At 33.5% G+C, this 144179-nt stretch overlaps 5 protein-coding genes across 21 annotated transcripts; 2 read left to right on the forward strand and 3 right to left on the reverse strand.

The window, feature by feature from the left end:
* The first annotated feature begins 5145 nt into the window (after window positions 1-5145).
* LOC123674255 (HIG1 domain family member 1A, mitochondrial-like) lies at window positions 5146-6218 on the forward strand. The gene is made up of 3 exons (XM_045609215.1): window positions 5146-5304; window positions 5459-5551; window positions 5738-6218. The coding sequence occupies exons 1-3, from the start codon at window positions 5292-5294 to the stop codon at window positions 5917-5919; spliced, it is 288 nt and encodes a 95-aa protein (XP_045465171.1). The 5' UTR covers window positions 5146-5291; the 3' UTR covers window positions 5920-6218.
* Window positions 6219-8665: 2447 nt separating this feature from the next.
* LOC123674253 (calcium/calmodulin-dependent protein kinase type II alpha chain) lies at window positions 8666-75765 on the reverse strand. Of its 17 annotated transcripts, none has more exons than XM_045609202.1 (16): window positions 75599-75765; window positions 40584-40678; window positions 32220-32279; window positions 28807-28861; window positions 28487-28625; window positions 26697-26978; window positions 24958-25080; window positions 24818-24901; window positions 24064-24106; window positions 22965-23057; window positions 19918-19974; window positions 14782-14844; window positions 14301-14376; window positions 13589-13683; window positions 13155-13269; window positions 8666-11484 (listed from the first exon to the last, which is right to left on the reverse strand). In XM_045609202.1, the coding sequence occupies exons 1-16, from the start codon at window positions 75661-75663 to the stop codon at window positions 11355-11357; spliced, it is 1575 nt and encodes a 524-aa protein (XP_045465158.1). In that variant the 5' UTR covers window positions 75664-75765; the 3' UTR covers window positions 8666-11354. The 17 variants fall into 17 exon arrangements, with proteins under 17 accessions (XP_045465158.1, XP_045465153.1, XP_045465159.1 ...); XM_045609197.1 differs by lacking the exon at window positions 14782-14844 and adding an exon at window positions 15301-15432; XM_045609203.1 differs by having other exon boundaries at window positions 22965-23054; window positions 75599-75764.
* A 12136-nt stretch (window positions 75766-87901) lies between these two features.
* LOC123672882 (cleavage and polyadenylation specificity factor subunit 5-like) lies at window positions 87902-94971 on the reverse strand. Its single transcript, XM_045607212.1, has 5 exons — window positions 94685-94971; window positions 94368-94632; window positions 94091-94256; window positions 89131-89245; window positions 87902-88250 (listed from the first exon to the last, which is right to left on the reverse strand). The coding sequence occupies exons 1-5, from the start codon at window positions 94861-94863 to the stop codon at window positions 88229-88231; spliced, it is 747 nt and encodes a 248-aa protein (XP_045463168.1). The 5' UTR covers window positions 94864-94971; the 3' UTR covers window positions 87902-88228.
* Window positions 94972-95818: 847 nt separating this feature from the next.
* Window positions 95819-100480, reverse strand: LOC123672787. Its single transcript, XM_045607078.1, has 5 exons — window positions 100179-100480; window positions 99371-99726; window positions 97224-97408; window positions 96713-96952; window positions 95819-96032 (listed from the first exon to the last, which is right to left on the reverse strand). The coding sequence occupies exons 1-5, from the start codon at window positions 100373-100375 to the stop codon at window positions 95943-95945; spliced, it is 1068 nt and encodes a 355-aa protein (XP_045463034.1). The 5' UTR covers window positions 100376-100480; the 3' UTR covers window positions 95819-95942.
* A 1699-nt stretch (window positions 100481-102179) lies between these two features.
* Window positions 102180-105545, forward strand: LOC123673584 (protein-serine O-palmitoleoyltransferase porcupine). The gene is made up of 7 exons (XM_045608165.1): window positions 102180-102338; window positions 102398-102564; window positions 102629-102842; window positions 104195-104417; window positions 104576-104682; window positions 104734-104957; window positions 105120-105545. The coding sequence occupies exons 1-7, from the start codon at window positions 102295-102297 to the stop codon at window positions 105521-105523; spliced, it is 1383 nt and encodes a 460-aa protein (XP_045464121.1). The 5' UTR covers window positions 102180-102294; the 3' UTR covers window positions 105524-105545.
* The last annotated feature ends 38634 nt before the right edge of the window (window positions 105546-144179 follow it).

Genomic DNA, 144179 nt, shown 5'->3' on the forward strand with positions numbered 1-144179 from the left:
AGAGACGAGCAATGAATATGCAAAAAAAAGAAGATCCAGCAAATGGAGTGGTTAATCGAGGGAGGCCGAATTGAATAATATTAAGAGGCTTTAGTGGTGAGCGGAATGAGAAGATAGCTGGATTGTTAATTCCATGGCCTCTGAATAAACAATGTCGGCCGGAGCGAAGTCGTTCTCTGCCATGGGGGAAGCACCCCATGCCTTTCTTATACAAACACGCGGCGTTAATACCGTTCTCTATTTGCAATGCAATTTGCCCCTCAGAAATAACAATCAACAGCCAAAAGCTGAGCATGCTCCAATTCACCCTTATGGACAATTTGATTGAACTGAATTATAAACCTTCTCGCTTGAAGCGATTGTGTTCGCTGAAAAAATAATATAGTTGACTGAAAAGCTTCTTTCTGGATACATTCGATATCGAGAGGAATGAATTTATGCGCATTTTTGCTGTCCTATAGTTGGTTTTTATCTTACGAGATTATGTTCACTTTTAAAATTGAATCGAATTTTAATTCTAGTTTTATAATTCTTTGGTTGTTTCGAGGTGAAATCTACTGAAGGTACAAAATGAGCTTTGACTGATATTTCGATATGGACAAAGGTAATATTCAATCTTCTACTTCGAGAACACAAAAGATCCACAAAATATAGGAGTATAATATACAAGAGTTATCGCATTAAATGACAAAGTATATATCTATCAGACAGAAAACCAAAGTCGCGAGGAAAGATGATCCATGTGGAATCTCTCAGGGTTCGATGCTTGGGCCGGTTTTGTTCATAATACATTATATTAAGGAAATGGTAGAAAACTTGATGAGACATATTAATTCAATAAGATTATTACATTCATAATTGTACTAAGTCTAGACGGCGGCAATAGACATCGATAAGGTGAGTTCCACTCAAGGGCGTACTGGGGGTAATAACCCTCCCTCCCTTCCAAGATTCAACCTTATGGACAATTTGATTGAACTGAATTATAAACCTTCTCGCTTGAAGTGATTGTGTTCGCTGAAAAAAAAATATAGTTGACTGAAAAGCTTCTTTCTGGATACATTCGATATGGAGAGGAATGGATTTATGCGCATTTTCGCTGTCCTATAGTTGGTTTTTATCTTACGCGATGATGTTCACTTTTAAAATTGAATCGAATTTGAATTCTAGGTTTATAATTCTTTCCTTCATCATATAATTCTTCTAGTGTTTTATGGTTAAATCTACTGAAGGTACAAGATAAGCTTTGACTTATATTTCGATATGGACAAAGGTAATATTCAATCTTCGACTTCGAAAATACAAAAGATCCGCAAAATACAGGAGTGTAATACCAGAGTCCAGAGATATCGCATGAAATGACAATCAACAACCAAAAGCTGAGCATGTTCCAATTCACCCTTATGGACAATTTGATTGAACTGAATTATAAACCTTCTTGCTTGAAGCGATTGTGTTCGCTGAAAAAATAATAAAGTTGACTGAAAAGCTTCTTTCTGGATACATTCGATATTGAGAGGATGAATTTATGCGCATTTTTGCTGTCCTATAGTTGGTTTTTATCTTACGCGATTATGTTCACTTTTAAAATTGAATCGAATTTTAATTCTAGGTTTATAATTCTTCGGTGTTTCGTGGTGAAATCACTGAAGGTACAAGATGAGCTTTGAATGATATTTCGGTATGGACGAAGCTGATATTCAATCTTGTGGTAATTCAAATTTAATGTGTTTCATCAAAATTGCAATTTATTTGCACATCAGAACATCAGTTCTGTAATAACTATAAAGGGTGTTCCTTTTCGCCTTTTCCTTAATTGGAGGTACAAACGAAAATGACAGATTCCTTGGCTCATTTTAAAGAATTAAATTCCTATAACATGGATTCGCAAACAATTTGTTTTCGAGATACAGATGTTGAAGTTCAAGTTTTTTTCTCATAGCACCTTCCCTTCACAAGATATTTAATTTATATTTGATATAGATATTCCAGATTAAAGTTTTCATCATGTGATATGCTAATTTTGAATGCAAATCTACAGGGTGATATTTTTTCTGGAAGAATGTTCGCTTCTTTCCACCAGAACTTTTTTTTGGTGAACTACCGGTAGTAAAGAAAATTATAAAAAGAATTAACTGTGGTCCAGTACTACACTTATTGGTTTCTTGTCGGTTCTTGTCGAACAATTCTTCAGTAATCCTCGAAAAAATTCAAATTATAAAAAGATCCAGTAAGCTGTGATGAATAAAATCAATTAAAAGTTTGTTACTTATTTACCCAATCTGAAGAGAAAATTAATATAGATTCGATAAACTGTTATAAGCATCACAAAAAAGTAGGACTACAAGAAACATCTGTATCTCGAAAACAAAGCGTTTGCAGGCCCATATATAGGACATGTTATTCTTAAAATTATTCAAGGAATCTCTCATTTTTTTTCGTACCTCCAATTTAGGAACACCCTGTATAAGGGTAGAACAATCGAATCGGTAATCTAAAAAATGCTATTATTTCAAGTAATGTTTGCTTCAAACCTCGTTATCAAACCTTTTTTGTTCACATTACAGATATGAGTAAACGTTGTCGTCCAAATTTTTTTTTTGGTTACAGGCATTTCAATCAGTCAGATTTCTCCCTTTCACCTACCCTTATATTTGATGTCGTAAAATCGAAAGTGACAATTCAAAAAGATAGAGAATTTTCCAAGGATTACAATGATGATATTTTTTCTTCAACTTTATATGAAACATTTTCGAGTAAAATTCATTTTTCTACTCGACGATAGCTATTACGCCCCTAGCGGTAGAGGTATGAACTTCAAAACAATTTCCAGTGTGTTTTCTTGTATACTTTAGTGGAAAAATTTTTACCGCAAATCTCTACGATGAGTGGATCCTGAGATAGAGCCGCTTACCTCGCTTAGTTGCCCACCCTGTACAATTGGCATTCTTTCAGAAATTTTGTTGTTGTTTCAATTTGTGTTGCTGAGCTGAGGTTGTCCTTTATATTTTCTTTGAGTCCCATTCGACGAAGGAGTTCAACATAGTGTGGACAACGAGATAGAAGGTGTTTTACAGTTAAGCGAGTTTCTAAGTAATCGCATACTTATGGGATGTTTTAAAATTGAATCGAATTGGAATTTTAGTTTAATAATTCATCGGGTGTTTCTTGGAGAAATCTACTGAAGGTACAAGATGGGCTTTACATGATATTTCCGTATGGACAAAGGTTATTATCAATCTTCGACTTCGAGAACATAAAAGATCCACAAAATACGGTAGTGGTTAGTATAATACCAGAGTTATTGCATGAAGTGACATGGTATAGTATATCCAAATCCAAAGTCACTTGAACTAGTGCATAAAAACGATTGGCCATAGATGTCCCTTTGAAGTGAATACCGCGATCCGATAAATACAGGGGTTTATGAAAATATTGTTAGGCAATAAATTCACTGGCAACAAAGGAATTCCTGGAAACTTGGAAAACCCTTTAATCGAAATATTCAGCTTCATCCAAATGTCTTTGAATATACTATATCTATCTATCAGACAGGAAACCAACGTCACAAGGAGAGGGTTTCCATCATCTGAAATCCCTCAGGGTTCGATTCTTGGGCCGGTTTTCGTCATAATAAATTCTGTTAAGAAAATTGTAGAAAACTTCACAAGACATCTTAATTCAATGAGGATATTTCATTCATAATTATACTTAGTCTAGTAGGCAATAGACATCGATAAGGTAATATGGTAGTTCGACTCAAGGGCGTATAAAAAGGGTGGGGGGGTACTGGGGTAATTACCACCCTCCCAAGATTTCCAAAATTTAAAATTTCAGAATTCTCGCAAAGACGAAAAACGAAAATTTTTTCTTAAAATGAACCAATAATAATTTTAATATCCTTTGAAATCGACACGGCAGTAAAAAATCGGACCCTATTACGGTTTATGAGTTTATTATCGCTTTCAAGATGAGTACTTTTATTGCACTACAAGCACGTCTATGTCCGAGGTTTATTACTTTCCTTTATCTATCCGCTTTGTCGATGTCGTCCTTTATTTGCCATCTTTAATTTTTGCATTCGTTATCGGTATACACTTATTCCTTATTTTCGGTTTTTTGTATCATTCCTGTCACAAAATTTCAATACTGTTGTTTTCAAAGAACTGAACTGAGTAATTCGCATCGAAAAATTGTCTGGTGTTGAAAATATGAAAAGCATGTACTTCCATTCGTATTTTTGTAGCTCTGTATTTTTTAATATAACGTTCATTTTCAGTTTGAATTTCAAACTCATATTGAAACCTGATGCTTGCAAAATTGAATGTCGCAATCTCAGAATATCATATCAAAATTATAATTTTCAACTTCTTTCGAATTCAAAACAACCTTTATCGTACAAAATCCCAACCAGTTTTATGATCAGCAGCCAACATAATATCTGTCATGCCATTTAATGTTTTAATCTTTTTTATTTAAAATGATAAATCTGTGAAATCATCTTGACCCTCCTGAAATTTCCCCTCTTGAAATTTTTTCTGCTCGCCATACCAACTCGTGGAAATGACAGAAGCGCATCCACCATTGGATTGCAATTTGTAGTTTTTAATAGAAGCAAGTCATTTCTAGTGATAAGATCAATAATTTAATCTTGAGAGTATAAAGTATTCATTACCATTATAAATGGAAAGGATGTTCCTTATACAATGTTATTATCTAAGATCCTCAGAAATATTTATGTACCAACTCTATTAGGAATTGACTGGTGACTTTTGTAGTGTCCTATTAGACTGATTTAAAAAAATAAGTCAACTTCAATTGATACCCATATTTGAACTATGGCATGCACATAAAATTTTGCACTGATTTTCATGGAAATATAGTCATTTCAGTATACATCTTCAGCGCCATCTACTGAAGGAAAGTGAAGATTGTCTATAACAGAATCTAATATGTGAACAAATAATATTTTTAAACATCTTCGCACACCTCGAAATTGCTGGAAGATTTCATCTTATTCAGAGCGTTATGCGATCATCTACATAAATACCAAAAGGATAATATACAAAATTACAAATTAATGTTATTTTTGGTAGACCTGTTGTACGTTTGGTAGGTATAATATTCGCGTAAACGTCAAAAACACCTGACAATTAATCACTGATTAAATAACCACACCACAAGTCATAGATAAGTAGATACCACAAGTCCACAGACTTAACAAAGTAGTTAATGTAGTAATCCAAGAGATTGAAATTCTTAGTAATCGTTCCAAGTGATTATTGTGTAACATGACTTCACACGGTAATATCGTATAAAAATATTAAAACAGACTAATAAAACAATCTTCAGGTGGGAGTCTAACTAACTAATTTTGCTTTACTAATTCCGAATGGCTTTCTCTCCAAAAATACTGCAAATTTCTAAAATACATCTAATTATACCTATTTGGTTGCAGCATCTAATATGACTGAAAAATCATCGATAACTTACGATGACAACCGTAATAAGCTCCTCAAAAAGTCGCAAGAAGCCCCTATGTTTCCGATAGGTGAGTTACACAATATGAAACAAAATGTAATCATGAAACCTATTTACAAATAATTTCCTGTCAGTAGCCTTTATCGTAGTACAAGGATTAGCTATTGATTGAATTTTGTAGAATGATCAAAATTATCAATTTGTGAGAAATATTTCATCTTCTGTTTGTGACAATTCTGCTTAAAATTCTTTGCAGCTTGTGGAGTTTTAACAGCAGCTGTAGGATATGGAGCTTATATGTTCAAGAATAAAGGAAAAATGAGCACAAGTGTTTACTTAATGCATCTCAGAGTTGGTGCTCAAGGAGCGGCAGTAGGAGCTCTTACAATTGGACTCGCATATACAATGGTTAAACAATATATATTCAAGGATGAGTAGAAAAACTTTTTTCTGTATATAGTTAATCCAATATGGCTGGTCCATATTGCTAGAAATGTTGTATGTTTAGTTGTAAAAAAAATGTTAAAACTTGTACTATATTTTCTTATTCATTTATTATTTTTATTTATGTGAGCTAGTTTTTTTCCACTGAACATAAGCAATGTGATTTAATATTAGTGTTTTTTGAATGGTCGTATCTCACTGCCATGAGATAGAATGTGAATCGAGTATTATAATGAATTCCATGGTTGATATAGAGAAAAATCTTAAGAAATATAATGATGAAAACCACCATATATTGTCCAATCTTTACTAAACACTCCAGATTTGCGAATATGAATTTTGAAGAGAGATCTATAATGGTATGAATTTATTTTGTATAACATTCCAATTAAAACTCGTATCAAATGGAATGCACTATCTCAGTGAATGATAACACGTTCAATTTAAAATTACCACAAATCTCAAAATGAGTAATGAAAAATAAAAGTATGCACTAGGTAGACTAAACAATTTATTTGTGGAGCAGCATCCTAATTGATATTTCAGAAATATAATCTTCTCATAGTTATAGTGATTGATGCTTGGACATTTAGGCCTACCAATAAACTATTAATTAGAGTCCAATTGATATTTACATCTAGGCTAGAATTTCATTTTGCACTAACTTGGAATTCTCTACAGTTCTACAAGGTGTATTTTGTTTTGTAGTATTCTTTCAGGTTAAAATCCACTAGTCAGCAAAGTAAATTTCTAGGTTGTAAGTATCATTTATATAATTAACAGAGCTGTGTACAGAACGCAAACAGTTCTAGTTTTTCTCCCAAGTTCCAAGCTACTGAAAGGAGCACAGAGGCTTAGGAGAATAGGGATAAAAACATTAATAAAAGATTAACTAGAAATTATTTTCTTGTTTTATAATATGATTAAATTATTTTCTCTGAACAGACTTTTACAAGAATAAATCACAATCTGATGATCTTTCTCATAATAATCAAGAGATTTTGAATCCTGGTGGAACAATTGAAACAGTCAATACACCAAAACTCAGTACTCGGGGTGCTAGTTCATCAATCTCTTTGAACAAAATGTAAATGAGAAAAGCACTGATGTCGAGTCAGGAGCTTTTGAGCAGCTGGTTCATTTTTGCGGCCCATTTTTTTAAAAAAAAAAAAAAAAATTTTCTTGAAAATTTCTGCACGCCTGTAAATAAGATATAAAGACTTTGCCAAAAAAGTATCACATGACCTACTTTTCCTATTCAAAAAATTTAGAGGGTTGTAGGGGATGGCATAGGGTGCAACAACAATCCTTCAAAAGTGCATAAAAATTTGATAAAATTGACCTGTTTCAGGATTTTGTTGCCCATTATTTTTCTTGTGAGAAAATGAATTCGTTGCATAATTTTGACGCGGACTGTATACCCACAATATTGATTGATCAATCTTTTAACAATGTGCTTGACTGGTCGCCATCGACACATGAAACAATCTGCTACACAAACTCCAAAATCACAAAAAATCTCAACAATCACAAACTATTTCTACAATTTCAATTTCACAAACGCTTCGATATTATTTTCAAAAAGACTCTTTCAAACTATGGAGCTCCAAAATGGGACGTGAGGAAAAGTAGTCATCTCCTCGTGACGACCATTTTGGAACTTACCCACAATATTGATTGAATCTGTAATCACGGAAATACAGGGTTTTTTTTTTCAACGTTTTTTTCTTAAATTTTCTATTGTTCTGATGATGTGAATACCTTAAAATTCTGCACGGAGTTTGGAATGACTATTTCATCTCAACACTCAAAAACTCAACCTTGTTGGTTTTTTCCATGGTAGTCACCACAAAGAAATGGGGTCCTTTTTCTTGGAAATTCTTCATAAATTCAACAAACTTAATTGCATTTATTACCCTGAAAATTTCAGGTCTTTCCGTGAAAGATTAATCTTGTTGACGGCCAGCAGAATAGTTGGACGAATTTGAGAACAGCTTCGTCATCAGTGAGTCGAATCTTTCCTTCTGAGACCATTTCCACTACATAATTCGAAAATTAGAGACAATGTGACGAAATGGTAGAGCGATCTGTTCAGTGAACAAACAGAAAACAATTTGAAATATTGCCCTTCCAAATATGAATTCTTCATTCAAACATTTTTTCATGAGAAAAATGCAATCTTCTCATAAGATTACTCTGTTACCTGAGATTGAAGTCCCTTTTCTGGTTAATGCGGTTTCATGTGATTTGCGAATGACTAGGATGTAAAATAAAGAGATCTTGCTTTTCTTGCCTATTTTGTTTACATCATCTCGATTTTATTTTTGAAATGATTACGTTCAATGTTAAGTTGGCACTTTAACATATTGCAAGTTTGAATTTTCCTAGTGTCTAGTTAACTCAAATGAATTTCAATTAGGAAGATACTGGGTAAAAAGAGTTGATTTCAGTATTTTGATTTGAATACTAATTTCTTTTGCTTTGTTGATGTATGATTCATTCATACTAATAAAGCAGTAATTGATTTGTCAGCAGTTAAAACAACATGATTTTTTCAAAGAAATTTACGATTGCAATCAAATACTCGACATAATTATATTCGCAGAAGTCTTTGAATATAGCCAATTGAGTCAAAATTGATTACCGGACTATATTTGCTGATTCATCCTCGAAAGATATTGTTTCAATTTGTGATTCACTAGATTCTGATAAAAGAGGTATATAAAAGAAAAATATTATATTCTTCCTCAAAAGAAACATGTATTTCTGATTCACTTGTGATATAATATTATTCACTCTCACTTCTCACAATTTATGTATTAATGGAAAAACGCACTTCACTTAATTTATAATAGAGAGAGGCCTCCTACAGAGATTCAATATTGTTTTAGAGCTTCAGCTCACTTTTATCTATGTTTCATAGATTTATCAAGAGGAAATTTCACAATTATTTCTACATAATTTATTCAGAGTTGAACTGTCTGAAACCCTCAACATTAAAACTCTGCAGAATTTCCATAGTCATAAGAATCAATTGTGCATCATTCCAAATGATTCATTTAAAAATTACATATGCTTAAGGAATACAATATTGCACATTGAGAAAATGGTATAGGTAAAAAGGATTCCCATAAAAAATTTGTGAAATTCATGGTTCAATTCAATGAATTCAACGACGAATCTAACAACTATCTATTAGTTATGTGCTAGTTTTTTCAATACTGGATGAGTCCATTTTTACAGATGTTTCAAATTCATTCGTTACTTGTCGTTGATTATAAAACTTCACCAAATATCATCACTTGAAAGAAGAAGTCTGTAATTCGTTAAATGCAAAAGGTTGAACATTGAGTATAATTCTTATATCATATGATTCAATATTGATAGTGATCAAATCACAAGTTTAATGCTTCAGCAATAAAGAATCAATTCAAGAAGTGACCATGTCAAGTATAGGCAAATATATAATTGAAGAGCAAACTTTTCCTGCGCTATTTAGTACATCCATATATGCTGTCAGTTACACCAGAACAACTTCGATTATAAACTATATCAGAATAAATGTAGAAATAGAACATTCTCAAACTCCCAATAACTTTATACAATCCTATATTCATAATGAATGATTTTGAATATCTAGATCCACATTTCTTTTCTAACTAACATGTGGTAAACTGTGAAAGTTCGAATAAATATTTCAAATTCATGAAAACAAGAAGCTGTCTCATCACTTCATCTTATCTGGAAATGTGATTTTGAATCTATTTTCACAATTTGTACTTCCTAACCTCTTCAAAAAGGTAATCTTGAATAATTCAATTCTAGTATGCTGTAATTTCTTGTTTGAATTTACATGAACTATATTGAAGCATTAAATAAAGTGTCCTTGATTATTAAGCTGAAATTTATGGAGAATTTTGAATAGCATGCCTTGTATTGAGTTTATGGCAATTACATTAAGATATCTACCTAAAAGTATAAGAATTGTCGATAGGTGAAATTCTAAATTTTTCTGTTAAGGTTGAAATTTATGTAAAAATGAATCTACAGTGAAACTAATCATGAGATGATGGATCTACATTACCTAGTATTGAAGGCAGTTGGAAGGCCCCAAATTCAGAATATAAAGTAATAATTTTTGCTTTCACAATATAGGAAGTTGAATCTGTCGTTGAATATAAATGAACATTTTTATTTCGAACTATTACTCATTCATATTTTTATTGTAAGAAGTACTCAAAAGGTCCTAGCAGGGCAAAAATATTTTTCAATCATAGATTGTATATAAATACTTGCAAAGTTGAGGACATATTCTTGAAACTGATATCTAATCCATTCTTGAAACTGTATAGAATATCTATATAACATATTCTTTCATTTATAGTAAAATTAAACTTTATTTTTAGAGCAACAATACCTGTTGGCACAATATCTTGGAAGCAAAGTGGGACACTTGTCCTAATCCACAACTTGCAAGTATGATATTCATAAGTACAGGTCCAATCCCAAATCGAATAGGACAGTATTTGATACACATTTTATAACAAATAAGTATCTATAAATAAATTTTTGTTATTTGTTCCCAACAAGGACTTTGGGGTATTGTATCCCGACTTTAGTTGGGATACCTGCTTTAGCAGGAAGTAGGAATTTTCTGTTCATTTTTTAATCATTAAATCATAGATGCTTAAGCTTCCATGTTAATGAAATTTTCACTTCCATATGATTAAGATTTAAATGAAACTAGTATCATACATCAGACAATACTCTATAGAAACCGATACTATTCAATATACAATATGGAAATGTATCATTGAAGAAAACTTCATGTTTTCACTACAACAAGTAAATGATACATCAGTCCGATTGATTCAGGTGCACCAATGTGAAATCTCTGGAAAAAATCTTAAGAAACATGTTGAAAGCTTAACAATTTCAAAAGTGCATCAAGAAGTACATAAGTGACATTGAAAGTTTATACTAGTCCTCAGTGATCTCAATATAAATAAAAGTATTGACTTATTTATACTATTTAAAAGACCGCGGATTTGCTTCCACTTTTCTGAGGTTTCACTACCATCACCTGCTTTTAGCATTGTAGTTTTACTTGTTTGATTTTTCAAGTACTTCTTCTAAATCGAATGCATATTTGGCTGAAAAAAATGTGGCAAAATCACACTATTTATCATTATATTAAGATAAGGGAATAAATAAATTATTATCAAATGTTCATGTAAGCGAATATGAAGAGGTAATTCAAAAATTTACAATTCATTAGTATGGCTGATGAAAAGTTGACCAGGAAAATACGAAGTGTTTACATGTGAATAGATTCCAATCCATCCAATCAATACAATCTTCATAATCTTTTCCACGGCCTTGATCAAACTTCACTTTTCACACAAGAAGCAGACAAAGTTTTAGGTGAACTATTTACTGAATCCAAATGCACTTCCCCCAGTGCTGCCGCTCCTGTGGAAATGCACATTTTGCCATTTGTTGTCTTTTTTGTGCCATACACGGCTCTCCTCTGATTGATGGGTGTGAGCTTGGCCTTGTCTGAAAAGATGTGGGATGTTACAATAGTAAAATTAAGTTCTAAGACCGACACACTGGCAACTTTTTAGTCTAGGTGATTTCATTACTTAATATCCTGAAAGTTGGCTGCAGCTGGAACCAAGGCCCAAGCCACTATTAACTGAATTTATTTCTCGACCCGTGACAAAATATATGAATATCAATATAAAAAAAATTTAATGAATATCCAGTGGCGGGATTCGATCCCGGAATCATTAGTTTTGAAACTTCAACACTATGAATGTATACCTACTCCACAGCAAAAAAAATATTGTGTTCAGTATTATCATTACAAGAAATTTTCTCAATTTCATTTCTCTTTATAAATTATAGTTAATATATTTACGATAAAAATATTCCATCGTTAAACATTTCCAATTTCATGCTTGAGTCTGCATAAGTAGTTTAATTTAATTTGATATTAAACAGGCCAATTGAAAAGTCCCCGGTCTACCATAGTAAAACACATTTTTTTGGTAAAATTCGATTTTATCATTCAACATAGTTGCCTTCGAGGGCGATACAGCGATTATAGCGACCTTCCAACTTTTCGATACCATTTCTGTAGTACGATTAGTCTTTCGCTTCAAATTATGCCTCAGTTTCGGCAATTACTCCTTCATTGGTACTACATTTCTTTCCATTTCCTTTTACATTTCTTTTGAAGTATGAGAACAGAAAAAAGTCGCTGGGGGACAGATCTGGCGAATACGGTGGATGCAGAAGCAATTCGAAGCCCAATTCATGCAATTTTGCCATTTTTTTAATTGATTTGTGAAACGGCGCATTGTCTTGATGAAACAGCACCTTTTTTTTCTTCAAATGCAGGTTTTTAACGATTCCATCCTTTAAACGGTCCAATAATGCTATATAATAATCGCTGTTGATGGTCTGGCCCTTTTGAAGGTAATCAATGAATATTATATCTTGCGCTTCCCAGAATACTGATGCCATAACCTTGCCAGCTGACTGTTGTGTTTTTCCTCGCTTTGGATTCGGGTCATCGTGTGCAGTCCACTCAGTTGACTGTCGATTGGACTCCGGAATGAAATGATGGAGCCATGTTTCATCCATTGTCACATACTGACACAAACATTTAAGTTTATTGCACTTAAACAGTTGTTGCTTTTGATCGATTGTGAGCTCGCGCATCACCCATTTTGCACACAGCTTTCTCATGTACAAATGTTCGTGAATGATATGAAGTACACACATTCGTGAACTTTTTTGATTTTTTCATCGGGGACAGCATCTTTTGGGCGTCCACTGCGTTCGCCGTCTTCGGTTTATTTTTTCGTTCAAAGAGTAATATTTTATCAACACACGAAATTCTTTTTTCTTCATCATTTTTCAAATAATAAAAGTAGCAACACTCACAACGCAAAACTAATGGTCGGACTGCTGTCAAATTTTGACACGTATCGTTTGAAGGTTGGTACTAACTAATAATCATATGGATTTAATACTAGCACCGCCATCTGTGCATAAGACTGGAGACTTTTAAATTGGCCTAATATGAATTGATTTTCAGCCTTGTATGAAAATTCTCAATTAGGAAGAATTAACACGAAATAGAAGTCATTTTGTATCGAATTCCATATTAGTAGCAAAAAGGTTACTATTTTTGCAAGGTTTATCCATGATGAACTTACTTGTCTAAGTACTGGGTAAGCCTGACGTAGGCTATACAAGCTGCATCTTCTCCCAAAAGGTGAACATGCGGGTTTAAAATGGTGGTGTTAACTGCCTTACAGTTTTTACTGAGGACTGAAAACAGGAAGAGAAAAATTAGTATTTCAAGTTGAGCAATATCATGAAATGATATTTATTTATTGATGAAAAAACAAATTGCATTAAATGGAAAAAAATGTTTTGAACTAGTAATCTGAAAATTGTTTGCAGATTCGAATGAAAAAATAACATAACTACTGAAATAAGTTAAATCGTTTATTACCTTTACCTGATATACATCTGACTTTTTCAACGACCTATCTTTTATTTATTTATTTAGGTAGGATCTATTTCATTCACAAAACGCTATCCTAAGCATTTCTACTCTTGATGAAATCAAAAAGATACTCACTACCGTTATCGAAATAAAATTTGTGGAAATCCATTCCCTCCACTAAATTTCCCATGGCTTCAGGTTCGAATGCTGTGAGATGTGGATCACAGATTTTTCTGAAACAGAAAGAAACATGCCTTGTATTCATAAGATCGTAGAAATATTGAAATTCATTCGATTAATTTTGAGTGAGCGAAATATTGATCTAGATTCCTATCTCAAAAACTGAGAGAGCTATGAAAAAAGATTTTAAACTTTGATACTCTGTACAAAATGTTCCTAGTTCGATGCTAACTGAAAGCATCTTGAGAATTATAAGAATTAATGATAAAAATCTTCAAGGACCTTTGATTTCTTTTTCCGAAATAATAAGATATCAGAAATAAAATCATAGATCTCTTATTTATTCGTTCTCTTGTTCGAATTTTCTATCAATTTTAAATTTAATCCCTATATTTCTGTCAAAGAATAGATTCAAAAATAAGATGCGTTCTCATAACGATTACCACTAAACTAAACTCTCCAAGAGTAGTTTTTAGCGTCAAATCTATTTCGATTTATTTGTATGTAGATATATTTGTTATTTGCTTTTTGGAGTAATTCTTATTTAGATTTATTAAAGTAATTTTCACTGTCGTATTGATTTTGAAATTGAAGTTGAACTTTCCTCGCTAACATCATAATTGGCAATCGATGGTATCAATATTTATTTTCTGAAGGAATAATTACTCACGTATAAGCTACAAAATCTCCAGAGTTGATCGCCTCTATAAGTTGTTCTGTTATTTTGATGATCTCTTGGCGACGAGCTGTGAAAACATTAGAAATTGTAAAATTTCGAAATGCACTTTGTCCTAAACCTCAAAGGTCTACCAAAACCACTAATTACCACTGGTTTATACGTTCATTGTATCAAAGTGCACATGCTCAGGTACGGAAAGGAATAAAATATTCAATATTGGCAGTAAAAAAAAATCAGATATATATGCACTACAGAATATTCGAGGATGAGGGAAAACATATTCAAATTTTCATTTGAAATTGGAGAATTTAACCTCAAATATTCTCAATACATTCGTATATACTCATTTCAAACTGTAGCTTCAACAACGGAAAAGTGAGTAGTATAGTTTCAAACCAATACAAGAAAGCAGGAAGGTGAGTAGTAGCTCTATACTTCAGATTCACATTACATTCTCCAGGACTATGCATACCTGAAGTTTGAGAATTTGTGGATAGCTGTGTGCACGGCTTATTGGGGCACACAATCCGTATTTCTATAATTGCATAAATAAGCTCCGTTAGTAATGCGATGGGCAGATCATGCAAAAAGTATAAATTCATGACTTATGAATCCAATTGATTTAATCTACTTATTCAATAGGAATTTGATCTTAAAATAACAAAATCCTCAAATTTTACTACGTTTAGAAGGATTTTATACAGCACGATGCAGCTGAAAATTGTGGGAACTTCTGGTAACTTGAATAATCCATTCTTGTTCTAGAAAATTCACAATCAAAAATTTTTTTGAGAGGTAAATTTGAGCAACCCCTAGAACTTAGCGCAGTTTTGCAAATGACGAACCGACTGGTATGTGACGCTTGTAATCACACGATTTTCAAGATGAGAGACCAGAATGCATATGGTTGTTTTGCTGACAACAGAAAACCTTGTTAATAAAAAAAAAACACAAAAAGTTAGTCAGTAGCCAACTCGCAAACCAAATCTACCTTGTATACTCTGAAGCATAGCTTGTCCTAAATTAAGAGCATTGGGCTTCATCAATAAGGTTGTTACAGAGCTGGAGAGGGAGTTCGATGTTGAAGATGCTACTCTTGGCAATTGAGGTGGTGTACCAGAGCCTACCGTGATATACTTACTAATTAACTTATTTACTGTTTTCTCAAAGTAATGACCTATTTTCAAGGTTCCATTCTTTGAGGTTTAATTCACTATCGTCTAAGGAGCTCTAATCTTTATATACCGATGAAAGATCGAAGAAGATTATTCATTTAAGAATTGAGAAGAGGACTGAAGGGCATAATGCAGCCAATCCAAAAATTAGAAGGGTCACAAGTACCTACTAAGGCTTTTTGAAAATTCAATTGACATATTTATAAGTTTTTGCATGCGTATTTATTCAAGTAGGAAGAAAAAGAAATTAATTGATCACAATTAGTATTTTGTTCGATTTTTTATTCATAATTTTAAATTAGCTGCTACCAACAACGTAATCCTTTATGAGGTGTATTCTTGAAGTGAAATGAGAAAAATTATCTAGAATACACGCAAATAAAAATAAATTTGTGATTCGAAGACACCAATAGGATATGGCTGATTCGCCAGCAAGAATGTTTCATGTGGCTAAGCTTCAGTTATTGCCATTAGATCTGTCAATTCGAAAAACGTTTTATCTCCAAGCATCATTAAAACTTGGGCTGTATTCTATTGAAGCATTAATATATTATTCAACCTAATGTTATCGCTATATTATTATTTGATTGAAAAAATGATTATCTACTGCTACGAAAGATACAAGTTGGATGGTAACCATTATCAGTAAAACATTGATTTTTGATCTTCAACAGTTGGTATTGTGATCATCCTCAACAAAATATTCTTCCAGATATTAGTATGAATTTTGATGCATTAATTTCTGAATTGAGTTGTATTTTTTCTAGAAAATATATGTAGGATACACCTGCTTTATATTTGAGATTCTCAAGTATCACAGGAAGAAATCATAGCAACATTGAAAAAACAGAGGAAATATCAAATATTTCTCGAAAATTTATTGTATTCATTAATATACTTTTCCATTTTGATTTCTATGCATTCACAGTTCTAGATACCTCAGAATAAAAAACTCCTCTGAAAATCAATATGCGTTAGGAAATTCTCCTTTGAAGTATATATCTCAGTAGCAGTGGCGACGCCTGCTTTCAAGAATAAGAGGAGAGGCAAGCAGCGGCCACGATTTTTAAAGGGGGCCAAGATTTTCAGGTCCATCTAGTTTTATGCTCGTGCAATAATTCAGGGGAAGGGGACAGCAAAAATTTAGAGCCCCCTGTCTCCCTTTTAACGCAGCTAGTGCTCAGTAGTACTTTTTTTGAGTGGCACCATATTTTTTTTTTATATTGAATTCAAAATTCACATACTCCATATTTTTAAAATAATTTCATCTGTTGATAAACATAAGGACTCTTAGCGAATATCAATTATGTATAACTGAGATTGAAGAAATTGGTTTCTGGTGTTGTTGACTGGTGATTGTTCAAAAGAAAATAACAATAAACATCCTTTAATGAATCACTCAGTTTGTAACAAATCAACATATCCATGAAGATACTTATGATCCATTCAAAAATTCGATGTTAATGGCATATGCAGCAATTGGAATATCCTACGACAAAATTATTTTAAATAATTCTTAGAATGCTGATTATTAGTAGGATGATAATGTTCATTCCATGACACTGTTAGAACGTCTGCATTTTCATCCTTCTTAAATCGAAGAATTCTTCTGGTCAGCAGTTAAGCAGTTTCAGGTGGAAAAAATGGAAAATAAAAGAGCGTAGAATTTTAGACCCACCTATGAATGACATATATTGTTGATGTAATGTACAGTGAATTTTATAAAATCTCCCACTTCTTCTACGTGCTGTTATTGAAATTTTAAGCCCATCCAAAATAATTCTTGATTAAAATTCTCAAAAGTTTTACACAAAGTTTTATTCAACCCTTATCAACCTCATTGATATTCAAATCTTCAATATAAAAACCCAAAATATAACATTCTTTCGTAAATATTCAGAGTCCCTATATTGAGTAACAGCATATGCATCGACAATCCCAGCTCAAGAGACCAATCGTTTCAGGTTCGAGGCTGATAATCAAGGAATCAATTCTGAAAAGTTATTTCTCGAAGATATGTGTAAATTTGGAATATTTTTCAGCAGAATATCTGGGTGGCATTCAGAATTCATGTCCCAATGGATGATTCATTTTCACTTTTTCAAATGAGTTGAGATAGATAAGGGAAAAATAAACCATTCTGAAACATTCGCAAATTTTTCAAAGTGGATATCCTCTTTTGAAATTCAATTAGGTAGGCATAGATTAATAAGTTTCACATGACATAACTATATTTTCACTCACCAAAGACTGTTGCGTATATATAAGATGTTCCATTATATTGTTCATGATACATAAAAAAAATTCTAAAAAATATTATTATATTATTATGAACTTTTCCAAAACTTTCGGCCCATCTAATGCAATTTGGGGATAATTTCATAAGATTAGTTGGGGATCTGAATTCTGAAGGAATCTCAGCAATCGTCAAGAACAATATTAATGAAACATCCTAAATACACTAAACATATTCGATATAAAGTTTGTTACCTACCTAAAATACGTGATTTGGTTATTAAAGAAATAAGTTTTAGGTTGACCACCATACAAATAAGCTAGATAATTCAAAAATTGAAACATATCCCTTGCAGAAATTTTCAAGAAATTATGGAAACATCAAGCAATCATCGGAAGCGCAAGACACTATGAGCATTCTGTTGATCGATGGATATTGAATGAGAAAAATGAAATGACCAAAGAAAATGAAGTGGAAAATTCAATGTTTTTGACATATTGCAGCATTGATGAAACTAAACGTTGATATGGACATAGATTTGTTCGTTAACTGATCAAACGATTTGATCTATTGAATAATATTTCCTAGGTTATTCGGGTGACAAAATGTAATGAAATAATTTGTTTTTTCAACATACATAAAACTTACGCTTTCATGAATAATGTGATGTAGTTCTGATGATGACATAAAAAGTATTTTGTTAATTAAACCTTGAGTATGTATTTTGAAAGAAAATGTGACCAAGATTGATCTCCATATCCATGATACCAACGATTTGCAATCTTATTTCTAAAAAATATCTTGAATACCATTTTTATAACCAATGCCTAGTATATTATGGCTTTGGTTCGATATCAGTCAAATCCACATAAACCACATAGGCTTCTTAACAAGGATGTGGACGTTAAATCTAGTTGTATGTAGTTGCTGGTTGGAGCAACGAGAGAGAAACAAAAACATGAAGAAAAAGATGCCTGTTTTGGTATCACGAGATCTATGTTCCACGCCACTAGGTTATACAAATTGATACAGAAAGAAATCTTTATGATAAGGCACAAGGAATTCACAGAAGAATAAAACTTATACTGGGTCCATTCAGATGAGGAGGATTGGCTATAATTCAATATGATAAAGACTGTGCTGAAGTGGTGATCAAACATAAAGAAAGTGAAAAAAATGATACCTATATGGCCTTGATAACAAAAACTGATGCCTTTGAAACAGGCCACATAATATTTCAGGCTACAGACTTGGCTAATTTCACAGTATTGAATTGAACCATTCTTTGTGCAAATTGTTCAGACGTCGTAGTGGGAAAATATTAATATCAGCCATTTGATTGAATGAACTATATTGAAAAATTGATACACAATAAGGTATCATCCGGTCCGATGATACTATATTGAAATATTATTGAAGATTGCGAAAAAGGAAGAGGTTTAGTTGAAAAACTTGTTCAGTGTACAAAATGGACAATTTGATTGTCTCTAAAACAATGGAAAACAGAAAAAATCTCACAACACCATTAGAATCTCTATATTGGATAATGACTACAAACCGGAGTTCTCCAGAAACAAATGAGTTATACAGAAAAAAAAGAAAATCTCGATTTTCAGTTTTTTCGAGATATTTCGGAAATCAATGGAGATATTTTGGATATGTTAACACCAACACACTTATCCCTAAATAACTCAACCTTTTTGTAACTTAAGCCACCCTGTATCTCTAACGGTTTCCCTGTAGTGCCCCTCTAAATAGTTCTAACCATGTATATTATGTTTACATGACTGTTGTGGATACACATCAGACCTGAGTATTCGATATGCTTTCACCAGAACTGTATCACTTTATTCATGAACTTAATCAAGGAGTAATTCTGCCAAACATATTCCTCCCCTATGTAGAATGTCTTCCAGTTCCCTTTGGACTGATAGTTCCGTAGGAAATTAATAATTCATGGCATCTGAATACGAAATTATATTCCTGAGAAACATCTAGGGATGATGAACGTGCTCAGATGAATCATGCTAGGAGCCAATCATAACTTGGCGTTTCTATTGAGCGTGTGTGCTCGCAAGAGTAATCCTGGATAACATTCTAGGATAACTCGAAATAAGGAAACAACTGTCCATGTCAACTTTAAGATTTCAATGTTGCAAAGCCTTCGTGAACATAATGATTATATTAGTAGATTTACCTTCCGGCTCTTTGGCAATAACGGTAGAACTGCGATCGACAGCGCCTTTCTTTTCCTCTGAGCGAAGGCCCAGAAAATAAATCAGTTACTTACAATGATTAAAATATCTTAATAACTAAGTTAAATATACAGTGTAATGAAAGTTATAGTGAGTGTTGTGTGAGGAGTAGGTGAAATATATACATATTGAGAGTGGTGGTGAAAGCTAGCAGGGTTGAGCAAGGGAGAATTTATTAAGAAGGTATATACATGAAGATGTAGACCAATTTTCAATAACATCCGATTTTGGAGAAAAATCCTTCATAATGGCGATTCTCATTTTCAAGTGCTCTCAAAATAATACAGTACATGCAACGAAAAATCAGGGGATAAAATCTCAACGAAGTTTGTAGTTAACTTTCTCTTGAACCCTCTGGCTTATTTTAGCAATTATTTTTTTGATTTATTGCTTGCTTCCTCGGAAACAAAACTGAGGTGAATCAAATAAAAGGTTTTATTCAGAACACCTGTGGAGTGATTCGCTGACAGACAGAAATGTTTACAAACATTCAGATGTGCCTCATCTTTTCCGAGTATTTTATTCTTTGAGATATCCTAATTTTGAGAGGCATTACAGCACTTCACATGGTATTCCATTGTTGAAGAAGAAATTTTTTGAATCGTAAAGTTCTTTTAGTTCTTTTAAATTGATACACCGAACCAAAAGTGTACATAAATTCCATGAAAAAATTAATTGTTTTGATGAATTCAGATATCATTTTTGAACTGAACATTAATACAATCAAAAGTCGTTTAGCATATTGATGTATTGTTTTCATCGAATCTAGGAACAACTTCGTTGAGATCATATATATTATGTATATAGATTTGAATATAATTGAATTTGACAACGAATTATTTATCAGTAAGTAATTAACTAAGTAAGATTTTTCTCGAAAATCATCTGTCATCGAAAAAGAAAACATGTACTAGTACGAGTATACGCTATGATATTCCAAAACAGACTGCATTCGATCATAGAGTTTTGAACTCGATAAAATGAATATAATTCGGAAATTTTAGAGAAATAGAACAAGTTTACACAAGAATCATGCAAGAAAAAACTGAAGAGGCAAACTTTAATAGTATGAGTATCAATATCTACAAGTAATTCGAAAATTTAAGCAAAACATATATTATTAAATGAAGCAATGAATCAATGTAATATAATTTGCAGTTACCTAATATAAAATATTAAAAAAAATCTAAATAATTGCGGACAGTACAATCCAAAACAAATAAAAAAGTCTTTTTGAACATGGGTTTCATAAATGACCATTTCCAGTGTTATGGAAAACTATTTTTTTATAATATTCATTTTCATAGTAAGTATCTTATCATCGGAAAACAAAATGAAGGGGTTCAGGTAGAAATTAATAATTTCAAACAAAAAACCTTCAATGTCAAAGATCTAATTTTTAGAGGATATGTGAATTCTTTCTGAAACCCCTCATTAGATTCAATTTATTGAAAAGCCTAACTTCTAATTCCATAACTCTGAAGCAGATATTTTGGCAACCTTCTCAATTGCGACCTTTTTGTTTATATTGAGCATATACCTCCGTGCGTATATATTAGCAGTACATTCACCGAAAATACCATAACCATAAGATATTATTTCATTCGGTCAATTTTCAATGAGCTGTGTTTAGATAGAACATTGGTGCAAAAATTTATTTTTCAATAAAAGCATGCTTTGTTGAGAAAACTAAGATTCACTAAGAATTACTAGAAAAAAGAAGGGTTTAATTGAAGTTGGAAACAAAAATCTTTCAAGCAAGAGGAGTGATCAAGTTTGTAATATAAGTGGAATTAGTATTGTAATTTTCTTCATATGAATAATACAAAATAACGATTCAGAAGCGAAGCAACTACTTTGTGTTATTTGTTCGAATTGAAGATCTTTTTGGATAGTCGAGAGAATTTTTTTTGCAATGTTTTCCACTTGGTCATTTGCTGTTTAACAATAATTCGAATTTGAATCAAATTTATTATAATTACCATCGAACCAATCAATACTCAACTCTAAGGTAAAATCGAAGCATTCAAAATTTTCTTCATCATTCGACGACCCAAGAACAAGAAGAATGTTTTGAATACTCCATGTCGAATCTAATATCTAGCATGCAATTGACTAAGTTTCTGACTTTTCTGTATTTAATAAAAAAAAACGAAAGGAAATTCTTCATAATATTGATGCTAATCTTCAATTTGAAATATAATCAATCGTCTATTGAATTTCGAAAAATGCATTAAAATTTTATTCGAATGAAAATAGAAATGAAAAAAAGATGACGATAAACCAGTGGTGAATAATCCTCTACTTCTCTGCATGCATCTCACCGCTACTATGAAAACAAATGTCTTTTTCGCAGAGCAAGAAAATATCTAAATCTATATGAAAATTATAAAATAAAAAATATTTGGTAAAAAAAATTCAACTAAAATATGGAATAACTCAAGTGAATGTGGAACACGTTGGTGACACAAATGAAAAAAAGAAATAATAAAAGGTTGAGAATTGGTGATAGAGGAAAGTTGAATTAGTTATTTCGATATATGTTGGTTATATTTCAAGTTCAATGTGGATTGAAGAAAAATTCGATTCTGTGAATGGATTGGCATTTCCATCATGTATGAATAGGTATGGTTGTAACATATAGGTATTCTATTTATTTTAAACCGACCTAATGTGTTTGAAACATGTTGATTACTGTTTCCTGAAATATGTTATGTTTATTATGTGGTGTCTGAGAGTATTCTTTGATTTGGAACAATAAGGGTAATAAATATTTAAAGTACCAACAATGACTTGCTCGGCAAAAAACCATTTTTACCTTTGACAATATTCAAAATGTGAAGATAAGTGCTTATCTTCAGTGCTGAGCAGTGTGTTCACTTTGATTGGCAATAATTGACCACCTCAATATTGAATTAATCATTGAAATTTTCAGGTAAAATTGAGTACATTGTCAATGTACAAAAAAACTATAACACTTGCTAATTACCTTTTACATCATCGTCTTCGATTGTTGTCGAGCTATCTGTGGATTCTTTAACTTGAGATCCATCTCCTTTCTTTACGACTATACTTCTACCTACAATTGGAAAAATTTAAGATAAAATTGAATAGTGGATCACATTGTGTATCACCAAAGAAAGCTCAACATTGAACTGCATTAATGAATACACTAAATTAATAGTAAACATGAATATTTAACAACAACAATTAATACCACAATTGCAATCGAAAAAAAAAAACATAAAAAATAGAACATTTTTTAAAATTTATTCCAGTAAGAAAAGTATTTGTGCTGTATTATCCACGTCTAGGCAAATTTTTGATTCATTCACAGTTGGTCAGTAGAACAAAGTTTTTAATATTCCAAGAAGCAAGCAAAAACAACATCAATAATATGTAGTTTTGTTATTATGGCCTATAACCTAAGTAAGTTGCTCGAAATAATTAGTTAAGTATTTCCAACCATCAAGTTTTATGAATAGATTCAATCTAACTAATTAATCCGGAATTTGACTGTATGAGCCCACTTTCATATTACACGCGAAGATATGTATATGAATAGAGACATTCGATGTTTATAAGATCTGTTCACTTTTATAATGATTATTAGTACCTAGTAGTATTTTAACATGAATGATATTCTTTAAAAATGGAGAGGGCATGCACTTTGATTGAATTTCTACTTTATTCTCTCAACTTTAAATACTGAAGACTACACAATTGTATGAAAAGTTAAAAAAACAAATTTCTCCGTTATTTCCCTGTGAACAAAACCAGAAATATTTACACGAATTATTACCAGTTGTTTCAGAAAATTTGTAAAGATTGTGTGGATAAGAATGTGACTACTATAACATAAGTACAATTGTAATTATTTGTTACAGATAAAAGTGTTGTATCAAATTGTAAAGATTGAGTGGAAGTAATCTTTTCCTGAATTATTTGGCTAAATTATCGATTATTGATGATTATAGATCTATTATTTAAGTAGGTGGTATAAATAAACGTACTTATAAATGATAAAATGAATTTAATGAAGCTCAAAAGGCTTATGATACATTAGTTTTCACAATTATTTTGCTTACTTGAGAAATTCCTTGTAGCCAACATAGTGGTAAGTATAGCGCCCTAGAAAAATAAAGCGTGTTGATTCTCACTATTCAACATTGTTTGCCATACTTATTTCATTAAAGTTTGATTCCCAATATTTGATTTGAATACAGTAATAAATAATCTTCTGAACCATAGATTAATAAACATAGATTGAGGGAGTATACGCAATTTTTACATGTCTCCAACATGGTTAGACTACGTTGACGGATTGTGATATATTTTCAAATCCACAATTTTACTATATCGTTATGAATGTATATTATATTTAATGAAATATATTTATTTGAGTGATTCCCGATTAAATATGCAAATTTGAATATTTGGAATCCGATATTTTTCCTAATTGTCGAAATTATAATAAGCAGAATAGGTATTTATTATTTTCTGTATCTACCTGCTGAAATCCAAGGTTTGGCAATTTTTGCTCTTCTAGTGTCATCGGTTCTTTCACGTCGTTTGGCACGCTTGAAGTTTGTTTTCTGGATTTCTGATATATTTAGGTATTTATTTGAATATATTTTGAGTTAATATTAAACGTTCATTCACTATGGGACACAAGAAGTGCGTTTTTTGTGGATAAACTCGCGAATTGAGTGAAATATCGTATCACTGATATGTTTTCATTTTTGATATTTCATGTTGGGGACAAAATTTGCTAACTGAAAATGATATATGTTCCCACTATCAATGTTTATTACTCTGAGGTCTGAACTAATGGGCACCTACTTTGAGTTTACGCCTGGCATTGAATTTCTTGAGGCAATCGACAGTCTCTTGTCTGTGAACCACTGAAGCAACACGTTCGCGTTGCTGAAATTTGAAGCAATTAGTTTACGTACATTGGAAAAATTATATTTTAGACATACGCATATCCAGGGGTGTTTGAGAGCTTCTGCAGCAGTTATCCTCTTTGCTGCATTTACTGTTAGCATCTGATTGATGAGGTTTTTGGCTTCTGGTGTGACGGTATCCCATTCAGGACTGGGGTACTAGAGCAAACAATTTTTTGATAACCATCTTCATTTCATACTGATACTTTGAGTAAATAATCAAATTAAAGTGGTGTTTTAGAGAAAAAATTGACGCTGAATAAGATTGATGTGCATTTTTGATCTTTTTAGCTTTTTTGTTAAAAATGTGCTGATCGTTCAAAGAGAAATCGATTAACGTTCCATTGGTTATTTGGACTAATTTTTAGATGGCACAAAGTGTATGTCGGGATGTATCAATGATAATCATAATAGGTTGGATGACGGATTTTGAAATCTCCTTCTGTACCTATTGTAGAAATAAGTTTGAATCTAGCGTGATAATTATAAAGAAAACTTTCTCATAATCATTCATTGTGGCATTTATGTATATGCAAAACGAAGAAAGTCAACAAAATATACTGGTTCACTGTAACTGAATCATGAGTAAACATCAATTGAATAATGCAAAAATCAATCGAAACGCTAGCACTAACAACAATATAACTACAAGACAACATAAGGTAAGCTTATACATATTAGACATGAAATTGAGTCTATAGGTTATACACTTAGTGTAGTCATTCGCTCTGATTGGTGTTTCAGATATCATGGCTGATTGCTGTATTTCATATTTTTATTTTATTGAAATACTTATTAATATCAATAGATAGATAGAATAGAAACAATAATTTTCTAAAATCCTTCTAACTTTAGAAAGAGTTTTCCAATAAGATGTTTCATTTTTAATGGCCCGCTATCTGGGTAGCTATTACTTTTGAAGCATTCATCTCTTGACATTTGACAAGTAAACACTATGAAATCACTAAAAATAGAACGATACACTACAAAAATGCTGCACTTTTTGGTCATCCTGAAGCACCTTCTCGGCCGGCAATAATGAAATTGGTGGAAAAATTTGAGCTGTTGAGTAGTGAGTAGTGTTAAGTGATGTCAAGAATCGAAACCGTGTGCATCGCTCAAGAACAACTGAGAATATTGTTGCTGTAGCCCGTAGCGTTGACGAAAACCAAGGTTTGTCGATTCCTGATCAATCTTGGCAATTAGACTATTATTAATGATATTTTATGACCGGAATTGGAAGATATTGATGAAGAAGGATTTCATTCTCAACAAGATGGGGGTACCACACAAGCATCGTACCACACAAGCATCGAAAGATCGTAATTTTGAAAGAAAAGTTTTCTGGTGGTGTTATTTTTCGGAAAATTGATCAAAACTGGCGTCGAGATCTCGTGATTTAATAACTTCATTCCACAATTAATTCAAGATCTTAAAGATGGAATTTTTCGAGTTATCGAGGACATACAGCCGCAAATGTGTGAATTGATTATGGAAAATTCAATGAAAAGGATATGGTGCTGCAACCGTTAGCTTGGCGGCCATTTGGCTGATATCGTTTCCCAAAGATTTTGACTCTTCACAATGAAATAGACATTCATTGATTCCTATTAAAAATAGATACTCTTTTTTCAAATACCAAAATAAAGCCTCTTATTGGAAAACTCTATATTATTCTCTGAGACTATTAGATATTAGTTTTTGGATTATTTGATCATCTAGCCTATTGTTATTATATTTCAAATCCACACTTATACACCTCAAGTTTTACCTACGTCATATGCTCCTGCTTTGATCTGTGCATAAAGACGATGCTGATCCTCATCCCAGAATGGTGGATAACCGACTAGAAGGATGTAAAGGATCACTCCGCACGCCCAAATGTCCACAGGCTTTCCGTATGGTTCCTTTTTCAGGACTTCCGGTGATAAATATCCAGGAGTACCTGCAAAACCGAACCATGCCTGCTGTTCGCCTTGTACTTCTATTGCTAATCCGAAATCAGCCAATTTGACAGCTGCTCCTTTGGCTTTACTTGCAAGTAAAAGGTTTTCAGGCTGAAACAATTTATTAAGTAGAAACAAGTAACAAGGGTCTCAATCTCACACATGTATTGCTCATCTTAACTCACACAATGGGTACACTTTCCTATTAATTTATTAAGTGTTTATCTAAAGCCGAACACAGCCAAAAATTTTATTTGAATTTTTAGATATTTGACTGGAAAATTTAAACAATGATCAATGACTTATGGTGGGTTCCATAAATTTTAGACTGACCGATCAACTCGTTGATTGTAGTTTTAAATCTATGGAAATGAACTGAAATTGAACAACTTGAATTTGTTATATTCATTGAATACATCTAAAAATTAACTGCCAATGGATATGGCACAAGCTGCATCATCCCTTACTCCTAAAATCAGCTTTTCATAGTATGTTTTTTCGCTATTGTAAAACTGCCAAAAAGTTATAATTTACAAATGTGCAACGCGCTCCATATATTCCAAGGATCTGAAATTCTTGTGGAACTATTTATGTTACAATCCGAATAACTATAGCAAATTTCATCAAAATATTAAATTTGAATATCAATTTCTTTAAATATTAAATGAAGAGTTTAATTGAACAATATACCTCTATAGACTAGTGGTTCAGAGATCCTCAAATTATTTTTAGAAATTGAATATGAATCCATTCTTGAAATTTCAGAATAAGAAATCAAAATTAAAAATCGAAACGCATTTCATGGAAGCTTAAAAATTGTAAAAAATTGATTATAAAAGTTACAACCTAACTAAAATAAATAGTATCTAATATGTCTGAAATATGAAGAGCTTCATTCCACGACTCAACCAAGACAGATTGTCAAATTTTTTTTGCTCTTGCTACTAAGGAAAATGAGATACTCTAGTAAATAATTTTTGTTATATCTAGCGCTATCTACCTACAAGATATTTATTTAGGACAAAATTAAAACCCGAATTCAGCGAATTACTGATGGAGAGCTGTTTGAGCTTTCTAAGTAATTAATGTTTCCATTTCCAGTTCTGGGAAAGTGGATGTGATCGAGAAAGGAACAGGAAAAACAACGTTTTCCTGGAAAAATGAAAGAAAACAAGTGGTATATCCTGTTTGGGTGGATTTATTGCCGAAGTTTCTTTTATAATGGAGAATAAGACGAAAATCATGTTGTTTTCTACTGAGAAGAGCAATTTGGAAAATATATTTTTTTATACATGGCAGTTTTCCACTAAACAAATAATTCGACCTCATACAGATAACCACGCCTTGAATTATAGTATGAACAGCATCTAGCAGCAGGATTCCAAATAAAAAAATAATTATTGTCCTTCTACTTTCTAACTATTACGTAACACATTGAAGAAATATTGATATTACTTCAAATAATTTTCGAGAGCAGAAGTATTTTTTTTATAAGTGAATGTGAATAAATATCCCTCAGATACTAGAAGAAAAATGGCAGAACTAAGTTGAAAACGTGATAATTACTTTACTATAAATTCGTTCAAATGAAGGTAGTAGAAGTCTAAGTTAAGTCTCACCTTAAGATCCCTATGTACTACACCATTTTGATGACAATGATTCACAGATTCCAAGATTTGTTGAATACAATGGGATGCATCTGCTTCAGAATAAAATTCTCTTGCAACAATATCTTCGAATAATTCTCCACCTGTGACTCTAGCAAAAGAAGCAATTTTTAAAATTATCATTCATCAATTACGAAATTGTATAAGAAATTGAAATAACACAAAAAAAATGAGAGGAGTATCTTCTCATAATATTTGAATGAATAATAATTAATATTCTGAAATATTCCAGACGAAAACATATCTAGAAATAATCATCATTATGTACTTACAGATCAAATACCAAATAATGGAAATTTTCTTCTTGTATACTGTCATGTAATCTCACTGAAAAATAGAAACTCATATAAGAAACACCATATTTTCAATTCTTTGAAATTAATAGATTACATATAGGACATGATATTTCATTTGTGTTCTACAATAGATCTAAAATAGATAGGTATATATTTTATCCTGAATTGAATGTTTCACATAAGTTTTAAGTGAAAATTTCAGATAGATTTTTCGCAAAATTGAATTGTTTTTGTGTTAAATAGATTTCCACAAAGTAAACACCACTTTCTTCCATCTAATTAAATGCGGTGTTTAATGATTCTATTAGGAAATAATGAACCATTTAATGAATTTTTTGATATTTTGAATTATTTACTCTAAAATGAAAACATGATGAACACTTTTTCCTTTCATTAATCTACTCTGAGCTTAATCAAATGTGTCTTCAATATATTTCTGTCTGATCTCCGGTGTAGCCTCATACTCCATCAATGATGTACTGAATAAATAAATTTGAATTAACCGCAATATTTTTTATCCCCTTGATAAACGAAATTTCATGATCGAAATTTATGATCGGATTCATTGGCGCACAGCTGAATGATATAATTTTTAAACGTCATTGTAATGATCTTCGTACGATAAGGAAATCAATTTATGAATCCATCAGAAGAAATTTGATTTCTAAAACAAAAAATCTACCGAAAGCTGTCATGGTAGGAATAACAGGATTGCAAAGTTTTTAATGTTTTAATAAAGCTCTTCGTGACGATTCCTAAGGAGTTACTGTGACAGGAGTGACAGGACTCTTAATACAATTCCATCTGTCCAGACGAATAGCAATTTTACGCTTCAGTTCAAAATGTCGACTGGAAGGATTCAGTTTGCACGAGTTTCTAGGAGCCAGCGATTGTAAACAATGTTGAATTACTCAATTTTCCTACTTTTTCATATTTCTTTACAGATAAGGCCCAAATATCTCATCTCAGATGTAAGACATTTCATTTTGGAAAAGATTTCTGAATTAAATTTCCCTATTCCAATTTTGAATAGGGAAGATGGGGTGAGTGATACCTCATTTGAAAGGTATTTTTATACTGATTTCAGCACAGTAATTGTTTTTTCATTTTATGCATTAGTTCTCGAAATATTCTTAACTAAGTATTTGAAAATGAAGTGGTGTTTTCATGGCACTTGTAGTGTTTTGTGAAAAATCGACATTTTGAGCTTCAAAACAACCATGATTGTGGCTTCCTCCCTAACTAACTAACGCATGAATATTTCGAGAACTAATGCATACAATGAAAAAACAATTACTGTGCTGAAATCAGTATAAAAATACCTTTAAATTGAGGTATCACTCACCCCATCTTCCCTATTCAAAAATTGGGGGTGGGGGTTGTAGCAGCAAGGGTTGAAGCGCTATGCGTCCGTAACCTACTTCTTAAGTTGTCCCCTTCGAAACAGAAATCGACCTGTCCGAGCATTTCTATCGAAACACTTTATTTCGTCAGTAATCTCGTCTGTTTCGTTTTCAAATGGCCAGCCTGTATGTACTCAAACTATAAATGAATCAACTTATAAATTTTGTAGTCATTGAAAGAAACTCTATTTTCAGACCAGAAAATCTTCCGAAAGTTGTCATTGTAGGAGTAACAAAGTATCTGAGTTTTCAATGTTTTTTAAAAAGTTCCTATTACCGATTCCTCAGATGCTTCTCTTTTATTGCGTCGTACGATTTTCGAACGAATCGAAAGCATGCATTCCCTTCAAAATCCAACTCCAATAAAAGAACTGCTTCAATAATTCCTTACTTCTGCTCATGAATTCCTGAAGTTACTGTGAACTATCGGAGCACAGGACTCTTAATCCAATTCCTTCTGTCCAGACGAACAGCAATTTGCCGCTGTACTTTGAAATGTTTACTGGGAAATTCAATTGATACGAATTTCCAGGAGCCAGAGATTGTAAACAATGTTAAATTACTCCTTACTTGAATGTTCTTGCATTTCCATATTTCTTTACAGACGTGACCCAAATAGCTGTTATGACTCGTCTCAGATGTAAGATATTTCGTTTTGGAAAACATTTTCTCAATGAAATTTTCAAACTTCAATATCCGGGCAAACGTAATAGAAAAATACGATATGCTTTAGCAATCAAACTAACTTTTACACATTTATAATCGGAGATATTGGATTTGGTTCGCTTGGTTTTTCCAATACCGACAAAACGATTTGACCGATATTTCAAATCTCTCAAAATTAGGAATGCAAATTGGGCACATAAAGGTAGGTATTTTCCAATGAAAAAAAAGCTAAATGATCGTTATAATACAATTTAACGCCATTCGGAGTCAATTAAGTGCCATGGAATATAAACAATCAAATGCAATGTACTGCAGCATTTATTTTCATTATTAATTCAAGTGTTTTTTTAGGAAGATCATTTTGTTGTCAATAATAAACTTATTGACTTAGTTGATTGTATTTCATTGCAGAGATTACATTGATTAATAACAGCAATCTGTTTAAGGTTAGAATTCAATGTTGTTTCAAATGCAGAGTTTTTAAGGACCTTTCTATAGAGAAAATGAATCTAGTTATATTTTCAAGAAACTAGCATAAAAGGTGTAGTAAAGAGAAAACTATTATTTTTGCATCAAAAACAAGGCTTTAATTATAATAGTTAGAATGATACGATTTAGATCAAATATGCGCCATTTTGTTCTTTTGAAGGTAATATCATTATGGCTCTTTTATAGAAACCACCTACTCTATTGGCAATTAAAATTGAGACAGTCAATTTTCACAAGCCCTCTGTTTAATCTAATTCTGTCTAATTTTGGAGAATTGTAACTAAAAATGTTTATTTTCATAAGGTTCGATCACTTTTCTTTCAATCAAGTGAAATAGGCAGTATAGACAGTATGGTGCATGAATATATTGATTGTCCTTTACCTTCTCCTTCTGGGCCTCGTTCTTTTTCTAGCAATTTCGCCCTCTAAAATATTCAAGAGGAATTCTACACTAGAGATCCCTTTCTTATGTGTCTTTCAAAGGCTAATTTTCTTTTTTTCATCCTGCTAGCAGCTCAAAGGATCTTTATTTCTTTTTATCATCAATCAATGCAATTCTAGGTTTACATGTTTTTTCAAGTTCTCATATGATGTAAATGTATTTTATCATACAATATCCCGCTAGGGACATTCCACTTCCGTTTGAAAAATATTTCAGTTTCTTATTCCCTGATTTCGAAAGAATGTCATATTCTTATTATGTTTTCCTATAATCTCTTAATTTTTGGAATTTATTAATATAATTTGAAAATCATGTAAAATTTCAGTAATAAATTTTATATAATAAACAAGTGATCAACATCAGTGTCTACTTCTCATTAGAACACTTACCTATGTTTGGATGCTGTAACTTTCTGCAAATTCTGGCTTCTCGTTCCAATTTTTGAAAATCTGAAACGAAATAGTTGATGAAAAAGAAGAATAATCTGTTAGGATTTATCTTCTAACAAAAAGAGTAAGAGCTCTAAAAGCTGGACGTAATCAAATCACAGCTTACACTCAGACATATTGGATGTAGTTGAAATAAAAACCCGTTGAAAACACTTTCATTATAGTGAAAAGACTGCATTTAACAAGAGTTGCGCTGCATTTCATAATCCGATTTCAAGGCCATTTCACATATCCGATTAGTTTCAAACACCCAAGTGTTGGGGCCGATTTAGGATTTGGTGTTTTCAGTTGATATGTAACTGTGAAATTTTTTCATTATAACAAATACCGACCAAAAATTTTTAAAATACAATAAAGGCAAATGAAAAAGCGGTTGTAAGTTGAGTTGTTCTCGAATTATTTGGAATGCTGAATTTGACTGAAGGACTGGCGCATTCGCCATTCAGTAACTATTATATTTCAGTTCGAATAATAATTACACAGGGTGTTCCTAAATTGTAAATTCATGCAATAAAATTCAGGAGGTATAACAAAATTTCCTCAGCCCATCCCTTTCCGAGATATCACCCTTAAAATGTGTTGACTAAAATTTTTTTTTCTAAAAAAAATTCCAGTAAAGCTAGAAACTTGAAATTCTGGAATTTTCATGAATTCGCAATGAACTTACCACTGGTATTTTTTCAATATTCCTGTCACATTGTACGGGGTGAAAGTAGTAACCCTCACATATATATTTCATATCGAAATTTTTTGTCGAGATGAAGTTTCATGAAATGAAATTATAAATTAAAATCCTTGTTTTGTTTACAATTTTTTTTATTCTTGAATTTTTTCCCAAAACGAATAGCTGAAGAGAAAAACCATATTTTATTATTTTTTCAATAAATTTAGTGGAAAACAGTAATGTTGAAAAACGTAGAATTATTCATGATATGTGCTGGATATGACCACCTCTAGCTGAAATAAACGAACATAGTCTATGTGTCATGGTTTGCCGAACACGTTCAAAGATTTAAGGTGTATTTCTTATGGTGTCACATCACGTAATTTGAAAACGATTCTTCATTTTAAGGTTATATCTGGAAAGGAGTGGAATGAGGAAATTTTATTATAGGAAAGACCCACCTCAATTTCAAATGAGCATTCATCTTTCGAATTTTGTCGTATAAATAATAGGAACATCCTGTACATTCAAGTTAGTATGACTCCTCCAAAATTGTCTACTCAACATAGTTTTATCAATTTCATTATTGGGAGCAATTAATTGTGTTATGGAGAAAATTATCACACCATATTGAAGAATAAAATTCAATACGTTTAAGTTGATTTTAATAATTCTTTTCCACAATTATAATAAACATAGCTAGTGGGATCATGGATTTAACCAGCGAGGGACAGAGGCTGCCACCCTTGGAAGCAAAAAACTAATCGTTATTAAATTTTGTTGCAGGAATTCATTACAATTCTTGAAATAACTATTTTACTTGCACTATTGAAAATTATGAAATTAGTACAATTTATATTTATTTTATGAAACTTCACAACCTGAACGACCATGGTTTGCCCCCCCTCTTATTCCCCATAAAAATTGTCGCCTGCAGTGGGAATTCGAAAGTTGAGCAAGAAATGTGCGAATCGAAAAATATTTTGGGGAAACTGGGTTCTTAAGTCTAATATACCTGCGTTCATTTTCATCCTGTGAAAAAGTGCGCAGTAATATGTGCGTTCATTTGAATTCGTGGTCAAGAGTGCTGTGGAAAAATTAGAGTCGATTTTCTGTGTTTACAAGTAGAGCTTAGCTTGTACCATATATAGTTCCTAGATTCGAAGTATGTAAACAAATGCTAGTGTTATGGTACAAGCTAAGCGCTACTAGTAATCACAGAAAATCCACTTTTATTTCTCCACATCACTCTTGACCACGAATTTAAATGAACGCTCTTTATATCCCTTTGAAAACTTCTCTAATTTCAAAGGATCTGAAGTCACTTGGATGCCCTTCATGAAATGAACTTATTGTTTCATTCTTGGGTTATCTAGAAGCTTCAAATTACCTCAGTATTCTTGTTGTAGATATATTTCTCTATATCAGTATCGTAATGAGTTCATTACAGTTCTAAAAACAGTGCTGTAATGAGCTTATTACAGTATTGTTTTTTCAGTTATTTTTTTCGTTTTGCGGTTGTCTACCCAGACTTCCAATCCTATCAAAATTCAACACACGTCAATTGTCAATATAATATAATTTTGATATAGTGAAATGATTTGCAACATTATGCGCAATTTCTCTTAATTCTGTTGATGTTAAATCGATTTTGTCAGACATAATTCAAGAATTTAATGCGTAATTATAAATTATTCCAAAATTCGAAACGTGTTATTGAAATTCAAATTCCGTAATCTGTCAATTTTCGTAACAGTCACACCAACTGCCAAGATACAATACAAATGTCACTTGGATGTTGAATTTGAATTTTTCATTGAATTTCGACAATATTTCATAAAACTTGACTGAAATAGAGAAAATGTCGTCTAATACTCGTTACAGAAGGCAATTCCAACACTCATGCGTTCGAAATTTCGCATTCGTGTTGGAATAGGAGCCTATTCTGCAACTTGTTTCAGAATATACTATTTTTGATTTGGGCATATTTCATTATATTTACTATGATTTATTTTAGGTATTTTTTGAAATATGGTTAGACAAAATCAAAGAACATGTAGGATTTCACATCATCAAAAGTGGGACTACCAGTAAAAGGGATATATGACGATCCAATGAGGGCTAGACTTTAGAACCCTGAGCAGCCACAAACTTTTCAATTACATATCTAAGAGTTAAAATGATTTAATGTATTTCTGGTACGGAATATTTCAAATTTTAATTCAATATTTCTTAATACCTCTACCCCCACTAACGAGATAGATTCATTCTATACCATCCCGAAATTCCTAGCAATCTTTGGTTTATTGAATTATTTAGGGTATCATATACACAACGTAGATCCTTATCATTTCCCTAAACACCTAGACAATAGAATCAAAACAGCATTTGTGAGCATTAGGGATATACATTACAATAGCTGAATAGTTATTAAGACATTAAACGTTACTACAGAGGATTATGGGGTTGCTTATTACACAAAATGATTACTACTAAAAGGACCACTAAACTTGTCAGCGTGAAGAAATATACTAACTGACAAAGAAGCTGCAAACCCAGAAGGAGCTGCTTTAATTATTTTTTTTGGTGAAACATAGATAGTATAGCAAGGAGTGAATTATTGAAATTAGGAGAAAAAAACGAAGGGTTTCCAATTTTTTTCAATAAATTTGTTAATAATGTGATTGTCCACCGCGATTATTTCTACACTCTCCAATACGTCTTGGCATTGATGGTCTATTTCTTCTATTCTATCTGTACTTCATGTCTCAAAGCCGCCAAAGCCCGTGGGGGCTGGGGTAAATTTCCAAGCCTTCTACCCATTATGTTCTAAACTTGCTCTATCGGCGAAAGATCAGGGGATATGGGCGGCCGTGACAAATGATTCACATGAGTCGCTTCGAAAAAGTGAAAAGGGAGAACATATGGCTTCACTATTTCTTGAAGGTAACGTAGCGCTGTCATGTTACCTCGAATAAAGACTAAAGGTGATCTACTTGCATGTACAATGGCACCCTATACCATAACGAGTTCTGTCTGGTGTACGTGACGCTCATATCAAACTGAGGTTCAGGTCTTTCGTCTTTATCCCCGATGTCGTCTAACCCTCCTTCATCATGTGCACCCAAGGAGAATCGAGATTCATCAAAAAAGACGGCCTGATGCCATTCCACATTCCAATGTTGACGTTCTCTGCACCACTGTAATCGTTGCCGGTGATGCTCAACCGTCAGAGGTAACACAATATGGGGTCAATAATGATGCAACCCAAAATACCTAATTTGGCGGTAAACCATTCTGACAGTTACAGGATGGCCTTGTTCTCCTAACCACTCATCAGCCAATGATCTAGTTGCCGCAAAACGATCTCTGATAGCCATAAGTCTTAGAGACGTCGATCTTGAACTCCATTTGTGCCCCTTCGACGTCCAGTGCCTACTCTTTTCGATTTTGGGCATTATCAAACCACGCTTGACAACATCTCATAAGAGTAGTTGGATTTATGTTCGTACGGTTAGCAAATTCTCGAAATGACAACCCCGCCTCCCGTAGACTAGTAATTCGACCGCTTCAAATTAAAGCGATAAATTTCGCGTACTCGTGCTCTAGGCATTTTAACAACAATGAACATCGTTTGTTGTAAAATTTAAAAAACTTGCAAAAACGAATATTTAAGTAACAAAAATTGTTCACATGAAGAAACCTTCACGATTTTTTTTCTCCAAATTCAATAATTTACTCCTTACTATAATATTGATGTTTTACCAAAAAAAAAATAATAAACAGCTCCGTCTGGGTGTTGCAGTTCCAATATCCTTCGCAAATGAAGAACACGTATTAACAGAAATCACGAAATTCAGCTATATGATAATTCTCGAATGCATTCAAATCGAAATTTTATTTCCCCGAAGTTCTGTTGAATGAGCAAAAAAATAACAAAACGATTAAATTTATGGAGTAATAGGGAGCACTTCTCTATAGCATTGTATTTTGTTGTGCGAACGCTTAATGAAATTCATTGATAAGAAATCTCCGCAAGAAAATAGGGTAACAGAGCTTGAATTCGAATGGGTAGCGATGTTGGAATACAAATTAGTTAAATGTACCGAATATTTGAGTGGGTAACGGGAAGAATTAGATGGGTTAGGACCAATGAATTGTTGCAGATTTCACGCAAATGTTCATTATTTCAACACTTTCCAAATTGCTCATTTATTGTTGAAAAAGGAAAAATTTAGAATAACATAGAAGTTTTGTTTGATTATCCTTAGGAGTTTTCAATCTTTTCGAATATAATCAGAAGATTTATGTTAATGAAATATTTTTATGACCTATCTTAACTATAAATTTCGACTTTTTTTTATTTTGTTTTCATATACAACATTACCCAAAATTCTATTTCTTCAAAAAGTTTGAATCCCGTATTTTGTTTGAGAAAAACCTTTCGAATAACATCGGCATTATATTCTCAGCTATTCTCAGACGAAAAATAGAGAGATAATGAAATATATGCCTTCTTTCTTCTTTTAAAGACTTGTAAAACCTTTATTGTGTTCACTGTACAATAAGCTATCATTCGGTTATGCCAAAAATGGAGATACAAGAATACTGAGAAGAAATGAATTAGAAACCAAATTCCTAGAAGTCATAAAAAAACATGTAGAATGAATGGGCTCATCATCAGACAACAACAGATAATACTAAGAAACTCTTTGGATGAATTGTAGGGAATCATTGATTAGGAAGCAGTGTTTCATTATTGCTACTAGGTAGTTTAATATTTCGTTCTATACCGAGTTCAAGGGTATAGTCTACCATATTGGCAAATCTGATGATGTCCATGGAAGCCTAGGATTTTTCTTTGTGAGAATTACAGAAGATACTTATACCAACAATGCTTCATCAACAGTTCCATAATAATTCAAAGTTCAGCCGTTTTTTCGAATGAATAAACATTTTTGACTTGTGTAAGTCCAGATGTGTTCAAAAAGGCTCTCTTATAACTGAGTCCCATTAATGAAAAGCTAGTGCTCTTTTCCGAACTCAAAAAAAGGTTCAGGTCTAACGATTGTTACATTCTTGTGAAGGGTGTTTTTTTAGAGCTATAGAACTTTAAATTGCAATAAAACAACGATGGATTATTCGATTGACAAGAATTTTATTTATCCGCAAGATAATCTTGTGGCATTACATTTTAAATATGATTTCTTGCATATGACCGCCACGGCTGGCTCGGATGTAGTCCAATCTGGACGTCCAATTTTCGATGACTTTTTCCAACATTTGTGGCCGTATATCGGCAATAACACGGCGAATATTGTCTTCCAAATGGTCAAGGGTTTGTGGCTTATCCGCATAGACCAATGACTTTACATAGCCCCACAGAAAGTAGTCTAGCGGTGTTAAATCACAAGATCTTGGAGGCCAATTCACAGGTCCAAAACGTGAAATTAGGCGGTCACCAAACGTGTCTTTCAATAAATCGATTATGGCACGAGCTGTGTGACATGTTGCGCCGTCTTGTTGGAACCACAGCTCCTGGACATCATGGTTGTTCAATTCAGGAATGAAAAAGTTAGTAATCATGGCTCTATACCAATCACTGTAACGTTCTGGCCATCATCGTTTTTGAAGAAGTACGGACCAATGATTCTACCACCCCATTAAGCGCACCAAACAGTCAGTTTTTCTGGATGTAACGGTGCACTATTTTCAAGCGTTGTTCAGGCGTGAGTCTATTCATGATGAATTGCCAAACCAAACTGAGAATAAATCACTTGACAGCTGTTAAATCGGTCGTTATCTTGAACAGTAATGCCAACTTAATGTTATATACCTCGAAAAAAAAAACACCCGTTACATAGTGACTCTTTTCAAGCCTGCTGGATGGCATGAGATGCTGCGCAATACTCGTTAGAACAGCGCTGCTCGTTGCAATCACTATGCTTTTTCACGGAGGTGTGAAGGTGTATATCGCAGGGACAACTGAGACCTCTTTTTAACAACGCGTCAGTCGCCACGCTTGATGACATAACATTTAATTGAGAAGTACCAATTATATACAAATTACGACGTCAAATATCAGATTTCGTGCGCCCGGTGACCTCTAGTTGCATTAGATCATTCATAACTATTTATACACAGCGCCTTTTGACACGCGTCAACCGACGGGAGTCAGTCGTGCGCCTTTATCACGTCTTTGTTTTGGTGGTGGGGATATGTCAACAATTTTGGTTGTTTTCGTGTTTGAATGAGTTGTGGTCTAAAAACAAGTGTGCTTCTTAATTTGAAAATTAGTTCATCCGAATATAATTGAAAAAATTTTCATCGTGTATTCTCAACTCTTTCAACTAGTGTAGAAGAAGAATATATTAGATATAAACATGTCGGCTTACGAGCCAAATTATCGTCAATTCCGGGAGGTTTCAATTTTCTGCTATGAAGACATCTGCGGCTGGGGCTCACGGAATGCTCTCAAATATCTATGGCGAGGTCGCTATTAGTGAAAGCACGTTCCGAGAATGGTTTCAACGCTTCAAGAACGGCGATTTTGACGTCGAAGTCAAAAATAGTGCAATGAAGAAGATATATGAAGAACGCAACAAGAATTGGCAGGGTTATTAGTAGTGACGCAACAAGCCATATCAAAACGCCTGAACGTCATGGGAATGATTTAGAAACAAGGAAATTGGGTGCCGTATGAGTTGAAGCCGTTGAACGAATCATGCTCAGTATTTCGTGGGACCAGTTCGGCGTAGTGTATTATGAGTTGTTAAATCCGACTGAAACAATCACAGGCGATTTTAAATTATCGAACGCATTGAATGCGTTGTAATTGAGGGCGGAAGCAAAGTTGTACGCCTATGACGCATAGATCCTTCTTTTCCTATTTTTTATTCTAAAAAATCGTAAAAGAAGTATGGTTTCATCTTGACTCTAAAAGTCCTCTCTTAAATGATAATTTCGTGACACCTGATAGATGAACGTCTTGCAGTTGCCCGACTGTCGTCGTTTGACGCTGATGAACAGACGCTTGAAAAGCTCAAGTACACAAAGCAACGCATCATGTGACGATCTTTTGGATCGCCGATCGAGTCGTCTGACACATTTTATGAAAGAGACCTTATTAATGATTTTGTCAGTGGTCCCGGAGCCGGAATAATGCACAACAATTTCCCAACAGAGGGCGCGCTGAAATTATTAATATTACGACAGAGCGGCAACAAGCTTTGGCGAATCTAAGATTCTGTAAGCAACCTGATTGTCCATTTTGATGGATATGTGCACCCCTTTGAGGTTTTCTAATAATAACATACTAATAGGTTGCTGCCTAAAATACAAAGGTTTCCTGACTCAAGGGTATGGATATCCTAAATTTGAATCCATATATCGCTATACGAGTGTCCCTTCTGATTGTGAGACATCTGTTGATGACAGTTGATCCATGACATTCACAGTTGTTCAACGAAGATTTGACCATGATTCTGATACTGATTCAGCATCATATTATCTTGATACATGGTGGTAGATTTTCATCAAGAATTCCCTTCTTAGTATGTTTATTTGGCGATTGACAAAGAAATGGTGAAAAATTTAAAATATCGAGAAACCAAAAATGTAATTGAAATATTGGAACTCACCTCGTGCTGATAATTTTTTGGTGTTTATTATTTTCGCTGCAAATTCTAAACCTGTTGATTTTTGAACACATCTTCGTACTACGGAGAAAGCACCTCTGAAAAAAAAACATACATGTGATATTTTTATCGAATATATAAACAATATAGCTATTTAGAATATTTCTACACAGAAATAGAGTTAAGGCACAGAATAGAGAGGTATTACAGAAGCGACACTCTTTGACATTTCCTTTGTTCTCGATGTAACCAATTTTGGTGACCTTGAAGAACTCTCAGAAGGCTGGTAGTTCTACATGACCACAGAATAGTAAATATTTATATTAAAACTTCTCAATTCTATGACATTGCGGTCCATTTGAAATTACATTTGTATGATTACTGTATGATATTTGGGACATGACTGCGTATTGAATGGAAGTAGTAATTCTATTTCAAAATATTTTTCAGCCTAAATTTGTATTTCATTTCAGAATTTGAATTAATGGTAAGTTTCCGACTTTTATTATTTTACTTGAATTTCCTGAAATACAATAAAATCGCTTTTATAGAATACATTAATAATAATAAATAATAATTTTATATATATATCGTACTTGTGTCAAACGGGCAATGAACTCGAACACCGAAACACGTGGAAAGATGTAAACATAACTACTGACAATATGGCGGTTGGGTACCATGAAAAAGGGAAAGTGTCGCTTCTGTAATACCTCTCTATTCTGTGGTTAAGGTTTAAAAAATGATAACAACCTTGACTATTGAAACAAAACCTCTTTTTCATTAAATATTTTTTTATTCACAACAATGTTAAATAAAGAGGATATTCACATTTCGTGAAATCCAAATTACTTATTTGTTCATGGAATAATTACACTGGAGGTTTCTGTCTGAGGGAGAACTTTTACATGAAAAGAATAATAAAAAGTTTTTCTGATCTGATAAATCTTAGCATCACAGAATATTTCCTGACTTATTATTTATTACTTCTTATTATTTTCTTTATTAATATTCTGACAACATTCTACAGGAGTTGAATGTGGAGTGCAAATTACAAACTGAGAAGATGAAAGACCATATAAAATTCGAAATTATAGACACATTGGCTTTCAAAGAAATGTGCTGCACACACGTTTTCGAGGAAAGCGACGAAAATATCGTTATTATGAATTTAATGGGATTGATATTGATTTTTATGAATTCTGATACTGACTGAACTTTTTGGGGTTCAATGTTGGAGGAAATAATATATCGTGCACCCAAAGGTATTAATTGTGTCAAGGCTTCGGTGAGAAATATATTGATTCACTTTAATTAATTATCATTTTATTTTAATAGGTAACAATTGGTGAAGAAATATCATTATTATTCATAAAGCCAAAAGCTTTTGTGGTTAAGATAACAGGTTGATTTTTATGTAGACTTTATTGTTCTACTAGTTCCATATATGTATTTCCATAAAAGGCAACATATTTGTTATTGTGGCGTGAAGAAGGCTGGTAAGACTTGAAGATGTAACCCAAAAATACTTCTATGGATGTACGTCATGATTATGAGGCAGATGATGGGGCAATAGTCTAGCATGCCAAAGCATATCAGATAATCACGAGAGCCCTTGTTACAATACAAGAGTATGGTAACTGAATTACCACACTCACCTGAAGAAGTGTAATTTGACGAAACAATTGTTGTGTAATCAATAAATATCTATAAGCGGAAATAGAGTGTTTTACTTTTAAATCATATTGTGACGAAATAATGAGTGATATTCTCAGGTAACAAGCGCTCGAAAAGATATTATTTTCGGGACATAATATTTTTATCGAAAATGCAAACAGAGTTAAGTGGGACATATCGATATTATTTTAGTTGTGCGTTATCTGCGAAATGATAAGAGTAATAAAATAAGAGCATGGTCGAAATATTCTCAACCTGGCTTTTCATTAACTGAGAATTGAATAAAGAACGAACTCTTTTTTTTTCTGCATCCTGAGTGAAGTATGTTTCTCCAGAATCATTAAAATACGAGCTTAGTAACCGGTTCAACTCCGACATGTTATACACTGTTTCTGTAAAGTATGGAACATAGTCATTTTTAGCTAAACAGACCATTTTAAGAAATAATCCTGAAACATGTCGGTTTTTGATTTTAATTTACCGTATTTTAGAATAATAATCTAATATACAGGGTGAATTACTTTTTAGTAATTACGTCATTGTAATTTTTTTTTAATGGAACACCACCATTTTATCTCAATTTTCCGATTACTCTAGTTGAGCTGATTCCAAAAATGTATCACATGTTGATTCCTATTGGTACAGGGTGGACAAAAATACAATAGTTTTGTGTGTGCTCATAAAGTAATGCGTAACATTCTTTATTTGTAAATTAACAATATTATCAAAAATACTTATTGTCTAGCGGAAATTGGTTTGAATGTAACACCCTGTAGTTTGTAACATTTTTAGATTAATAAAAATGTATAAAAATAAGAAATAATTTCTTTCATATTCTGTCTGCTAGACCACAAGTACCAAAAATGTTTGGAAACAGCTCATTTTTATTAATCTATAAATGTAACAAACTACAGGGTGTTACATTCAAACCAATTTCCGCTAGACAATAAGTATTTTTGATAATATTGTTAATTTAACTAATAAAGAATGTTACGCCCACACAAAACTATTGTATTTTTTTCCACCCTGCACCAATTAGAATCAACATGTGATACATTTTTGGAAGCAGCTCAGCTAGGGTAATCGGAAAATTGGAACAAAATGGTGGTGTTACATTTAAAAAAAATGACAGTGACGTCATCTCTCGAAAGTAATTCACCCTATATATTAGAATATTATTTTAAAATACGGTGAATTAAAATAAAAAATCGACGTGTTTCAGGATTATTTCTTAAAATGGTCTGTTTAGCTAAAAATGACTTTGTTCCATACTTTACGGACACAGTGTATAGAATAGAGGTATGTTAGTAGGTCAAACCATGGCCTACTACATCAACGAATAATAAAGTTAGGAGATATGATGAACCTCAAAAATTAATTGTTTTGTGATAGTGATTTTTTTAAGGGAACTTTTACCTTTGTAGTTCCCACAGTTCATTGAACTGAACCCATAGTTTCCGAAATATGTAATTGGATAATTATTAGTGGCATAAAATATTAGAAAAAAATCTTGTGATGACCTTTGCATCCCAAATTATCGTATGTATAAGAAATAGTGGATCGAAACAATTTCAAAATATTGTTCATAAAATAATTTTCAAACCTGCATGTAAAGAAGATATTTAGCCTATGATTAATGAGTAGTTCTATATCCCATATTATAATTACAACTATTAGTATGATTTATATCTACCATACGCATTTTGAGGTTTGAAATTTGGAGGATTATCGATAAATTACAGTCATCCTGGAAATTGCTAACCGCAACATTGAACAACCTGAGCAAGCATTACAAATAATGGCACTGCTGTCTAATAAAACTATGAATTTATCGATTCTACATCAATATGTCATGAGATAATTTAATGCTTTCCCATGATCATTAATTCCTCAGAGCGAACAGAGTATAACGATCATACGTTCAATATCAACAGGGGAATTCATTCTCAATAATGCAGTAATTCCAAACGGAACGCAATAGAGGAAAACAGCCAATTACAAAAATTTTTATCAAGAAGATCAATTATGATAATGAGGAGTTTTGGCCATTCGGTTGATCAAAAGATGAAAGAGAGGAGTTTTTTTATTATTTCGGTTTATTATTTATTGTGATGAACAGTGGCGGATCACATTTCAGAATGAAATCATCCAGTTGTGATAAAATTTGTCATAGGATGTATTAGATAAATATAAATAGATATTCTATCAATTCGTTGATGTTGGTTCAAAATTTTGTTTCTCGAATTCTGTGGCAAATGAGTTCATTCTGCCATACCTTGTAGAACAAAATCGTGCGGGAATATCTCAGTTTCACACAGATTACATTGTTATATTCCTTTATTATATGTTCATAGTCGGAGCTCTCCTGTCAAGGATTTATCTATTACCTGTCACATTTGTGATACAGAAAACAGTTCTATTAATATTCTATTAATTTCAATAACAATTTAGTGAACTAGAGAAAATAATGTATAATACTCGTACAGAAGGCTCATTCTACCACTCGTTCATTCAATTTTGAACTCGTGGAAGAATACAAACTATTCTCTAATTTTGTAACAAATCCGTTAGTGGTGTGGGAATATCTCAGTTTTGCACAGATTTTATGGTTATATTTCATTATTATATGTTGATACTCGTAACTCTTCTGTCGCGGATTTATCTATTATGTGTCAAATTTGTGATACACAAAACAGATCTACCAACCAACATTTTTCATTGCCAAAATCACTCAACGAGATTCAAGAAAATATCCCATTGAATTCAATAAAAATTCAGTGAATTAGAAAAAATGATGCATAATACTCGTACAGAGAAAACTCTTTTCTACACTCGTTATTTCAGTAATAGCAGTAACAAAATGTTATAGTTTCCATTAAATTGCTTCAAAGTTAGCGACCCATTCTAAAAAAAATCTAAAACTTAATGAATGGCTTGGAGACCACTATCAAATTTATGAATTGGACAAGTTTGTTATCTATGTAAAACATTTTTTTGGTGAATAAACTTATTATTATTATTCATCAAGAGGTCAATGGTTTCTTCTACACCACACTCACATAGTGTGCTTTCAATAGAATGCCATTTGCAGAGCAAACTATTGCAACGACCATGACCAGTCCTAAGTCGATTTTACACCATTTACACCAAAGTTTCCTAGAAAGATTGCAACCTAGAACTTTCACTGAAGGATCAACGATTAGACTTTTGTTGAAGACATTACAAGAACTCTATTCCGAACGTCGAATTTCCTTTTCACTTTCATTAGATTGAAGAAAAGTATCAATCCATAAAGGTTTGCGTGAGTTTAATCAGGCAGTTCTAGTAATTGAGAGGTAGATACAATCGGAAATAAGTTCGAGTAGAAATGAAATTTATCCCAATAATTTTTGTCTACATCCTGTCTACGAAAATAAGGCGGAAGTGTTTGTGATAACACTGGAAGCCAATATAAAGGTGTAATTCTAATAGTTCCACTAATAATTCTCATAGAAACGTTAAGCTGTGCATACATTTTATGAACATGAGCACTATTGAATCAAAGAGAACAACAGTATTCAGCAGGTGGAAAAACCAAGGCCAAAGCTGCCGTCCGAAGAGTGCTGGCATCAGCACCCTATGAAGAACCATCTAATTTTTTAAGAATATTATTCCTCGACTTCAATTTCATACGTAAATTTTTCAAGGGGACCTCGAAATTCAAAGAAGAATCAAGTTTAACTTCAAGATATTTGAGACTATAATTATGATTCAATTTTCTATATTTTTGTTGATTACTTGAATGAAAACATGAAACTCAATACTGAGATTTTATCTACACATGCTTTATTGTTTGAAGTTGTTAATTTTTCGTATTGCTCCATCTCAAAACAATATATATCGAAGAGAATGGCGCATATCTGACTTGAATTGATTAATTTTAAGACTTTTGATTAAGCATTGAAATAATCCGAAAAATACGAAATTACTTTTTTCCAGACCTGATATTATTCGTTCATAAGTTCTCATGCATGTCCATTCCATAAAATTATTTGAATCAGCCAATTATCACTGTTTACTATATTTCCTGTCACTGGTGTATTTATAGCCTGCTGTGGGACTAAATGCATACAGTATGGAAAGAACATTCCTTCCTCCTGAATAGCTGGACGTTCTCTTTGATGAAACCAATCAGTATTCATCTTCATTCACTCCATCTTTCGCAGTTTCCCGCTTTTGGCCAGCTCCTTCAGTACAATGGACGTCCTGCAGGCATATCCTACGGGATCTCCTTTGGAAAATGGGACATTTTCATCCCGAGCCTCGTATCGATTTGGCGGTCAGTTTAATTTTGAATAAGGAAATGGCTTTCCCCGCCTGCTATTAATTTCGAGGTCTCAATTATCGTCATCGTTCCACTCCAGATTGATTTTGTGCTACGTTTGAAAATCTACTGTTCATTACTAATTCATGCTTAATTGGCTGTCTATCTTTCCTGTAGCATTTCGAACGAACAAAGAAGAAATCCAATTCCAGATTCGTGTTTTCCAGTGATCAAATACTGAAATAATTCGATCCGTCTCCCTGGTGGCCTTATTTTCCTCCGTTTCTCATGTTTAGATATAATGAGAATCGGGAGATTTAGATTGTTCGATATTTTGGGACAAAAATGCGTGATTTTCGTGATAGACATAACCTTTATTGGAAAACGCGAGAAATTAATGAGTTCATTCGTTTTTTCCATGTTTTAAAAGAGGGAGACTAACACGATGTTATAGGAGACTTCATATATTACCGACTTTTTTATGCTATTATTTTTGAATAACGAGGTCCACATCATTTTTCCCGTCGATGTTTCGAATAAATAACAGAAATAAATCACTTTTTTTATGATACCTGCATTCTTGTTTGATGGTCTAAAAATCCTACGATATCTGTAGATTGAAACCCGCTGAATTTTGAAGGTTGTTAGGTAAACAAAACTGGATTTTTGAGTTTGTTTCTACCTGATCCAAAGCATTCACTTTTTGAATAATCTGTAATACGAATTTCTAATTTTCTCTGATATGAATTTTGATTTAGGATCTTCATACAATTTCTCGTTCGTAATTATTTTGTAATCATCAACCATATGTACCGGGTTTTTCACCATAATTTGACCCCCCCTTTAATTTTGTTACTGAAAGAGATACAAGAAAAGTTTCACGAAATCGACTAGTGTTTTTTGAAATTATTTCACAAAACGAAATATATACAGGATGGGCAACAAAGTGATTGCAACTTCATTTTTTCAAATGGAACACCCTGTATATTTTTCTATATTTGACTAGCTCTTTTACCCCTGATTTCGAATATATAACATATGTTTGATCTATTTCTCTTATTTTGAGTACCACCGAGTTTCGAATTTTAAGAACAACCTGGCATGCTCAGTGATCAGTTTTCAAGGTGTAGGCCGCAATAACTCAAAATGTCCTTTTTTGAGTTATCTCGTTGGCAACGATATATGACATTCGTTTGTCATTGAATGAAACTATTCATCGAATATGAACTACACAGAAGCGGAATTTGAAATATTCTCACTTTATGCGAAGAACAATAAAAATAAGATAGCTACAAGGCGAGAATATATGGAGTTGCATCCAAATCATCGAATTCCAATTTATAGTGAAAAACATATGTCATATCGTTGCTAACGAGATAACTCAAAAAATGACATTTTGAGTTAACGCAGCCTACCACTTGAAAACTGATTACTGAGCATGCCAGGTGGTCCTTAAAATTTGAAATTCTGTGGTACTAAGAATAAGAGAGATAGACCAAACATGTTATATATTCGAAATCAGGGGAAAAAGAGCTAGTCAAACATAGAAAAATATACAGGGTGTTCCATTTGAAAAAATAAAGTTGCAATCAATATGTTGCCCACCCTGTATATATTTCGTTTTGTGAAATCATTTCAAAAAACACTAGTCGATTTCGTGAAACTTTTGTAGAAAACATTTTTTTGTATCTCTTTTAGTAACTAAGTTAAAGAGGGGTCAAATTATGGTGAAAAACCCGGTACTGTCAAATAGGCTCGTCAACAACAATCGAAAGGAAAAATGTTCCTATCCACAATTAAATTTCAATATTTTTATGGGAGTAATAATACAAATATTATGAAAATATTATATAAATTCTAATATCAGTAATGATTTGTTTCCAATACTTTCACTTTCACTTATTGGTCAGAATCTTTTTTCTCGTTTGAAGATATTGGCAAAATTCCTTCATTTATGTATTTTATCATTAAATCTGAAAAAAAAATAAACTGGTAAAAAATGTACCGTTTTTGAGTTACAAGTATTTTTATGATTGGATTAAAAGAATTTTCATACGATAAGCAAATTTGTTGAGTGCAATAAAAATACTTTGATACTTGACTTCAACCAAAAAATGTTTCTAACATGCTAGGATCAGTCCGTCCCTGGCGGTCTTGAAAGCTTATGACTTATGAGGAAAATATTAGAAATAATAATAATATTTGTATTTAGTCAAATCCAAAACATTATCAGAATCCGTTGAGTCGTTCGCACTTCTTTTTTTGTTGGAATGTCCACAATTACGACTACATTCTTGTGCAAATATTTTCAGTTTAGTTAACACAAAAAACAGTTTCAAATAATTTGCCAACATGAAAGTTTTTTATTTCAGTGTATCTGGAATAGTTAATGAATATTTTCGAAGACAACTGTTAGGACAAGGAGCGTAGCTACGAATCTAGTTATTCTCTGAAATCGGTAGTTCTAAAGTTTCAAGATGCAAGATCCCATGATTTTTTCTCGATTTGAATGAATGTTTTTCCATCTTCCTAATTAATGAAAATTCAAAACTTTTTGTTACATTAATTCATATTAATATAAGAGGTATAAGCAAAAGAAATAAAGTATACGTCTATATGTATTTAATATATCAAAATTCCCTATTTGGTCAAAATTCAAAACATTCAAAAAAAATTTCGGTTGTTAATTTTCATGAAATTGAATATATTATTACGAAATTAAGGCGTTGGTAAAATCACTCGATAAAGCCTTCGGCCTAGTTACCAGTGAACAAGACCTATCGTCTTGGCAAAAGACACCGTAAGGTAAGGTCCGAAAGTAATGAATAAAGCTATCTAAAAAGGAATATTACGGATCAATTACTATTCTAAAATAGTGTTCGTGAATGCGATTCAATACTGATACTCGCAATTGAACATCTTGTAATTATCTGCTTTGTTTTATTTAAATTAAGCTCTTTGAATAGAACCAACGATTCTATTCAGATAGATTTATTGATGATAGTTTTACTCGGAAGTTAATTCTGGAATAATTCCACGAAAACATATTCGTATAATTTCGAATCAAATTGAGTTCACATTTTTATCGGCTTTTCCACTTCATTCGACAAGTCAGGATGGGATACCACAAAAGTGTACCTACCATATTCAATGGGAAACAGTAACGCTATTTTTTCGATATACTTCTTTTATTTTCTCATTTCTGTAGTTATATACGCTATAATCAATACGAAAAATGCACTTTGTCGCGCTTTCGCAAAGATCTATCTCATATCAAATCCAAATAACCTAAGTTTATTATTTTAAATCACATTTTTCTATTTTTTCGTTGTAATTCTTTAAGAGAAAGAAATTTTTTAAGTAAACCAATTCTTTCATTTGCAACTTGATTGAAAATCCAAATAATCAAAATCAGGACTTCTCGGTGGCCAAGCAAACTCTCTTCTAGTACCAATCCATCGTTGCGAAAAATGTTCCTTTAAGTATTGACAAACATTTTAGAGAACAATGTGCTGATGCCCCGTAGAATAAAAACCAAATGTTTCGTCTCAAGCCGTGAGGTATCTCCTCTATGAATTTGAGTAAATGGCCACTTTTCAAATTATTTAAAAGTGTTATTGTTTCTAAATGCGAAATTTTATCTGCTTTGACTTCGTAGTTGAAATTATAAGGAGAGCAAAATTATAATAACCATTAGTCAGATTTTGACAATCAACGAACTCGACCAAGGCATTCGAGATCTGAACCCCTCCAAACATCGCAGTTATCGCATGGATATGTTTTCAATTAGGGAATAAACTTTATGTCTGGGGTATAACTTCGAAACCATTGAATAGATTCAGCCTGTTACAAACTCATTCGCTAAATTCGGAGCCTGAACCTTACCGACGTATAGTTTGGTGGCCGAGCAGAATTGATTTTGACCCCAAATACTTTATCAATGAGTCTAACCCAATCATTTAATACCATTCTCTGTTCAAAATTACAGAAGTCATGGCAAAACGATTGATCTGGAATAGAAATCTACAAATCCCTAAAAATTTCGCGCAATAAAAACTCTAGATTCTGAATAGCATTTGAAAAATCCGAAACTGATATTGGTAAATATGATAAGAGAAATAATACATCATCCATTTAATTTTTATTAAGATTTTATGGTGCATAGATGTCCAGAAATTATTATTCTCATTTCTTTTCAATATTATAAAGGAGTGGAGATTCGGAAGAATCATTAGTGGGAATAACAAACCTGAAATAAATATATAACATCGTCTTTCACTAGAAGAAAATATCATTTCCACTTGGCAAAGGTCACGGAGATATAATTGGAAGTGAAAGCAATAGATTACCTATAAATCCAATTTTCTAAGGACTATTCCAAGTAGGAGTCTTTTGTCATTCTATATCTATTGTGTTATTACTCAACGTACTCGATTGAATTTTCCAAGAATATGGTATTGACTGCCTCTACCACCCCCATATAATTTTAAATCCGCTTTCCTTCCAACCATTTATTATTACATCCTTATTTCTAATATTACCGAGATACTTACATGATCTCGAAGATATTTGATTTTTTTGAAATGTGAGTGGGTTTGATTCAAATCCCACTGATATTTCTATTCAGGGAAATATTCGTTCGCAGCAGTCTTCACCTTCTCTCAGTCAATATACATGGTGATTCAATAAAAATATCCAGAATCCTGAATTGTATATTCTAGACCTCAAATATGATTGTTTTCGAGTTACCGGATGTTGAAGTTTAAATATGTATTTTGATTTTTGCAATAATTTTTCATATTTTTACAATTTTTGTTTGAAAATTGACCATTTACACGAATTCCTAGAGGATATACCTCACGCCTTAGGACAAAAAATTTGGTTTTTGATCTACGTGGCACCACCACATTGTTCTCTAGAACGTTCGTTGGAATCAGGTTGAATGAAAATAAAGGAATTGGTTCACTAAGAAAAAAGGCATTTGAAATATAAAAAAAATTGAATAGTTAATAACAATTTCAATATGTTCCCGTTCACTAGAACCATAAAAAATCCAAGCAGAATATTGAAAAAAAAGCATAATAATATATTACTGTAACAACAGTTTGTTTACGTAAAATAATCACTCGAGTTTTAAGAGAATCTTTCATTTTATCAGAACTGCTCATCTAGATAAAAACCGTCAACAATGACATCATAATAAGCATAATCTTATATATTATTTATATTACAACTCATCTATGTAAACAATAGGAGCAAAATGAACAAGCTTTCAAAAGCTTCTGGCACAAGTGTGTTGTTTTATCGAATTTCTCATTTTAACCTCATTTGAAACATTCTGTCATTAGATGGTAAACTTAAATACCACTAAATCATTATTTCTATGGAAATATCAGTGAAATGTCGAATAAACTATTTACGATATCATAAAAATTGAGAGAATAATGTCGTCGTTTCATTTTATAGGTCGATTTCAGGGAAAACATGGATTGACAGCATGATATCCCAGAAGGTGTCTCTTTGAAATATTCAAAACACTTCCCTTTAAATTATTCCCATAAGAAAAGAGTACAGCAATTTGGTACGTACGTATGCAGAGTAAATTGAAAACTCCGCCCGTATATTATTGAAATATTGAAGGAGAATTTATAGCTACGAACGAACGGATACGAGTGGAAGAAAATAAAATATTCTATTGAATTTTCTCATTTTATCGAGTGGCAGTTTTGACATCAGAAGATGGTAGTAAATTTATTTGGTCTGGTGTGGTTTATGTGGTAGTTATGCAGCATATTATCAGTCCGGAAAAAATGAAAATGGTAATTTTCGTGATGTTTCATTTATGACCTGGAAGGATGTAAAAATTTATCCCCAAATTTAACAAGCAACTAATGGAAATTTCATATTAATGCAATGTTAGCAGCATCATAGAAAAATGTCAATTTATGAAGTTTGAAACGGGAGTGAATGATTGGTCCAATATTACTCGAAGTATTGCACCATGAAATTCAAAGAAATCATTCAAACAAAACGTGTGAAGATAGAAAACAAAGAACAGCTAGACGAAGCAACCGAGGATCTAGAAAAAAGAATAATCGAAGCTGAAGCACAGTCCACTAAGATCAAAAAAATACCGAATTTTGTTATGGGAAAAGAAAAAGGCGAAGAAACAGTATAGACGCACATTCAACCCCGGTGACAAAACTATATCTACTGAATAAATTGACCAACAAAGTGAAAAACCGAGTCAGACAAGTGTTCAACGAAGACTGGGATAAGTAGCTGGAAGAACTAGATACGGAAGACCAATCACTGTGAAAAATAACGACAGCTCTAACTAGAAGAAAAACAAAAGCGAAGTTACCAGCACTGAAGAAGGGAAATCAAGTAGCTATCATAAATGAAGAAAAGGCAGAAATGTTTGCAGAATCTCTGGAACATCAATTTATGCCGAATCCAAAATTCAACCAATCAGTTGAAATATACGGAAATATAACATACGATGACAACAATGAAATGAAAGAAGATCCAAATAAAGTAACTAAAGAAGAAATGATCCGAACATTGAAAAATAGAAAAGCACCTGGAATAGACGGAATACACAATCCAGCAATTAAAAACTTATCAGGAGCAGCTGGAAATGAAATCGTTGAAATAGCCAAATACATACTAAAAACAGGATATTATCCAAGCAAATGGAAAATGGCGGATACAATATTAATTTGGAAGAAAGGAAAAGACAAAAAGACCCAACAAATTATCGACCCATAAGCCTATTATCGGCAATTAGTGAATGGTAGAGAAATTAATTCACACAAGACTAACAGATTCCGTAGAAGAAAAAAAAATTATTCCAGATCACCAGTTTGGGTTTCGCAAAAAGCATTCAACGATCCATCGACTGGTACAACTAACGAAAAATATTAAGGAACAAATGAACCTCTCTACAGATACTGGTGCAATATTCTTGGATATAGAAAAGGCATTTGATAAAATGTGGCATCAAGGTCTGACATACAAAATGAAGTTGATGAAATTTCCAATCAAACTTACGAGATTAATACAGAAGTATCTGGCAAATAGAAAATTTAGAGTGAATATCGATAGTACTAGGTCGGCGATCAGAGAAATTGAAGCCGGAATTCCCCAAGGATCGGTGATAGGACCGCTGCTGTTCAACTTATACATGGCAGACATACCAAAAATGAATAGATGCAAGATAGCCCAGTTTGCAGATGACACTGCCATATTCTATCACAGTAGAATGCAGAAAACAATAACTAGGCAGTTATAGATAGACCTAGATGAACTGATGGAATACTTCAAGAAATGGAGATTCAAAGTGAAAACATCGAAAACAGTTGCAATCTACTTCGGAGGAACAACAGTGAAGAAAGAGAAAGCAGAAAACATCAGAATAGAAAATCAGACGATAGAATGGAAAAAGAAAGGAAAATATCTGGGAGTAATACTAGATGAAAGAATGAATTTTAACAAACAGATAGAAGAAAACAGAAAATAGGCAAGGCACGGGAGAATGTATCCGCTGCTCAACCCTAAAAGTAAACTTTCCTTAGAAAACAAGGTGAAGATATTAAAAATAGTGCTAATACCAAGCATTACGTATGCAGAAGTAACCTGGTATAATACGAAAGAAAATAAGGATCAGTTGCAAAGTACGCTAAATACAATAATCAGAACAGCGGTTGACGTCCCATGGTATATAACCAACCAACAAATCAGAGGAGAACTGAAAATCGAAACTATTGAGGAAATAGTTAACAAATAAAGAAAGAAGACAATAGAGACGCTGAAAGAGCATGAGAATAAGGAATTAAGAAAGATACTACATACAAAATAAGAATGACAGATAAGAGCAAATATCTCTTTCAAAGAATCAAATAGAAGAAAAAAAGTGACATGCAGTAGGGAGAAAAGTCTCCCGACCAGAAGATAATAGGAAATAGGAGAAATTGAAGTAGAGGCGTAGGGAATAAAATTCCAGTCCTTAAACAAGAAGAAGATCTGAGAAAGTAAAAGTCACAAGTAGTCAATGTTTGAGAATACTATTGCCAAACAAATAGATCAGCATGGTGTAACTTATATTTTATCAATGAAATTTATGTTTGTTCTATATAAACTGAATTCTGTTCCGAAAGAAATTGTAAAAGTAGAGGGGGGCTCCCGAAAGTGTTCAAGCGTAGGGCCCCGAAAATCGTCGATCCGCCACTGATGACTGACGTGAAGTTAGCAACTTTTGGCGCTTGTTCATTCTTATACCAGTTGTACCCTTGGAAACCACATAGTAGTGAATGTGGTCTTCAAGGAATCAAAAATGAACGAGCACTCAAAAATTCCTGATTTAACGTCGGTATTTCCTAATTTTTAGTATATTAGAGCAACAATTATGATACAGGTATGTTAAAATGAATTTATTGTTATGCGATAAACGTTCATTTTAGGTATGAAATAGGTCATAATGGATATCGACGGACAGATATTTCAATGTCCAAGCTCCTGTTACAGAGAGGTAAACACACTTCCGAATCGCCAAACTTCTGACAAAGCTCGGCAAAGGTTATATCCGTGCTCGCCAACTAGATCTATTAATAGACCATGACAGCGTTTTATTTTCCTGCTTGAATTTTTTGTATTTCGAAGTACCATTCATACTCATATGTACACCCATGTAATCTTTCTTCGGAAATCACACCACTCGAGTTTACATATAACAGAGACAGTGAATCATCAAAAATAATAATCAATTCGATAACCTTCACTTTCATTTTAAGGAATTCACGTCTTGCAATGTTGCTAGTTCGTTCGAACATATCCCTATCATATTAGAAATTGGAATTCCGAACAAAATAACATTCTATTTTTTATTGTTTGAAATTTCGGAATGCAATTCCATAGTTGCACCATTCCATTGAAAATGTTAAACCAAGCGTATGATGAGTAAATACCTATTATATTATTATGGCAGAGCTGAATGGAATTAATAGAAATGAAACTTGTATCTGGCTTCGCTCAGCCTCTCCGGATTCACACCTTGAATTAAACACAGTCGTTTAATCGAAATTTAACCACCACGATGTGAGCATTTAATGGTGATATATCGCAAAGCGCTATATGCTTTGCATTCGTTAATCCATTCGTTGATATTCATGAATACAAATCTGAATGTAGCAAAACGTATCTGTAACCAACAGCGTATTTAAAACAACTGCAAATTTTTCACAATGGTCTTTTATCTTCTCTATCTCTCAGAAAATCTCAACTCATTTAAAAATGCTGCAAATGGTACACAAAGGTTTATCATCGTCGTTTCAACAGAATAGATATTCTCGGAATGAAAATAAAAATTGTATTTACATCCACGGTTTTAGGTAGGAAAGGGTGTTTTTTTAGAGCTATAGAACTTTAAATTGCAATAAAACAACGATGGATTATTCGATTAACATGAATTTTATTTATCCGCAAGATAATCTTGTGCCATTACATTTTAAATATGATTTCTGGCATATGACCGCCACGGCTGGCTCGGATGTAGTCCAATCTGGACGTCCAATTTTCGATGACTTTTTCCAACATTTGTGGCCGTATATCGTCAATAACACGGCGAACGTTGTCTTTCAAATGGTCAAGGGTTTGTGGCTTATCCGTATAGACCAATGACTTTACATAGCCCCACAGAAAGTAGTCTAGCGGTGTTAATCACAAGATCTTGGAGGCCAATTCACAGGTCCAAAACGTGATATTAGGCGGTCACCAAACGTGTCTTTCAATAAATCGATTGTGTCACGAGCTGTGTGACATGTTGCGCCGTCTTGTTGGAACCACAGCTCCTGGACATCATGGTTGTTCAATTCAGGAATGAAAAAGTTAGTAATCATGGCTCTATACCGATCACCATTGACTGTAACGTTCTGGCCATCATCGTTTTTGAAGAAGTACGGACCAATGATTCCACCAGCCCATAAAGCGCACCAAACAGTCAGTTTTTCTGGATGTAACGGTGTTTCGACATACACTTGAGGATTAGCTTCACTCCAAATGCGGCAGTTTTGTTTGTTGACGTAGCCATTCAACCAGAAGTGCGCTTCATCGCTAATCGACGTAGTGCGCGATACGTATTCCGCACAGAACCATTATTTTCGAAATAAAATTGCACTATTTGCTAGCGTTGTTCAGGCGTGAGTCTATTCATGATGAATTGCCAAACCAATATGAGAATAAATCACTTGACAGCTGTTATATCGGTCGCCATCTTGAACAATAATGCCAACTTAAAGTTGTATACCTCGAAAAAAAACACCCTATAGTACTGTTGAAGGGGAAGGATAACCTTTTACACTCAGGGCCGGTTTTTTCACATGCGAATGAATAAATTTACTCATTACTCCCACAGCGCAGGTTCTGAGGCACCCACAAACCAACGCGGCAAATGCGATTATTCCTAATCTGAGTGTGGATCCTACTAATTCATTATCGATTGATAGTTTGATAATCGGTACTACCGATTATCAATCGGTAATAAATTAGTAGGTCTCAGATGTAGATAATCGGTAGTCGGTACTACCGATTATTAAACTACCAATTGGTAATGAATTAGTAGGATATATTGGTATATTGTTCATTTACTATCTTGACAGAAATAAAACCATCAACAATGAAAATTACATGATTATAATTGGATCGATTGTGTGCAGAAATGAAGAAAATACAAGATAAAAAAATCTCCTTGACCAAGGCAATGCTTCTTGTCACAAATCGATGAAAACAATGGTAAAATTGAACGAATTGTCCACCCAGCTTTTTGCAGACCATGAAAGAATGCTCCAGGAAAAGAAATTTGGCCGAAGTTGCGGTCTATTTCAAAAGCAAAGACGAATCCTTTTACAGAAGAGGTATTGAAAAGTAAGGGAATGTAGGTGTATATGTATCACGCATGAAGGTGTCTATGATGACCAAATAAAGTCTAATTTTTAAGGAAAAATATGTTTTTACCGGTTAGGCCTGGGACTTATTTTGTGAAGAGTTGCCACATCTTCCTCATTTCCTTATTGTTTCTACATTTTATTCATGACCAATCATTAGCTTCATCGGCAAAATTTACAAACATCTTGAAGTTAAACTTGATTCTTCTTTGAATTTCAAACACACTTGAAAAATTCAAGTTTGAAATTGAAGTCGACAATAATATCCTTCAAAAATTAGCTGGTTCTTCATGGATGGCTGATGCAAGAACTCCATAAGAACTCTTCGTAAGGCAGCTTTGGCCTCGAGTTGGCTACTGTTGTTATGTTTGGTTCAGTAGTGCTCATGTTCATGAAACTGATGCACAGCTTAACGTTTCTATGAGAATTAGCGGTGGAACTATTAGATCTATACCTTTAAATTGGTTACCAGTACTATCACATATACTTCCGCCTCATATTCGTAGACAGGTCTCAGTCAAGAAATCTTGGGAAAATTTTCATTTCTTCCCGAACTTATTTCCAATTGTACCTTACCTCCCAGATACTAGAACTGCCGGATTAAAGTCACGCCAACCTTTATGGATAAATACTTTCCTTCAATCTAATGAAAGTGACAAGGAAATTTGGCGTGCGAAATGGACTTCTGGTAATGTCTTCAACAAAGATCTAATTGCTGATCCTTCAGAGAAAGTTCTAGGAAAATTTGGTGTATTCTAAATCGACTTAGGACTGGTCATGACCGCTGCAATAGTATGCTTTTCAAGTTGCATTCTATTGGAAGCCCATTATGTGAGTGTGGTGAAGAAGAAACCATTGACCACTTGGTGAATACTTGTTCAATCTATAAATTTCATGGTCGTTTCTAAGCTATCCATTCAGTTTCAGATGCTTTTTTAGAATGGGTCGCTAAATTCAAATCAATATAATGGAATTTAACATTTATTTCTCCTTTCTGGTTATTTTTTTTGTTTTCAGATTTAATTATAATGTCGTCAACCGTTGCTGAAGAGAGAGGATGTAGAAGATTTTGTTTTGGATGAAGAGGAAACCCTTCAATATAGATATGTCAGCTTATTCTGTAAACAAATACACAAACCAGTCACTGCACCTATACGGGGAGACAGAGTTTTTGCTGAGGTTTTCCCTGTGCTCCTGTAACATAAGTTGAAATGCATGATGCCCCGTTTATATTTTCTCTGCTAATACTGAGATTACATCTACACATGCTTTGTTGCTTGAAAATCTTTATTCTTTGTATTGCTTTATCTTTTTTTTTAGTTTTTTGAACTTAGTGAACCACTATCCAGTCATCGTCCAAATTTATATTTTAAACTCTAGCAAATTCGCCACCACCAGACATACACAACATCCATGACCTTACCAGGATTCGAACCCGGTATCTTCGGCACCACAGTCGACTGTTAACCCACCGAGGTAGTCTTTGCTTTATCCCAAAATAATATTTATACATACAGAGATAATTCGGTTGTTCATTCAACTGCTGATGTAGGAATAAGTTAGTTCATCATTTATTGCACAATAGGCACAATATTCTTCAGAGAAGTGATATTCTGCGCCAATGGCTCGGAATGAAGCACCACAATACCACGCTATCTGGATCGGTATACTTCGAATTATGTACTACGAAAAGTTCTTCATCTTCAACACACACTTAGATACAATTGAATATTCCCCAAAAAATCTCAGATCTTTATAGGTGTTACCTTTCGTAAATTACCTACGATGACAATGGTCTTTCAGAGTTGAATATAATCCTAACCTAATCATTCGAGAACTTTTGCCTCTCAAAATTGAAAAGGAAAAATTATGCCATCTTGTTCCCTAGAATAAGCGTGCAAAAAATCATGTAACTTTCAATAGCCAGTTTAGGCCACTGATATTCCTTTCACGTATTTCTCTTAAAGGAAAGCAGCCGGCATTTCTCAATAGAGTTCGGAAATCCCAGTTTGATAACACAAAATGTGAATTGTGAGTGGTAATACCTGTTGCCTTTTTCCGAACGGAACCTGAAAAGTTCCAGCGTCCCTATAGAAATAACATCGACCCAGTAATAAATGAATGGATCTCACCCTGCATACAGAAGAGCTACTTTCAATATTTCAGGATTCAAACTTCCAACAAAACCCCAGAGAGGCAGAATAATTTTACTATCACATTGAAATTCTAGGCATGACTTTCTTCCCGAAGATATGCATATTATTATGATACTGTACCAGTCTGAGCGTTTGAATAGATGTGCTCGCCACACAATCTGGATAACTACCAGATCCTAGATTGCTGTGATTAGTATGCTTTCATGAAAATGGCGAGGTGAAATTCATATCAAGAGTTTACTTCTGTCCATTGTTTTATTTGTATTATGTGTCATATCACCACAACTGCTATCGCAAAAATAAGGGTAGGAGAAGAGCGAAGAGAGGTATTTTTTTCCCTTAAAAAAATACCACAAATATTCGAGTGAGGGTCATATGCCTTTTAGTCAGTTCACAATGCTTCATTTGGTGAATTATTCAAGCGTGTTTTTAAATTTTCATAATGGATGAAAATAATGAACATAGAATTTCTCTTGAATTTTGCATTGCAGAGAGAATTTCGTGTACCTAAGCTCTGAAAGGTTGAATGATTCGTGGAATATGGTATATTTGAGTAAAGTAAATATGAAGTTAAAATTTTGCCGAACAACCACCGTTCTTCTCTGACATAACTCCCATAAATTTGTTCTTCAAAACGCAAATGAACATTTGAAATAACTGTTTTCAGAATATAGAAAATTTAAGGAAGAGGAATTCACTACAAATACTAGAGTCGATCCCAGAAAATGCGGCTTAAAATTCTTTTAATTATTGGATTATTTATTGAATTCAATATATTTTTCGAAAGAAGTCTATGTTGAAAAATGAATTTTATAAATCATATACCAATTAGAAAAGTAGTGTTTGAATCAATAGACTTTTTTCACTTCAATATGGCTTCTATGGAATGATTGAAATTGGTTTGTGTATTCATTTACAGAATGAGCTGACATATTCATATTGAAATGTTTCTTTTCTATCGAAACAAAACCTTTGCTATCCTTCCTTTTCCTCAAAAGTTCCAACAGAATGCCATTTGAAGAGTATTCTATTTCAACGAGCATGACCAATCCTAAGTCGATTTGCAGTACACCAATTTTCCAAGGGGAGATTGAAACCTGGATATTTCTCTGAACGATTAGACTTCTGTTGAAGACATAACAAGAATTCAATTTCGTACGCCAAATTACCTTGTCATTTTCATTAGATTGAAGGAAAGTATATTAATCCATAAAGGTTTACATGACTTGGATCTGGCAGTTCGTATCTGGGAGGTAAGATATACATAATTGTAAATCTATCCCAAGATTTCTTGACTGCAAACTGTTTTACAAATATGAGGCGGTAATAGGTATATGTGATAGTTCTGATAACCAATGTAAAGGTGTGGATCTAACAGATCCCCTGATAATTAGGGATTCACGGCTTGACTTGAAATCAACTCAATTTCAAGTCAAGTAGTAGTTTTTCAATTTTAAGTCAAGTACTTGATAAATAAATACTTGACTTGATATCGGAAATCTACAACTTGACTTGAACTTGAGTTGATTTCAAGTCAAGTAGCTTGAATATCAAGCCGTGAATCACTACTGATAATTCTCATAGAAATGTTAAGCTGTGCATCAATTTTATGAACATGAGCACTATTAAACTAAACAGAACAACAGTATTCAGCAGCAGAAAAAACCAAGGCCAAGCTGCCGTACGAAAGGAATCAGCTAATTCATGAAGACTATTATTCCTCCAATTCATTTCATACGCAAATTCTCCAAGTGGACTTTGAAATTCAAAGAAGAATCAAGTTTAATTCCAAGATATTCAGTAGTATAATTATGATCGAATACGGAATTATTGATTTCTCTTGATTTTTCAAATGAAAATAAGAAATTTCTGTTTTGTTTGAATTAGGGCATGAAAGCCACTCAATAAAATGATCTTCTGTAATTTTCAAATCTTTATTTGAAGTAATAACTTCGAAATCAGAATAACGAAACTCAAGAGCAATATCATCAGCATACCTAGATAAATTTAAATTTCTCAAATAAGGTATTGAAGCTAGTAAAATGACAGAACTTCTGAATAGATATTTATAAATCCTATGATAAAATTAATCAATGATAATAATAAGCTCTATTTTTCTGAATAAACCAATTTCAATGCTACTTCTATATTAATTCCATATTGAGAATACGCATAACAATAAAAAAAACATAATTCTTCAATACCAATATTTTCAACGGGAATTGTACGAAACAAAACTTATCTTTCGTACAATTCCCGTATTTCAAAAATGAACATATATTATTTAAAATTTTCAATAAATTTGCTTGGAATTGTTATTATTATTATAATATATACACACAAAATTTTAAATCGGTCGGGTCTGTTGTCACTGAAATATTAAGTTTTTCGATATTTTGCTTAAATTTTCTATGGTTCTGATGTCGTTATCTACACTAAATATTGCATATGGAGATGTTATCTTATATACAAGCATCATCCTAATCCCATGGAATTTGGTGTCAAAGAAATCTTGGGTAGTTTTTCCAAGATTCTTTTTGATTTTTTTTATGATTTTGATAAAGTTTAAAATGGATATTTCATATTAACACCGAAAATCTCAACTTCATCGGTTTCGTGATAACAGAAAAACTGAGTAATTTTTTGTCAATATTCTTCTTGAATTTTCTATAGTTCTTGTATACGCTATCTACATGAAATTTCGTACAAAGCTAAACATTTTGACGAACGAAACAGTCTCACATTTTTCATTGAAAAACCACCCACATTCATCAAACTTTCAATTTATCAATTTTTTCATTTTACATCTCAATACATATTTTCATCTCGATTGAACTTGCAGTTTTTAAATTGACAGGAATTTCGATTATAAGGCTAACCGAACGGACAGAGTAATTATAGTTTGAAATCACATCCTGTTCAAAATTCGAACATCACAGGCAATGTAACGAAATTATAGAGCGATCTATACTATGAACAATATTTCGAATATCGGAACAAAGCTCCCATTGGAGAGTTCCATCGACATTTTGTGGAAATTTCCTTCTACAAGAAAATTTAATGAATATGTGCAAATATGCCACGATGGAGTAATGTTTGTTCTGGATATTACTCAGCGTAAAGCCCCTAAGCTTCTAATCCATTTCCATCAGCACGGTCATTTAAGCTTTGAAATTCTTGAGGAGGCAGATTCTAATCCGTCTCGAAAATTTCCACTTAAAGTTTTTAGTTATGCATATAATCTAAAAGTCGAATGAAGTGAATTAGTTCGTACTCAAACTTTTAAGTTCTAAAAATTTCATTCTCCATCTACTACTATAATGTGCTTTTCAGTATAGCGTAAACGATAAAATAATTGCTTCAATTCAGCCACCTATGAATTTCAAATGGAAGAAAAACTTTCTAGCACTAAAAGTATATACTTTTGATACTCATGAACTCTTAATGTTTTTTCAGGAATTATATTCGAATACGAAACTCATTGAAGCTTTCACACTAATCATTAATGGAAAGTTTTGAAAGTGTTTAGATATCTAATTGTTAATAATTGGTGTTCATCATTGGTTAAACGCTCAAGATCAAACATAGCAAATTACACAGATGTGAAAACAGTCAAAATTGAATTGATGTTCGGTCATCCTTGAAAAACTCTTTTAAAAAGAATTTATAAGGCTTCGAGTATAGGACATACATCATTGTACTATATATGCTGATATTACATATTTCCATGGTAATTAATTTCATATTCAAATATTTATTTATAATTCATGTAAAAACGGATAGTCATCCAAATGTTTTGCGGAAGTATAACATAAGTGTATCTCCTTGAGAATCTATTCAAGCTCCTGCTAGAGATAATAAACAGACAGAAAATTGATCGTTATATAATCCCAACAAACTATACCACAGATGGCGAAACTTTGGCAGCAATGACCTGTTCTATCGCAGAGAAATGTCAACTTAAAAATCTTTTTTGCACGATACAGTTTTCAGGATTAAATGTTATCTGTTGAAGAAGTGAGATATGTTTTCTTATTTACTGGTTGCTAGGCTTAATACCTATATAACAGCCGACGTCTTTATAATGACATATTCAATTTAACAAAAATTGAGAACTGGAACTAGAAAAATTTCGGAATGTTTCTGAGCAAAATGATTTAGATCAATTAATTAAAAACGTACTGTACTAATTTAGTTGTATATAAATTGTCCATAGTTATGTTTTTTGTGTACATATTTGTTTTAGTAGAATTGCTCTTCACTGAAACTGATGTAAAGCAAATATCACTTTTGAATAAACTTTCGACTTTCAATAATTGGGTTATACTTAATTAGTTCAAATCAAAGAAAAAAATAGAATCATGCAAAAAACACTACAAGCATCGTGAACGAAAAAATATACTCATAAATTTCTGACAACAATACGTTTTTTCTTTCGGTAAAATGTGCGTATCGTTTTTGATACTTGATAACCACGGTTTTTCAAAGTTCAGAAGATGTGCCGAAAGCGCAGAGTCTCTATGAACTAGTAAAATAACATTTACATACATCCAGGTTGATTCAGGATAATTCTTCGATAACAAATAACAGTAAAACAATAAAGGAATTGCCTACTTGAAAAAGGTGAAATGATATCCAGAGAAAAAAAAATTCCTGAGTTAAGTTGGTATTGTGATTCCTACTGTTCGAAGTATATTTATAGAATAAAGACGAAGTAGGTGTTTCAAATTTATTTATATTTTTGTTTGTCTCTTAGTTTTCGATCCTTGATTATCGATAATTTACAAGAACTTGGATAACCAATATTTAGACGCAATCATCAAAATAAGTTTCGTGGAAATAGTTTGTAATGTTTTCCAAAAGTTCATCAGCCAATGAAAAAAAATGGAAAATAGAATCTTCAGTAACGTATCAATTTTCAGTTCAATAGTAATTTGTAAAATACTCCTATAACAATATTATTGTTGAAACAATTTTGTCATGTCATCGAATATTTATTACAAAAAAGTTAGAGCCAAAGTAATAAATATGTGGCATCTGGCCACATAACAATGGCAGTTGGCCAGAGGATATTTCAATATCCTTTCGAACATCCAGACGTTCAGAAGAATTTTATGAAACTGAAAGAACCTTTATGGAAAAAGTATCCATAAGTTGGACTCACGTCTCATGTCCGTTCTTTGGTTTATTTTTTCATTAAAGTTAAGTGTCGTTGAGGACGAAAATTTTTATATAGTCTTCGTGAATTGGAGCTACAAACGAAAATGAGAACTTCTTCTGATGATTCTAAGCAAAAAATTTCCTATGAACACAGGCCCGAAAACACTTTGTTTTCAAGATACAGGGTACAGGGAAATTTTGAATTTTTCTCAGATGTATCACCAGAAAATTAATTTTGCGAAATTTTTCCTCCAACTCAAACAATATAATATACAAGCAAATTTATAAAAAATCATATACGCCGTTTGGTTAGCGAATCTTTATAACTGAGAGAACCTTCTAAATTAAAACATTAATTTTTAAGACCTAATTTCCCTTATTTTAATTGCATAGAATATGACCCTAAGTCTAAGAAGATTAAACAGCGAGCTGCTCTTAAAACCTCAAATGACCCTAGGGACCTTTTGGCAAGATAATGGAACGTAAGTTCAGAATTTTTAGTAATCTCTAGTAGACAATGTAATATGCAACGAATATGTTGATCTGTTATTAAACCACCCAATAGCCGTATATTATACGAAAACTGCACTCTACATTGCGTTCAACTGGCAATGTTTGCAGAAATTGTTCTACATAATTTAAAAAACTCAACAAAAAAATTGAAAAGGAAGTTAAAATAAAAAATAAAAATAAAATTGACTAACGCGATTCTGAATCAATGGAAAACAGGAAAAATCTGACGACACCATTAGAATCTATATGTTGGATAAAGGCTACAAACCGAATTTCGTGAAGTTATCTCCAGAAACAAATGAGTTATACAGAAAAAAAGAAAATCTCAATTTTTATTTTTTTCGAGATATCTCGGGAATCATTGGAGATATTTTAGATCTGTTCACATCAAAACACTCATCCCTGAGTAACGCAACTTTTTTGTAATTTAAGCCACCCTGTATCTCTAACGGTTTTCGATATCCCAGTAGTGCCCCTCGAAATAGTTCAAACCCTATATCGGGTGTCCCAAGGTGAGTGGCCTATTAGATTATTATGGAAACTATTGATGATAAAGATTTCAAATTTTGTGGATAGATATTTGGCCATGTAAGGTACATTTTCAAAATAATTTCACATTTCCAGTGTTGCCGGATGTACGACAATTTGGCAACAACTTTGTTATTTTAAATGGGACATCAGGTATTTCTATTTTTTTATGATACTCCATAAAATATTAAATCTATTCACTCTTACTTTTCCATCCCTATCTTTAACGGTTTTTGAGTTATTAATTATTTTTCGAAATTTTAGATCAAATTAGCGTATTACGAAAATGACTCTAGTTCGCTCAATATTTGAGATTTAAGTCAGAAATTTTGCAAGTCGTTAGATATTGATCTGATCTGTGTCACTCCTTTTGAATTATGGTTGTCAATAATACAGGACGGACCAAAAAAAATCACCATTTGCCAAGTGACAAAATTGTAAGAAAGTCTATTTTTTCAAATTAGACACCTAGTATATTTTTCAATTTTTGGAATCAGTACAACACACTCTACAATTTTTTTATTCACGTCCCTATACCTATCTCAACTGGATTCCGAGTTATATGCGTTATATGTGTATATCTTTCTTGAGCCATTATTTATAGAAAAACCTCGGAACAAAACACCTGTTAGGCAATAATTGTTTACTTCGACATTTTTGGATTGAACTGATTCATTGATATATCGATCTATGAACGACATAGAGAAAATAACAATACAAAAGAAATTAACGCTTATTGAATCAATGTGAAATCTAATAAACGCATATAACTCGGAATCCAGTTGAGATAGGTATAGGGACGTGAATAGAAAAATTGTAGAGTGTGTTGTACTGATTCCAAAAATTGAAAAATATACTAGGTGTCTAATTTGAAAAAATAGACTTTTTTACAATTTTGTAACTTGGCAAATGATGATTTTTTTTGGTCCGTCCTGTATTATTGACAACCATAATTCAAAAGGAGTGACACAGATCAGATCAATATCTAACGACTTGCAAAATTTCTGACTTAAATCTCAAATATTGAGCGAACTAGAGTCATTTTCGTAATACGCTAATTTGATCTAAAATTTCGAAAAATAATTAATAACTCAAAAACCGTTAAAGATAGGGATGGAAAAGTAAGAGTGAATAGATTTAATATTTTATGGAGTATCATAAAAAAATAGAAATACCTGATGTCCCATTTAAAATAACAAAGTTGTTGCCAAATTGTCGTACATCCGGCAACACTGGAAATGTGAAATTATTTTGAAAATGTACCTTACATGGCCAAATATCTATCCACAAAATTTGAAATCTTTACCATCAATAGTTTCCATAATAATCTAATAGGCCACTCACCTTGGGACACCCGATATATGTATAGCGTGTTTAATTCTCTAAGTGTGTTGCATAATCTCAAAACTAAGCAAAATCGTATAATGAGTAACCAAAATTCTTTGGAAAACTTCTTCAAAAGAAGGAAAATTGATACGGGCGAATCTTCAAGTTTGGAAATAATAGCTGACACTTCAACAGTTGAAAATCAATCCCAAGAAGTGTCTGTAAATTCAAAGACGGAAACGAATAACCAATTTATTTTTCGTTTACCTATAACTAGGTATATATCCCACCCCAAGGCTTATATGTCTGGGTACGCCACTGAAGAAGCCTGTCTCAAAAACAAAGATCTGAATACCTAATTAAGTACCAACTAGATGATTGAGAGATCAGAAAGTCACTGAACAGTATATTCTAAAAGTAATCAGTTACGTCAATATAGAAAAGTCTGTCTTAAAAACGAAGATCTGAATACCTAATTATACTTACTTGAAGATTGAGAGATCAGTTAGGTCAACACAAGTTTTTTGCATTTTGTTGGATAAAGTTCAAGAAGATATCAATGGGAAAAAATATTAACGCAGCAGCATTGTCGGCATTCATCAAATCGAATATGCATGAGAATTCCTGGATTCTGTCTTTACAGGTGCTGTCTCAGGGGTACTTATCAATTATCGACCGACCTCTTAACCTCATTCACTTCGGGAACATGGAATATCCTCCATTTAAGTGATCGTGACAATTTCTTTATCCAAGACATGGATAGCTACTTGAAATGAGGAAGAGACACCCTTATCCTATATTTTTAATACATTGAAGAATAGATTATTGACCTTTCAGTAGATAATACGTAGTAGGTATCCTGCTACACAGGTCAAATTTATCAGTTTATATCAAATAATTTTTAGTAGTCATAAAGATATCGAAATAATTATTTTTTTTTCAAATTTTGCATTTCAAATAAAATTCCATATGTTGGCGTGCTGAAAATTTTGCATAACCCGCTAACGGTGAATCAAGCTTGTCAAAAAATTGCTTTCTGAAGCGGGCGAGATTCGGTGAAACATCCGACCTTTTCTGGCTAGCTATCAACGTATTCAACTCAAATTAATATTGGTAAAGAAAAAATGGTTACCTAAATTGTTTTTTTACAAGTGTGCGCTTTCAACTCTTTTTCTACACTCATTTTAAGTCACAAAGAGTCACTTTCCCACACAGTTCGGGAAAAACCCCTGATATTTCTTTTCCGCACGCATATGGGTGCGACAAAGAAATTCAATTTGATATTTCAACCACAATTAAATAGAAGGGAATTTTTCCGCACGCAAGTATTAGGGAATAAAATAATTCTGTCATGTCTCTATGCATGTCAAGGATGAGATAAATTTGCAGACATATAGAATTACGTCTGTCATTCATGTGTATGTGAATAATTGATCAAATTTTTTGAGTTTCAATTACAGCAGTGTCGTGCGAGAAAGTACCACTTTCCGCACCTGTAGGGAAATAACTATTTTCTGGAAGTGTGCGCTTCCAATCCCTTTCTCGCGCACATTTAAAGTCGCAAAGAATCTCTTTCCCACACGGTGCTAGGCAAACCTCGTCATTTCTTTCCGCACGTGAATGCGTGCGGAAAATAAATAGCAGGAATTTTTTCCGTACTCAAATATTGAAGGGTAAATTAAATTCTGTCATGTTTAGAGGAGGATGAAAGTCAGCTGAGAGATGAAAGAATTTAAAAAGTCCACCAAAATTTCTAATTGGAATGCTCCGTCCTCTTCAAATTATAATTTAGAACCATAATCTTCTTCCAAGAAACAGTTGACTTCAACAAACATGATGGATTTCGCGATGAACTTGCATAACGCGACCAACTGCATTTTTACCATAAATAAATATAACTAATAACAAAATATTACTAATAATAGCTTCCTTATTACAATTTATTTGTGTGTGCTGTTAATTATTTTCGTTTTCTTTTTATTGAGATAGTATTTATGAAAATTCGACTTTCAATTTATTTCATGCACTTTTAGAGAAAATATTGTTCCCGAATCTTCCGGAAAGTAGATATCTTGCGGGAAAACACCACTTTCTGGACATATTAGGAAAATTTCTGTATCTCAAGAAAAAATTGCTAGGTACCATTTATTGGGTATTAAATGCATTGACGCAAGACTAGTGCCAAAAGATGAACATCTCATTTGTATATCAAGGTCACATGCTAAAACGAATCAATATCGATTTCTTATTCATAAAATGCATTACAACTGGTGATAAGGCACGGATTTACAACTTTGACAAGCAAATCGCAGTCAACTTCGGAATGCTTCCTTCAACTGAGCCGAAGCAAATCGAAATAGATCAAAAATTAAGGTGCTCTTTACACTTATTAGCATTCGAAAACACTATCCAGTGCAGGCTTCAAGGATAAAATGAAAAATGCTGGTAGAATGGGTATTCTAGTCAGTGCAGTTCTGACTCACAAGTTTTAACAAACCCAGAAGCCCTTAATAATTTATTGCACAATTTGGCATGTTTGTCATTATAATATGTGAATATATATTTGAATTTTTTAAATGGGATTAATTTCAGTAACTGTTTTATGTAGGAAAATTCTCTTATTTTTAAAATTTGTTGGCACCTCCTTTAAAAAAAGGCTATGGAGATACTTAATTTTTAGAACACAAGATTTTCTCGAAATGAATTTTGCACCAACAAAAATGAACAGTGAAAAAAATCAACAAACCACATCACACAACCACCTTATTACCCTGATATGACATCGATCAGAACTCAAATTACCACAGCGACACCAAACTCACATTGGAGTAAATACCTATGTTTTAAACAAATGATTGATACAATTATTTGTTGGCATTATTTCCCGAATGGGCTATTTCAAAGTCGATATACCTAATAAATTCACCATTTCAGAAAAATCCACAAAATTGGGAATCATTATTTAAATCTAAAACCGAATAAGCAATACCTACAATATTGTTGATTTGGGAAGTTATACAGGGTGGCCACTTTTTCAATGGGATTGTATTGGTAACTTTTAAACCATAAGAGTTAGAAGGTAGGTCAAATGGAGAAAAAGTTGAATGCATAAAAGCATTATCAAGCAGTTCAATCAAATCGAGATTATCAGGGCCGGTTATTGAGATATCACAAAAAAAGTAAATTCCGTCATTTTGGTTTTTCTTTTTTTCCCACTTTATTTCAAATATTATCAAAAAATGTTACAGGAATTTTTTATTCGACAGTAAATTGTTCTCAATTTGACGTAATCAGATTTCGTATCCAACGTTTCGTGCTCTCTGGGCCACCCTCAACCTCATTTTTTTCAATAAGGACCTGTATATTTTATGACACTTTTCGAAATAACTCTTAATGCTGAATTCAACGATATATCATACAATGTCATTCAAAGTTGATTTCTAGGTGATTTTGACCCTTATACAATTTTCTTTGGGTCAGATCTGTAGTGAATGCAATTCATCAAAAACTGCTGTTAATAAAATAGTCAAGAGACGCTAATACAATTATTTTAAATTTGAATACCAAGCCTTGCAAAAATTATATCGTAATGATATCAAAATCAAGTTCGATTCTGTAATTTGTTTCAACGGAACAAATGACAAATCCAACAATAGTGATTTCTCGCGAGAAGATTGAGAATGTATTGGAAGATATTCAAGAAGACGAAATAAATAAATGTATAAGGTATAAGAAGTATGGGTTCCAGAACCGTTAAGTGCATTTTACAAAATGGTGGACATTTCGAACAATTACTTCATTCATTTTCATTTACTTTCGAATAATCATTCGATTTCTCTTCCATTAAATGATAATTCGTTTAATTATTATGAATTGAAATATGTAAATAATTATTACTTGTTTCTTGATTTGATTCTGATATATTCCATTTAATTCAAGATGAGTAAGTTGATTTTCTCATCGAAATGTATTGCAGGTTGTTAATTAAACTAAAGTTACCTAAATGTAATACAGAGCCGACCCAAAGAAATTTGGATAAGGGTCAAAATCACCCGAAAATCAACTTTGAATGACATTGTATGATATATCGTTGAATTCAGCATTAAGAGTTATTTCGAAAAGTGTCATAAAATATACAGGTCCGTATTGAAAAAAATGAGGTTGAGGGTGGCCCAGAGAGCACGAAACGTTGGATACGAAATCTGATTACGTCAAATTGGGAACAATTTACTGTCGAATAAAAAATTCCTGTAACATTTTTTGATAATATTTGAAATAAAGTGGGAAAAAAAGAAAAACCAAAATGACGGAATTTACTTTTTTTGTGATATCTCAATAACCGGCCCTGATAATCTCGATTTGATTGAACTGCTTGATAATGCTTTTATGCATGCAACTTTTTCTCCATTTGACCTACCTTCTAACTCTTATGGTTTAAAAGTTACCAATACAATCCCATTGAAAAAGTGGCCACCCTGTATAATTCGTTTATGTTCGAAGTAGAAGAAGCAGTTTGAAGTTAAATTGAAGTAAGATTTATCGAACTCGAACTTGATGATATATCATCATTCAAACTGACAAAGATAAAAACATAGAGAGAAGTTCGATTTTTCAAACTTCGACAGAAGAAGTCGCATTATCACAATAAATTATTATCGTAGGAGATAAACGATTTACTTGTCAAACTATACTGAATTCACCTTACGAAGTATTATTTTAAGGTGCACCTACTTCAAACTTTCTACATGAGCAATTATCGACAGCATAAAATTTTCAAATCCGGCACTGCTCTTCAACTACCATTTGATCAATGCATCTCATCAATTTTAGAGATTGATATGCTGAAATGGATTTTCATCATCATATTTCTATTACTAGAACAAATAAACATTTCAATATCAAATAGCGCAACCAACGTTTGGCATTATATCAACAGAATATGATGAATATTATATATCTAGATTACGTAGAACTCCAAATTATGAGATTCCGTACATAACATGAAAATTCCAAAATTGTCTTTTGGGAATTGAATTTAGATTGTGGAAGAAAAAAAAAGAATTTCACGTTTGTCAACATTTTAGTAATTTCAAAAGGAAAAATACATTGTCAATTGAATTAATGTGCAGAACTTTTTCATTTCTTTCTTCCTTTCTATAGAAATTATTGATTTTATTTATTAATTATTTAAATTGGTTTCTAGCCTTGAATAAAGTTGGTATATATCTCAGATACCTACTGAAAAAAATTGAAATTGAAAAGGGTATTTCTTTTAAACTCTACAGAAAGTACCTAGCTACTTAGCTGAATTTTTCCCAACGATCCTTAAAATTCAATTAAGCAAAAATTGTGTGAGGAAACTTACAGTTAATTCCAGATATTTTTAGTGATTGACGATAATAAAATTATTTAAAAGTTTACTGCTCTCACTCAATGTAAATTATATCAACTTGAATAAGCAGGTGGTATATAATTTATTTTTAACCCGAAGATATTTTGTTTTTTCTTTCCTTGCTGATTTACTTTCGTTCTGAATTTAAGTTGCAGGTTGTTGTTTTTGGGAAGTAACAATAAAGTCGATATAGGTAGTGATAATATATGTGACTGAAACAAAAAGCTGGATTCTTCTTTCATTCAATCTAAATTCATATTATATTAAAGCGATAGAAAATTATGTATCTGTTTTGTACATATTATAAATCCATGAAAAAATGTCAGTGGGTGATAAGAAAAAAACACAAAAATAAAAAAAATTTGAAAATTTTTGTTTGTCTGTAGGTACACGGCTAATTTTCGAAACTTCTTCACGGATTTGATTGCAATTTTCACAGTTGGATTAAGATCTGCTTGGAGAAACATTCAGGATTGGTTTCATTGAAATTGGATAGGTGTGAAAAAAGTGATCATATTTTCAAGATATTGTTTCACGCTGTGAAAGTCGCGGTTACAAACCAATTTCAAACATACCTATAATAAATTATGAATGAGTGCTTAGTTTACCTGTTTATGGAACAATATCAATTTAATTTTTAGAAAGCAATTATTTTGAATGAAATCTTTGAATAAAATACACGGAAATCATAAGACATGGGTTAAACTTCAGAAGCTAATGTATAGGTACTACACATTCCTTCGTCACTTGTTGAGTAAATCTGCCTGAACCCAGGTCATGGTTGGCAATATATCAAAGATGACGTGCATTGACATTGCTAAATAATTGTCCTAGGATTCAACTGGCCAACAGATCAGCAACTACACCAAGGTTTCAAGTTAAAAGAGGAAAAAATTGTTGAATATATATGTTGGTGAATTAATATTTTTTTTATATAATATAAGTCTTATAGAGAATGTGACTGAAAAAGATTAATGGAAATAGCATATTTCAACAATGGTTAAATTAATTTCAATGGTGTTAATACTGTTAATGCTATTATTTATTCACTACCTATTACGAATTGGCGCATCCGCCATTTTGACATAATTCAGTATTGTAAAAATTAGATTTTCTCGAGGTTTACCTCTCTTACTTGAAAACTATATAGTGAATATATATGTAATATGATAGCCTAGAAAGTTCAACATTAACTCAACTACGTCTTCTTCAGCGGAATATAGTTTCAATATTCCAATAGGAATTTGGAATCCTTTAAAGAAAGCATTATATAACCGCCTATTTTTTTTTACTTTACTATGTGTATAATAAAAAATACCTGCCCGTCTAGTGGTCAGAATTTTGGTCGGAAGCTTTCATAGTTATTTCCATAATCCTAATAGCTTGAATTCCTTATTTATAGATCAAAATCTATAAACCAGATTAACAAAATAACTTGACGATTTACAATAATGAATTATCACATCTACAATGATAAAATGCATAATTTCAAGATAATATAATATCAAGAATAATAAAAAGTATGAATTAAAATATTGCAATGATTCTCAGTTAAAATCACCTAAATATAACCAATTCTAATTTCATTGGAAAGTTATTTTCATTACGAAGATTCCAAGAAAAATCATAATGAATTTTGAATCAAAACAAAATTTCGACATAGAACTCAAATTCGAAGCTTTTTTCCGTAAAAAAAATTTTTAGGGATATTTTATTTTCTAGTATCCTTCCAGGATAAAGGGAGAAACGAGAGCTTAATATCATTTAAATTATTTTAATTGAATCTAATTAATGATAAACTGCCCTCATAATCATACTACACAACTGGTGGATAAATAGTCCAATTTGCCTATGCAGAAAACTTGGGTGGGTCATCATAACCAAGATATAACTACCTATTGTTTCATCAGGAACCCCAAACGTACACCCAAATTACATTACATTTGCGACCACTTCAAAGATGCCAAAGAAATTCCAATTTCCTTCAAAAATTATTTCATTAACTTTCGGTTCTTCAACAAAGCACATGGTGAAAGTAAAGAACCCTCGAACTGTAAGGACGACAAGGGCTATGAGGGCGCTCTGATATCGACTTTCTATCCTGCATTGCCGCCGGCTCAGTTGAAATTCAATTTATGGCAGATAGGCTCGAGGAACAGGGCTAGAAAAGACGAGAAGGGGAAAATGTACTGAAATTCGAACTATTCGAAGGGGCCCTGTTGAATTTGTTGACTTTCCACTGATAATCCTGAAAAATTCCGGGAGATTCTAAGTCCAAGATCTCATTCGCTAGTTAATTATTGAATAATATAAGCAGAGTCGATGAAGATTTAAATAGTTATCAAGTTCAATGTCGTACAATCATTCCATATCGAATGAAATAAATCTTCAGGTTGTCGCGCATCCACCATTTTGTGATAAGTTTTTGGGGCTTCTCAAGGATAATTACTCATTCAGAATAAATTCGATGGGTCATGCTGTGTATGTAAGGATGATTATTTGAAGTCTCGAATTCGGTTATGAGGGGTAGTAAGATTATGAGAATTACAAGGGTATATTACATTATTTTTGATTGAGGTTGGGTATACGGTCGATAAATAATACAAGGCATGTCCTGAAAGAACACCTGATTCCAAAATCGAAGACACAAGACCCAAGCTTGAATATTTCAACACGTCCTACATAAAAAATTTAATTCCAGTCGGCGATGAGACAACCACCTGTCATATCGTACAGGGCAGAGCCTCCAAATATATTGATTTTCCAGCAGGGGCAATGCAGATATCCAAACAGCGCCTGAAAATCTTAACCCAGTAACCGGGTCATTCTGAAATCGGCGAATGACGAGAAAATAGTAGACAACAGCCTCGAATATAGTTACGTTACAAGCGAGTTTATTTTGGTATTTGGGATTATTTTAAATATTTTCGAATGCGGCAATGTCAACACCCGCCTTCGGGCGCCGAGGTCGTTATATCCGCGTGGAGTTTCACATGCGAAATTTAATGAATTTGCGTACTTACTTTCCTAATTCTTCTTTCAGATCGTAGTTATCGCTGAAACGCGTAGTAGCCACAGGCACCGACATACTGTACCACTTGACAACCTAAACCCTACTACTCTCTCGCTGATCGGTGTCGGTGTCTACACAACACAACATGTACTTTGAACTAATGCGGGATCCGCGCAGATCCTTCCACGAGCAATACGAAACTCGGAACACTCGTCGCACTGGCTCGCCAATGTTGCCAACTTTAGTTCGGTTCAAACTAGGGACATCAGCAGAGATTCCTGCTGAGATAATATTCAAAATACCAGACTCGACTTTTTCATGGAAATTGCCATTGGGGATGATGGACGCAAATCGTATGCATGGATGGAAAGCCGCAAATTACTTGCAGATATGCAGATTTCCCCTTGTTTTATTCCACTCGCACGTATCATATTCGAATAGAAAAAGAGATCGTAATTGAAAGTCCTTTTTTGCTCGACGAAATGAATTTTCTGTATTTAAACGCCCTTTGTTGGAAAGATATAATGACACATTCTTAATGAAGGGTTATGCGGAATGGTAGTTTATTATTCTTATCGTCTTAAAGATTTTCTATGGAGTTCTTGAGGCGAGTATTAAAAATATACAAATTTCTTTATTCTATTCAAGTGTCTGATGTATACATTCATGTATATCCATGTACCATATACTTCCTCAAAAACTAAAAATGGATTCATTTAAATGTGTATGAAACTCTTCAATGCTCCACCTACAAATACAAAATTAGTTCAGATTAAAAAATAAAGCCAAACAAGTGATGAACAAAATGATAACACAGAGGAACAGTTATTTTGGTGTCGAGGTTTTTTGAGCTGATTCTATATCAAATTGATGTCCTGACTTCAAATAACGTATTCATTTTTACCTAGAAGCTCTAATTTCTGAGAAAAACAATTTTAGAGAAATATAAGTTGCATTATTTCAACTCAAATCCGTAAGTGTAGTACACAAAAGTAGATACGAAATTCTTATTTTAGTTATACAAAATACAATATAATGTCGTACTCATAAACAAAAAAACAACATTGAAGCAATCAAATAGTCACTCAACACTTCGAAATCTTCTTTTCCGCGACATTCTTGAATGCGTTTTTGAACAGTCCGTTTTTAAACTCCAGCAGTAATCTGCCATCATGTGCATGTCACATCTTCCTTGATAGCTATCCGCCATAACTTTAATATCTTGGTGAAATCTCACTTTGTTCCTCACTCATGTCTCCTAAATTTCCTGGAAAACGGTCTAAATGGTTGTAAAAATAGTGTATTTTAATACTCATATTGCACCCTAAGAATTTGATACTATCAAGCATAACTATTTCAACATAGTTTTGAGCTTTATGTTTGCCTAGAAAATTTTCTACAACTGCAACAAATGATCTCCAAGCTTCCCGTTCAACTCGATTCGTTGAATTTATGAAGGCAGGATCCTCAATTAATTGTCTTATTTATGAGCCTTAAAATATCCCTGCTTTGAGTTTTTCTGTGTTCAAGCTCAACTGATTCATTTTTACCCCTATATATGCAAAACATGAGCCATTCTTATCAAGCGCCTTTACGAATAGCTTCATTAAGCTCAACTTTATATGTAACGGAGGAAGTATGATTTTTTTTCTTTCAACAAAAGCGTCGTTAATGACATTTTTTCCCCAACGTCCATGTTTTCTCTCTGAGGCCAATCTTTTCTAACCCAGTGGTGTGTTTTGTCCCTACTATCCCAGAGGCAGAAGAAACACGGATATTTCGCGTATAACCACTTTGCTGCCCAAAAAAAAGTTTACCATTTTTAAGTCTACACAAATCATCCATTGATGTTCGTGATACTTTATCTTCTGCAAGACCAAAGCTATGGTATTATATTCTTCTTTCAGTTTCGTTGGAGTGAGCTAGTGGTATTGAACCATATTTAATATTTATTCCCATTATGTAGATTTTAAACTTCCATTTGAACTGCCAATAAATAGGCGCCAAACATCTGGAATATATCAGAAAGTTTCATTTCTTTCATGAGTCCCCTAATTTCGTGACCAAGTACAAGATTGCCTTCTTGAGAAAAGAATGGTAGCAGATCTTTTTCTCTTGTTCGGTCAATGGTAATTTTGATTTCTTGTTCCAATGAATCGACTGAAAATAAAACCATTATACCTACATAAATGAATATATTTGATAATTCGTCGGGTTCAGATTCATTTGAATATTATAACATTTCATTCACATTTGCCGTAATCCTAGGTAGATATTAACACGAAAACAGTATTATCGATAAACTACCATTCCATTAGGATGATGGTCATACTGAATTAGTGACTAAATTGGTGTTAATTCGGTGTTTGTTGGAAAAACAAGAGTGATTACTTGATTCTAACAGAGGGTACCAACCCTCTTGTCTTTATTTATTCAGCCCTGAATAGGTAGTTAATTTTCTTCCCGTGTCCAAATATGTGTAATCCATAAAAATCAAAGGGGGTTAAAAGAAATGTTTTATTTCATGTCGGTGTTTTGACCTAAACCAAAGGGATCGCAGTATTCGATTTGACGTTTCATTTTATTATTTATTATTGGCCTTTGAGCTCTTGTGTCATCCGCATTATCATCACAGTCGCTTTTGCACATTTTCAACCGGTTTTAGTAAACTGCATAGGTTTTTGCCCTGCTGCCAGTACTCCCTCTTTTTTCAAGGACCAAAACTCCTAAACAAGTACCTATTGCTTGAGGCAATTGACAAAATTATTTCAAATCAATGTTTTCAAATATCTCAAAAACTTACACATTTAGAGGCGTTAAACGAAGGTGCAAATATGAGGGTTATTAGGGGGAAAATCAGCCTCCACTGAGACTTCCAAAGTATAAAATTTCAGAATTACAAGAACGAAAATTTTTCCATTTTTTTTTATTATACCTTGGCTTTAAATTAGACAAACTTGCAAGTCGTAAAACACCGCTTTTTTCTGCCAATCTATGTGGAATCATTCGATGAAAATGTTCCCGAAAAATTAATTTCTTCGATCCGAAGAAATTAAGTTGAAAAAAATTGTCTTTATAATCGATTGACGATTCGAAAGTGTATTGTATTTATCGAGAATGATTTCCTGGAAATGACTGTCATCCAGACTCCTATGAAGTAACTAGTAACTCCATTCCGTGTTAACCTGGTCGCATCAGTTGAAAGAAAATTGGCTATAAAATGGGAATTTCCAGTATTATTGAGCAAAAACCCAGCAGTGAATCTACAGACGAGCTTGATGATTGACTCACTAGGAGTAGATACTGACCTTCGTCTTCCGGATAAATTAGAACTCAATGAGCCGTTATCACGCAATCTATGGTGAATTCTTCCAAATATACCATTAATCCTAGAATTAGGATAATATTCAGCAAAGAAATAGGTGCCGTTTTGGTAGCGATATCATCATTACTAATGTTGGCCATAGCAAACGAAACCTACAATGAAATACGTAATTTTGTTAACAAAGGATTAATAAATTAAATTATGTCAAAAAAATAAGAGAAATACAATGGAATCTTACCAATTATAAAATTAGGTTCTTAATAATAAATTCTTTACACCAACAGTTTTACACCGAATTGCAAGAGGGGATGAAACAATTCAGGGTCATCACTATTTGATGACTTGGTGAAAGACGTCATTTCGTTGATTCTTCAAATTATTTCAATAAAAAATATATTATGATAAATTTCGCCACTAGTTTGCTTTTATAATCAATTCGAAATGTTTTGGCCTGTGTAAAATCTGAATTATTTTTTATTCAATTTTTAAATTATTCCAACCGCAAACTATGAAATTTGACAGGGGATGGAAAGACAAGCTCAAATAAGGATGAGTTTTTCCAGATCACGTTATATCCTAAAAGGACCATTTACGAGAAAATGTCGACAAATTTCATAATATAGAGGTTTTTCAATTGGTAATTAAAGAAGACACCAGTTACGCCGCCGATACGAACAATGTTTTTTCGAGTAGACATATTAGCTACATCTATACAGAAAAAAAAATTAACTCTTTTTAACTCTATACAAAGTGATCATAATCAATATTCGAACATTAACTCAATACAAATAATTTCCAAATAATCATAATTTCAATTCAATTCAATTTCATTTGACACCCCCTTAATAAACTATACTGCTCCACAAGAGTTAGGGATATCGTATTCAATCGTTTTGAAAAGTATGTAATCTTCGAGAAAATCGCTGTAAAATCATTTAGAACTCAATAACAACTTGAATCGATCCAATAAAAATCAGTATGAGACATTTCGTCAATCTGGTCGCCTTTTTTTTGAAGTTTTGTTCTTTGCATATGATTCATGAATGTTCTTATTTTGAAATGGAGTCAGTTTATCAACGGCTTCAATTTGAAACGAGTTTTCTGAAAATGCCAAGATGTAAATTAACAAACGCTGAGGCTAATAGGACTATCGGAATGCTACAGGTTGGCCTAACTCAGGTTGTTGTAGCGGAAAGGCTCCAAGTCAGCCAAAGTGTGATATTTCGACTTTGGAAAAGGTTCAGGGAGACAGGTTCCGTGTTGAAAAGACCATGGTGGGTGACGAAAAACAACACCTGCTCAGGATCGTTTCATCACCGTTTCGGCGAGAAAAAACCCTATATCTAGGTGTAGAATGCTACGGAAGACTCTTCAAAATGCAGATGAGGTCCAAGTTTCCATCGAAACCATCAGACGACGTTTGAGAGAGGTGAATCTAGGTTCTAAACGTACATTAAGAGGAGTTCCATTAACACGTGTCCATAAGCGTCAAAGACTGGAATGGGCAAGGCAATATATCAATTGGAACGATCATTGGCGTAGTGTCCTTTTCACTGATGAATCCAGATATGGACGATTTTCAGATTCTCGAAGAATAAGGGTATGGACAAACCCACGCATACCCCGTAATCGTCGCTATGTCCAAGAAGTCCATACATTCCGAGGGGGTAGTGTCATAGTATGGGCCGGGTATGTTTCAACGGGCGCACAGATCTACACATTTGTCCTGGGAATATGACCGCCTTACACTAGGGAGCATGTCATTGACAATGTTGTGCCAAATTTTCACGCTGCTATTGGTGAAACTTTTCAATAGACGATAACGCTAGACCGCACCGCGCAGCCATAGTTGAGAATGCGCGCCAGGAGCTTGGTATTCCATATTCCACATTTACCAATACCTCCGCACTCGCCAGATTTGAACTGCATAGAACATGCATGGGATACGCTCCAAAGAAGATTAGATAATCATCAACCTACCCCAGAATCCTTAACTGATCTGAGAGAGCTTCTGCCCCGTTTATGCAACCAAATTCCTCAAGAAATGTTCAACAACCTCGTGTGTAGTATGCAAAGAAGATGTCAAGCTGTTATTGATGCCCGTGCAAGCCATATATTGTATTGATAATCTTAAAATGCTTGAATTATCTGAGAATAAAATTTCCTTATTTTACTCGATTTTTCTTAACCACCCTGTATACGCTGCAGACCTACAGGCTAAAATTAATTTTATTTCCTGCAACTTGAAATCATATAAATATGAATTTTCATCAGAAAAATCTCATTTAAACTATGTTTTTTTGCAATTTAACTCAATATCCTCAACTAATGTGGAGCAGTTTATAAGGTTTATAGGTATAGGAAAACCTATCGAACACGTTGTATACCTATATAAAAATAATTTTAAATTGTGCTTCGGATTACCCTATGCTCATAAAAAAAGTTTTCAAAATAACTTTATTTACCCCCTCAAAATGAGATCAGACTCTGTGGTGGGTTACCCGGTATAATTATTATATTAAAAAAATTCGTCTCTATACTATGTTACTCCGCAACTAGGTTCTCCATTGGCGAGAACTATCAGGGGATCGAAAAGGATTTAATCCCCTATATCTACTCTTCTTTTCATCTTTTTTATAGAAGTGTCTGATAACATCGAAACCCAGTGGCCATTCAACCCTTACTCGATCTTTGTAATACTTTTTGCCCTTCAGCCAAACGCTACACTATTTATTGGATGTCGTTATCGGTTATTTTATCCTTCAATGTAGTTTGTTCTCCAATAACGACTGAAGCTCCTAAAGTAATTATAGGTTTATTATCTCCATTAAGAAACTTCTGGCAAAGTTCGGAAAAAAATCTGAAATTTTTAGTTTTTATTTGGCAATTCCTGGTAATCTGAAAATATAATCTCACGAAAGGTTTCAACCCAAACTCACTTGTTCTCGAACAAATATTTAACATTTCTACAAAATCATCAAGAACAAAAATGTTCTATTTAGTATCATCATAATTCAACATGGTATACAAATTTTTATCGAGTAGTTCCATCTGGGCGTACGTTTTCACAAAGGCTCCATATATATCGATTTCTCTGCACTGTCCCAAGATTAACTTTTCAAATTTATATAACTAGATTTGCGATAACTAGTTTTCAAACGAAAATTATAATTATTAATAATAGCCTTATTTGAGTGTCTTCAAGCGTTTTATATTCCGACTCCTTTTTGAAATCATCACTCCGAATTTCATTAAAGATAATCTCTGTTATTCCTTTGGTAATTCTTCAGTTCAACGCCCAAACCCTGTCTTTTGTACAGGATGTCCCAAATTCGATGCTCACTCAAAGCATCTCGAGAATTATAAGACGAAAATTTTAACCGGATGACACGATAATTGTTTCAATTGTTCATTCTTAAATCTTTAGAAAACAAACTACATTTTTTTCCCGAATGATTCCGAAGGTTCATTATTGAAATAAATAAACAAATGAAAATAATAGTACCTATTGTAATATCATGTGTAGATATAACTAAATTTCAGTTCTATAACTTTGGCGTCGGTTAGAACAATTTTTTTCATGAAAAAAGTTAAAATAAACAAGCTTCGTTTTCGAGATACAGCAGGGTGTTAAAATTTGACAAAAAAATATTTTTTTTATTTATAACTCTAGTATTATTACATTCATTGATTTAATTTTCAGGTATTGAAGTCTACATAGATAATTTATGGCCAGTTGCACCATTTGCCTGAACAATGATTTAAATTTAAACATTGATTACTTTCTGATTTTTCTTAGGGAATCAGAAAGTAATCAATGATTAAATTTTTAATCAACGATTAGGCAAATGGTGCTACTGGCCCTTAATGTTTCGAATGAGGTAAATGTCTCCTGCCAAAATTATCCAGTGGCGTAGATATATGGATGCGATGAAACTTGTCCTAGTGAAAATCTACGCCACTGTCTTTTTTCGAGCAAATTATTCCTTTTCTGAAATCAGCAGAGTTTTCCAAAATAATGTCTCTTGAATTTCATTCATAGAATGTACCTTTTTCGAGATAATCGAGTATAAAACAAACATTATCCACAAAAATAAATTATTCAAATTTCCCCATAGATAACCATGGATAGATGGATAGGCTTAATTTTTACATTTCTATATTATTATTATTGATTAATTACCATCTGAAAGCAATATAATAAACTGCGCTAGAATCAGATAATAAATAAAATAGTTACCGTTCAAGAGGGGTTCATACCACGTGGCTTTCGCATGATATGTCAAATTTCAATCACTCCTCTCTCCAGAGCGTTTTTGATATCCCATCTCTTTTCAGGATGAGTGAAACAATCTCAAACGGTCCTATGATTAACCATCATTTTCAACCACATGCAGGAATTCAAAATACGTTTTTACGTCTTTATTTTTAATTTTAGAAGAATCGCATTTTCACCCTTTGACAAGACTTTTTCTGCAATATTTTATATGGAAATTGTTGAAAAATAAATGTTTCTTCGGGAAGTTATATCATGAATATATTTATTCGTCAATAAAAAATTCATCTAGATAATTTTTTTTTTCATTCCAAAAAAAGTAATTAATAAGGACTTTCCGCAATGACGAACTCTTTAAAATGAATAATAGTAAAAACATCATGATGTTTTTACCATAAATAAAAAAAAAGAGTTCTAATTTTCGAACCGATCGCTGAAATGGTAAGACCCCTCTTAAACTTTTTATAAACCCAAATACGGATACCTACCGATTGGACCCTTACCCCGGAAAAGAAATTCACCCTTCAATAGAGCTTGGAAACCTATCCGATAGCACATTTATCCGGAAGTGATACGACTTAAAACTGGAAAAAGCAATCCAATATTGTCTGAGTTTGATAGAATTCATTATACTATGTTATTAAATATTTATTGTATATCGGTTCAAATATTACAGAAATACTTTTTATTTATAAACTACACACCGGTAAATATTACGCGAAATAAATACATTTATAATATTTATTTTGAATAAACATTATTATTATTACCTATTACGTCAATTTTTGTTCTTTCAGTTATCACTAACGGAATAATTTGAAAGATTTATTGGTTGTAAATTTTTGTAGATAGTGCATGTTGTACTCGATTATCACGAAAACAGTAAATTCTATAAAAAAAATTCAGGACACCTTTTTTTGAAGTTAAACTCTTTTGATTTAAGCAATGGAATAATTTTTCCGAAATAAACACAGTGGCATAGATTTTCACTGGAAAAAGGATCATTGCATCCCTGTATGTACGCCACTGGAGTATTTTGACAGGAGGATATTACTTAATTCAAAATACTACGTTCTCTAAATTGCAATACCTAAAAACCAAAACAAAATTTCAGTACTAATACTGGAGTTATAAGTAAAAACTATTTTTTTTCTAACTTTAACACCCCATATCTTGAAAACGAGACATGTTTACATGAACTTAAAAAAAAAATTCTATCCGACGCCAAAGTTACTGAACTAAAATCTGGACTACCCTGTTTATTAACGAAAGTTTATGCAGGACACAAACATTTATTTCGTTTATTGCAAATAAAATTTACAGAACTACTAACCATTAAATTTAATACCTCATTTATAAAGAAATACGACTTTTTCAATGTCCGTCAGAAGCTAATTTTCAATGATTTACAGATCCCCCATTCGTGTATGGTTATAATTCCAGTCGGTATCTTTGGGGTCAAGAAGTGAAGTGGATCGATAGCCGCCCTATCCATAATACTCTTTTATCCAACGAATGTAGATGATTGGACTATTACACAGCTCATAATTAATTCTTTAGGACAATTCAGTTCAGTTTGGGAGAATAATTAGAAAATTTCGAGAAAACCACTTGAGCCCTCATTTTCATGAATGCACAATTTGCTCCCTTGGAAACCATATAATATGAGATTTAATTTTTGGCGAAGAGTTCTCAACCAAATTTAATGATGCCCCGTTTCTCTCAGAAGATTGCGGTGTTTCTTCCCTACACCACTGATGGAAACATCAGTATTGCAACTCGGTAGGTAGTCCCTACCATATACACCTTCCATTTCCACTTTACCGTAGAATATTTTGGTTTATATCCTAAGCGCCTGAACTGACTAACTGTATCTACAAATCCATTGTTCGGCCAATCGTAAGCTATGCAGCTCTCATTTGGTGACCAAAAGCAAAACTAGTTATGGGGCAATTAGCCCTGGAAAAACTACAACGAACAGCGTGTTTGTCTACCACAGGAGCACCACACCCTTGTCCAACTGATGCCATGCAAGTCATCTTGGAAGTTGGAACTGCTTCCTCTAGATATCTTTCTGGAAAGTGAGGCAACCAGATGGTCCCTCGGGACTCAAAAGGAACCTGAACTAAAAACTGGCGACTACTCAGGACACCTTCGCATTCTAAATGAATGCAAGGAGTTCTTGGATGTGGTCACAGATAACTAGAGACTAGAGTTTCAGAAAAACTTCATCACGACATTTCCAAGTAGAGAACAATGGGATAATAATGACGATGGCTCGGAAACTGAAGATGGACCAGTGGAAGCGAATTTGCAATACCAATAGGTTTCTGCCCTTCGGTGTTTCAGGCAAAAACCCTAGCCATAAGGGATGAGTGTGTTGCACTCTGTACAAGGCGCAACTACCAAAGAGCAAATATATATATATATATAGCATCCGACAGCAAAGCAGCCCTGCTAGCGCTTGACTCCACACAAGTTAAGTCAAAGTTAGTCTAGGAACTCTACTATGGGTACCAGGGCACTGTGGGGTTGAAGGAAATGAGAGAGCGGACGAGCTTGCAAAAAGTGCATCAAGGTTAATAAGACCTGCTGGACCTGAGCCTTTCTGTGGGATAGGAAAAGACCAATACAAAGCTGCGGTCCAGCTATGGGAGTTGAACAGTAGGACAATCCACTGGACTAACACTCCTAGACTTGCTCAGGCAAAGAAATTCGTGAAGATTTCACCTACTTACACCAGAAAACTCCTGAAGCTGTCACGAGCGGAGCTTCGGGTGATGGTGGGACTGCTGACGGGGCACTGTCGGTACAAACATCATTTGTACCGTATGGGTAAGTCAGCAGACGAGATTTGCAGGCTCTGTGGATCGGAAGTAGAAACGTCTGAACACTTGATATGCAAGTGTCCAGAGCTGGCTGGCCTAAGAACCATTCACATGGGCAAGCCGGTCCTGGATACCAGAGAGGTAATGGCCAAGGCCCCTAGGGAGGTTGTCAATTTTATTAACGTCGTTGACGACCTCCCTGGGTTTCTATGAATGAGTAGGGTAGTGAACAAAAGATCTGCATGGTCGCAGTTCCCGGAAGGCTTACCGAAGCAAAACGACCCCAGTTCAAATAATAATAATAATAATAATAGTCTAGGAAAGTAAAACGTCCCCTAACGTACTCGGAGAAAGAAACCAGGTCAACCTCATCTGGGTGCCTGGCCACTACCTGCAGAGCAGACCCACTCCAAGGATGGAGGGTCAATCCCCTTCACTGAGCCAGAGTCGTTTTTTGCTTTTCCAGCCAATCATCAAGCGATGGCAGTCAAGGAATGGGAACAAAATAGTAATCCTGCGATCTGGCGGACAATCAATAGTCAAAGACAGGCCAAGTCTCTTTTACTCGACGAGCTAGACTAAAAAAGTTCTTTCACTCACGGCACATTGTCCCGTAAGGTATTATCATCTAAAAAACATGGAAAAGCGTCTGATAACACTTGTCGCTTTTGTAAAGAAGCCACTGAGACAGCCAAACACTTCTTGCTATGCGAATGTGAAGCTATTCACAGGAAAAGGCTACAACACCTTGGTCCTTGGTTTTTAAAGCCGGAACAAATGATGGATGTAACCCCAGAAAGATGATAAAGTTCATTTAGACATTATTTCCGGGGTGGTAAGATTTTTTCTTTATTCTGCTGGACTTTTTAATGATCCTGGTGATGCAATGATCCACATGAAATTCAGTATCGAGTTTGAAAATGTTATTAAATGTTCATGTTTTTATATGCATTGAATGCTTGAAATTTTTATTTTATATCTACCAGAACATCAATTCCGTCAATTTTGTGGTCACGGAAGTATTGAGAATATATGATTTTCCTTTTTGATATATGCAATTACAATGTATCGACATCGAATCATGGAAGAAAGGCGTTCTGCATTCAAATTTGTCGAATGTGGTAAAACATATTTTTTATCGAAATTATTTTTTTTTTAATTTTGAATTTAAAATACAAGGTTTCCTTAGTCTCAACCCTCTTCATCACATATCCACTAAATCAACTTCTAATAAAGAATCTTACTGATGTGAGTTTCACAAAATCTTAATCGATCGACTAACGTTGATTTCATTTTGAAATCAGACATTGTGACGAAATTATAGATCTATCTATTCAGAGACGAGCGCTTAAAAAAATATTCTGTAAAACCTAGTGCTTTTCTGTATTTATGTTTTAAAATCGTTTATTATAATATGGCAACTCCATATTAACATTTTCTGCCAGTAATTTTCATTTCTATTTCAAAGTTAGTTAGTAATTCTTAAAGAAAAATTATAAATTCATTGAAAGCCATGGATAAACCAATTCCAAACGATCACCATCGGACTGAATGAACTCTTGCCAACTTGATAACTGTTGAGGAAAGCATAATTTGAAAAATGAAATTCTATATAGAAATACAGAAACTCATTTTGTATTTCAAATATAATGATAGCGATGAAATGAATATTTCTTATTTGAATAAAACATAATTGACATTTATTTAAATAAGCATGTCTTTGAATCTAAGATTTTGATACAACATACAATTCTGTAAAGTTGAAAATAAGGAATAGGAAAGAGCAGGAGATACTATAATTGAATAATCAAAAATAGGTAGTGAATATGGAACTAGGTACCAATTTTTTACCTTCATTTTTTGAATTAAAGCAAAAGATTACAATTTAATTTTCACATATCCATTTATTCTCAAAATAGGACATCCTATTTTACCACAAAACACTGTAGAAAAATTTTAAAGAAAAACAGTATTCAATAAAAAAAAACTCATTGTCCACACAGATACTTCTGAGATTATAACTTATAAATCTTAATTCTACATTTTAGACTTGTCAAGCATTTCAGTTCACAATGTAATACTCACAATAACTACATATTTACATAAAATTATCAGAATTATTCCAACAGATCAATTTGTACAGAGCTATTTTGCATTTATAACTTCTTTTGAATGTCTCACAGCTTTCAAATCATCAATTTTTGGCCCATCTTACATATAAATGAATTGAAACCTGAAATATAAAGAAAATATTTTTAATTTTTATGATAGAAGAACCTGTGTAGAAATCTAATGGTTTTCGAACATTGCCTAGTTCATGAATTTTAGTTTAAATGAACTCCAGTTACTAGTTACTTAAGGTTTTTTCCACTTATAAAAAAGAAATACTTCAGAGGGAGTCCAATTTTAATCGAATTCATCATGATTTTTTTTTCTGAGTAACAATATATACCTGTCCAGACATTTTTAGCTTCATCTGAAGTTTCGATATGTTTTTTTGAGCAAGTGTTGTACATAAAATTAGTTTCTGTTCACCTTGAATAATTTTTGACAAAATGCAATATTGGTCACCATTAAAATGAAATATCTATATAAAATAAAAATTATTTGCCAATGGGTTCGACAAGTTCAAATTAACGTATGTGCAATGCACACCGCATATTCAAAAAAGACTTGTTATAGAACCTTTTTTCTTTTGTCGTAACCCAAATCTATAATAATAATAATTGTAGAATTTAAGGGTGTTACAAAGATATGCGGACACACAGACAGAAACAAAACTAGAGTTGTTCAAAATTATTTAAAATGCAGTTAGTGAGCTGAAATTTTGAAAAGGAAGACAAACATTAATTTCATCCCAAAAGTGACCAGAGGAAGAATTAGAAGCAAAATTCATTAATTAGGTGTTATGCTTGCTCGTTTATCCAAATACTAACTTATTTTCTGCATTTTTAAACTTGTCCAAAAATAAGGAATGTATGGCAAGGGGAATATACAATAATATGTATTTTGATGTATGTATTAATTTGTTATTCATTGTTGACTTGTTTTCTACCTTCTACTTACTGTATGTTGTGATTGGAAAATAAAGAAGTTCATTATTATTAATTTACCTGCATAAGGCTTGTGGTAAAGATGAGATTATTGGTCCATATCCTTGAGAATTGTCATATAGCTCGAACAACGGCGCTGCAACTAGTTTATAATTTTTTGGAACAGCTAGAAGGGCTGAAACATAAAAATTAAAATAGCTATTTTTTGTGGAACTATGCGAGTATAATATACATTTCCATAAAATATTACCATCATCTGAATGACTTTCTGGTTATCAAGCTACCTTTTAGGGTACACAGAACTATTTAAATATTCAATAAAGGTGAGACTAGTAATGTTTTCATCAAATTCAGAATTTCATTTGGAAAATATCAGTTGCTACACTACCTCTGTCTTGAAAGAAAAACAAATTGATTCAAATTGGATATATTTCCCAACATTGTCATATAATTGGTAAATTTCAGACTTAATAATATTTATAACTTCAATCACAATATCCTGAATTTAATACATTCTCCTCATTCAAGTAATAAGAATTAAATTCCCACTGAATCAAAACTTAGAACAAGAATAATTATTATATTCAAATTGATGAGTTACAACACTCGTATAAATATAGGGTGACTGAATGAAAACTTCACATATATGTTCAAAAGAATCAAAAAGTATAAGTTGTCTATATTTTACGAATAAATAAAAAAAAAAATGTATCAAGTTACCAGATCTTCCAGAAACTGAGGAAGTCAAATGTATGGTTAATTTGTTTTGGTGCAGAAATCAGTTCTATCTGGCATTTCTCTACTTAAAGAATTCTATTCATTGATTTAAAGGTAAAATGGAACTAAGAAAAATTATTGAGTTGATGTAAATCACAATCCTGTAGAGAACACAGTCAAATTGTCTTTGGAAGATGAGGAGACTTCCATATAGAAATTCGGTTACCCAACACATTTTGAAGTCACCATTTTTTTCTTCATAGAACCGAAAATATTTCAACCCTTTCCGACATAGCGTACACTACAGTGTACACACATTTCCATTGATCCTCATTGAGTTCACTTTCTTTTTATAGCTTGTGTTTATTGTGTATACAATAAACATAGCACTGCATTATACACAATATAAACAAGTATACAGTATATACAATTAACAGGAGCTATAGAAGGAAAGGGAAATCAATGAGAATCAATGGAAATGTGTGTACACTGTAGTCTACCCCATGTCAATCTAAAATATCCAGAATTGTAATAAGTTTTTCAATATAAAATTTTGTAATAAATTCGTAAATTTCAGAATAAAACTTGACCAGGCAAGTTCAAAGTTTTTTTTTCAATTTTAAAAACCTGTGTTTTTAATAGGTAACTACAATGGAATGTTAGACGTTATACCAAAAAATATAGAAACAATGCATTTGAAATGACTCAATTGGTAAATGATAAAGAAATAGAAATTTACAATAAATAATTACAGAACTAATTATAAACTGACATATACAAGGTAAATACAAAAATATTGACAGGTGGGGTTCTTTTGATACATTTACATTACTTATATCAAATAATGAAATCATATTATTACTTTAGAAAATCTGTGTTTACTTAACAATTATTTTGAAAAAGGAAGTTATACTATGGAGAATAATGATAAATATGGATTCACCCTTGTGAACCATTCAAACTTCAATATTTTTGCAATAAGTACCTACATAAATATGAAATCAATGATCAAAAACTACTGTAAACCAAATCTCATCAGCACATTTCATTGTAGAATGATTCAATTTGATTGCTGGACTATAAATGTATAAAAATGAGCATACACTTGCACATATCATCATAGCTACATTTTATTGGGATTAATGTTGAATTGGACTTGATAGTAAGGAGTGAAAACAACAACAGATGATACTGGATTCATTGAACACACGAAGAAATAGTGTAGAATAAGTGATTGAATAAAGGGCAAGGTTCCAATAATTAGATATTTGTAGCTTACAGGCTACAAAAAGTGTAGGTACTCTAAACAGGTTGAATGGAATCAATGATAAATTGTACTGTACACATATCCATTTTTCCAAAAAGTAGTTATTGTGGCAGCATAACTGCAATCAAGAAACACCTCAGACAAAATTCTCATCAAGATTGACACCTTGACTAGTTTCTTAAGGTCCTCAAAATGAATGAATAATTTTTAAGTACTTCCACAACAAACTACTAGTCTGACCAGCAACTAGGGACATTTTAGTACGATTCCAGAGACTCAATAGGGACCTAATGTACAGGGTGTTTGAAAATTCAACTTGATCCTATGTAGGGGACTTACTAGAGGTCATTTACAACAAATTAAGTCCTGTCAACTAGGGGTCAAAAGTGAGCTATAGCGGTTTTTTAGATTTTTCAGAAAATCTCTTAAGTGCCGCCCAAAACTCATACAATCTCAGAAGAAAATGTTAAGTGACCCTAAATTTTTTTTTTTAACGAGATCACTTAAGTGAAATTAGCGTACCAATTACATACAATCAAGTGAAAAAGTTGATAACATTCATGTCTTTATAAAAAGCTTAAAGGAAACAAAAACTAAATGGATGTAATTTGTACGACAAGTTTATGAAGTTTTTTGAGTAATACACACTTCATTCAAAGAAATTTTCCAAAAAAAATTGAGGTCACTCTACACCGTTAATTTCTGAGATGAGTTTTGGAGAACCTATCTCTTTTCTAAAGCGAACCCTCATTTTTCAGCTTTCAAGAAATCATAAGTTGAATTTAAACAAAAAAAAATGCCAAAGCTCAGTAACCATCCACTTTTGTCCCCTAGTTGACTGGAGCAGTTTTAATGACCCTTAGTATGACCCCTTCAAAGGATCACGTCGAATTTCCAAACACCCTATATACAAGCACAGCCATCTAAAGTACAAGGGTGGAAGAAGATGAATTTGGCAACGCCGCAGCTAGTGGATCTATTTTGCAAGTTTTTGTTCGTATAAGATAAATTGTTGTGGGATATAGTTTAAAATGAAGTGCTATATAGATTTTGGTTGATTTTTCCTGATTTGATTTCCATCCTTTCTTGCTCAATTTGTATTTAATTTAATAAATATTTACAAAGGGGTAAATGAATTTATTAAGAAATCCAAACTAAAACAACACGCCATTCAAAAATGTTTTCAAATTGATCAAAGTATCTTCCAAATTAACTACAATAAGTTAATTTCTTGAACTAATAATGAAAATGAATGCCATGAGTGAACTTAAGAAATTAAGGCAAAAAAAAGTAATTAAAACGAATATTTTGACAATCTACAAAAAAATTGTGTTCGATTGCCACCGAATATGTATACATATTACATATTTGTTCCATTTTGGAATACATTTTAAATGGTTCATTTGAATTTTCAAACAATCCAATTCACAAAATCTTATAGTTGTAGTTCAAATGCAAAGTTCATTTTTTTCTGTATTCGCAAATTTACTTGTCCAAAATTATGTCAAAAACGGAAATAACATGAAAATGTCAAGCAAATGGAAAACAAAAGAAACCATTTAGGAAATCCAGGACACTCCTCTTTTACCTTTAGTAGCAGCACTGCCAAATTATGTTCCAAGCAACCCACCAAGAGCAAGTCATTTGATACATTTGACTGATGCGAGCTACTTCAGTTTGAGTGATATGATATGGAGACCCGTCTTTTCTTTAAAGTAACCGTACAAAAATTTATTTTTAGTCGGAGGATTGCTACAAACTATGATGGTATTTTCAATCCATAGTATGAAAAAAAAAATTCAGTATAATTAATTCAAAATAATCCAATGATATCTGAAATTCTACAATGAAAGGCTGAAAATTAGTTTGGTTCAATACCAGTGTATTTGAATTTTGTAGCAATAAACTATTAAAAATCAATATATATATTAGGAAGAATGAACTGGAAATAACAAGTCATTTCCTCCTAATAAATAAAAAGGCAGTTTTCCACAAGAGGCTCATAATTTCATGATTCAGAAATACTTTCGGTAATTAAACAAATCAAATAAATGAAATTAAACCATAAAATAATTTGGTGATTTGAAGTAATCTAAAAATGCAGTTCATAGCAGCATCTAAAATTTTTTGATTCAACAAATGATTACAGAATTCTAAATGAAGAGATAGCTTTCGAAGAACATCATATTTACTATCCTTAAAAATGCTTCCCTCATTTATTATCTACATACTCAGTAAATTATTAATATCCACATATTTATAAACAGTAAATTCTCATGAAATTAATCACATTTCTCCTATAAAATTGGCCCAAATTTAAATTTGTTCCAAACATATTTTATGCTTTTGAGACTCCCTCAGAAATGAAAATAATAAAACACCACTACCATAATATATAATCAAACTGTTTAGAAATGGAAATTAGGAAGAATATTTGAAATATTCTGAGAGTTTATGTGGTAAATTTTGTTGTAGAACATGATGTATAAATCCATCCAGTTCCATATATACAAATGAAATGATGAAAATTTGTTGTGAATTTGTATTGTTAAAATCAAGTAGTATAACTTTATGTGGTTCGATAATTGAAAACATGCAAGTGCACATGAAGTTAAAAAAAAGAAAAAACAATTGAGAGAACCAAAAATTAAATGGGATTTGAAGTATATAAAAATGCAATTTCAAAAGAAATAAATTCTTCCACTGCACTGAAAATGGCTCATTAGCCAGTCAATTTTTTCCTCATCTTAGATAATAATTTACCGTTAAAAGATATATTAGATAAGTGGCTAAGTACATTCATATTAATGAGCTACAACTGAGATAAAAATCTACAACTGCTCATTTGAAGGAGTCTGCATTAGTATTTTGAAGATTATGCTTCTCATTCACAATCTCTGATTGATACAATACTGATCTGAGTGAATATTCAATTTCACAATCATGTTACAAATCTTCAGTTATTATCTTCCATGATAATTAACAGTGAATTAAAAATATTATGCTATGTACAATCTTCATAATGTCATACAATACCCTTTTCTTGAAGCTGCACAAGAAACAAACGTTTATGCTCCTTGGGTTTAGTAATGTGAGGGGGAGTATATGGATACTGCGGAGGTTCAAAATTAGGTCTCCACCAATTTCCAATGATATCCTCAATAATCCAATCTTGTTTAACTCCATCTTGTCTGCCCAAAGTCTATAGAAATATTCATTTTTAATAGAACTTCAAATATGAACTAGTTTTTCTGATACTAATTGGCATTATTATTATTTGACCAAAAATCTATCAGTTTATGAAGAAACTCACCTCTGTCAGTAATCGTTTCAAACCTTCAACTTCATCCTCACCGGGATTCAATTCACCACCAGGTAATTTAAAGAATGTTGTTCCTAGTTGTAATAATAGAACATGGGGCAATCCATGCTCATGAACTAAAAGTACTCCTTCTACACTTCTTCTCATACCAATTTTTTCAAATTCATCTCTCATTCTTTGAAATCTAGCAGGTACACTAGGATCTTTTTCGAATAAAGCTTCCTTCGTTCCAAAAGTATAATTTGTCAAAGGATACCTTCAAATGTAAGGGGATTAACAAAATTCTATTATGACAATTGAAATCTTACAATTTTATAGTTCTGTAAATAGCAGCCTGTGGTATTGGATACTTCGTCTCGAATGTTGGAGCTGCAGCAGCCACGGCTGTTGCTGTACCAACAGGGCCACTTCTACGGGGCCAGCCAGACCCAGTACTCAAACCTCCAACAGTTTTTTGAGCTTTTACTTGGGAGGATGTCATTGCCATCTTCGTATGCAGTGTGATTATACTTTAATATAGTGCAATATTATTTTATATTTTCATAAAAACAACAATAACTACACTAACGCCAACCACACCATAGATACCATAGAGCAATAGAGCATAGCACAGATAACAGAGTAGAAGCATAGAATAACCAAAGACTAAGTAATCTGATCTGATCTGATATCAAAGACGCATAGAAAAATTAGAGTTTACTAGTGCGGAGAAATCTATAGATTTGATAATAACTTTATTGTTTCTGATATGAAAAAGTAATAGATGGCGCTAGTTCCACCATATCAAATCATTTCTAAAGGCCCGTCCACACTGTACCGAAGTTATCATCAGAGTCCAGTTTCAAAATGTCCCCTAAGGACGCATGAAGCCAGTGATTACTGGTTGGTTTGGCTCTCTTTGAACAAGATTGAAATTGGTCGATTTTCATTGGCCAATCTATCTAATGCCAACGTGTAGGATTACATTTATATCGGCAGCGGCTTTGCCAACTGGCAAACAGCGGCATAGTATGAATTAAGGAAATTGACCAGGCAAAGGAAAAATCTTTTTTGCTTTTGCACTCATATAAAGTGACATAAAATTAATAATAACCTTAAACAAAGTAGATTTCATTTTGAGTGCTCGTTCTCCGAATATTATTGCATCTGGATGTCCTTATGATGAATAGGCTTGTGATTGGTAAATACCAATGACAACAATAATTCAAATAAGTGCAACCTCTTCAATAGGCTCTGCGTATGCTTTATTTGTGGCCAAATACCAAATTCAGATGAAAAAAAAAAGTATTTTTTTCATTTTTCAACATGCATCGTCGCGTGTTCCTGCGAACTGTATTTGCCCCTGAGTTGTATAATGTTGTATAACTCTATATAGAAATAATACCTTTGAAGTAAGAATGAAAAATACATATTAGACGTTGAAGTTTAAAAAAACGATTTCGTACTATATTGATTGATATAATGTATAATCAAATTATAGAACTCAAAATCTATAAGAAAATATTGAGAATAGGCTTAATTCAACTATCAACAAGTGGGTATACATAAAATACATATATTAAAGTTTCATGTTTTCTTCTTTTTCTTCTTTCGGTTTTTTTTGGAAGCCTTCTTTCTTTTCTCCAATATATTTTGGTAAATAATCCTCCACCATCGCTGAAATTGATCAATGTTATCAAATTGCACCAATATGAAACAATTAGTAAAATTGAGTGGAGTAATTTTATTTATTCTATTATTTCTCTTTTTATAAACATTGTACAGAATAAAGTAAAAAAATTAAATGAGGAAGGAGTAGCTATCACTGTAGGTACCTAATAGATATCTTTCGGAGCACAGACTGCTTTGTTTCGAATTTTTTTCGGTTACTTACAGGATGGCAGGATTCTAAGATGCTACAGATACAAGCAAGAGGTATCGAGTTTATGACAAGAAGATACAACACTTAATGAAAAAAATATATAAATTTGAATCGAAAGAACGAAAAAATAGAATCTTTCAATTATTAATTCATTATTTTCATTTGCTTTTTCGTTTCCTGAAGAAAACCGTTCCAAAAAAGTGATTCCATTGTGTTGAAATATCACTACATTTTAACAACATATTTGAGCTCAGAAGACAGAACTAACTATATTTCAAAGCAAACATCTAGCTAGGTACCTACGTGCCAAATTCCATGAACGAATTAGGTATACATATAGGAACAAATTTGTAAAATAGCGTAAAAACTCCCGACTTCACGTCAGTATTTACTGAATTTTTATGCAGTAGGAATTTAACTTAATTTATCCATAATATTTTCTGAGAATACCGGATAAAACTATATAACTATCTACCTGAATCTTGATTGTAGCCCATTTTCGAATAATTTCATTTAAAGCTTTCAACAATAGTTGGTCTCTTTTTTCAATCCAATCAAGTATTTCTTTTTCCCGAGCTTGCATTTTCAATTCTAGATCTTTTAGTTGAGTTTGCATTTCCTCGACTTGGATTCTTTGTTTCATTATGGCAATATCCTTAGCATCCAAGTCTTCATCGTATTTTGTCATCCATTTTACTATGTCTGCTTTGAGATCCTGCAAGATTCGTAATATTTTCACCTTTCGAAATTTTGTTGCATGTCAATTTCGAAACAAGTAGATTCGATCGATATGAAGATTTTTAATTGGATGTAAACTGACAGTGTTTCAAGTTCCGCACAAAATTTTCACTTGATCTCGTAACCAGAACAATTCAAGAAGAATACCGAAAAAATAACCAAAATTTCGATTAGCTCTTGAGGTGTATGGGTAAAACTTTTGCACTTTTTAATTCTTTTTTAAATTCGTGTTTATGAAAATGACTTACTTTCATGTATTCCACATAAAATTTGTGCATCTCACTATTGGCGATTTTTTCGTCTTCCATTAATTTTTTCTTATTTGCGATAGATTGTTCTTGTATTCTTTCCTTAAGTTTTTGCTGGTAATGGTTCTGTTCATATCTACTTTTTTGCCAATTTACTATAGTGGAATATTTCACACCAGCTTCCTCTGAAAAAAAAACTCACATTAATTGGGCAATATTGTTGTAATGTTATATATCATGGAGTAAGGAGAACAAAAGTTAAGTTTAATGTTTATGCAGTCTTGATGGTCAGAAAAATGATCCACCAAATCAATATCTGATTTTTCGAGTCAGGTGAAGTGCAGGGGTAGGGTTTATTTAGAACTGTATTAGTGATTTGACATGACCTATTTGGTTAGTTTACCTGCTTCCTGAAATTCGGCATGAACATTCATACGATAATTTTACATATCCAAAAAAATTTTAACCTAGTCGGAGCTGCTGTTACGGTAATATTGATAATTTTTTAGATATTCTGCTCGAATTTTTTTTGGTCCTGTATTTTATACTTATACCGATTTCGCAATTGGTATTATGCATCCACCCGGTCAAATCTGTTTCACTGAAATATTAGTTTATTTTTATATTCTGCTTGAATTTTTTATGGTTGCGAACTGGAAATTTTGTATGAAACTTGAAATTGTCATTCTAGAGAGTTTTTCATCAATAGGTTTCATTTTGAATAGCCCGGTATCGGAATAGCGGTCACTTTTGACATTTGACAAGTGAAAACTAGGTACTCCGTCACTAAAAATAGAGTGATTTACGCTGAATCATATATTCGCAGGTAGCTATAGCTTCCCACGTGGTGATGTTGGTTGTTGCCCGAAAACCCATTGGGTCTTCCTGCGGAAACCACAAATGGACGGCTGGCTTCTGTTGTGGACTCCGTTTGTTTGTTGTTTTTCTTCAAGTGTTGCTCATCTAGCACTTTTTCACCGTACTGAAGAGGGCCGAAAGCCAGAAACACGTGTCTACGGTTAGCGCTTCTCCTGAGGGCATGTCCAATATTATTTTTCCTTGCCATATATTCATTAATTTGGCTTTCATATCGTGAGGATGGACTGTACCCACCTAGGGGATACGATCATAGTATCTTATTATCAAGATTTAATTCAAAAAGCCTCGAATGCAGAAGAGGTTTGCATGCCATCAAATTCCTTCATGGTCTTCTGGGTGGTAGAATTGACTGCGTTGAGTTGCTGAGTAAGCTAGATTTTTTCGTACCTCGCCCGAATGCTAGAACCAGATATTTTTTTTACATAAGTACACCAACAACTAATTTGCTTTTGCAGTCACCACTGAGATTTGCTTGTTCCGTTGTTAACTCTCTAGCAGATAGATGTGATCTGCATTCTCAATCTCTGGATTATATATGGGATTTGTATTTGAATGAAAACATCTGAAGTTGAGGTGAACACGCATGACATTAAATTGTATTCGATTTCCATTTCTTTCTTTTATTTTGTTTTTCTTTTCCGGGGCCTGAAAACTGTCTGTTGGGGTGTGTATGGGTTGTTTATTTCTTAATTTTCATAATTTTATTGGATTATGTTCATGATATAGCATTGATTTTTTTTTTGTTAAATTAGTATTGATTGTTGTTTTTGATTTCCTGTAATTGGGTATATACCTGTTGAAAATAAAGGTTATTATTATTTTAATTAATTCACCATTTTTCAGCGACTTAAGAATTTCAATGTGTTATTGAAATAACGCATTGACAATGTTAAAATTCACTAAAAAATGGTGAAGATTTTGCAGTCACAATTCGCAAAACTAAAGCACTATTGGGCGGCAACTATTTGACCGGCAAAAGCAAAAATGGTGAAAAAAATTTGAGCTGTTGGTACAAGTAAGTGATGTGAAAAACGGAAACCGTGCGCGTCGCTCAAGGATAACTTAGAATATTGCTGCTAATGCTTCAGCCCGTAGTGTTGATGAAAACCCAGGATTGTCGATTCTTCGTTGATCTTGGCGATCATGGGAATTAGGATATAATTAATTATTTTTTATTGCCGAAATATATTTTATTCAAAGTGATTATATCTCATTAGAGGCCGAATACAAACATATTGCTCATCAATATTTCTAAATTATTCACTCACGTAAAAAAGCTTCCATATGCTTTTTCATATGGAAAATATTGTTTTCTACATCTTTAATAAGACCCAGGGCTTCCAATTTATTTGTTTGAGCTTCTTCAGTAAGTTTGTTATTCATATCATAATTATTCTCGTAAGTCGAAAACAGTTTGAATTCATCCATTTTCATTTCACTTATGTCTTCTACTGCTTGATACAACATTTGATAAGATTTATTTTGCAATAAATCTGAAATGCCATATTCCAACACGTCTTTAAGCATTGTTAAAATGCGATCCAATCTTGTCAAATCTGTCCAAACACTGCCCAATTTAATCTTCATATTTTGTTCGAAAATAACCTCATCGGAAAATCCAAATCTGCGAATAATGAAGTTCTATGAGCACTGTAATCAAACTGAATTATAAATGATGAGCAAACTTTGCGTGGAACTCCGCCGATTCGCATGTTAATAGAGGTGTTAGAACCATTGAATTTAAAAAAAAAACGAACCATTGAGAATTCAGGAGCTTTTGGTCGCTCGTTCATTCATGTATAAATTGCACCCTGGGAGACCACATGTACCTAAATAAAATTCTGTGGTGTCCAAAGGCGCAATGGGCGCTCATAAGCTCTTGACTTCACGTCCGTGGTTTCCTCATTTTGAAAAATCATTTCCTGATACTTCCTTCACAGAACGAGTATTTCACGATCTAGTAGTGTCATCCTTAGTTGAGTAAACAATTTATTTTTGCTGTGTTTTAGGTTGGCAGCTACAGCAAGAAGTGACCTCAGAAATCTTTGAAAACAAATGGACAACAAAATTAGATACCTCTTTTCTATTGGCATGTAAGTAATTGGTTGGCTCTCATTTAGTACTTTTCGACAAGAAGAATTAACAAGGTCTACTTCATCTCTACAAGTCTCAAGTATCATGGCGTTCATTATGCTGAGTAGAGGACTCATTTCGTAAACATTAGTTGTTGTGAATATTATCGTATCTCCAGATTCATCGTATTCTGAGTTCATTTTGTTGGGATAATGTGGCAGGAAGCATACGATTTTATAAATTTTGGTTTTCTTGTACTTTTTGAAGGACTAACATTTATGACAATTATGACAATTTCTATTTCATCGATAATATGATTATATCGCCAGTTTTTCAGTCTTTTTATTGCCTTCGATGCTACAATTTACTAGCATCCATAAGCCTCATTGTTACCTCTAGCCATTTGCTTTATGGCATTCCTAGAACAGCAGGGAACTCTGGATATACAGTTTCAAGGTTCTCAGCATAGCCTGGTTGAACTCTCTGTTTCGCTCTTCGCTCTAGCTTAACTCTTAGCGTAACTGCTAAAGAGTGTCTCAAAAAAAACTCACCTCAGGAGCATGAATATCCCGTTTTTAGGACCACATACTCAAATGCCAGTGTCCCACTTTGATTTTGAAACATCCAGTGTACCACATGGAGAAGTTATTATCTACTCGATTTACGAAGTACACAGCACTCTGATGGTCACGAATTATCATCGAATGTAGTTTGCCTTATATCCAAAGGTTTGGCTAGGAGACCTAATATGTCCCATCCAGTTTCCAGGTAGGAGCTTACCACTCTAAGAGATTTTAATAGCGTCTAGCAGGCTGCATTTCCATACATGTAAGAATAAGACAGGCAAGTGAGTTCGGTATGACCTCTATCTCCGTTGTAGGATTTGTGTTACCACGTAGGTATGCAATAGGTTGCAATTTCTTCAACCGATTACGCTTTGTAATTTTTTCAGTGTTTGTCCTCCATATTAAGAAAGTATAGGTGACAAAGAGGCGTACATTCGTATGTTCACACATAACTATTTAAGGTTTTATGTATCAAGTCTTCCCAAAAAAGCCTTTTCAAGCCCACATAGCTGAAGAGGTCTAGAAAGATTTTTCACTATGCTTCCTCCACTTAAGTTTGCTATCTAGTACAATGCCCAGATATATATTTATTGGAAAATTTCAAAGTTTGGTCATTTAGAACCAGGACTTTGCAACTTAAATTCCAGCTTATGGCGAAGGGGATACAGGGATCTTGGAGGTGTTGATGTTTTCAGCCAGGACATGAAAACCGCCAACCGTGAACTTCTCCAGAAGGCTAACCATAACCACGCTCCACAGCAGGGGTAATAGAATACTGCCTTGTGGGCATAACCATAACCGGCAAGATAAAACAGTCACTCTAGTATCCTCTAGACAGGCCATGACGGTTCGCCCTTTCAGAGTTGCAGAAATCCATTTTATAGTGGAGAATTCTACCCATTTACTTTTGGCCGCAGGATGTTGTCAAAAACCCTTCAATATCTCCAGACATTGCAAGGAGGCTTTCCTTTGCAGAGAGAGTTCTCTCCATCTTCCCAGCAAAGAGATGGTGGGCATCTCCTGCAGATTTCCATAGACAGATATTCTCCACTTAGATCATTATCTCTAATTTTCCTCATGGTTTCCCCTATATATGGGAAGATAGGTAAGTAAGAAAGCCCAACAACATTTCCGAAAACTGACTTTTGTAATAACAAAATTAATATATTTTTTGTCAGGCAGCTAGAAGGAGTATATGTTGTATTTAGATGTTTTTTTTAAAATTTGCTGAAATAATGATTGCTTGGTGAAGTTTGTTGAATCACCCTGTACATAAACTTTAAAAAATGAAGATTCCAGAGAGAGTGAAAAATTCTTTAATTTAGCTTTATCAACGGAAATTATGCTTAAAACTATCGGTAGCTATTGCAATTATTTCGGAGATTTGTTTCAATTTTCATATTTGAGTATTAGGAAGAAAAGAAAAAGAAAGTAGAAGTTGTGTACGCAGTCTCTGACAGATTTTAGTTGTCCTAACCTCAAAACGGATAATTCAAACATTTGAATTTGTTATTTTTTTTTAGCTATTTATATTTGATCTTGAACATGTAGTAATGTTCCCTTTAGAAGACTATAGCATCATCGATTCGGAAAATGAGTACGTTATAAACTGCTAACACAATGACATCTAGTTAAAATTTTGGTTTTTTTCGGTAGTTTTTACGATGATTCCCAGGATTATGAATATGAATATGACGACATACAAAATGAAAATTTTACCGATATTTGGAACAATTGTGTTTTATTATCGATTCAAAGCATTCTGCCACTTATGTGGAGGATGATGTTGTCAAATGCGTGTTTTGGTATTGTGATCTCATCTGGTACGTTCCTGTGGTCTATTGGAAACAATATGAATTTGAAGATTCTCATGACATTATTTTGCAGTTGGAATATCTGAACCTGTGTTTCATCTTTTATCTGGTTTAATAGGCATTTATTTAACTTCTGAAGTCGGAAGCACGGAAGGAAGATGCATTCTCATTGTTTATTTAATATTTTCCTATTTCATTATTATTGGAACTCATTTCATCCACAAAAAATTTGCTAAGGACATTGGACCAATAGTAAAAGTTGCTTTCATTGCAAGTCTAATTATAAGGTGAGATTTCCAAAGGAGAGTGATAAATTATTATCATGTACTTATAAGCCATCTGGATAGCATATTCATTATTTTTGCCGTTCTGATTGAATACTATACTTGAGTAATAAGAGTACCAGGTTCTATGAATATTTTGACTTAATTTCAAACTATTTTATTTTGAGTTGTTTTGAATTGAATATATGAATTCATTTACTCAACTGGTTTACCAGCATTAAGTTCATAGATCTTAGAAGCCGTTGTTATTCAATTGTGAATACATATTTGAATTCAAATGCTTTGTAAAATATGTGCCTTCTGAGGTTTATATCAACTAAAATATTAAATATTGAAATATATTAAATTCAAATATGGTGGATGAGCTAATACAACACATTACAATGTATTCTTCTATTTATATTTTGTTATACCTGAGAATAATTTCAGTTCTTTGATTTATATATTTCATCACAGAATGTATATACATATAGGATGTTATGTATTAGGTGAAACTTGTAGAGGTGGTACATAATATTATTACCTCTCATGGCAAATATTAACCAAGTGATAACTTGTGCCTTTTGATTCTTTCTCTTAGGAATATGAGAATTGAGCAGTTTTGAAAGAAATCTCTATTATTTTCTTCATGGAATACCCCAATTTTAAAGGAATGAACATTCCCAAATTTCTTTGCTGAAAAATATAAGATTTTTATTATGGTAAATATTCCAGGCAGTATAACCGAATATTTAACTTATATTTGGCAGTAGAAATACATATGAGAAAGATAAAGAAATATTCAGAAGTAAAAATACCTCAGTACTGAGAAATGTCTATGTCTATAACTCAATATTTACAGGACAGCAATATAAAACGAGAAATTATTTACTTGGGCTCTATGTTGCAGAAGAACTCAGTTAATTTTAAATTTAATTCAGATTCATTTATATAAATGGTTTTTTTCAGTTTTTGGGACTGAAGTAAAAATTGAATTTTGCACCTATTAATTTTCCTTCAAATGAATGAAGAACATTTTTCAATTAGATATTTAATAATAAACAATGGAACAACATTTGAATGGACTTGAAGATGAAAAAAAAAGAGTGAGTTTATTCATCTCATTGAAATTCTTAAAATTCAATGACAATCAACAAGGAAGATAATGGAAGAAGTCCATTAAATTATCAAGCAAAATTCAATCAGTAAATTCATTTGGAGTAAAACAATATTCAAATTATACAAATTTATGTTTTTGAAAATTATCTTTGTACTGAAATTGAAAACATTCACAGGCCATATTTTTTTCGAAAAGAATATTAAACTTCTAATTCCTGAATTTTTAGTCTATAAAATTCAAGTATATTTGATTTTAGTGAACACTTTTTGATAGAAAAAGAGATTTTCATTACAATAAGAGGCATATTGATGATATTTGTTATGAAAATACTCCATCTCTTGGATGAAACCCGAGAAAGAGCAAACTATCCGAATATATTACAATATTTAGGGTATACAGTTTGTGGTGCTAATATATTATTCGGACCTTGGATGACATATCAAGATTATAAGGGCCTTTATTACGAACCAAAGAAAAAGGTATAAATGTAATTTTTTTTTTATTGTCATCTGTATGATAGTCAAATTTCGAATTATATTTTACATTCATCTTTAATTCTGAACGTCTAATTTGTTCCATCTGAACTTGCATATATCTCATGTATTACCTTATTTCTATCAAATCCGAATGTTTTTAGAATGTTTATTGGATATTAGGCATCTTTAAATCATTTGCAATATCCCTTATCTTTCTTACTGTCTCTAATTGTTGGGCAACATATTTTATATCAGATTCATCAAACAGGTAATGACTTGTGATATAATTTTAACAGTTTTGATAGTGCATATGTTTCAGATGGTTGTTAGCTTATAGAGATGCCTTAGCTTTTCGATTTAGCCATTATTTTGTTAGTAGTCTGGCTGAAATGGGTATGGTGTGTGCTGGCTTTAGAAATTGTCACCCAGAGGAAAAATTTTGGTCTTACACAATTGTAAGTCCGTTAGATATAGAATTCCCAAATTCTTTGTCAACAGTGGTTACAAAATGGAATCAACCTATGCATTTGTTCTTGAAAAGGTGTAAGTATTTCTGAATAGGAACTCTACTCTCTTCCTTCAAATTTTGTATTGTTTCTTAAAGTCTGAATTCCCAAATGACACGAAAAAAGGTTTGATATATGAGAAAATTTTTCTACCCATTTCGATGTTTGGCATATTATATGAAATTTTTTTCTATTTTAGCGATCTACTTACCAATGAGAAAATATGGACAATTCTCGGCAATAATGGTTACATTTTTAGTGTCATCATTTTTACATGGCTTAGAATTGAGGGTATCTGTTGTTCTTCTTTCATTGGGTGTGTTTTCCTACCTTCAAGTTAAATCACGAAGTTTGATATCAGATGCATTGGATGTTTGTTTGAATGTGAAAACTTGTAAAAGTTGTACTCATAAATATAAACGAAATAATATTGCAGTGAAACTTTGCCTTTTTACATATTCTTTTGCCAGTATTCTACATTTAGCATACCTAGGTATTCTGATGGATCCAGGTTCCAGTGATTTAAGCATTCTAGATCAATGGAGTAATTTGTATTATGTTAGTCATGTTATTATGTTTGTAAATGTTCTTTTGATAATATAATTGTTGATATATTTATTTGATATACCAGAGTTTTTCTTCAAACTTCCCTCATATATTTATTCAATTTTGTATGAATATATTTGGAACATTTAAATAGGATATAATGATATACATAATTTCAACTATTATTATTGTATAGGTAATGTTAAATTCCATAATTGAAATGAAAAAATTCATTGGGATTGTGGTTTTCATACCGAGATCACTCGTGGAATATTCAGTTTGTCAACTCAGTGATCTCTGCCAGATACACCTTCCTACTCCATCGTGGAGGTATGACATTGCTGTTGCTGTAATGTGACAGTTACTGTAAACCCGCCGAGTCTGCACTAGAGTGTGGCGCAAAGTCCATAACGCCATCTCTCGGACAGACAGAGTCACTACAAATTTAAAATTGTTGTAAAAATTGAAAAGCAAAGGGGCATTAGAAAGACATTAGAAACATTAGATATATAGGTATTACATCTTTCGAATTGAATACGTGAACCCCTATTTCCATTCGTGATAGAGAATTTTCTTTATAGTCTATCAAATCGACAAAGTCGTGAGTAGGGAGTATAATGAAATCGGAACAATTCAGCTTTCTCTTGCGAATTAAGAGCTATCGATCTCTGTGAATCTAGAATTGGGGACGCTTGAAAGACTAGAATGGCAAATTAAAATCGTTTTGGTCCTAAAACGCCACGAGATTATCGTATGGGTAAGATCTGAGCGAGGATCTGAGCACTGTACACATTTTCATTAATTTTTATCTATCAGTTTCGGAATAGTTATTTCCATACTTCCATACGAATTTAACCGAGATATTAGGACCCTGATCCTACCCTATCTTTGTTTGAGAGTTATCTTATTCATGACAGACACAGATGATCTAATAGATATATTTGAATGAATTCTTCATCAGTGAATCAAATCTGTAATTTTTCCATTCTAGAGTTATCGTGTTTACGGATGGACTGGACCGAACGGACGGACATAATTAGCTTCGACCACAAATTCTTCATTCTTATCGTTTGAGACCATTTCCGGCTCAAAATTCGAAAAATACACATACATCGCTTCGAAATCCTGTTCGGGCCTGTAAAAAGTTCCATTGCTCCAGATCAAAGAATTAGTGAAAAGAAAAAATGAATAAAAAACGATTTATCAGATGCCTTTGTTTCCATAATTTACATAAATAGTATCGGAAGAGAATTAAAGAATATGTGAACAATCCTTTTTGTATTCACCACGACCAAATGATTTCAATACTTCAAAATCAATTGCTCACCCACGTAAAAAATAAACAAAAGCGCTGTCAAATATTCCAACAATCCAATGAAATGGGAATATGAGCTTGTTGCTTTTAACTACAGCTAAAGGCAGTGGCGGATCCATGGCATACAGTTTTAAGGGGTAGGTAACTGGTAATGGATATAAAAATTCTCATATGACAAAAGTAAAATATGAATACCTATATGTTGGACAATGCATTTGAATTCTGAGAACTTTATAGTTATAGAATTATATTTACTTTACATTTTTTATCACTGGTATTCGTTCATATTTGTATTCAGCTATACTAAAAGCATTTGTCATGAACGGGTTGGTCAGAGAATGTTGACCAACGTCCATCTCCGGTTGAGATGTTCTTTCAACCCCTGGAAGAGCGGCTTTCCAGAGGTCTCGGAGAATGGATAATTATGTAATTTCACAAAGATGTTATGTGTGAGTCCGGCCCGTCGCTTCTATGGACAGGTCTTTTTAGTTGACTTTCTTTCCCTAGGGACAGGATTAGTTTTCTGGGCTAATAAAAGTCGATTAAAATTTTAAACTTAAATATAATAAAAAAAAAAAGCAAAATTATAATATCCACGAAATTGATAGATGCTCGACTTAACGGCCAAAAACTTCATGATTGAAAAAAAATGTCTCAAATAATCTATTATTTGACCAAAATTGTCTACTCAACTTTGAATTTGGGAGAATCGGGACTAGGTACTCAAATAAACTTATCTTCATCGAAAAAGTATTAAAAATCATCAAAACAAAATAAAAATTAAATAGCCAAAAGATTGTTAACTTGCTCTTATCCCGCGGTGCTAGGTGAGTAAATAGGCTCTGCCTATACCTAGTTTTAATTTTTTTAAACTTTTCACTCGAAACGTATAATTCCTTTTCAATAACTCCACTCCCGATTCGCGCACTCCGAGCTAATCTAATTCATACCAAAACAAATTCTAAAACTTTATCCCAAAAAATCCCTGTTTCTCTATTTCTGACCTAACTCAACCTCTCTTAGAGTTAAAACAATTCCTTCTTCCTTAAAAACTTAAAATTCCTTCAACTCTCTCTCATTTACTAAACTTCCTTTCTATTTGACTCAGCCTTGTTAAACATTGCTCTGAACTTCAAAAGAAATTGTTTTACCCGGTTTCGCGACCGACGTTCGAATTCTAAACCCTTCTCAATAAGAGACCCTAAGCGATACTGATTGAATCCTTAAACCTCAACAAAATCGTAACCTCGTACTTATCCAAGACCGTCCTAAAAATTGCCCAAGATACCAAACCAATTAGATCATTGGTAAGAAAATTTTTAATCCTTTTTCATTTTACGTCAACAGACCCCACCCTCAACCTCAGCTCAAACTAAATTTTTCTGCTGTCTCAACAAGAACCATACTTCGATTTTGCCTAACGAACTTTTTGCTGTGTCATCTGAGAACGATCATAACGGTTCTTCGCATGTATCGAACTCAGATAAGTCAAGATTTCCCTGTTTCTAAATTATTTTTCTTATCCGTGAAAAATATATCGATTTCACCAACGCAGTGAGACGATAACTAAGAAAAGCAATAATCGAAAATGAATACATCCTGCTTCTTAGATAAGATCAGTTTACACAAGTCGCGACCGCTCTTTTGAATTTAACGTATATTCCTTCCGAATAATAATTTCAATAATCTCAATAATTTCCAAATTTCTGATTTACTACACATTTACTCTTAGTTGAAAGCCGATTCTGCTCTAAAACTATGAATATTTCAACGGGGCTTGGGGGAAATTAGGTACCCCTCTGGATCCGCCACTGATGGTTTTCCCATAAGATGTTTGTTTCATTTCTATATTAAAAAAGAACGAGTACATTTTTAGAGAAATCAATTGATGTTTTTTATTTCATTGTAAAGAGGATGGTATGCTATGCCATTAATGATGGAAAACGATATCCTTCCTATGGTCGCCAAAGCTAATGTTCACGATATTTTCCATGACTAATTTGTACATTTGTGGCTGTGCCTATGTCTTCGATAACTTCACCAATTCCGTCCTTCAGGATTTGAATCGATTGTGGAACATCGATATAGATCTTTTTCAAGAGAAAAAAGTCTAAAGCTACCTATGGCCAATTGTGATTACCTCTACGAGAAATAATATGGCCAGGAGAATTTTCTTGCAAGATTGAAATTGTTTCGTTGGAAATTGAACGACGTATTGATCGATATTTTTCAATTCGTCATTTGTGAAATGCCCGATTCCCAAGATCGACGAGGAATCGACAAATCTGGGTTTTCGTCAACACTGTATGGGTTACAGCAGCAATATTCTCAGTTGTTCTTGAGCGACGCATACGGTAATTCTTCATATCACTAACAGCCCAAATTTTCCTACTATTTCCGGCCGATAAGGTGCTTCCTGACAAGTCAAAACTGCTTTTGTTTTGCGAACTGTAACTGAAAAATTATTTTCATCATTTTTGTAGTAAATTTTAACAATTAAATTTCAATGCGTTGTTGAAGTGTGTATTGTTCCATAGTAAGTATAAGCGTACTTTTCACTAGTCAAATATCAAAGGATGACAGCTTCAAAAGTGACAGCTGCCCAGATAGCGGGAAATTCAAAATGAAACTTCTTGTTGAGAACGCTATCATACAACTGCAACTTTTCAAATAAATTAGGTTGCATTAAAAGCATTCAAAAAAGAAAAGTTGAGAAGTAGTCTGATGAAACAGGTGCTAGCATTGTTAACTCAAATTGTTTTGTGACATAATTATTATTTGCTTTGAAAATTTGATAAAATGCAAAGGGAAAAGTTAGTTTGATGCAATAGGCCCTAGATCAAATCGAAAATTCGAAACAATATTCATACACGAATACAATTTCACCCCTGTTTTGAACCGTTCCAATTTTGGGTTTTGAAATTCTACATCATATTTCAAATTCATGAATGCCTGCTCACATATTTCAGCGATGAAGGGAAAATATTAGTAGAGTAAACCACGCTTACCGCTGACTTCACTGTAATATAAATTATGTTGATATATTCCCTCTGGTGAAACAAGGCAAGTATTGGTAATTAGATTATTCTCTTGTTTAAAGGAGCTAACGCGAGTGCAGATATTGAATTGAGATTACCACTATTTTAATCATTCGTTTTGTGTCCCGAATATTTGCTTAATCGAATTGAATTCAAAGTTTGATTAAGGGTAGACATTGCCGGTTTGGCTCAACGTGAATTTGACTTTATATAGGGAGAAAATAAACACGTGCAGATGAGTTATTGTGAGGATTTTTGATGGGATGACTATATCCACCATTACCGCCAAAATACATTGAAGAAACCAACCCATATGACTCTAACGTTAGATTGTAATTTGAATTGCATGCAAAATTGTATAGGTGATTGAAATATTTTTTAACAGGTACAAATATTTTATTGTTGTGATCTATATTCAAGAATAATAAACACACATAACTACATAGGCGTACAACTTTGCTTCCTCCGTTTTTTCCGAAATTCGAGGCTTTATTGTGAAAAACTGGTTATACATTTATGATTCAAAGTATTGTTCATCGCTGGCTACTAGTTTCTCCCATCTTTCGGACAGCGTACGAATCCCGCGTTGAAAAACTTTTCATCTTTAGAAACGATCCATGAATAGATCCAATTTTTCACTTCTTTATATCTCTTGTTGTACCGCGGTCGTTTGTCCTTCAACGCTCGGCTCAAACGCATTAATTGTGTTCGATAACGATTGCCTGTGATTGTTTCAGTCGATTTTAACAACTCATAATATACCTCGCCGAGCTGGTCCCACCAAATACTGAGCATGACCTTGGAACCGTGAATATTCGGTTTGGCTGTCGACATGGAAGCATGGCCGGGATATCCCCATGATTTTATGCGTTTGGGATTATCGCAATGGATCCATTTTTCGTCTCCAATCACAATGCAATGCAGATATATCTTCCCTTCTTTGCCTTGCAAGCAGCTGTTCACAAACAAACAAACGCCGTTCAACATATCTCGGCTTCAACTCGTACGGCACCCAATTTCCTTGTTTCTGAATTATTTCCATGTCTTTCAGGCGTTTTGAGATGGCTTGTTGCGTCACTCCCAATGTACCTGCGAATTCTTGTTGCGTTTGAGACGAGTCTTGATCAAGTAATGTCCTCAATTCTGCATCTCCAAAACCTCTTCCACCGCAATGCTGGTCTTCGACGTCAAAATCACCGTTCTTGAAGCGTTGAAACCACTATCGGCACGTTCTTTTAATATTAGCGGCCTCCCTATAGGTATTTGAGAGCATTCGATTAGTCTCAGCCGCAGATTTTTTCATATTAAAGCAGAAAATTAGAACCTTCCGCAAATGGCGAGAATTTGGCCCGTAAGCTGACATGTTCAATCGAGAATAACTTTATGACGCAGACAAATCGACTAATATTTCGATGGCGTTATGTTCACAAATATAGTATATCCAAAGTCACTTGAACTAGTCCATAAAAACGCTTGGCCATAGATGTCCCTTCGAAGTGGATAACACGATCCGCTAATACCGGGGTTTATTTGAAAGTATTGTTAGGCCTCAAAGGAATTTCTGGAAACTTGGACAACCCTTGTATGATCGAAATATTCTGGCTTCCTCCAAGTGATTTTGGATATAATCTATCTAAGCTTATTGTATGACATCTACGATCTATTTATTTCGACTACAACTTACCGCTACAACCATCTATTGCAAAATGGCGGAAGCAAAGTGGACACCTAATAGTTTTTTCTGATTTTTTCTAACCGCTCGCATAAGTTGACATCACTATAATAAAATTTCACTCCATGCCGAATTTTGAAATTGTTACAACTGCAAACAGATGCATTGGTACTGGGTACATAATTATGAATTTACAGTTTGTGCGTAATTTAGAACGATTATCTTCAGTACTATTTTTTTTATTCATTTATTTCTCCTTATTAGTAGGTACCTAAAATATTGAAAGAATATCGACAAGCCTTAAATTCTAGAAAAACCTTGCCTTTGTTTGATTTATATAACTCGAGCGGTTATTGAGTTATTCGCCCCAAAAATTTCAATGAATTCAAATTTTAGAGAATATTTTATTGTCTGAATGTGTACCAATAACTAATCGGAAAAAAACAAAGTAAATATTCGAAATGCCATCCATTTAGTTTAATACACTTCATGATCTGATTTCGCAAAGATTTATTGTTATCAAATAACCCTTGTTTCGCGAATTTGGACGTCCATTGATTTTTCTCTTCATTCTTTTCCAGGTATTACGGTGTCATTCTCAATGGATTTCGGTTAAATGTGACTATTAGCCTTCTATTAACAAAGCTGAATAAGAGTCCAAATTGATAATCCTTATGAACAAAACGTGAAATTGACCATTTTCAAATTGGAATTGTAAAACCATCGAAAATACCGGTTTGCTGTGCAGGCTTCAGCTCATAATCAATTGACGCATTTAGAAATTGAACGTAACCTGAACATTTGAATTCTGTAGATAATTATTTTTTTCGAAAATATAGTGTTTATAGAAGGATGGAAATATAGATTGATTGTATCTCTGAAATCATCACTTCATGGACCAATGAGAATTTTTTTTATACTCCTCTTGAACCTCTTGAATAGTGAGTAAATGAAGATTTGCAATTTAGGTTTCTAATGTTTCAAACGACCTCTTCATTTTTAATATCGGTTAGTATATCAGGTAATAGGAAAATGAGAGGAATTATTTTCGCATAAATTGCAGTTATAATGCTATTCTCACCAGCAGATGAAGGCTCCGTGCGCTTGGCATGAAAATAGGCAGAAATAATGGAATTTGGTGGTTTGCCAGTGATAATTATCGGCGGAGCTCCTACCCCTTTTAACTGCATTAACGTCGGCATCGAGTTCTGTTCAGAAAACGAAAGATTTATTTCAGTTGTTAATTCCGAACTGATATTCAAAAACTTCATAACTTAACAACTATCACCAATAGAACTTCGCGGACGAAAATATTCCATTGTATTACGTTAGACGTACCTAATGATATTTTATAGTTTACTATTTCATGTTTTGATAGGAATTGAATTTTAAGAATTTCATTTCAAAAGTTCAAAATGCTTCTTTCAGATATTGAACAGTTTCCAAATATAGGTACTTTTGAAAATTGAGAATTACAATTTGCATTTTCGAAGATTATCTGAAGTAACTTTAAAATCTGGGCTGGGGTCCCACTCATTATTTTCAATTTTTGCTACCAGAGAGATTCTGTTGAAGGCAGCCCTATTCTCGAATGAAGAGCTTGGCCTGTGACCCAAACCCAACCGTTCTATGGCAAATTCATCATGTTTAGCTATGGATATAGGGGGTTGGTGAATATGGCAGGAATCACAGACTTGTCATACTGATCATTTCATAAGTGGCCTCAGGAGAGTGGGCGTAGCATGAAAAATTGGTAGAGAATGCCTAGTGAAAGATTAATATTAATGATAATAAAGAATTAGTTAGTAACTAGGATTCGGACCTTTTTTTGAAGCTATAATTTGATGAAATCAAGATATAAATTATATAGAAATAAAGTATTAAAGTAAGATTCAAAATGAGTCCAAGTTCCTGTTGAACCTCAATAAACTGTAGATAGGATTTTATAGACAACTAAGTATAGTTATTTATAATACAAGTGCAGAAGGCATTGATATTCTTCCACGAGTTCAAAATTCAAAAACGAGCCACGAAGTGGCGAGTTTTGGAATGAACGAGTGGTAGAATGAGCCTTCTGTACGAGTATTATACATTATTTTCTCTAATTCATTGCATTTTCATTGAAATTAATGAAATATTTCCATAAATATATTTTAGTGATTTTTGCATTGAAAAATATTGGTTGGCAGAGCTGATTTCTTTAAGGCAAATTGATGAATTGACAGATAAAGCCGTGGCGGAAAGTTCGGAGTACCAACATAGAATAATAAAATATTACCATGAAAACTGTGCGTTTCTGATATATTCTCGCACGATTTTGTTCTACAAGATGTGGAAGAATGAACGGAATAACCACAGAATTAGAGAAAGTCTTATATCTTATTATATCTTAGAAGATATAGAGGTGCGAGTTAATCTTAAACATACCAGGAATACATTCAGAGTATTCCAGATTTTAGTGCAATTACTTTGGCGTCGGATAGAACAACTATTTTCATGAGAAAAATTCATACAAAAATATATCCTGAAAAGCTTCGTTATCGAGATACAGGATGTTAAGGTTCGAAAAAAAATCAATTTTTTACTTATAACTCTAGTATTATTACATTCATTGTTTTAATTTTTATCCATTGAAGTCTTGACAATGTAATGTTTCGAATTAGTAAGTGTCTCCTGTCAAAACTATCCAGTGGCGTTGATATAGGGATGCGATGATCCTTTTCATATTGCAAATCCACACCACTGTCTTTTTTTCGAAAAAATTCTTTCATTTCTCAAATCAAAAGAGCTTCAAAAAAAAAAAGTTTCCTGATATTTTTCATAGAATGTACCATTTTCGAGATATTCGAATACAATCCATCAAAAACTACAAAAATTAATTTTTCCCATTAGTGATGAATGAAAGTACATACAAGAATTGGCGTAGTGTATTATAACGCTTTTAGATGGTATTAATTCGAACATTTCAGAAAGAAAATGAGCAATAAAAATAATTCACGAAAATTGTTTATAGTTTGATTGTCTTTCAGAACTGTTCAATTATTTGCTATCTGAACACTACGTTAATTTTTGTTCTTTCATTTATCACTTAATTTGAAAAATTAATTTCTGTAGATTTTTGTGAATGATTTTCTATGAAAATAAATCAAGAGACCTTTTTTCAATGAAGCTCTGTTGATTTCAGAAATGAAACAATTTTTTCGAGAAAAAGGCAGTAGAGAATATCATCGCACCCCTATACCTACGCCGCTGGATAAGTTTGGCAGGAGACACTTGCCTTATTCGAAACATTACATTGTCAAGACTTCAATACATGAAAATTAAAACAATCAATGTAATAATACTACAGTTATAAGAAAATACTCATTTTTTTTGAACTTTTAACAACGTATCTCGAAAACGGAGCTTGTTAAGTTATGTTTAAAGGAAATTTTTTCATAAAACGTATCAAAGTTATTGCACTGAAATCTGTACCACTGTACCACTGTATTATTAGTGTCGCCATCTATATTGGGGGGAATCGTGTATGAAAATTGTAATGACTCAACATTAATAAACATAAAGCCTAAAAGATTACTGCAAAGTAACAAACTGATTATGCCACAGAAATTCATGTGATAGTTCCTAAGAAGAGCCTTTCATTTGATTCTATAAGATTGAATATGAACTGTGAAATTCCAGGAGGGTCAAATTTTTTCTTCCCCTAAGGTTTCCAGAGTATTATTATTGGAAATAATGAACCAAAATGAGATCTTTCGTACCGGTTATGCTTTAGTGGGGACGTTGTAGGAGTTCAGAAATCTTTAATTAACCATGAAGAAATGAAATGGAAAAGTTGCTCGCTCCAGTTCGTTACCTTTCACCATTCTTTCGAAAGAATCTCACCAAACTCCCGAAACTATAATGGAGTATATTAGTTCTGTTAGGCACCTTGTTATATTGCCTTAAAAGCCTGGAATGGAATCCAATGTACCAATTCGGGTTATCTTTATATTCAGGAGCTTGAAATAGGAAAAAATAACAATTTGGATTTTCAATAGTTAGTTGCACCGATGAAAAAATGGTTTTTGGAATTCAATTCTTTTGAATAGTGGTGTATGTAGGAACCAATGAGTCTGGTGCGAATTAAGAGAATGGATCCCTATCTTATCTACAGGAGAATTGAGAGGGACATGATTTCATGAAAATTTTCAACTAAGAGAATACATTATGATAAAGGTATTTTAAAATGTATGAAATGCTATTTTATTCGAAAATAATAAGTGCAGTGACTCTATCTGCTGAGAGGTGGCGTTATGGGCTTCGCGCCACACTTTAATGCGACCCCGTCGGGTTTAAGGGAGCCGCCGCGTTGCAGCAGAGTCACCTCTCCACGATGGTGTGAGAGAGTGTCTTAGGTAGAGATCGTTGAATTGCCTAACGGATGAGTCCACCATCTCGGGACGAAACACCATAATCTTTAGGGAGAGAGCGCACATACATACATTTTGGCTCGAGAACGACTCGCCAAATTCCAAATAATTTATTGTTTTCTACTATCTATCACATAAAGCATAATGAATTTCATTAGAACATATCACTCAATCCAGCTCGAAACTATATTGATTATTTTGTAATAAAAATATTATCCAGAGGCTATAAGACTTAGTCACATGAATTTTTTGACTAAAATTGTTTATCCAGCGCATTATTTCAGTTTGATGAGAACTGATCCATGAATTTTTAAGGCTGAATATCAGGAAATGAAATGGAAAAAGCATTTTCCTCAAACTTGACGAGTTCCGATTCTGAAATGGAAAATATATATTGCTGCCATCATATTAAACCCAACATTTTGTTCTAATTTTAATACTTGGAGATGTGAATTTTTGAATATTCTTATCCAGTTATAATGAAAGCAGGTCATATTTTGATCTTCAGGCCAGATTGACTGTCTTTAAGATTATCCAGGACAGAAAATGAAAACGGAGCTTTAACATCATTTTGTTAAAGCTCCGAAGCTGACGAATAATATTCCTGAGAAGATTCAGGAATATTATTCGTCATAACCATCAAAGTCCATTATGAAGAGTTCATCTTCTCAGCGCGTTTAGTCAAATGAAATTTGATCTGGCTCAGATATTTTGATGAATTAGTTCAAAAGATTTATGCTATTACTTTTTTCACTAGCAAAAATATGCGATGTAAGACAAACATTTCTTTATAACATACTTACACATATACACAAAAACAAATATTTATTGAATAATATTGATCATGAACATTTCACTAGGCAAAAAAAAGAACATCACGTAAAAACATCTCTGAGTAGTACAAAAATCGGACAACGAAATATATCTTACCTCATTCCAAAAATTTTCAATTTTCTGCCCTCTGAACAAAAAATAAATATAATAAATATAAACTCTTGTTACATGTTGAAAAAAAAATTAAAAAACTACGTGCTTAACTTGAATAGAGATCTAGTTCGATCTCTGATCGACTAACAGACTTTTTTCGATGTTTATGTTGTTGTTCTATCGTATGGATCAATATATAAAATGTCAACTCGATTATGTAAATCCACAAATTATTTAAAAATTTTGTTTGTTGTTAGATTTTTTTTCTCGTAGTTGTATCTAAAATAGGTTAAATGTCAAGTATTGTAGATATCATATACATAATATATAAGAAATACTGTAAATTTAACTGTGCAAAACCCACGCGCAACTTTAGTTTTAGTGGGATTTCAATGTTTATTTACATATCTTTTGTTATCTATGTAAAACATTTTTTTGGTGAATAAACTTATTATTATTATTATTATTATTATTATTATTCATCTAATTGAGGAACAAAAATCATGAATAGAAACTTTTTCCAGGGAAATAAGGGGATTTTATCTTCCCAAATGTCTGTAATATCCGATTTTCGAAAGTGGTGTCCGAGAGTGGTTTCAACACTTCAAGAACGGTGATTTTGACGTCGAAGACCAGCATGGTGGTGGAAGAGAGAAGGTTTACAAGGATGTAGAATTGGAGGTATTACTTGATCAATTGGCATGATTATTGGGAGTGACGCAACAAGCCATTTCAAAACGCCTGAGAGTCATGGGAATGATTCAGAAACAACGAAATTGGGTGCCGAGAGATGTTGAAGCCGAAAGATGTTTAACGGCGTTTGGTTGTTTGTAAACAGCTGTTTGCAAGGCGAAGACGGAAGGGATTTCTGCATCGCATTGTGACTGCAGACAAAAATATGGGTTCATTACGATAATCCCAAACACGGAAAATCATGAGGATGTCCCGGACAAGCTTCAACGTCAACGGCCAATCCGAATATTTACGGTTCCAAGGTCATGTATTTGGTGGGATTAGCCATATAACTAGTGTTTCACAATAAAGCCTCGAATTTCGGGAAAAGCGGAAGCAAAGTTGTACGCTTATGTACGACGATCTTTTATTACCATTGTATTGATCACTTCTCGTTTTTGTTTTGAGTAGATGGTGATAGAAATTATTGTGCAGATATCAATCTGCGCGAGCTGGTTTTCTGTAGACCCTGAGTCCTAGTTCACTTTCTCAGTTTTTGTGATGTCGAGAAATTCAGATAGCGCTCTTCTATTCTGTTCTGTTCTGTTGAGTTATCCAGCCTTCAGCATTATTTTAGAACTATGCCTAATTAAACATTTAAATTCTTATTGATATACCTTTTATCTATAAACATTATCGTTGAGAAGTCTTTCCTCTGCTTGTCCATTTTCCTAGTTTAACATTTTACCTTTCTCATGTTAATCCAATTATGATGGGAATCATATGACTTAGTAAACCTATTTGTTGGAAATCTAGACAGAAGGTAGGCCTGATACTCCACTTCAGGGTAATATATTGGAATCCACGTCTGTGCAGACGATGCTTAGGGTGAAAACTAGTCCATTATACTGCGGTGAATCACTTTATCGATGAATATGGAATAATCAGGAAATGCTCACGGTCACTGAGTATTTATAAAGGCTGACAATTTGACAGTTCATTCGATCTTGTTGTGCGATATTACAGTCTTAAATTAGTCCTTGATTAAATATTCATCGAAAAGCCATTCACCAGATCACATCATGCCTAGATTTCGCACTACCTAAGGCGTTAGAAGATGGGTAAATTTCCTCGGCATGTTCCATTTATAATGCTGTCCCTTGCGGAGAAGGGAATAGAAATTGGCGATTGAAATTACTCCTTGATGCAGCATTTAATCAGTATTGAAATTAAGGGGTTCTGGAATGGTTAACATGCCTCTGATTGATTTATCGAATTCTGAGGAGTATACGATTCATAAAGTTGTTGACGACGTTCAGCTCTCAGGCCAAAAAGTTTTCGATAACTTCTCTCAATATTTATGTAGGCTTGGTTAATCGATCGTCTAGAGGTATGATTCGATTACCTGGCCTTTCGTCTTTTTCTCCGTGTCTTTGTTCGGGTTTGTAATAATTAAACTCTTTTGAATTATTCACATCTATTTACAAAGTCACAATTATACAGTACAAACTCAGTATTGAGAAGATCCTAATTACGTCTTAATTTACAAGTTTCTCACTACGGTACTGAATTTCGTCTTTAACTCTAGTGTTAATTACTCGAAACGTCTTCGATATGTCACGTCTTCGTCTTTTTCGGTTTCGGTCATCTCGTCTTTAACTCGTTCGCGACCCATCTCAATCTAGTCTGCGAACCGTCTTTTCGTCTTACGTCTTAAGTTTCAACCGACTGAACTTACTCTTACTTAGACTGAACTTAAACTTTACTCGTCTTCGACTTAACTTGAACTGACTCTCTGCCGATTGGAACTTTCTTCGTCCCCTGACCGCAACTTACCCCGTCCACTCTGAATATCCTTCCCTCCTTCCGGCTTGACCACACCCTTAGGGAAAGTACCATCCCCTAGTCCAATAAGAATTTTGCCGTACCGCCTACAAAGATCTTCGCGGATTCCTGGAAATCGAATATTCTCGAAGGACTAGTACCTGATACACAGATGTAACACATCTGGTACAACCGTTTTGTTCTCGAACTTTCCCAACCCCCCAGTAAATATCTTCAAGATTTACAACTCCTTGACATATCTTCGACACCTCGAAGAATTACACATTCTTTTTACATTATATGTACAATAACAATTCGTTCCCTGTAAATTCATTGAAACTGTCATGCCCTCGACACTTGAAGAAACTAATTGGTCTCCAAGCATCCGGTTGACCATCTCAATTATTTACAGGGAACAATAACTGGATCCTACATTTATTTATTTTCTCTTCATAATGTAATCTTTTAATGTGGTGTTATTATCTAAGCGATTAATAGTTCTTATTCTCTCTTCATATAAAATCCATATAAAAAGAAATCCATTATTTTTGCATGAAAAACGAGGCTTTAAGTACCATAGTTAGAATGATCCGATGCAGGTCAAATATGCGGCGTTTTATTCGATAACTTGTTGGCCTTTTGAAGGTAATATCATTATAACTTTTTCATAGAATCCCTCGTCCCTACTGGCAAAAAATTGAGACAGTCGATTTCCACAAACTTCTGTTGAAGCGAAGTTTCCACCAGCAAAATTGTTCGCCATGGACATGAATAAATGGTAATCACTTGGTGCCAGGTCCAGACTATAAGGTGGATCCATAAGTACCTCCTAACCTAACCAACCAACCGGAGAATATGGTGAGTCACTATCGATGTGTGTGGCCTGGTGTTGTCCTGATGGAACACAACTCCTATCCTATTGGCCAAAGCTGGCCGCTTCTGGGCTACTGCTTTCTTCAGATGGTCCAACTATTGACATTATTTTTATTATTTTTTTTCTTTTATTATTCATTTATTCACAATAATATATACAAGTGAATAATTTCAACCCATCAACATATTCCATGGGGCGTCAATACTTCAATAAATTCTAGTTCAAAGTAGTTAGAATAGGTTTCATCAAATCTATAATAATTAAATGTAAATATACATAAAGTCAAAATTTGAAATAAATTAACATTAAAATAAATTAAATAAAATCAATAAATTAACGTTCAAAACAGGTTAAATCTTTAGACATTGATAGTCAATAATCGGGTATAAGACAAACATTACATACATGACAAACTATTCAAAATGGCTAATCCAAAACTCACTCATACTGTAGAAGGCTTTTTTGTACAAAATTATTTTTATTTCATGTTTCAACTTATTTTTGTTCATAACTTTGAAAGCTTCAGGGATCTTATTATATACTTGTATGGCCTCATGGTTTATGCTTAGCTGAGTCGCCGCGACCCTATGATATGGTGTTGAAAAGTTCCTTGGTGTAATTGTGGAACTCTCCATTTCGCGTCAGTTTCTCATTGTTGTCGTGGACGTAGATATAGGATGCAGGAAAGTATGTACAAACTGTTCCGAGTTAACAGTTGTGCCGTAGGGGAGCATCTCATAGTAGATAACTCCCTGCCAATCCCACCAAATACACAGCAAATCCTGTCTGGCCGTCAATCTTAGCTTGGACACCGTTTCCGCCGGATCATTGCTTTTCGACCATGACCGTTTTCGCTTGACGTTGTCGTAAGTGATCCACTTTCCATCACCAGTCACCAACAGCTTCAAAAATTAGGTCCATGAGGTTTTTTGCGTTAACTCGTGTGGTACCCATACTTTGAGCTTCTTGTTGAGAACAGCCTTATGCAAATGGTTCCAAACGGTTAGTTAGCTCTTGAGCAATCGAAACAGTGCTTATATGACGGTCGGACTTGGGGATGTCCATGATTTCATCGACATTTTCGACAATTGACCTTCCACTGCGTGGTGCATCTTTGACATCGAAATGACCGGAACGGAATCGACGGAACCAAAATTGCACGTGATTGGCTGTCCATAAACACTATTTATATTTTCAGCCGGCTGGCTTGCATTTTCGCCTTTACCGAGAAAAAAACTCTGAAATATAGCGTATTTTCTCTCTGCTAGTGTCCATTTTTGATGTGCACTCAAACTGAACTGAGTCAACTAATCACGAAACTGGCAGAAAAGTTTTTGTAGCACGAAATTCCATTTTTCCAACGACATCTAGGGGAATCCGATCGGACTTTTACAACGCGAGATACAGATCCATAAAGCTATCTATTAGAAAAATAATGGATTTATTTTCACTACACCTAATTTTTACTAAGGACATAAAATGAACTGTTTCTATAGTCTTTATATATTTGTATTGAGATGGATGAAAAACTTCTAGTTAATCATCAAAAGAAACATAACAGTTCCCTAATTTTAACATAACTAATGCGAATATTCTTGAGATAATAAAATTCCATGAAAGAATTGACTTGAAATCAGGAGCTTCTGAGCGCATTTCCATTCACACACAATTGAAGACCACAGAACTGTATATGAAATTCATCATAATGACTTTGTTGTCCGTTACTTATTCTTAATCTGCTCGGAAATAGTAATTTACGTAACAAGTCCGGAAAATAGGGTTTTTTTGGACGAATAGACAAAATTCCAGGACGAGCGTAAGCGAGTCCTGGAAGTCTGTGAGTCCAAAAAAACCATTTTCGGGCGTGTTGCGTACAATATTTTTTCGGCAACCATGTAAAATAACACTATCGCTGCTGCTTTCCATATTTTATTGCGATTGCGATCAAAAAACATGCAAACTTTTGACAACTAATTTCATATGAACTGTCAGCCGTCATCTCGGTTGCTATGGATTCTATGATTCTTTTCCGGCCTAGTCCGGGAAGTACGTACTTTCCGGACTAGGCCGGGAAATGCTACTTTCTCAGAGAAAAAGCGTTTGGGAAGTGCTCACTTCCCGGACGGTTGCCGAAAAATATCCTTTCTGCCGAACCTGTTTCCTTTCACTGCAATATTCATTTTTTTTAAATTTTGCTTGAATATTTTTCATTTCTGGTAACCAGAAAAACAAATTTACCTTGAGGCTAGTTATTCCACATTTGAATGCAAATATTTTTTTCGAGCGAATTCGTAATTTTAAAATTTTTAGAAAATCAAAATTTCCAAGGCCATATATACGGAACCCCTAGTTGGATTATGCTCATTAACCAATTCAACCGCAGCATTCAAATTTCAAGATTCTAGGTCTTTTCGTTTGGGAGTTAGCGTTGTAGTGACTCTGTCCAAGAAATGACGTTCTGGTTTTGCGCCACACTTACTTTAGCCCCGGCGGATTTTTTAGGGATCGACGCTTTGCAGCAGAGTCACCTCTCCACCATGGTGTGAGAGGATGTGTTTTAGGTAGAGATCGCTGGATTGCCTAAATGATGAGTCCATCAGCGATCTCAGGACGAATCAGTGTAATCTCCCGGGAGAGGGATCATCTACACAAATTTGGCACGAGAAAAACTCGCCAAAACGTGCTTAGGGTCAGACAAAATTGAATTCGAGGACGGAGTCGTCATGAATGTCACTATTTCCCGTTAAAAATCCGAAAATTACCTACATACATCAGTTACGAGTTCCCAAAAAGAAACGATTCTATTAAGAATTAGACAATATGAGAAAAAAGTCGCATTCCTCCCGTCCTTCAAGGTTAAATAATTGTTAATAAAACGATGAGATATAAATTACGGACGCAATGAAAAAACCATTTTGCCTTTCCGCAGTGACCATGTCACTCCAACCTATATTGCTGTCGGGGAATAACTTATTGTCTTGTCCACACTGTTGGACAAAACGATTTATTGAACTTCCCGAACAAACCAAAGGACGGTGTAATGAAAATTCATCAATCAAATCAACTTCCAGGAGATTTCGTGCGAAAGTAACTCGCAACCCCTGTTTTGATGTTGGTCTTTTAATTTATCCGGGGAAATTGGGAATCTGGATACACCATATATTGACGAGAGGAATCTGCTCGACGTTGGAGTGCATTACATCGATTGGTGTCATTTTTGAGAGGAGCTTTATTGATTTTTTTTTTGATAAATGAGAAAGTAATGGGATTTTCAGTAAGGATCATTGAATACTTCCAAGATATGAGAATGGTAATCTAGAGTAAGAATAAAATCTATTGTTGTATTGTATTAGAAAACTATGGTTTTCAATTAATTTTTTAAGAAGTAAATGCCTAATATACAGTCTTGGAATCCCTTATGCTATTTGTTACCAAGACGGTGGATCTTATATAATGATCACAAGCCCATAATGATATAACGGGTGTTTTTTTTCGAGGTATATAACATTAAGTTGGCATTACTGTTCAAGATGGCAACCGATTTAACAGCTGTCAAGTGATTTATTCTCAGTTTGGTTTGGCAATTCATCATGAATAGACTCACGCCTGAACAACGCTTGCAAATAGTGCAATTTTATTTCGAAAATAATAGTTCTGTGCGGAATACGTATCACCACTACGTCCATTTTATTTTGTTTAGCGATGAAGCGCACTACGTCAATTTCATTTTGTTTAGCGATGAAGCGCACTTCTGATTGAACAACAACAAACAAAACTGCCGCATTTGGAGTGAAGCTAATCCTCAAGTGTATGTCGAAACACCGTTACATCCTGAAAAACTGACTGTTTGTTGCGCTTTATGGGCTGGTGGAATCATTGGTCCGTACTTCTTCAAAAACGATGATGGCCAGAACGTTACAGTCAATGGTGATCGGTATAGAGCCATTATTACTAACTTCTTCATTCCTGAATCGAACAACCATGATGTCCAGGAGCTGTGGTTTCAACAAGACGGCGCAACATGTCACACAGCTCGTGCCACAATCGATTTATTGAAAGACACGTTTGGTGACCGTCTAATTTCACGTTTTGGACATGTGAATTGGCCTCCAAGATCTTGTGATTTTACACCGCTAGACTACTTTCTGTGGGGCTATGTGAAGTCATTGGTCTATGCGGATAAGCCACAAACCCTTGACCATTTGGAAGACAACATTCGCCGTGTTATTGCCGATATACGGCCACAAATGTTGGAAAAAGTAATCGAAAATTGGACGTCCAGATTGGACTACATCCGAGCCAGTCGTGACTATCATAGGCCGAAATCATATTTAAAATGTAATGTCACAAGATTATCTTGTGGATTAATAAAATTCATGTCAATCGAATAATCCATCGTTGTTTTATTGCAATTTAAAGTTCTATAGCTCTAAAAAAAACACCCTTCACTTTGAAAATGTACTGTGACTAAGAAGTCTAAAATATTGGTGTTTTCACTGATTACGGGCAGATTATGGTCAGCAGAATCGTCCATCTGAATTCTAAACGTACAATATTTGGGCCTCTGTTGTGGCACGGTATGGATTACTTTGCATCTGCCAGTTGACTCAATAATAAAAGCCAGCTGACCATAAAATGCCTAGAATATATGCCAATTGAATTCTCTTCAGCGACGAAGCACTTTTATCACTCGTTGGCTATATGAACAAGCAGAATTGTCGCATACGGGGCAGTGAAAATCTTTATGTCACTGCTGAGAGACCATTACATCCACAAAAAGTCACAAAGTCACTGTATGATGTGCAGTTTGGTCTGGTGGAGAGATTGGCCCGTACTTCTTTGAAATGATTACCTACCATTATTTTGAACTGAAATTAACGATATGGAATGGGAAGTGATGTGGTTCCAGCGAAATGGTAGCCAAAACTCGTTTTGGATTTATTGCAAGAAATATTTCCGTGACAACAAATTGAACGGAGTTCAAATTTTGCATCTATATACATATAGGTATAGAATAGAAATTCCAAGCTTCATGCAAAATTTCTCATTAATAGCTGCGTCAGAACCATAGAAATTTAAAGCAGAATAACGAAAAAAATGAGAAAAGTACCGAAGTAAAGTTCGCTCTAGTCTCGGTGCTGCTTTGACAGTTGAGCAGAGGCCGGTGGGGTCAGGTGGTAATGATTTCCTAGGTCTTGGCTGAAAAGCTCTGATAAAAAATTTGATTCATGGTACTTAGTTGAAATTGTGTTGATTGTCTGATATAAGAGAGGAGAAATAATAATATAACTGTCCAAATATTTTTTATGAGCATCAAAGTACTCTTATTCACTAGGAAGATCCTATATAACTGATATTTTCATGTATTTACAGAATATTAGATAATTTTCAATAGCTTGGCTTTATGAGATGGGCATAAGATGTATATTTTTTGAGTGGATTCTAAGCTTCTTCTCTTATTTCCATATTTGAGGTAAGTAACGATTGTATTTTTGAGAAATATAATAAAAAATTGGGCGTTCCCCAGGGGTAAGTCCAGGGACCACTATTTTTGTCCATCAATGACTTACCAGAGTTTCTCGTTGGGTGTATTTTGATTTTGTTTGAAAGCCGATCTCGGATAATTCAATTTGAAGTGTTCAGATTCAAATGACTGATCTCAGAAAAATTCACTTACTCATTACGAATGTGAATAAAACTCAGTTCATCAAATTCAATATTCGTTATTCGGGTTCAATTGTGTTTTTCATTCCCAGCACACAACGAGCTAATCTCAAATCTGTTGAATGAATCAGATTTCATGATAGATGATATTTGAGAAGGCACTTTCATATGGACCATCTACGTAAGAAGTAAAGTCTTTTACGATATACATCGTCTCAAACGATTCACTGCCAGTTGATGCACTCATAGTTTATGACGTTGTTATGCGAGCTGCATTTTCTGGAAATGGTCGTGTGTTTATTGCAGACAAAAAAATTGTTCGCCTGTAGACTGATATCTTATCTCATGCATGAGGGAAGCTATATTTCAGAAGGCAATATGTCCATTTCTGAAATTTTTGGTTGGTAGTGCCAAATTAATTGAACTGGCAGTGTATTGAATTTGAAAATTTCTCTTTCGGTCTCTTTTGGAATTTGTAGTAGTTATAAGCCAGGTCTATATCCTTGTAGACATAATTTTTTTTATTACAAGTAGATATTAACGGCTTGGCTTGATTTTCAAGTCAAGCTAGTCAAGTAGTAGTTTTTCAATCTCAAGTCAAGTATTTATTTATCAAGTACTTGAATCATATCAAGCTTCTCATTTTTAGCAGTTTTATTGTTTACCTATCGTCACATCAATAAAAAACTGATGAAATGAGAAGGAACCTTGCAAAAAACATTTTCAATCATTAAACTTATTGTATCAAAAAACCGAAAATATCAACTTTTTTGAAATAGAAACATGAACTAAATCACTATAAATCATAACAAAATGAGAAATAATAGAAAAATGAAGTTTCTCAATATTGAGTAACCTCCAGGCTTTGTTTGATTCCATAATTTTCCATCCAGGGTCCAAGACACATGAGGCATATTATAGATTTATCGCCTAACCTATTGGGGGTTTCTGTGACTGTAAGAGCAGCTCTGGAAGATTGTCTTTCAACAGGAACTGAATATGCTGTCGTTGATAAAAAATCCTTTATCATTTTGGCCAAGTTTGGAAATATATTTCTGAAACCACCAGATTTTCTGAAATCTATCAATAGATTTTATAGAAATGTAAGGAAACTAATGATAAAGTCACACTGGCGAATGCTTCAGTCTCTCGGCGCTCGAGGAATTCCCTTATTTAGTCTAAGCGCGCACGTGATTGTAGAAATATATGCCGTGCGACGCGTGCATATCAAGCTCAAGCAATATCAAATAGCTTGAAATCAAGTCAAGCAATGAATATCCAAAATCAAGCCAAGCTGAAGTATGTAATTTTTCACGAGCTTGATTTTCAAGTCAAGTAGTAGGTTAAAATGTCAAGCTACTTGGCTTGATGAATTCCTAATTACAAGCTGCTGAGATCATGTGCTTTTGATTAGGTTCGCATGTAATTTTCCAGTGAATTTAAGTCTATTAGTTAATCTCCAAAAACCGTTATTCAAATAATCAAATGTATCTAAGGGAATTCTTTCCGTGCTTGCATGTCTTCTAGTCTTTGGCTGATCTCCCTCGAGATCTTATTGTCGCGCACGTATGGAAAGAGCCTATTTTCTTGGCTTCTAATAAAATAAAGGGTGTTTTTTTTAGAGCTATAGAACTTTAAATTGCAATAAAACAACGATTGATTATTCGATTGACATGAATTTTATTTATCCGCAAGATAATCTTGTGGCATTACATTTTGAATATGATTTCTGGCATATGACCGCCACGGCTGGCTCGGATGTAGTCCAATCTGGACGTCCAATTTTCGATGACTTTTTCTAACATTTGTGGCCGTATATCGGCAATAACACGGCGAATGTTGTCTTTCAAATGGTCAACGGTTTGTGGCTTATACGCATAGACCAATGACTTTACATAGCCCCACAGAAAGTAGTCTAGCGGTGTTAAATCACAAGATCTTGGAGGCCAATTCACAGGTCCAAAACGTGAAATTAGGCGGTCACCAAACGTGTCTTTCAATAAATCGATTGTGGCACGAGCTGTGTGACATGTTGCGTCGTCTTGTTGGAACCACAGCTCCTGGACATCATAGTTGTTCAATTCAGGAATGAAAAAGTTAGTAATCATGGCTCTATACCGATCACCATTGACTGTAACGTTCTGGCCATCATCGTTTTTGAAGAAGTACGGACCAATGATTCCACCAGCCCATAAAGCGCACCAAACAGTCAGTTTTATTGGATGTAACGGTGTTTTGACATACACTTGAGGATTAGCTTCACTCCAAATGCGGCAGTTTTGTTTGTTGACGTAGTCATTCAACCAGAAGTGCGCTTCATCGCTAAACAAAATAAAATGGATGTAGTGCGCGATATGTATTCCGCACAGAACCATTATTTTCGAAATAAAAATTGCACTATTTGCGAGCGTTGTTCAGGCGTGAGTCTATTCATGATGAATTGCCAAACCAAACTGAGAATAAATCACTTGACAGCTGTTAAATCGGTCGTTATCTTGAACAGTAATGCCAACTTAAAGTTATATACCTCGAAAAAAAACACCCATTATATGTACTGTTAAGAACAGCTTAATTTTTCTCTGACTTTTTTGTCAGTGATGGTAGGTATTCATTAAAAACTTGAATAAAGGGTTATGTTATGAATTTGATGAAATGAGCTTCATGACGGCTACCACAATCAACTGACTATACCATTGATTTTATTTCAATTTATGGTGGACAAAATGTACTGCAATGGAACATCCAAATTATTTGATAATGAAAGTCAAAATGATGCAATTTTGTGAAACTCTCTTGAGGGTAAAACATATTTATCGAAGAAAGATGATAATCCATACGGATTCAATTATTACAGTTTTCATTCGATCCTAAATTGCATCAGTCCAATGCCGGTAGATTCCGGAAGGAGCCTCATAACTGAAGAGGATTAGGTCTCCATCCAACTCTTACAACTCCAAACACAATTGCGAACATATCGACGATTTTCGCAACATTGTTCCTCGAGCTAAGGTGGAAAACAAAGAGAATAGTTTACCGAGTTGCCATGGCGATGACTTCGACGGAATTCCTCAGGAAACTTGATGGAGCAAACTCAATTTAACTGTAATTCGTTCACGACGGGTTCTCAGATGTCCGATGGATTCGAACAGATGAGAAAATGCGGTGTTGGTTTAATGCTTTATTCTTCCTGGAAGTCAGAAGCAGTGATCTTATGATTCGTTCTATTGCAGCTCTCTTTGGAGGCATTATAGATTGGCTGATTGTATGTCAAGAAAAGTAGGTAGGCAAATTCAAGATGCTGCAGTTCTCGATTTGGACTAAGCCAAGATTTTGTCTATATGCTTAGACTTTATCAAGGTAAGTTCATTTAAGTCGAATGAAGATGATTAGTCTGAGTATAGAGAATATTGAAAACTAACAGTAACACTTTGTTTGATGTCTAAAAACTAGGAAAGAATGTAATAAACAAACAAAATTTATTCAATAGTTCGTTCTGACAGCGATAGAAATTTCAGAATAGACATTTCAGTGTTTTTTCTTTCTTATATTCAACAAAGTGTTACTGTTCATTACCAATATTTTTATACCTAATAAGACTAATCATCTTTATTCGACTAAATTAACTTTCCTAAAGTCTGAATATATTAGGCCAACTGAAAAGCTCCCGGTCTGATGCACAGATGACGGTGCTTGTATTAAATCCATATAATTTTAAGTTAGTACCATCCTTCAAACGATACGTGTCAAAATTTGACAGCAGTTCGACCAAGAGTTTGTGAGATACTACGTTGTGAGTGTAGCTACTTTTGTCATTTGAAAAAAAAAGAAAAAAATAAATTTCGTTTGCTGATAAGTACTCCTTTTGGAGGAAAAAAAACAATTGAAGCAAAATCTAGGCTTGATGAAGAGTTTCCGGGGACTGCACCAGAAAAATCAACCATCATTGATTGCAATGCTAAGTTTAAACAAGGTGAAATGAGCACCGAAGACGTCGAACGCAGTGGACGCCCAAAAAAGGCTGTCACCGACAAAAAAATCAAAAAAGTTCATAAAATAATTTTGAATGTGGAGTAGATCGAGATAGCAGACATTGTGAAGAAATCATCTGAACGTGACATAATATCATTCACGAATATTTGTACATGAGAAAGCAGTGTGCAAAATGGGTACCGCGCAAGCTCACAATCAATCAGAAGCAACAACGTGTTAATGATTCTAAGCAGTGTTTGAAGCTGTTTGAGTGCAATAAACCTGAATTCTTGCGTCGATATGTGACAATGGATGAAACATGGCTCCATCATTTCATTCCGGAGTCCAATCGACAGTCAGCTGAGTGGACTGCACACGATGACCCGAATCCAAAGCGAGGAAAAATGCTAGTATTGAATCCATATGATTTTTATTTAGTACCAACCTTCAAACGATACGTGTCAAAGTTTTACAGCAGTCCGATCATTAGTTTGTGAGATATGACCTTGTGAGTGTAACTACTTTTGTAGCTACACTAGAATTTCGTGTGCTGATAAAATATTGCTTTCTGAAGGGAAAAAATACAGTTGAAGCAAAATCTTGGCTTGTTGAAGAGTTTCCGGAGTCTACACCAGGAATATCAACCATCATTGATTGGCATGCTAAGTTTAAACCTGGTGAAATGCGCACTAAAGACGGCGAACGCAGTAGACGCCTAAAAAAGGCTGTCACCGACGAAAAAACCATAAAAGTTCACAAAATGATTTTGAATGACCGTAAAATGAAGTCGATCGGGATAGCAGACTTTGTGAAGATATCATCTGAACGTGTACATCATGTCATTCACGAATATTCGTACATGAGAAAGCTATGTGCAAAATGGGTGCCGTTCGAGCTCACAATCGATCGAAAGCAACAACGTGTTAATGATTCTGAGCAGTGTTTGAAGCAGTTTGAGTGCAATAAACCTGAATTTTTGCGTCGATATGTGACAATGGATGAAACATGGCTCTATCATTATACTCCGGAGTCCAATAGACAGTCAGCTGAGTGAACTGCACAATATAAACCGAATCCAAGCCACGAAAAACACAGCAGTCAGCTGGCAAGGTTATGGCATCAGTATTCTGGGATGCGCAAGGTAAAATATTCATTGATTACCTCCAAAAGGGCCAGACCATCAACAGCGATTATTATATAGCGTTATTGGATCGTTTCAAGGATGAAATCGTTAAAAAACTGCCCCATTTGAAGAAAAAAAAGGTGCTTTTTCATCAAGATAATGCGCCGTATCACAAATCAATGAATAAAATGGCAAAATTGCATGAATTTGGCTTCGAATTCTGCATCCACCTTATTCGCCAGATCTGACCCCCAGCGACTTTTTCCTGTTCTCAGACCTCAAAAAAATGCTCGCTGGAAAGAAATTTAGCGCCAATGAAGAAGTAATCGCCGAAACTGAGGCCTATTTTGAAGACAAATCGTACTAAACAATGGTAAAGTTGGGAGATCGCTATAATCGCTGTATCGCCCTCGAATGCAGCTATGCTGAATAATAGAATCGAATTTTGCCGAAAAAATGTGTTTTTCTATGAAAGGCCTGGGACTTGTCAATTGGTCTGTTACGCCTACGGTTCACAATATTGTCAAAATTTCTAGGAAGTGACTTGGTTTGCTAAAAAATTATCAGTGCTTGGTTTGTCTGAAAAATATAAATTTCCTAAATATCTTCATTATAATTTAATGATTCGGGAATGTTGTCGCTTCATGCCCTCATAGTTTCAAAGACAGAAAAACGAAACGAATGAACATAATTGGAACACTATATGGAAAATTTCCCGCTTTTCAAAATAACGCTGTTTTAATAAATGCATTCCACGAATCGCATACTGTTTCTATCCAGAAAAATAAACCGATGTCAGATTCAACGAAATATTTTTTCGTGGAATGGCAACAAAAACCACTGGCGACTGCACAATCTGAAATTAAACTGGGCGAATGAGGGTCAAGTGCACCAGTGTTTTATAAATCAAGTGGAACATCTGTTTGAATTTAAACTCCGACACAGAGAACGCCGAGTCAAGAAATGGTTCGCCTCAAGGATCCGAAAAGTTGCGGAATTTTCAACTTTCGACCATTATGATATCATCTGCTAGGAGTCCGTAATTTTGCCCATTGGTCGATTTTTTTTTAGTTGCGCCAATGTAATAATTCCTTTGTTGATTTTGTATTCATGATTTTATTGTTTAAATATTTGCTCCTACATTTCCTGAGATTTATAATTTACAAAGATCTGTCTATGAATGTTGTAAACGCTGGTTCGGTAAATATATTCAAGCGAAAACTCATAAATAAATACCTAAATAAATAAACTTTATTGATCCATTAAGACAGTACAGTATAGGACAAGTCAAATATAAATGATTCAAAGAAAAACAACAAAATAGAAAGAGAAGAAATAGCGAATAATTAATAATTAGTGATTACAAGACCACAACACCAACTCGGAATCACTCATATATTCAGAAACTGAATAGTAACCCTTGCTAAATGGCAAACTTTTTATCGTATTTTTGAAACGGATATGTTTCAGATTTTTAATACTTGTGGGTAGATGATTGCATATTCGTATAATCTGGTATAAAGGCGAATGTTCAAACCTGGTTGTCCTATGTGCCGGCAAAACGAGAAAATCTCCATTCCTCGTTGGATATCGATGGCAACTAGATAGTTTTGTAAAAGATTTTTCATTGGATGTTACGTGAAGAACGCACTTATATGTATATAAACATGCGACTGTCATGATTTTATTTGTTCTGAATTGAGGCCGACAGGAATGTTGGGGAGGTATTCTGAAGATACATTTAATAATTTTTTCTGACATACAAATACTCTATCCAAATCAAATGCACTACCTACCCCATATGAAAATATTGTATGACATATGTGGGTAAGCAAGACAGTAGTATATGTCCTGGAGTGACATAGTATATTCTAAAACAAGATGCAATATGGGCTCTTAAATGTGTTGCTCATGAGTGTTGGAATGCCTTCTGCAACGAGTATTAGACGATATTTTCTCTATTTCAGTCAAGTTTTGTGAAATATTGTCGAAATTCAACGAAAAATTCATATTATACATCCTAGTGACTTTTGTAATCTATCTTGGCAGTTGGTGTGACTGTTACGATTGACAGATTGCGTAATCTGAATTTGAATCGTATGTTTCGAATTTTCAAATAATTTATAATTACGCATTGAAATCCTGACGAAATCGATTTAACACAACCAGAATTGAGAGAAATTGAGAATATTGTTGAAAATCCTTTAACTATATCTAAATTATATTATATTGACAATTGATGTGAGTTGAAATTAGATAGGATAGTCTGTGTTGACAACGACAAAACGAAAAATATAACTGAAAACAATGCTGTAATGAGTTCATTACAGCACTGTTTTCAGTACTGTAATGAACTAATTACAATACTGAAATAGAGCAAAAAAATTCTAATGCTCAGATCTCGTATAGCCTTAGTGAATTTTTTGATCATTGTAAATGTTGTACTATTCAGACAACATCACATCTTTGTATTCTAATGAATGTTTTCAGTTTTAGTGTAGGTATATTGATTTATGAATATTCATTAATTAATTAATTTATTGAATATGCACGAAGCCGTTCATCATGCCCAAGATAGGGAGTCCTGGAAGCAGCTCGTTCAAAGAGTCGCGACATGATGTCACTACACCCTTACGATGGTTAGATTGAGAGAGAGATATTGATTTATATATCAATTTGATTTTTCAATACTATAGCTGTAATTTTTTTTATTCGTAATTTGATTTATTTGAAATTTCTGAGATATGACTATTATAGCTATAGGTTCATGTTTGTATTTTATGAGTGTTTCTCAACTCATTCGATATGAATATTCATCAGACGTGTCAATGTATGTGTATTACATATCCTGTATATATTTGGCGAATTTTATTATTATTATTATAATTATCAACGGGATCACAGTCGTTATTCAAATCGGAGAAATACAGCGTCGAGTTACAACCTACAACCTAGAAACCTCTGAAGATGCCTACCGCAGTAGTAAGCGAAACATCAGGTGGAAAATCGACAAGATCACAGCTACAAAGCCCGAAATTTTTCACTTCTGCCATGAAAGTCTTCAGCATTGTTCGAACTACTTGTACTAATTAACTCTATGTTCGAATAAAACAATTCATCAGAATCTGGAGTGTGGTATCTGGAACATCAAACTTGAAAAAAAATTCTATCGCCATGGGCTTTGCTTATATCACACAGATTCAACTTAATCTCAGGTACTATTCAAACTATTCAGAGAAAAGTTTTTTTTTCAACGAGCGAACAAAAATATGTGAACATCTTCATTATATTCAACAAATTCACTAGAAAATATGATTCAAATCACGCTAATTGCTAAGCAGTGCTCAAAACTTCTGAGAGGTTTATCCGATTATCTTAATATCTTGTCATACATTAAGTAATGGGGGTTCATGAATTAAATATGAGTTTTAGGAAGATATCTGCATTAGGATTAATTTCTAGTAGATGGGTTTCCCCCTTTCACGACGTATAATTTCTAAACTGTCAGTTTTTGCATTTATTAGAGTCTTTATTATTCACTCAATTCTGGTTGGTACAAATTGGGAATTGATCGATGAAAGCAACTATCTACATATATGACAATTATCATATAAAATTATTGTGTGATAATTATACAGAGAATAATAGCTTGTAATTGATTTTGCCAGTATTAATATCTCGTTTAATCGTTTTTGTTTATAATTATGAATGATGTAGTATAGTGAAACATTATTTGGAACGGCACAATATGATATTACGTTATGTTATAAAATGAATAATTGCTCATTCCGTTACATGTTTTTGGGTGATAATCATGTTTTATAGAGGCTCCTTAAAATAAGTTAATAGCGGATAAAAATATTCTATTTTTTAGCATACAAAAATTTTCTCAGAAATATTACATAAAATTTCACAGTTGAACTCATAAGAATGAACATTTAGCCAAAAACTAGTTTCAAAATAATATTAAACACGGTATCTTTACATGTTATAATTGAAAAGTATGAATTAGACATTTCACATCCTCCTTGTGTTCGAAAATGTTTGATTATAGTTATTTGTAATAGTTATTGTTAGTTCTGTTATCCGAACCTGGGACCGTATTCTCGACAAGTGATATTTCAAAACGTATACGTTCATTCAGTGTTCAGAGCACTGAAAGAACGTAAACGTTTTGAAAGATCACTTGTCGAGAATACGGTCCCTGGATGATCGACACGGTAGGTATAGCAATTGATTTTGTATAGTATATCCAAAGTCACTTGAACTAGTCCATAAAAACGCTTGGCCAGAGATAATTGCAAAACAGTCATAATCATAAACCATAGGCGCACACTTTTCAAACCCTCGAGTTGAAAATAATATTTTTGCGTATGTATGAGACTCAGATGTCGATTCTTTCAGAAAACTGAGTAGCTTTCGCTGTTACATCAAAAATGATACTATGTCATTCTACGGTGTTATAATTCAATTATTCTTTATTCTCGACCTGTAATATATTATCAAGGAACGTTATCAACGATGATGAACTGATCGTTGCATATAATTATAAGAGCACGATGTTTGAGATTAATTCGGAAATGTTCTGTCTGAAGATAAGACAATCTAGGGTAGAATAGGTGCATGACCTTGAGGTCCTTGAGTGACATCAAGTCACTTAAAAGGTTTTTTGGAAAAAACTTATATTTTTTATTCATTCAGTAAATTTTACGTAGGTATAAAGAGAGAGGGGTCTCAAGCAAATCCTATACTCAAAGAGTTATCGAGGAAAAACTTTAACTAAGGAAAACTGCAATTTCTCATTGAATAGAGTAGTCTATGACTTCCAGAAAACATAAAAAGAAACTAAAAAGTCGAAATTTCATGAATTGTAATGAATTATTCTATAAGATGGTTGAAAATCCATACACCAATAAAATTTTCAATTACGAATAATTTTTTTGTCTCGTATGTCACGCAGGTAGCTATAGCTTCTCACGCGGTAAAGTCAGTTGCAGCTGTAACCACACAAATGGACGGCTGACTTCTGTTGTTGAATTTGTTCGTTTGTTATTTCCTTCAAGTATTGCTTATTCTAACAGTTCTTTATCGTATTGCAGATTGCTGAAAGTCTGACATTCCATGAAATGTCAAATTCAGTTATCCAAATTTCGATTTTAGTTTCTATGTTTTCCGGAAGTCATAGACTACTCCACTCAGTTAGGAATTGTAGTATTTCCTCAGTTCAAGTTTTTCCTCGATAACTCTCAAATTTTTCGTATTCAGAATCAGAATAAATATTCAAAGATATATGTAACCTATTATAAAAACTATTCTGACTGATGGCAGGAAATGGTGAAATATTTCTATTTTATATAAAATACTTGATTGATTTTTCGATCTGGCTACGTAGCTGTTAATTTGACGTACTAAGAGCCTCAACATCATATGCCTATTCTACATGATTTCTCAAACCAGTAATAACATTGCTAAAATCAGAAAATGTAATGAAAATTTTGTTGGTTAATCTCATTTTAATCAATTCTTACTTCAGTGGAATGAAGATATTTAGGATGCGAAATCATTTTCTTCAGAACCCGTCATATATCAATTCTGACTTTGAAAGTAAACGGAGGAATAGATTTGATTGCGAAATATTCATCTTTTTCTACATGAGCCATAGAATTGTGCCGAACATCATAGTCGAAATCATTAAAAGCATCAGTCACACAACGAACTAAAACTACGTAAAAATGCATTTCAATAATACCCCTATGGACCACACTGGTCTATGCGAATTATTACAAAGTAATTAAGAAGTGAGCCAATGAGTGTAATCAAAAACGCTCTCAAAGTGGAAAGGGGAATACGATTCAGCCAATAAGATCAATCTAATCAGGACATTCTTGTTTCCAAGACGATTTGCTAAACACCGGGGTTTATTTGAGAGTGTTGTTAGCAATATTTCCATAAATTCCAAAGGAATTTCTGTAAACTTGGACAACCCTTGTATAATTGAAATATTCAGGCTTCCTCCAAGTGACTTTGGATATACTATACCAAATTATATTGCAAATAGTTCTCATTGTTTCCGAGAAAAATTCTGGATGTATTTCATATGAAATCGAGATGTACCCTTTAGGTGTTTCAAGTCCTTTTTACTGCTTTATCCTATCGTGTAGCACTCTGTTTTTACTGTCACCTATCGATTTCTCATCGACTTGTCGAAAAGGTGAGCAACTCCTTTCTTGCACTTTTATTGATACATCCTTTACAAATAAATGTCAAAAATTCATTAGTTAGATGTGCGATGAATCTCCCAAGATTAAAATGATGAACTCCGTTTCAAGCCATGATGTCCAGGCACAACTCTTGATTAAATAACACAAGAATTGCGTTTGGACAATCAGAGCCTGGAACTCAATCCTTTGAAATTCTTCACTTTCTGATGACAACCTGAAAAAATATATATTCAACGTTAATCAAAGTCCTCACGAAGTGGCCTAACTAACAGAATGAGTGAAATAACTGATTGATTTAGATGAGTAAATACAAAGGTCACATCATTTCTTCAACCATTCAATAAATAAATCAAAAGTGTTGAATTGACAGGTGCAAAAAAAAAAATAGAAAACCTCAAAAATAAGAACATTAATAGCTAGTCCCCACTACAAACTCTCTGAAGCTGTCATGGGGATTCGGGTTAGTTTTTAGAGGTACAATTTTCGTCGAAGAGAAATAATCAAATTCGAATAGTAAAAAATATAGCTCAAAAAAAAGCAATGAATCTTGTTTGATTGTGGACTGAGAAACATTAATGAATTCACGAAAGAAAACAACCTATGGTCATGGTGCTTCTAACTTGGTTGCCCGATGATTTGTAAAAATTAAGGTTTTCCACATATGTAATAACTGTAATACATACATATATTGATTCTCTAGAAATTGACTTTATTGTTTTTATTTCATTCGAAATGAACTTCTTTCAACTGAAACCAAATCCATCGAATATTAATTATGAATGCATAGAACTTTCAGTACTATTGCAGCAACAACAAAAATAACGGGTGTTTTTTTTTGAGGTATATAACTTTAAGTTGGCATTACTGTTCAAGATAGCGACCGATTCAACAGCTTTTAAGTGATTTATTCTCAGTTTGGTTTGGCAATTCATCATGAATAGACTCACGCCTGAACAACGTTTGAAAATAGTGCAATTTTATTTCGAAAATAATGGTTCTGTGCGGAATACGTATCGCGCACTACGTCCATTAGCGATGAAGCGCAATTCTGGTTGAATGTCTACGTCAACAAACAAAACTGCCGCATTTGGAGTGAAGCTAATCCTCAAGTGTATGTCGAAACACTGTTACATCCAGAAAAACTGACTGTTTGGTGCGCTTTATTGGCTGGTGGAATCATTGGTCCGTACTTCTTCAAAAACGATGATGGCCAGAACGTTACAGTTAATGGTGATCGGTATAGAGCCATGATTACTAACTTCTTCATTCCTGAATTGAACAACCATGATGTCCAGGAGCTGTGGTTCCAACAAGACGGCGCAACATGTCACACAGCTCGTGCCACAATCGATTTATTGAAAGACACGTTTGGTGACCGCCTAATTTCACGTTTTGAACCTGTGAATTGGCCTCCAAGATCTTGTGACTCAACACCGCTAGACTACTTTCTGTGGGGCTATGTAAAGTCATTGGTGTATGCGGATAAGCCACAAACCCTTGACCATTTGGAAGACAACATTCGCCGTGCCGATATACGGTCAGAAACGTTGGAAGAAGTCATCGAAAATTGGACGCCCAGATTGGACTACATCCGAGCCAGCCGTGGTGGTCATATGCCAGAAATCATATTTGAAATGTAATGCCACAAGATTATCTTGCGGATAAATAAAATTCATGTCAATCGAATGATCCATCGTTGTTTTATTGCAATTTAAAGTTCTATAGCTCTAAAAAAACACCCTTTAAATTATTAAATGATGAAAATGTTAATATGTAGTACATATTAACATTTTCATCATTGAGTGTCCCGATTATAACGCATTTTCGAATTGTCAACATCCTGATCCTCACTGTACTCGCTTATCATTGAACGACCTCTAAAATTCCCCGAATCTCAATTCGAATACGAACGATGGAAAAGCACAGAGATAACCATAACAAGTTATCGCGCGTCACTCTGGAAGAAGAGTAAACGAACCAAACCTATTTTCACCGTAACCCTGACGGACGTAACAATACCAGAACGTGGAAAAGCATGAAACCTGGGAATCTAAACGATAGAGAGACTGATCACGTTTTTAAATCTCCAGCTTAATGAGTTCGTGCGATTCTTGTCAACTGGGATGAAAATGGAGGCAAGTAGGTGTACAGGATCAATGTGGAAATGCGTATGGGATGAGAGAGGCGACCTCTGATGATGGAAGATACATTCAATCATTTCGTTTAATATTTTTCGGACATTGAATAAATGAGTAGGTAGTAATATTCGTCACTTATAATCTATATTTGTTCGAAAGATCAAAATTTATTCATCAGAAATCGTCAGATTTCCAGATACCTTCATGAATTTTTTTGTCGATTTTTATTTTCATTTTTTTACAAAAATCATGAAATTGTAATTCTATATTATGTACGTGCAAATTATCAAATATGTTGTTGATATCGTTATTTATTGTTGTAAGTATTTATCTTGAAGAACATTCATGGAGTATATTATATTCTATTGAATTGTATAACCTACTACTCATATTCGGCTCATACTCATATTCACAAGTAGAAGCAATAAATCATTTTGAGCAGGATGAAATTCACACACTAAATGCACTGGGTTAGTGATTACATTGATTTTATAATTTTCTGTTTGCTGGAAGAACAAAAGAGAATACGTGATTTCAATCAAGGATAGCAGTGCTCTTGTATGTATTTATCTACCCGAATAGATGGTTGAGTTTCCGAATTCTCCAATTAGCGGAATGAATGTTTCATCCTCGGTTTCATCTCATGTTAGTGGTTAGTGATGCTTTGAACTGAACCAAAAGGATCACAGTTTACCTTAGGAAGGTCTCGTTATCATTCATCATTGACCGTATAGAGCTTTTTTTGCATTATTAGCGCAATCGTAAATCGTCATTCGCTTCTCAATTTTCACCTTCATAGATTTTTTGAGGGCTGCCTGTTTTTTGGGGCGATGAACGACCAGTGGCAACATCTCAACATGAATAAATTGTGCAAATGTCAAGACGTGCCACACTTCTCGGAACTCCAGTTCTAAATCCAGTTCCGATCTGATATCCAAAACCCTCATCGACCATGTCAGATTTGCCATTTTTATAACTTGGAATTGTGGAATTCGAAGAAAAATATCAAACTGGTTGTACGTCTAGAAGGATGCTTTATCGTCAATCTACTCTAAGATTCGATTCAATCTTATTCGAAATATAGTATCTACATTATGATAGTCAGGCGGCAATCAAAGCACTGTGCTCACAAAACATGGATTCTGAGATGGTATTGGAGTGCCGAAAACAACTCAACGAAACAGCCAATAATAACAAGGTCTTTTCAGTCTGGGTTCTCGGTCATTTGGGAATGAAGAGGGCAATATACTTTCCAGATAAAGAGCACAAACTTTCAATGGCTCGAAACCTTTCTGTAGTGTAGGCAAATGTACCTACAAAAAAAAATCAGGAGAAGAAAGAAGTGAAAGAGAACACTTCGGAGGAGAATCTTTCTGGGTTGGATCATTCCAAAAAGTTTCTTTGAAACTTTGACACTGCTAAATCAAAGAAGTATCCGGATCTTAGCAGTTGTTTACTACACCTCCTCACTAGATTCCTGACAGGGCATTGTCACCATAGGAAATACATCACGAGAATGGGTCTAGCAGAAAACGATGAAAGATTGTGTTGGGATCACCTAGTGACGGAATGACTCGCCATCACCAACCAACTCAAAATCTGCTTTGGACAGAAAATAAGAGAAAAAGAAACAAGAAAGAAGTGAGGAAGGAGCCTCTTTGAATCCATCAGAGACACTAGAGTTCATTAGAACTCTGGAACTGGAAGGCGAGCTCTAGATCACGAATAGCTCTCATGGGACATACAATAGAACAGTAAGGCGCAGTGGAATGGAACCACTTAAAGTGAATTTCAATCTCTTGAATACAGTCTCTACTGAGTAGATGAAATATTCTATAACTATGATTTCAAAATTTATTGAAATTCCTTGACTTTTCAATATATTCCAATTAGAATAAAAAGTATTTTCAATTTTAGTAAACCTCACTCAAACATTTTATCATCTCAAAGACAGAACAAGTCACTTCTCTTGTTCGACGAGCTGGACTAAAAAAGTTCTGTCACTCAGTAAAGAGGACCTGAGGCAATTGAAGGGCGCCCTCATAGGACATTGTCCTGTGGCGTATCATCTAAAAAACATGGAATAAGCGTCCAAGGATATATGTCGCCTGTGTTAAGAAGCGAAACACTTTCTATACGAATGTGAAGCTGAGAAGGCCACCGGAAAAGGCTACAACAACTTGGCTCTTGGTTTTCAAAGCCAAAAAAAGTGATGGATGTAACCTCAGAAAAATGATAAACTTCGTTTAGTCATTATTGCCGAACTGGTGAACAGCGCGGGGATGCACAATAGATCTTAAGATCAAGGTACACGCAAGGTTGGATGATCTTTCTCCCCTCCTGTAATCTATCATGTTGAATTCTGAAATTCTCAACATATTCGGTAGAGTGGAATCGTCGTTTGATAGACTGTTTTTCTCGTTTTTTATTTATACTCCCTTTCGTTTATTGTTGACTTTTTTACGATATTTCTGCTCCAGAATTTAATTAACTGAAATTTAATCTTTAGTGAAGTAGATACACATTTAATCTATGATCTGCCAACTTTGAGTTTCACTATTTTTTTTTGAGTAACCTGAAGGGTGGATGAGAGGCCAACACTAGTAAGATACTCAAGTGCGTCCGTCGATACGATTCTGAAAGGTAACTAAGAATAGAGGATATACTTGTGCAAAGAACTCGAAGAGGAATGAATTTGAGTTGATGCCTAGACCTCCAAAAACGCAATTAGGTTCAGTCAGACAAAACCCATGAACAACTAGAACCAGAATAAAACCTTATCAAACTTCCAAATCCCTCTTTCTCATCGCAATGAACTCATGAAGATCCAATTAAAAAATTGTCATACACGATAACAAGCCATGTATTATTCATGTCTCATTTCAAGCCAGCGGAATATTCATAACCTTAATTAACAGAAATTTGAACTGCGTTAAGTCCAAACTTTCCCAACTTTGAATCGGCACGATAAGCGCGCGGCATCAAGTCAGTTTCAAACATAGCCGCTTGTGTGATAATATATCCCACAAATGAAACGGAGCCCAGTTCTCCAGTTACGGAAATTTCGACAGGAAGATTTCGAAAGTAAAATAAAAGTATGCTCGCATAAAACTGTCATATTCATTAACAACTTCACAGAGATGGCTGTGCCTTCGCGAAAGTTTAGCATCTTTACCACTCGGAAGTTTAAGCTGGCTAATGTTGTTATTGACTTCGGATTTACGGAGCGTGAATAATGGATGATATGGCTTGGCATCATCGAGGGGTGGGTGCAGGATCGGACGAAACTAGCTAGGCTAGTCGATGCGCTTTGGGAATCTCAGAATTTGTGAGATCGTCCGGCGGAGCGCCACGAAGTGACTTCTGGAATCATAGATTAGATTAGGTTATGTCAAGCGGAGCATATGCTATCGCTTGTTCCAGTTTAGGGGGCACTGGTGAGACTTTCAATTTTTCTGATCACTTGTTCCAGGGGAATAAAGGGTTATCAGTAGGATAGATTCTATAGGGTAGGAATATCTGGGTTGAGTTCATCAGTGGGTATAATCCATTAGATGATTCAGGAGTTATGCCCACATAAAATTTAGATTTCTCAAAAATTTCGATAACTATTCTTAAGATCATTCCCAAATTCAGTGGGTATATGAAGTTCAGGCAGCTACCAAAATCCAAGTTGCTTTCGTCTGATAACTGATATTCTGAATCAAAGAATATCTTTCCTTCTCCCTCGTTTTCTAGGAGTTGCTCCTGTTTTGTAGCAACGCCTTGGTCTCATTCTTGGGAGGCTGAGATTTCGTACCATCTCTTCTATGGTCTGCCTGGAGGTCTTCTCCTGCTCGGTACACATTCCTTGGCAATTTTGGCTATCCGATATCCAACCATCCTGTCTACATGATCCCTCCAGCCTTTTCTTCTACCTCTAACCCATCTGACAACATCTTATAATCCGCAGCGTTGTCTTATCTCATTGTTCCTCTGTTTGTCTCGCAAAGAATATACTTTAATAATAGTTCATAGTATTCTTGTTGTCATGTTGCCAGTGTTGAGATCTTTAAATATTCTTATAATCAGGTGGTCAATTTGCCGTTTCTTGAGTAACTGCAGAACGTCTTTTAATCTCACTTTATCAAAAGTTTGATTGAGGTCTGCAAAACACATGAAAGTAGGTTTGTTATATTTGATGCTCTTCTCAACTATCTGTCTTAATATAATTATTGCATCAAGTGTGGATCTATATTGCCCAAAACCTTTTTGGTCTTGACTTATACCTGACTTGGCAATCTCTTAGGACAGCATCCTTGTCATCAGTTTTCAAATAGCATTTAGGAGAGCCAATTTTGTGGATAAGAGAAAAAACTTCTAGATCACTTGGTCGTTTAATGTATCATCATCAACACACATCAACAAAATTGCTTTGGCTGAATAATTGTAGATGTGAGAATGGCCTTATCAAAAACTGAAATCATTAGAACTGGAAAGCAAGCTGTAGATGATGCAGTGGCGAAAACAGATCTGATGAAGCATAATAGATGTTAAGGTCGCTGTGTAAGGTATCTTTTTAATAGTAATTATAGTACTTTCGAACTTTATGCAAAATTTCATGTTGATCGAGCCAGAAGAATAATATAAAATTTAATCAGAATATGTATGGGAAGCTTCTGACACCAAGTTAGTGCTTTTCTAGAATATTTTAAAAAGTTTTCAGTATAAATGGAAAGTGTGACAAACTCGACAATATAATTTCATATACTCCCTCTTCCGAATATGTCTGGATTTCCAGGGGACCACTTAAGAAGATGGAATAGGTAATAATGCTTGTGGCTCACCTTATCCATAAATAACGCTGATGAGTCTCTGCTATAAA

The sequence above is a fragment of the Harmonia axyridis genome, chromosome 2, assembly GCF_914767665.1.
Source record: "Harmonia axyridis chromosome 2, icHarAxyr1.1, whole genome shotgun sequence".
Lineage (NCBI taxonomy): Eukaryota > Metazoa > Arthropoda > Insecta > Coleoptera > Coccinellidae > Harmonia > Harmonia axyridis.

Coding starts and splice junctions, on each gene's coding strand:
- LOC123673584 (XM_045608165.1), top strand. CDS start 102,295: ATGTTCCCTTTAGAAGACTATAGCATCATCGATTCGGAAAATGA. Junction 102,339..102,397: donor ATCATCGATTCGGAAAATGA/GTACGTTATAAA, acceptor TTTTTTCGGTAG/TTTTTACGATGATTCCCAGG. Junction 104,958..105,119: donor GCATTTGTTCTTGAAAAGGT/GTAAGTATTTCT, acceptor TTTCTATTTTAG/CGATCTACTTACCAATGAGA.
- LOC123672882 (XM_045607212.1), bottom strand. CDS start 94,863: ATGGCAATGACATCCTCCCAAGTAAAAGCTCAAAAAACTGTTGGAGGT. Junction 94,633..94,684: donor ATTTACAGAACTATAAAATT/GTAAGATTTCAA, acceptor TTACATTTGAAG/GTATCCTTTGACAAATTATA. Junction 88,251..89,130: donor TTACCACAAGCCTTATGCAG/GTAAATTAATAA, acceptor TTTATATTTCAG/GTTTCAATTCATTTATATGT.
- LOC123674253 (XM_045609195.1), bottom strand. CDS start 75,663: ATGTCGGTGCCTGTGGCTACTACGCGTTTCAGCGATAACTACGATCTG. Junction 24,902..24,957: donor TCAAACACCCCTGGATATGC/GTATGTCTAAAA, acceptor TTCAAATTTCAG/CAACGCGAACGTGTTGCTTC. Junction 24,107..24,817: donor ATGCCAGGCGTAAACTCAAA/GTAGGTGCCCAT, acceptor TTATTTTTCTAG/GGCGCTATACTTACCACTAT.
- LOC123674255 (XM_045609215.1), top strand. Junction 5,552..5,737: donor AGCCCCTATGTTTCCGATAG/GTGAGTTACACA, acceptor AATTCTTTGCAG/CTTGTGGAGTTTTAACAGCA.
- LOC123672787 (XM_045607078.1), bottom strand. CDS start 100,375: ATGAACTCAGAATACGATGAATCTGGAGATACGATAATATTCACAACA. Junction 99,727..100,178: donor TACATGCCAATAGAAAAGAG/GTATCTAATTTT, acceptor CATTATTCGCAG/ATTTGGATTTTCCGATGAGG. Junction 97,409..99,370: donor GCATATGGAAGCTTTTTTAC/GTGAGTGAATAA, acceptor TTTTTTTTTCAG/AGGAAGCTGGTGTGAAATAT.